The sequence below is a fragment of the Lynx canadensis genome, chromosome B1 (assembly GCF_007474595.2).
Source record: "Lynx canadensis isolate LIC74 chromosome B1, mLynCan4.pri.v2, whole genome shotgun sequence".
NCBI lineage: Eukaryota > Metazoa > Chordata > Mammalia > Carnivora > Felidae > Lynx > Lynx canadensis.
The window spans coordinates 147,820,923-147,965,101 of NC_044306.2; the positions used below are offsets into that span (position 1 = coordinate 147,820,923).

Consider the following 144,179-nt stretch of genomic DNA (forward strand, 5'->3'; position numbering starts at 1 on the left):
CAGGCTCAAGGCTCTGAGCTGTCAGTGCAGAGCCCGACAAGGGGCTCGAACCCACCAACTGTGAGATCATGACCTGAGTCACTTAGGTGCCCCTAAGCATGTGGGTTTTAAGGCTACCTGAGTTCATTATCCTGATTCCTCAGCCTAGTTAATATGTTTACTTCGGGCAACTGATTCCTGAGCCTCAGTTTCCTTATGAAGAAGACAGGGATTGTAATTGTACTTAATATCTAAAATCATAAAAATTGAATGAGATTATGCATATTATTTCGTATTATAGTTACAGCTCCCTCCAGGTTGAGTTATTCCTATCTCATTTGGAAAATTGTTATTTTTTATATTTTGTGGGAATGCAGCCAGAGCTAGAAAATTCTAACGTGCTTGGTAGACCTCTGGAGGTTTGAAAGCATGGGCCGATGGAGATTTCTGTGAGGGACTGGAGAAACGGGCGTCAGTTCTAGCAGAGGATGTCAGTCTGCTGTTGTCACACTGGAACCCAGACTCCAGTGGACCCAGACTGTCCATTTAGGCAGGCACTTAAATGAGACCCCTTTCAACGGCCCAAGAAGCAAATAAGAAACGTACTTGGGGAATATTTAGAAACGTCAAATTTTCAGTGGCAACAAAGAAAGAGCCAATTTCTTGGCACTCCAGGGGTCGTTTTGTTTTTTTTTCTTTTCCCAAATTACTGGCATGGTGTGATTTGGGTCGTGCTGCTATTCTGATTCCGTGATGTAACATACCAGGTGTGCTCACTGGTGACAGACGACCAAAGCTAGTTTTACAAGACAACTAGAACAGGGCAGTCTTCCCAGTCTTGTGTGGCATTGCAACAAATTGATGACTGTGCTGTCCTGATTCACTCTGACTTTTTTGCATGTGTTCGGGGGCAGGGGTGGGGGTTGGGGAGACATCAAAGAGGCATTCATAACATGCTTGAGGTTCTAACCTTCCATCACCTGGTCTCGGCTGCTACCATAGGAACCATACCGGTAATGACCATCCAAACATGTAGGAGAGACTTCTCTGCCCTTTGCTCGTCTCCTCCCTGGCCAGAGCCAGAAAAACCTTTATATTTGTCAGATGGGTGCCTTAAAAAAATATCACTGTGCATCTCCCACGTGCCCGAAGCGACATCCAGCCGTCATATACACCATCCTATTCTCTTCTTTTAAGAGCCCATTTTACACAGGAGGCGTTGAGGTCACAGGATTTTCAGGGCTTTGCCTGAGATAGCTGCTGTCAAGTGTCAAGGGTATCTAAGCCTTCTCCCTCTGGATCCTTCGCCCACTTACTACAGAAACAAGGAAACCAAGAGGAGTGAAAAATTGCGGGGAATCTTATTCGAACTCATAACTCCTTTTACATCTGAGAAAATTTTAGACTCAAAATTAAATGATTTGCTTCAGGCACAGAGCCAGTTAGAAGCCTGTTGGGGAAGAGAACCGGATCTCTTCACTTTTAGAAGGCTCATATCTCAAAATCCCGCAAGGCACAGGAAGGACATGAGATCCATGCTAGATAGCTGTCTGTTGGGGTGACCATGCCAGCTCATTGCTGGGGCAGTACATTTACATCTGCCTTTGGTTCAGCAGAGGGAGGGACCCTCTGGACCCTTAATGTCCAGCTTCAAGGCAACCAGAAAATTCACTGAAGAGCCATTTTATCCCATAGAGCCAGAGCTTAAAACTAAAGAGAAAGAGAAAGAAAAAAATAAGCTGTCAACGCTAGGCTAACGGTAAGCACAGAAATCATGTGGTTAAGAAAACAATTTAAGATTGTTAGAAGAGCATATAGATATGTTTAAGAAATGTAAGGTTGTATTTATCTTGCATTCTTTAAATATATAGGACAGTTTTGAAGGGTTCCCCTACAATCAATTCTCCCTTTTCATAATGAGGAGAATAGATAGTATTTAACAAAATGACTATTTTTAAGTAGATGAAGCTTTGAGGAACAAAATTCTCATCTTGCATCTTGACTATAGCTAGAAATATATTTTAATACAATACAGTGAAAAAGTTCATGAATATTTATCACAGAGACATTTGCATGGAATTCTCATAAAAGAATCACACAACAGCCAAGAACCATAAATGAACTGATTTTCTAAGAGGAAATTATTCACTGATACTAGTGAATTCATATCTATACAGTCTATAGTCTTTGACATCTGTGAGAGAAAATATTGGTGAGCAGCGTGATTGACAGGAGCTATGAGGTAAAAGAATCAAAAATAAAACAACAAGTTTCCAACATATACTTTTAAATAATACACTCACAAAATCTTCCAGAAAAAAAATGCCGGATAAGATGATAGAGTACTGGGTAAATGAAGAAAAAATAAGTTTCAGATCCAAGCTCTCCCGAAGATACCTATAAACATCAAGAAAAAAATGGCTTGTAGAAAGATCTTATTGGATTATATGGAGTTTAGAAAACCTTATACAACGATAAAAAGCACAGGATAATGATATATGAGTAATGTGTCCTTATCAAGCAATAATGAAAGCACAGTTCAGATTATTACAACAATATCTACTCTTTGATAATATTGATACATATCTTAATACGTGTACCTTTAAAGATAGTGCAGTGTATAGCGAAGCAGCTATTTTCTTAAATGATTAATCTATCACAGCTTGTAACAGACAGAAGACTCTCACTAAGCTGTACACACAAGTCTGCCACACAACTTTCTGTTCATGAGAGTGAGTCTATCTTTGGCCATTTCACAGCAATTTTGCAAATTGAACTGTAACTTAAAATACCATTATCAAGGTAATTTTACACGAGCTGTGTTTTGGTTTAATTAGGATTCTAGCTGAAAACAACTATATCCAGAGTTAACAAACCACCCGTTGGCTTATCCTCCTCCCTCGTCAGATGTTATCAATAGAAAATAATCTGGTTGTCTGATGGAAAGAGAAATTCAGACACGTGGTTAACACAACCTCAACTATTTTGGTCGGGAAAAAAACCCAGCATCTTCTTATAGCTTACGTCATATTTAAAAGTCTTTAAAGTAAATAAATATTTTAAGTATCTACAATCTGGCCGAGGGGAAAAGGGGGGGGGGGGGAGTAAACAAATACATTTTCGTTCCTTACAGTTCTGTCTTTAGCGAAAACGACAGCGTAGGGCAGATTAATTTTCCTTTTCTCCCACACCAGACCCTAACCTTGACCTAGGGCTGCCTTTGGAAAATGCCTGGTGGTTTGGTAGAAGGGAGGCTAAACCAGCATTTCTGGAAACCCTAGATCAGTCCAAAGAAGAGCTAAGAAATCTCTCCAGTGCCTTCACCGAGGGCTCTGTGGTGTCCCGTACCAGGGTAAGAAACCACATTTTAGCCTTTCTGGCAAGTCGAAACGCACAAGATGCAGCCATAGACGCAAAGATCATTGCTCAGAATCACCACGGGTGAAGAGAGCAGTTTAGAAAAGTCTCGCTAGCAACAAGCACGCTCTGCGAGGAGATCTAACAGTTGTATCAATACGGCCCTGGAGAGGGTTTTTGAACTTCATGGTTAACAGAGCGCCGCTTTTCACTCGTCGTGTCCCAGCTCTGCCAGCCTGGGAACAGGCATCCGTGGCCTGGAGAGTCTGGGCGGGAAAGACCCCCCCCTAAAGTTGGGCTGGTGACCAAAGTGACACCCTCCTGGACAGTGATTCCACAGAGGGTGCCCGAGAAACTAGATGGAGAGGGACTGAGGAAAGGTCGAAAGAGGAAAGGTGCAAAATCCAAGGTAACCGTCCCCAATCACAAACAGGAATCCTCAAAGCCGGCGGAAGCGCTGCGCACCCCAGCCCAGCCTGGCCGCGCCCTTACCTGCACCCGCTCAACGGCCGAGTCCCGGCAGCCAGAGAGCCCTGGCCGGGCTTCAGCAACAGGTTCCACCTCTCCCGGGGCTGCAGCTCGGCCCCGGCTCCCGCCACCTGCCGCTGTCCCCGCCGCTCCAACCCTGCTTGTCGCTGCCCGCCGGCTGGGCGCCCCGGGCTCTGCGCTCTGCTCGCTGCCTCCTCGTCCCCTTCAGCTGAAACGTCACTCTCCAGGGGGCACCTGCCGGCTGCTGGGATTGAGGAGAAGCTATTCTCATCCTGCCTAGGGCAACGTGGATACTTTCTGTGAAATTGAGAATCCGTGTGCAGCAAAGGAAAGAAAGCAGCCCTCTGGTTTTGCGTGGTTAGTTGCCTCTCCACACCTTGGGCGAGTGATTTAGCCTCTCTGTGCCTCAGCTGCCTCTTTGGTAAAATAGAGATAGAGGTTATGGTGATAATAACTGGGGAATCTGAGAATTGAATGGGCATGTATGTGCAAAATGCCTGGACATATTAAACATTCCATAAACGTTAGCTATTGTTTTAAGGTTCTCATCACATCCGTGAGTCCTTGCAAAGGCCTTTTAGGTTGCAAGAAAACCTCTCTGGAATTCTGGAAATGTGAATTCACATCACAATTAGAAGGGGCAAGGAGAGAGCCAGGGGTGAATGCTCAGTGATTGTGACAAGAAAATCTGCTCAGCTGGAAGTTGCTAATGGATCATGCCTAAAACTTAATGTATTAACTTAGAGGTTTATAGAATTACTGAGAAAGGAACATTTAAAGGTACTTTAAGATAGTAACACAGGCAGGGTCAAGTGTGGGTAAAGCCTTTGCATATGCTTGCTATCAGGTCTGATCCTCACAAGGGTGGGCTTATTAAGCAATGGGTGGTATATAATTACTCCCCAGTCCACACAGAGGCTCCAAGGTTCAGTGGCTTGTCCAAAGCCACTGAGGCAGTTTTCAAATGACAAAGCAGGACTTCAGAAGCTGAATTCAGTTCTCTATTAAATCTTTCTTCCTGAATCCCTGGTAAATGTGGGATACAAAAACTGCTTGAAGAGACCTTTTAAAATAGGATCCCTAGGCCTTGAATTAAGGTTGTTGATTCAGATATACATGTGTTTAAACCTGCTTTATGTCTATGTTGAAGATGCAGAAAGAGTATCTCTCCTAAGACTTCACCAAGTTCAAGGTAGAGACACCACTCCCACCTCTGTGAGGTTTATCTGGATACCCTATGCATAGAAAGTCATAGAAAAAGAAAAACATTAAACAGATAACTAATAGGAAGCAAGGCTTAGAAAATAAATTACGTCAGGGAAATAAAGCTAAAAAGAGGAAGGCATTCTGTAATTAATCTGAGATTCTCAAATTGAAGTGGAAAAAAAAATGTAGACCACCATCCCATTCAATCTCTCTTCCTACTGGAAAAAAAGATCATCAAAATGATAGGAATAATAGCAATGTTTTTGATGAGACAGTGAGGTAATGTCTAGCTTGTGAGAATTTTATTACAGATGAAAAGAAATACAAAACTTGTCATGCAATAGTCATTAAATTGTGAGACACTTGCTGTACCATATAAAATGACACAGTGTGACCTGCTGTCCTGATTCTCTACCCCACACCCCCAAACCCTACTGGAAATGTTAGACCATGTCCATAGCAGGAGAAAATTATATAAAACCAGAGAAGGACCTGAGATGCCCTTTCTCTTCTCTACTTCCCCTTGAATACCCACACACGCTGCTTTAACCTCTACCCTTTCATTTATCGTGCTTCACCTCACCTGGTTCAAATAGAAAAGCTTGTCTTTTCCACTAGCTAACGCTCACCTATAAAACTGTAAGCTTTGCTTGCCACCCTCTCCCACATTTCTGCATTCTCACACTATCTCTCTTGTATATCTCCCTGTCAAATGTGTTATTCCCACTTTTTTTTAGGTTTATTTATTTATTTATTTATTTTGAGAGAAAGAGAGAACGAGCAGATACAAGTTAGGGGAGGGGCAGAGAGCAAGGGAGAGAGAGAGAGAGAGAGAGAGAGAGAGAGAGAGAGAGAGAATCCCAAGCTGCCAGTGCAGAGCCCAATGCGGGGCTAGAACTCATAAACTGTGAGATCATGACCTGAGCGGAGATCTAGAGTCTGATGCTTAACCAACTCGATCCATCCCATTTAATAAAAAGCTCCTGCAAGGCCTTAAGTACACACACCCACATCAGTCCCTCCAGGCACAGCCATACTGTAAACTGCAGTCCAATTGTGCTGTTGGCATTTTCTCACTTCTTGCTCACTTATCGACCTGCTCCGATCAAGCTTCTGGTGATCTCATTCTAAATGTCTCATCTTTGCAACAGCCTAGCAAAGATCACCGATATCCTCCATGTTGATAAATACATTGGATTTTTTTTCAGCCAGTATTTTTACTTGGCTTTTGAGGGCTTGACTTCTTTGGAAACAGTGTCTTCTCTTGGCATCTTTCATAATTCTTCTCTATTTTTTTGTTGTTTATTTACCCTGCATATGTAGCTAATGACTTTTCCCTCTCTTACAGGCTTCTTGTTTCCAACACAGCCATTTAATAAATGCAGCAACTTAAAGCCCAGTGCTAGGTTCGTTTCTCTTCTTACTCTGAATTAAACTTCTCGGCATTCATATCCACACCAGTGCCCTCAATTACCACATATATGCAGGACACCCAAACATTTGTACCTGTAGGCCTCTCCTCAGAGTTCCAGACTCTTACTGGACATCTCCAATTGCTGTTTCAATGTCAACTCTAATTCAACATGTCTAATTAGATTCATCGTCTTCTTCCTAAAACATTGTTTCCCTGCTCAGTTAATAGCATTTCCATCCATCCTTTTCTCTGCTGACTTAAATATGGTGCAACCCAAGACACCACCTTGCATAATGGGACAGAAACCACATGCTGAGGATGGCAGAGAAGCAGAATAAAAGGAGCCTGAGTCCTTGACTGCTCTGGAAAACTCCTTTTCCAGTTTTTACTGGCTTATCTCTGACTTCTTTTACATGTGAGAGAAATGAAAGTTCATCTTTAAAAGAAAGATATAAATCTTTATGTGTCATTATTTACTACTTAGTATAATCCTCACTTAGTATAATCTTTAGTATAAGTTTAAAATCAGTATAACTTGGGGCGCCTGGGTGGCTCAGTCCGTTAAGCATCTAACTTCGTTTCAGATCATGATCTCACGGTTTGTGAGTTCAAGCCCCGCATCGGGCTCTGTGCTGACAGCTTAGAGCCTGGAGCCTGCTTCGGATTCTGTGTCTCCCTCTCTCTGTCCCTCTCCCACTTGCACTCTGTCTCTCTCTCTCTCTCAAAAATAAATAAAACGTTAAAAAAACATTTAAAAAGTTCAGTATAACTTGATGTAAGTAGAAAGTGCATATTAATATACAGTACAAAATAAGAATTTTAAAATAGTTTGTCTACATGGTATTTAAAATGATGTGTACCCTACTTTGGAAATATTGCTTTACACAGTATGATAATAAACTGATATGTTGTGGTGCAGAAGGAAGGATCAGACATGCTAACCATATGGTAGCTTTGGGAGAGTAGATCATAGAAGGCACAGCAGGAAGGAGAAAGAGAACCAGAAAGAAAGGAGCAGAAATGAACCAAGTGACTAGTGGGAGGGTAAGATGAGGGAAAGAGGGTGGGGAAAGAACATAACCATAACTGTAGTCGTTTCTGATCCAATATTTTCTGATTTAGTTGTTTTGACCTCGTGGTTTTTTGGCAGGCAAAAAACAGATTGATTAAAAATAATGTTTGCACTGAAGATAACCAAGGCTTATGTTGTATTAAGAAAAACCTAAAGACAAAGGTCATAGGTAAAAATTCGCACATTATTGTAAAGAAGAAACAGATATTGCTAATAATCAGAACAATGCATATTAAGGCAATAGTCAAGCTCCATTTTCCCATTAAATATAATAATATGAGCTTGTCAGGTTGATATGAAGGTATCATAATTAACATAATCCTTTTGAAAGGCAGTTTGATAATATGTATAAAAGCCAACAAAAAATGTTCCTAGACTCTGACTTCATAAACTAATTCCTGCAAATATATCCATCAGAAATAATTCAAAGGAAATAAATGCTACAAGCAGAAAATTATTTGTAATAAAGTTGAAAAACCATAGGCAATCTGGCATACAAACTCAATGAAATTTATAGGACTGTGACAATTTCAGAGAGAAAAAATTAGAAAATATTAAGTGAAATAAATTAAGCATGATATTTTAGGTAAATTAGGATCTCATGTATACAAAAATATGAATTCTTATGTATAATATCTGAGTGAGCGTCTGAATGATAAAACAGAGTACATGTCATGGTGGTATGATTGTAGAGTGAATATATTTTTTCCAGAATTTTTATTAATTATTCTATAATAATGTTTGTAAAATTAAAAAGTAAATGTTATTTAGTTGGATAAAAACACCAGAATGGAAAATCAGGAGTCCTAGAACCTGGTTCCATTTTGTCATTTTAGTGATTCATGAATTTCAGCTTGTCTATATAATATAAAGATATTCAACCAGCGTTTTTCAAGTTATAAAGGGCCAATGATTCTAATTCTCAGTTAAAATCTAGTTACCGAGTTATTCTAGTTATCCCAGCCATGCAAACGGTCCACCTTGCTTTCCAAATTTGTCTATTTCCTTGTCTCTCCAGAAAGAAGTCTATTTCATTCACTTAACATTTGTTGACGCTCTACTTGGGTAAAATCATGTGCTAATACTTTGGATGGGCAAGGGGAAAATGAATAGGACTTAAATACATAAAACTCTGCTCCTAAACTCAGGAAACTTCCATTTTTGCTTGTTATGGAGTGGCAAGACACAGGTTAGCATGTGATTAGGAAAGAGGTTTGGAGTCAAAGAAGAAAGCTTATCACATGTGGAAGCATCAAGAGCTAAGCGTCAAAGAATAAATTCCATTCAGACATGGAAAGATGGGGATAGGGTAGATTAGGCAGGTGAGGCAAAGGAAACAGCAAGAGCAAAGTTAAGGAGCTAGGGAACTCTGAGGGATGTGTAGAAACAGTTCCTTGCTTGATTATATGAGAGAAGCATAGGCTGTAGGAGACGAGAGAGAATGTTAGACTCTTTAGGACCAGGGCCAGCCTATTCTGTAACACTGTCTGCACAGCTGCTCACTGAAGTGATAGGAGGGGCTTTTTCAGTTGCTTGTCATGAACCCTAAAAGGTGCTCCATGGGAGGAATAGAGCTGCCATTATGGAATAAGGTAATCAAATAGAGGAGTCCAAAGCCTTGTTCCTCTCCTCATTCCCCACAAATTGTGTGTGAAACGAAGAACCAAAACAAAACAAAACAAAACAAAAACAAACAAACAAAAAAACCCACATATTCTCCACTGAAATTATTCAAAGTGCCTAGAGAGTCTGGGTCTGGATCTGCATAAGAAGTCTCTGTGCACAGGAATTATGCAATCAGAAAAACAGATTCAGCAGTGAGGGACAGCTCCTTTCTCTAAAAGGCCAGATGAGGCTGGTTTTAGCTCAAGGAACCAGACCTGACCTATCATTGCCTGGTGCCCTTTCTCTACCTATAATGACTTAATACCATCATAGCAGGAAACAGGGAAGAGAAGACTGCATTGCCACAAGATCTTATCCAAACAAGAAGTGATTGTGATATTATGAATTCACAAGCTCCCAGATGATGCAAATGTTGCTGGTCCAGTGACAACATTTTGAGCAGCACAATCTTACAGAAGTTAGTAATTAACCAAAGTCACACCAGCTAGTAAATGATAGGGACAGTGTTTGAACCCGAATTTGCCTGAGCCCCACGCCTTCGTGATTATCTATTATGCTAACTCTACATAAGGAAATTGAAATTCATTTATAAAATCAAAACACAGGGACCTTTGATAGATAGTATGGAAGTTATTCAAGGCCTGATTATAGATGAGTAGGTAGGCTAAAACTTGGCATATGTCAAAGCCAGGGGGCCGTTAAGCACGTGGAACAAATTTGTACTAAATACTCTAGTTTCTTTTCTTTTACAAAGGAATTGGTAAAGTCAGAATCAATCAAGATGCAATTGGCCCTCGAACAACATGGGCATGAGCTGTGTGGATCTACTTATATGCAAATTTTTTCCATTAATACAGAACAGTACTGCAAATGCATTTTCTCTTATGATTTCCCTAATAACTTTTTCTTTTCTCTAGCTCACCTTACTGTCGGCACACAGTATATAATATATATAACATGGAAAATATATGTTAATCAACTGTGTTATCTGTGAGTCTTGCAGTCTGCAGCAGGCTATTAATAGTTAAGTTTTGGAGAGTCAAAAATTACACATGGGTTTTGACTGCATGTGGGTCAGCACCCCGCTACCCCTGCATTGTCCAAGGGTCAACTGGACAATTGATTTCTAAACAATATATATTTGACCTTTTTTATATATCCCCACAATGTGACGAATGCTTTGCCAAGTAGTATGGAATAATATTAATGATATTATTAGATTTCATTCTTCTTCTTCAAAGAATGATATTATTAGACTTCTTTCCTGCTTAACCTCTCTTTTATGTTAGACTGAACCGTGGAAAGGCATTACAAAGTAATTTCTAGTTATATGCTTTGGTTCTATTCTAGGAGTTCATTCTTACATTTAAGCTGCCTTAAAAAGTCATGGGTTATCAAAACTCCAGTAACAATATGTGACCGATAAAGTTATGTGCTGCTTCTGGAAAAATATATCACATTGTGGTGAATGCTTAGGAATTAAAAATCTCACATTTCCTGGAAAGATAATGTTCAGAACTACCAAGAAGCATTAGAGTGAGAAGCATGTTTTCATTCAATTCATTTTATTAACTCCAAAATGTCTGTGTTTCTGGGTTTTCTCAAGTACCCATAACTTTAGAGAATTTAGTTTAATCCATTGTATGTAAGAGTGGATTTATGTTGTCAACTTAGACTGTAAAATGCTCTGACCATCTGAAATGACTAAATCCATTTATCAACCCTTTGCCAGAGGCCTTACAGGTAAAGGTCAAAACTTGTCATTATCTAAAGATTTTGAACTTTAAGTCAGGGTAACTACACATATGAAGTTTAGAACTAAAAGCAGTCCAAAGATGATCAAGATGCTATTGAACTCAGAAATAACAGTGGCCAAAGACCCAGGAAGACAACTGTTAGACTCCAGGAGTTATATTACAATAATACTCACTTTTGAAATTTTGTATAATAAGGTTTCCAAATGGCAGGTTACTGGGGACTTTAAAGATGAGATTTCTGGGGACAAGGCCTTAGGAAACTCTCCCAGGTGATTTGGATGATTAGCCAAATTCCCAGAGGTTTGGGAATCTCTGAAGATCTTTTTACATCTAATTAGAGCTTTCCAATCACTCAGAAGTAATCAGGACAGGCATTATTTCTGTATTATATGAAGGTGAAAGGGTGCACTCATATAGACACTCAAAGTTGACCAAGCTCACAGCGTTGACCACAATTTAGAAAGGAAAATAGAAGACCTCTTTTTGTTCCAGATCTAATTCCTTTCTTCCACCTTAGCATTTTAATCTGCCTAAACTAAGCTATTCCTTTGACAAATGTCATAATGTAAAAAACCCAAGGAAATAGGCAAGTGGAAAAAAGAATACAACCAATGGTGCTATCAGTAAGCAATGTATTGTTATTTGTATGTATTTGATTACAATTGATTTGAGATATATTTCTTGAATCCTTAGAATGAGTAGGCAAAAAAAAATTTTATAGAAGGAAATCTTGAATATCTTATCCATTACTTTCAGCATCTCTACTGTGTGTTCCATGCATTGGGTTATCTACAATTTAGGAAGATTTGTGTTGTTTTTCTCCCATGGCTTGAGGACTATGGCTGGGGACCTGGGATGGGGGGTGGGCTAGCTGGGCATGTGTGGGTCCCTATGGGCAAGGCTAGCTGAGGAGAAGGAGCCTGACCTAAATATTGAGTACATCAAATCCTAAGCAGACAACAAAGGTGAGAGTAGCAGTAAGCGGGAAGAGGATGTGGGCAGAGATCTTCTGTAGTCTGCATTAAATAGACAGTGAAAGGGAAAAGAAGGGGTAAGTAGGATGCTTGATATAGGTACATGCTGCAGGAACTTGCTATGTGGCCAAGATGACTCCTGTACTAGATTTAGAATTTCAATAACCAGGGGATGCTAACACAATTAACATAAAGTCTAGAGAAAGATGTACACCCTGAACACAATGCTGATTCTGCCTTAAACACTGAATTTAAGTTGAATCCAGGAGAGCCAGATGGTGATACCAAATAAGCAGCTGAAATATGGAATTGGAGTATGCCAGAGAGATTAGATTTCCAATTTAGATTTGGGGAGTCATCCACATGGAGGTGATAGTTAAAGCAGAAGGAATAAGTTGACTCAGCAAGGGAAAATTTGAAAAGAGAGGCAGCTTGAATTAAGAGCTTTAAGGAATATCTATAAGATAGAAAGCAAGACAGTCCTGGGAAATAAATGAGGATTAATTAGAATGGTGTGAAAAGAATGTGTCCAGTGGCATGGAAATCAAATCAAAGCAGGCAAGTTTCAAAAAGGACATACTAACATCAGGTGCCTCAAGAAGTCAAGAGAAAGAGCAAGGAGACAAGGCCACTGGAGGATTTCAATGACAAGTGGGGAGGGGGGCAGGGACATAAAGTTATGGGTCTGGCACACATAGACTATGGAGAATCATAAAGAGTTCTTTTAAGAACATTTTTTTAATGTTTATTTCTTTTGGGGAGAGAGAGACAGAGGATGAGCAAGGGAGGGGCAGAGAGGGGAGACACAGAATCTGAAGCAGGTTCCAGGCTCTGAGCTGTCAGCACAGAGCCCGACATGGGGCTCAAACCCACGAATGATGAGATCATGACCTGAGCCAAATTTGGACGCTTAACCAAATGAACCACCCAGGCGCCCTAAATCATAAAGAGTTCTAAGTGATCAAATAGTTTTCTTTTTCCACTTGAGAAGAGTAAGGGAGAAAGAAGCTAAGTGTTTCACTCAAAATCAAATCTAGGATGTAGGCCTAAGAATCTTTATGCTTATATCCATATAGCTATACCTGGGATGTTCCTATTCCTCCCTGTGGATGCATGTGTAGACTTACAAGTATTTCCAATGTCAGAAATTGTCTGCTAAGTTTGGCCCACCTGATATACAAAGCCCTGCAAAAGCTTCTTACTGTCTCATAAAGTCAGTGTCTCTTTTAGTAACACTATGTGTATTTCAAGCATATGTACATGTAAATAAAGAAGAGTGATTTTGCAGGGGTTTGCAGACTGACAGATTTTAAAAAGATCAATAAAACAGTTCTTAACTAGATAGTTTGTTAACCAAGAGTTATAGCATTATTTCAGGCTCAGGGGTTATTAACACATCAAGTCTTGGCTTCAAATATCAATAGTATGAACTAAATGCTTGTTTTGAGGTTGCTGTTGCTTTTATCCCTGAACCTAGCAAAGTGCCCTAGCATAGAATCCCAATGAATATTTAATAAATGAAGGAGTAAATGGGCAAAGATATCTGATTTTTCTTAGGTTTAAAATTATCTTGAGAAAATAGTACATATTGGTAAGATGGTAACAGTCAAGCCAACAAAACATCTGTTTGAGATGGTTGATAATATTCAGTCAACAAGTATTGGGAATTTACTGGATTTCCAGAGCGCCGCAAGTTCAAAGAGTGTCTCTCTTCCAGGGCTCAAAAGCAGGCAAATGAATAATTACATTCCTGTGATAACTGTAATAAAGTCACTATGGGGATATTTAACAAGATTTCTCTAGATCCTCCTTCGGGACTCCAGGTAAGACCTCCTGGAAGAGGCGACATTTCAGCTGTTTGTTATTAGAGTATTTAGTGCTTCAAATAATACTAAAGTGCAAGGAAAAAATTGTCAGACAAACCCTTGGGTAGAAAGAGGGTATTCCAAGTAGACAGAACAACATATTTGCAGGAACCGAGGAGAAAAGAGAAAAAAAAAAGACACAAAATTAATATTTATTAAATGCTAAATAAAGGCCAGGAATTTGCAAAGTGCATTGTCTTATTTGCTCCTTACAAAAATTCTGTGTATTTTTTTCTTTTACAGCTAAGAATGTGTAGTCTCAGAGAAGCTAAATAATTTTTTTAAAACCACTCAGCTAACAGTTGAATTGCCAGGACTTGAAATCAAGTCAGATTGACCAGGTAGGCCACAAGTTTAACCACTAAACTATTCCATATCTGCATTAGAATAACAGTAAGTGGTTCAGGAAAGCAGGATTCCAGAGCGCATGCCATCAGGAAGTAAAGAAAAGACTGGAAGGACAGATTGCAGCAGAAAGTCAAGAGCTGAGTGCACCAAGAATTAGGAGGTTTTTCCTGAGGGCAATAGGGAGCTGTTGAAGATTTAAGCAGAATAATGGAATGATTGCATTGGTATTATACAATGATTGCTCTCTATATACATACAATGCATTGGAGGGAGAACAAGCATATAGGATTGCCTCAAAAGATGTTAAGAACAAAAGAAGTACTGGACTGCACGTAGCAATTTAGACTGAGAGATGAATGGAGACCGTCTGGATACCTAGGATGTACAATTGACAGAACTTGGAAGCTCGTTGGCTTACAATACAAGAAAATAAGAAGCAATGAAGATGCCTCAAATATTTTTCCCTTGGTTGGTTAGGTAGTTTAGGGCATTATTCACCAAACTGAGAACCACTCCGGAAGGACCACATTTTACCAGAAGAAAATGAGCTCTGTTTTAAACATGTTGTTTTCAAAGTGAAAAATATCAAGTAGACAATTGAACAGACTGTGCTCTCTGGTTTATCCTCTACCACCTTTCCTTTCTTATCTCTTTTCTGTCTGCCTTTGTTCTCTATGTTCCAGCCATTCTGAGTCTATGATTCTCTAAACAAGCCCTGCTTTTTCAACACAGGGTATTTGCATATGGCCTTCCCCTAAAGAGGGTGCCCTCCCTTGTGCCCTTTTAGCACTTCGTGCAGACATCTATTAAAATTCATCACATTTTAATATATATTTACCTATCTGCTTCCTTCATTAAATTAAGCCCCAAGTAAGTGGGTGCTGATTTAATCACTTGTGAAAACCCAGCTCTTAAAATCGTTATTGGTACATAACAGGTAAGCATGTTGGTTGAGCTAATAAATTGCTTTAGGAAATCAGGATTAGAAAGCCAGATATGATGTCATCAAGTATGGTGTTACTTTGATAAAAGTAGTATTTGTTATAAAAGCAATTGAACATCATAGTTGAGGGCATGACTGGGGCTAGACTACCTGGAATTGAATTTTAGTCCCATAGCTATCAGCTTTGTGAATTTTGGACATGTTATTTAATTTCTCTGTTATTTGGTTTCCTTATCTGTAAAATGAGGATAATAGTGTTATCTATTCATAAGGCATTTGTGACGATTAAATAAGTTAGTACATATAATGTATAATAATATCTGATACATCAGAGACCTCAAAAATTAGCTGTTAATTTCCAGATTTTAGTCAGATGGTAGATATTAGTCACAAATTTTACTTTCTTTCTCTTTCTCTCCCAAGATTATGTTTCCCTTTTCTTAGGATCTAAGAGAACAACAACAAAAAAAGATGTTATATGCTTAACAATGAATAATGCTCTTCACCACCCAGCTCTGAGGGAAGTAGAATTTAGGTTACTTTCATTTAGATAAAATGCTTGTCATTAAAGTGTAAATAGTATCCCATTAATCTTCACAGTAGTCTACCAGAAAGCTGGATGATAAATATATCCCCATTTCCCTCTTTTAAAATGTATCGATGCAAGAGATATTTGAATCGTTTGCCTAATTTAAAAAATCACAATACAAGATAGATAGGTAATAGATCTGGGTTTATTTCAAAATAAATGTTTTATTTATGAACTCTTGCTTTCTTAAAGTATTTTCTTACCAATCATCAAAGATCAAATTTCTCAGTAGATTTGAATAAGTATTACATCATTTTTAAAGATATTGATTATATATTATAATTTAAAAAAAAATTTAATCTTTATTTATTTTTGAGAGAGAGAAGAGTGTGGGCAGGGGAGGAGCAGAGAGAGAGGGAAACATAGAATCCAAAGCAGGCTCCAGGCTCTGAGCTGTCAGCACAGAGCCTGTTGTTGGGCCCAAACCCATGAACCGTGAGATCATGACCTGAGCTGAAGTCGGACGCTCAACCAACTGAGCCACCCAGGTGCCCCTATGTTATAATTTTTTATAAGTAAAGAGATACGAGGATTTATATTTAGCATCACTTTCATGCCCATGAAGAATTCCCAAAAGTATTCAAATGAAGAAATCTGGGGGACCTGAGTGTCTCAGTTGGTTAAGCATCCAACTCTTGATATCAGTTCAGGTCATGATCTCAAGGTTCATGAGTTCAAGCTCCTCCACACTGTTAGTGTGGAACCTGCTTGGGAATCTCTCTCTCTTCCTCCCACTCTGCCTCTCCCATGCTCTCTCTCTCTCTCTCTTAAAATAAATAAACAAACTTTAAAAAAGAACTCTGGGCATTTTAAAAGATGTAAAAAACAATTAGCTAATATTTCTCTTTTTACACGTTTGTAACAATGGATGCGGGCTGTAAGAATAGAAAGTTGTAAACTTTCAATGAAATTATAATTAGATTAAGATTTTAATACATTCTTCATATTAGTGATTTATTCATGACCAATTTACATATATTTCTGTGGAGGGTGCCCCTTGACAACAAATTCATTTAATAATATCATCCTGACCCAGTAATAAATCAACGTGTTCCATTAAAATACTAGCTCCATGCCAATTAACTATTAATGCTTTTTAAATAAAAAACAATGTGAAGAATTTATCACTCATTGGATAGATTCATTATTTTGACATTTTTAGTGAAATATAAGCACTAAAATTATTTAAAAATAACATATTGGTTCCTTGAGACTACACAGAACAGTAGAATTGAGGATTAGTCAGTCTATTTATGTTCTATGTGCTTTACTTTGAATAACAAATCAGTTCTCAAAAGTTCTAAAGAATCAGAGAAATATAAATACTCTCAATTTGTAGAAGAAACAGTTAGTGTAAATATTTTTGTCTACAAGGGCACCTGGGTGGCTCAGTAGGTTGAGTGTCCGACTTCAGCTCAAGTCATGATCTCACAGTTCATGGGTTTGAGCCCTGCATTGGGCTCTGTGCTGACAGCTCAGAGCCTGGAGCCTGCTTTGTGTTCTGTGTCTCCCTCTCTCTCTGCCCCTCCTCTGCTCATGCTCTGTCTCTCTCTCTCTGTGTTCCTCAAAAATAAATAAATGTTAAATTTTTTTTTAAATAAATATTTTTGTCTACAAAGAAATCCACTGAGCATGTCCCAAAGTACTAGACTTTTCATTTGGATGTTTCTGATAATTAGATAATTACATCACCATTACAAAAAAACAAACGAAACCTAGGCAGTTGTACAGTATTCCAGGCCTGTTGTTTTTGTTTTTTATGAAAAAAATATAAGAACACTCTTTTGGGGACAGCAGAAGAGTCTGCTAGACTAGACAGTAAACATCTTAACATCGAATATCAACGGACTGTTACAGCAATGTTAACTTAAACCTATCAAATTCATGTCATTATAAAATTGTCATCATTAGACCATTTGTCTTGGTTGCTTATTTGCTATAGTTTTTAACATTTGGAGAGCTATTTCAAAAGAGACTTTGCTCAGATAAAGGTGCTTCCCTACCTGAAGAGAGAATATCCTTGGAATAATATAATAAGTCTTCAGTTTTTCAATGAGAAAAAATAAATGGTGACTTTTTAATGCACAATTACTGTCCAACAATCAGGGCATTAAATAGGCACAAAGGGAAGTATCATTTAAGCAGGAAAGAATAGAATTGGCATAAAGAACAAAAAATCCACCCTGAGGGCTGCTTCTAGAAATATATAAAGGTAATTTAGATAAAATAACGACAGAGAAAATTAAACACATGAGTGTTAGAGAAAAGGCTAGCAATAACCTGTCCAACCAAGTTTCCTAATGGATGCACTAGGGACTTCAAACTCTGGCTAATGCTTTCAAGTTTTATTATATGCTATAAAAGCGTCAGCCCATTATTTAGCAGACATTAGAGAATTTGAGGCACCAGTGTGGCTCAGTCTGTTAAGCGTCTGACTTCAGCCCAGGTCATGATCTCATGGTTCATGGGTTTGAGCCCTGCACAGGGCTCTGTGCTTATAGCTCAGAGCCTGGAGCCTGCTTTGGATTCTGTGTCTCCCTCTATCTCTTCTCCTCCCCTGCTCTGCGTCTCCCAAAAAATAAATCAACATTTTTAAAAATTAAAAAAAAAGATAATTAGTGAATCACCACTATAAAATTAGAAGAGTATGACTTAAAGCAGTGACATGTCTTCTTCATAATATTTAAGAAATAAAAGGAAAATCAGAAGGGAAAAGCTTCTGTGAATTTCCATTTTGGGGAGTTTGTGACTCCTGCTTGAAAAGATTATTAATGATGAGGATAATATAGTAACAATGATTTGAAATACCTATTTGAAAGTACAAGAGAATAGGGAAATCCCTAGGGTCAAACACGAAGATGTTGGAAAAACATAGCTAAAGCCACAGCTCTCGAGACTTTGAAGGCCTTTGCCAATACTAGCCCTTGCATTTTAATGACTGCAAAGAAAACAAAAGACAAGGATACACAATCATGCACGTAAGTTGGAACTGAGACACCACTGAAGCAGGATCTTTGAAAAGTTATTCCTTTAATATTAAGGGTGAGGGAAGAGTCAAGGAAAAAGTGGAAGACAGGGAAAGATACCTATCTAAGCCTGTGTTCTACAGAGAAAAGTGATTCCCGAGATAAATTAAAAACATAATTCTGCCTTTGGACAGGTTTAGAACTTGAAATTTGACTCTCCGGTTGATTCTATACACAAAATATAATGAGTTAATTGATGAAGTCCCATATTAATAGAACTCTTGAGTTCATGGAAGAAGTGAAAATAAATGTCTCTTTATAGAACCAGGCCTTGCAGTATTCCCATAGATTAAGATTGGCCAAATAAAAGCTCACAGTCTAAAATTATAGAAAACTTAAGGATACAGTCATCAAATGAGTCTTAGAAGAAACAACTTGCTCTAATTTCACTTAGCATAATACCCTCTAGTTCCATCCACGTAGTTACAAATGGCAAGATTTCTTTCTTTTTGATTGCCAAGTAATACTCCATTGTATGTATGTGTATGTGTGTACACATATGCATATATACATATATATGTGTGTATATATATGTGTATATATATAATACACACACACACATCATCATCATCATCATCTTTATCCATTCATTCATCCATCGATGGACATTTGGGCTCTTTCTATACTTTGGCTATGGTTGATAGTGCTGTTATAAACATTGAGGTGCCTGTGCCCCTTCGAAACAGCATACCTGTATCCCTTGGATAAATACATAGTAGTGCAATTACTAGGTCATAAGGTAGTTCTATTTTTAATTTTTTGAGGAACCTCCATACTGTTTTCCAGAGTGGCTGCACCAGTTTGCATTCCCACCAGCGCTGCAAAAGGGTTCATCTTCTCCACATCCTCAACAACATCTGTTGTTTCCTGAGTTGTTAATGTTAACCATTCTTACCAGTGTGAGTTGGTTTCTCATTGTGGTTTTGATTTGTATTTCCCTGATGATGAGTGATGTTGAGCATTTTTTCATGTGTTGGTTGGCCATCTGGATGTTTTCTTTGGAGAAGTCTCTATTCACGTCTTTTGCCCATTTCTTCACTGGATTATTCATTTTTTGGGTGTATTGAGTTTGATAAGTTCTTTATAGATTTTGGATACTAACCCTTTATCTGATATGTAAAATTATATCCTCAAGTACTTCTGATATTTCCAAATTATTAAAATCTAATATAAAATATATATATATATATATATATATATATATATATATATATATGTTAGAAATGGTTATAAAGCAGAGTATGCAAATCATGAGCAAAAAAGTATAAGATGCTGTGAAGGATCGTACAGGATAAATAAGAGTCTTGAATGTGGCAGAGGCAGTGGGAATGGAGAGACCTGGTCACATTAAAGGGCATTTTAGGAGATTGAATTTAATACCTATCATATGGGGGAAACAGAGCAATTAATGTGAATTTTATGTCTCCTTATAAAAAACACTCTACATTCTCAATGAAATCCTTCTGTTATTCTGGACTCTATAAGGGTATGCAGATGTTTGTCCTGACTTCAAAATCTAATCCTTTGCATACATTCTGAATGATCTGTCCTTTCTTCATCTCTGAGACCTACTCTTCTTGATTTTACATTAAAAGGTATGCCTAGAATAATACAAAAGAGCTCTAACCTGATTTTTAGAATAACTGAAGTCATATAGATCTGTCTTAACCATATTCTAAGAGCAAAACTAAAATCCAGGTAACTACTAAGCCATTATATATCATTTCCTAGACCATTGCTACTCAAAATGCAGTCCAAGGACAGGTGTGAATCTATGAACTGTTTGTTACTTGTCAGATACAAAATGAAGAGCATGTGATAGAATGTAAGTTAAATATATCACTAAGAACACTGTGTTGGACTTGACAGATATATTTAGAACTCTGCATCCCAAAGCAACAGAATATACTTTCTTCTCGAGTGCACATGGAACATTCTCCAAGATAGATCATATACTGGGTCACAAAACAGCCCTTCATAAGTTTACAAGAATTGAAATTATACCATGCATACTTTCAGACCACAATGCTATGAAGCTTGAAATCAACCACAGGAAAAAGTCTGGAAAACCTCCAAAAGCATGGAGGTTAAAGAACACCCTACTAACGAATGAGTGGGTCAACCAGGCAATTAGAGAAGAAATCAAAAAATATATGGAAACAAACGAAAATGAAAATACAACAATCCAAACGATTTGGGACGCAGCGAAGGCAGTCCTGAGAGGAAAATACATCGCAATCCAGGCCTATCTCAAGAAACAAGAAAAATCCCAAATACAAAATCTAACAGCACACCTAAAGGAAATAGAAGCAGAACAGCAAAGGCAGCCTAAACCCAGCAGAAGAAGAGAAATAATAAAGATCAGAGCAGAAATAAACATATAGAATCTAAAAAAACTGTAGAGCAGATCAACGAAACCAAGAGTTGGTTTTTTGAAAAAATAAACAAAATTGACAAACCTCTAGCCAGGCTTCTCAAAAAGAAAAGGGAGATGACCCAAATAGATAAAATCATGAATGAAAATGGAATTATTACAACCAATCCCTCAGAGATACAAACAATTATCAGGGAATACTATGAAAAATTATATGCCAACAAATTGGACAACCTGGAAGAAATGGACACATTCCTGAACACCCACACTCTTCCAAAACTCAATCGGGAGGAAATAGAAAGTTTGAACAGACCCATAACCAGCGAAGAAATTGAATCGGTTATCAAAAATCTCCCAACAAATAAGAGTCCAGGACCAGATGGCTTCCCAGGGGAGTTCTACCAGACATTTAAAGCAGAGATAATACCTATCCTTCTCAAGCTATTCCAAGAAATAGAAAGGGAAGGAAAACTTCCAGACTCATTCTATGAAGCCAGTATTACTTTGATTCCTAAACCAGACAGAGACCCAGTAAAAAAAGAGAACTACAGGCCAATATCCCTGATGAATATGGATGCAAAAATTCTCAATAAGATACTAGCAAATCGAATTCAACAGCATATAAAAAGAATTATTCACCATGATCAAGTGGGATTCATTCCTGGGATGCAGGGCTGGTTCAACATTCGCAAATCAATCAACGTGATACATCACATTAACAAAAAAAAAGAGAAGAACCATATGATCCTGTCAATCGATGCAGAAAAGGCCTTTGACAAAATCCAGCACCCTTTCTTAATAAAAACCCTTGAGAAAGTCGGGATAGAAGGAACATACTTAAAGATCATAAAAGCCATTTATGAAAAGCCCACAGCTAACATCATCCTCAACGGGGAAAAACTGAGAGCTTTTTCCCTGAGATCAGGAACACGACAGGGATGCCCACTCTCACCGCTGTTGTTTAACATAGTGCTGGAAGTTCTAGCATCAGCAATCAGACAACAAAAGGAAATCAAAGGCATCAAAATTGGCAAAGATGAAGTCAAGCTTTCGCTTTTTGCAGATGACATGATATTATACATGGAAAATCCGATAGACTCCACCAAAAGTCTGCTAGAACTGATACATGAATTCAGCAAAGTTGCAGGATACAAAATCAATGTCCAGAAATCAGTTGCATTCTTATACACTAACAATGAAGCAACAGAAAGACAAATAAAGAAAATGATCCCATTCACAATTGCACCAAGAAGCATAAAATACCTAGGAATAAATCTAACCAAAGATGTAAAGGATCTGTATGCTGAAAACTATAGAAAGCTTATGAAGGTAATTGAAGAAGACTTAAAGAAATGGAAAGACATTCCCTGCTCATGGATTGGAAAAATAAATATTGTCAAAATGTCAATACTACCCAAAGCTATCTACACATTCAATGCAATCCCAATCAAAATTGCACCAGCATTCTTCTCGAAATTAGAACAAGCAATCCTAAAATTCATATGGAACCACAAAAGGCCCCGAATAGCCAAAGGAATTTTGAAGAAGAAGACCAAAGCAGGAGGCATCACAATCCCAGACTTTAGCTTCTACTACAAAGCTGTCATCATCAAGACAGCATGATATTGGCACAAAAACAGACACACAGACCAATGGAATAGAATAGAAACCCCAGAACTAGACCCACAAACGTATGGCCAACTCATCTTTGACAAAGCAGGAAAGAACATCCAATGGAAAAAAGACAGCCTCTTTAACAAATGGTGCTGGGAGAACTGGACAGCAACATGCAGAAGGTTGAAACTAGACCACTTTCTCACACCATTTACAAAAATAAACTCAAAATGGATAAAGGACCTAAATGTGAGACAGGAAACCATCAAAACCTTAGAGGAGAAAGCAGGAAAAGATCTCTCTGACCTCAGCCGTAGCAATCTCTTACTCGACACATCCCCAAAGGCAAGGGAATTAAAAGCAAAAGTGAATTACTGGGACCTTATGAAGATAAAAAGCTTCTGCACAGCAAAGGAAACAACCAACAAAACTAAAAGGCAACCAACGGAATGGGAAAAGATATTTGCAAATGACATATCGGACAAAGGGCTAGTATCTAAAATCTATAAAGAGCTCACCAAACTCCACACTCGAAAAACAAATAACCCAGTGAAGAAATGGGCAGAAAACATGAATAGACACTTCTCTAAAGAAGACATCCAGATGGCCAACAGGCACATGAAAAGATGTTCAGCGTCGCTCCTTATCAGGGAAATACAAATCAAAACCACACTCAGGTATCACCTCACGCCAGTCAGAGTGGCCAAAATGAACAAATCAGGAGACTATAGATGCTGGAGAGGATGTGGAGAAACGGGAACCCTCTTGCACTGTTGGTGGGAATGCAAATTGGTGCAGCCGCTCTGGAAAGCAGTGTGGAGGTTCCTCAGAAAATTAAAAATAGACCTACCCTATGACCCAGCAATAGCACTGCTAGGAATTTATCCAAGGGATACAGGAGTACTGATGCATAGGGGCACTTGTACCCCAATGTTCATAGCAGCACTCTCAACAATAGCCAAATTATGGAAAGAGCCTAAATGTCCATCAACTGATGAATGGATAAAGAAATTGTGGTTTAGGGGCGCCTGGGTGGCGCAGTCGGTTAAGCGTCCGACTTCAGCCAGGTCACGATCTCGCGGTCCGTGAGTTCGAGCCCCGCGTCAGGCTCTGGGCTGATGGCTCGGAGCCTGGAGCCTGTTTCTGATTCTGTGTCTCCCTCTCTCTCTGCCCCTCCCCTGTTCATGCTCTGTCTCTCTCTGTCCCAAAAAAAAAAAAAAAAAAAAAAAAAAAAAAAAAAAAAAAACGTAGAAATTGTGGTTTATATACACAATGGAATACTATGTGGCAATGAGAAAAAATGAAATATGGCCCTTTGTAGCAACGTGGATGGAACTGGAGAGTGTAATGCTAAGTGAAATAAGCCATACAGAGAAAGACAGATACCATATGGTTTCACTCTTATGTGGATCCTGAGAAACTTAACAGGAACCCATGGGGGAGGGGAAGGAAAAAAAAAAAAAAGAGGTTAGAGTGGGAGAGAGCCAAAGCATAAGAGACTGTTAAAAACTGAGAACAAACTGAGGGTTGATGGGGGGTGGGAGGGAGGGGAGGGTGGGTGATGGGTATTGAGGAGGGCACCTTTTGGGATGAGCACTGGGTGTTGTATGGAAACCAATTTGTCAATAAATTTCATAAAAAAAATAAATAAATAAATAAATAAACACACACACACACACAAAAAAGAACACTGTGTAGTTAAGCTGACATTTCTTTACAGCTAGACTTTTTTTTTTTTTTTTTAATTGAAGTATACTTAACACATAGTGTTACTTTCAGGTATACAATATAGTGATTTAACAATTCAGTACACCACCCGGTGTTCATCACAGTAAGTGTCCTCCTAATATCCTTCACCAATTTCACCCATCCCTCCCGATAAACAACCCTTTGTTCTCTGTATTGAGGAGTCTGTGTTTGTTTTGTTTTCTTTTCTTTTGTTTTTGTCTCTTTTTTGTTTTGTTTCTTAAATTCCACATATGAGTGAATTTATTGTATTTGTCTTTCTCTGACTGGCTCATTTCACTTAGCATTATATTCTCTAGATCCATCCATATTGCAAATGGCAAGATTTCAATTTTTATGGCCTCATAATATTCCATTTCTCTCTCTCACACCACACACACACACACACACACACACACACACACACACACCACATCTTCTTTATCCATTCATCAATGGACATGTCAGCTGCTTTCACATCTTGGCTATTATAAATAATGCTACTGTATGTACACACACACACACACACACACACATACCACATCTTCTTTATTCATTGATCTATGGATGGACAGTTGGCTTGCTTCCATATCTTGGCTATTGTGAATAATGCTGCAATAAACATAGGATGTACATCTCTCTCCCAATTAGTGTTTTTGTTGTCTTTGCTTGAGTGCCCAATAGTGGAATTACTGTATTATATGTTAACTCTATTTTTAATTTTTTGAGGAACTTCCATACTCTTTTCCACAATGGCTGTACCAATTTGCACTTGTAGTCACTCTGCTCAAATTTTCCATTTCTTCCTGACTCAGTTTTGGAAGTTACATATTTCTAGGAATTTATCCATTTCCTCTAGGTTGTCTGATTCATTGGCCACAAAACAAGTCTCAATATTTAAAAAATATTGAAATTATACTATATCTTTTCTGACTACAATGGTATAAAACTAGAAATCAATCATAATAAAAAATCTGGAAAGAACACAAATACGTGAAGATAAATAACATGCTACTATACAATGAATGAATCAACCAAGAAATCAAGAGGAAATCAAAAAGCACATGGAAACAAATGAAAATGAAAACACAGTGATCCAAAATATTTGGGATAGAGCAAAAACTCTTAAAAGAGAAGACTATAGAAATACAGGCCTACCTCAGAAGCAAGAAAAATCTCAAACAACCTAACCTTACACCAAAAAAAAAAGCTGGAAAAGAACAAATAAAATTCAAAGGCAGTAGAAAAAAAAGATATAATTAAGATTACAGCAAAAGAAAATGAAATAGAAACTAAAAAATAGTAGAACAGATCAATAGAACCAGGAGCTGGTTCTTTGAAAAAATAAAATTGATTAACCTCTAGCTAGACTCCTCAAAAAAAAAAAAAAAAAAGAGAGAGAGAGAGAGAGAGAGAGAGAACTCAAATAAAATGGAGGACAAACAACTGACATCACAGAAATACATAGGATTATAATATTATGAAAAATTATAACAAGACTCTTGATGAAGGTAATTGTGTCTCATTTATATTCCTGACATAAGCCCATTATCCCACTGAGAAACAGCACCTTGAGTAGCACTACCCTGGATACCACAGAAATTAGATATGCTTGCATATTATATATGTTCATTAGGTTTTTGTTGAATGAGAACTTTAACTCAATGCCCAGTGTTGTAACATGAAAAAGTTGACAGGAGGTATTTTCACATGAACATTTCATTACTATATTACTACCTAGTGCACTGTTGATTAAGATTGTTAAAATCCTTTCAGAGGAACAATTTCTAAATACCCTCAAAAGAAACATTGCATTCAAAATATTATGACTAGTTTGTCTGATTCAAGCTATTTATTCCCAAAAGTAACGATGACATGCTCACTGCAGCAGACTTGTGCCATGCTTGCTTTTACTAAGTCTTATTACAGGTGAAAAAGCTAAAGGCTATCCCACTAAGTGAGAACTTGGTCCTTACTGCTAATTGTTTGATCAGTGGCTGACAGCTGTTTCGTCTGAGTCTCTTACATTTGTACCGATTATTTATTATTATTATTATTATTATTATCATCTATGCAAACGAGGATAAGAGGATTCTACCATATGAATACCTAATTGTTCTTCCAGTTCCTTTCCAGGGAATGGAATCTTTGAGGCTTTAAACACTGCATGGTTCTGGTATCCCACTTTGAGTTGTGGAATACAAAGACTATTTTAAGTAATAGAAAAAGAGAGCTTTGGCTGATTTCAGATTTTTTTTCATTTGAAGTAGAGAAAGTGGCAACTCTTCTATAGTATAAAGGTATTGTGGTCTGTGGTCTGTGTAACTCACAGACATACTGTAGTTAACATATTAAATGAGAGGAATAGCTCATAGCCAAGATGGACAAAGATCTCTTGAGCAGTCTGGGGCCAGCCCTCCTATTGTACAAGTAACATTACATCAAGAAACATTACCTTCAATCCTGTGGAATTACAAGATAAGGGCTTTAAAATCACTAGAGCACTCATACTCCTTAAGTGTGAGCCACACATAGTGATTTCCTTCCAAAAAGTACAGTATGAAAAGGGGAGGGGAGAGAGCAACTTTACAATGGAGAAAATTGACAAATATTACCATAGTCAACTGACTAAGGACAACTTCCATAGAGATCAATCATGTTGATAGTATGTACCTTTGATATGAGATGACAAAAAATGACATTTTACTGTTGCAATCTTCCTCCCCAAAACTCAGTTTAATCATGAGAAAAACATCAGATAAATCCAAATAGAGTACATTCTACAAAATTCTACCTGACCTACTTCTCAAAACTGTCAGAGTTATACAAAACCAGCAAAGTTGAAGAACTTATTACAGCTCAGATGATTCTACATGAATGTAATTAGTATCCTGGATAAGATCTTAGAATAGAAAAAGGATATGTGGCAAAAAACAAAGGAGATTGGAATAAATTATAGGCTTTTAAAAACAATAATATATTAATAGTGATTCATTAATTGTTACAAGTGTGCTATACTCATGTAAGATGTTCCTAACGGGGAAAACTGAATGCAGGGTGTATGAGAACTCTCTGTATTATTTTCACACATCTTCTGTACACCATAGTTGTTCTAAAAAACAAAATTTACCTTAAAAAATCAGTAAAGGGGCACCTGGGTGACTCAGTCAGTTAATCGTCCGACTCTTGATTTTGGCTCAGATCATGATCTCACGGTTCATTAGATGGAGCCACACATCAGGTTCCGTGCTGACATGCAGAGCCCTCTTGGGATTCTCTTTCTCCCTCTCTGTCCCTCCTCACTCTCTTTCTCAAATAAACAAACATTCTAAAAAAACCGGTAAAGAGAAATCATTATGTACATCATGAAAACTGAAGTGACTTGAGATATTGCAATCAAAAGGAATTTAATGTCAACAGTTGGTTATAAAAGAGATGGAAGAGCTAAGAAACCAAAGAGAAAAGAGGTAGAAGCTGCTAGCAGTCCGAGTGCTGGAGGGTCAAGTGGGGGAGGTGGTATTAGCAGAGCTCAGGGGGTGGCTGCCCAGAAGAAGCTGGAATAACAGTGGGCCTGTCCAAGGAGAGCTGGGACTACAGAAGGAAGGACAATCTAATGGGAAACTGGGGCCATGAACAAGGGACAGATGGTACAGAAAGAGGAGAAATGTTTTGGCTGCTTCTCCCCTTCCACTTTCTAGTCTTTGGCCACGGCCTCCGATTAACCTACCGAGAAGCCATGTGGGGCATGAAAGCCTGGGAAATGTGGTTATATGAGAGAGAGACCTTTTTACTCACTTCTTATTCTCATTTTTTAAAATGTGTATTTCCTCTTAACATTATTCAGGATTAGCATTTCTCTTCATTAGCGTTTTATTGCATACACTTTATGTTTTTTAATCAACTGTGAAACGTTCCTGAATTATGTTTCCTCAAAAGAGCTGAGTCACCTCACTGAAAAAACAAAAGTCAAAAAAGTTGCTTAAACATCCTGAAACAAAAGTTTTGAAAAAAGAAAAAAAGCTTTTCTGCTATTTCTTTGAAATAGAGAAAAACAGAGGAACTCAGTGATCAGAGACAAGTTGAATATTATTAATTTCCCAGTATGGCCAAACATATCAAGTGCCTGGGATTAAGCAGCATTTTGAAAGGGAGAGAGTATGTCAGTGGTTTTGATGAGTGGAGCACTTCAGAAAGAACAAGATGCAAAAACTTTCCTTGATGGTTAACTTAATTACAAGATGTTCCAGTTTTGCCAAATTTTTAATTTCTATTAAGGTTGAGGAAGTATTATACCATCCATGGATTCTTTTTTTTTTTTTTTTACTGTTTATTCATTTTTGAGAGACAGAGCATGAGCAGGAGAGGGTCAGAGAGAGGGAGACACAGAATCCAAAGCAGGCTCCAGGCTCTGAGCTGTCAGCACAGAGGCTGACACAGGGCTCAAACTCATGAATGTAAGATCATGGCCTGAGCTGAAGTGGGACACTTAACTGACTGAGCCACTGAGGCGCCCCAGATCACCCATGGATTTCTGACTCAAGCTTTCAGTTAAGAGACTGAGTGGGTTATGTTGTGATCTACCATATCTAAATCAAGACAAGGCACTTAGAGGAACAACTTCCTTTCTGCAGTGTTTGATGACATTGTCTTCCCAGAACTCTTGTTGAAAACTCTTAGAGTTCTTTCCACAGAAGGAATTCCTTATGCCCCAGAAAATGGAAGATAAATTCTAGGGAACCATACTTAAAAATAAATCACCAGGGCCATACTAAAGATTTAAGTATACAAAACTAGGCACACAGCCTTTTAACCAACAAAGAGTTGAATGGCACTATTATATATTTAATTCAAAGACTGTTGTATTAGGTATCCATGAGCTGAAGCATAAATTCTAGGGTATGTTTTCTTTCCCAGGAGGCTATAATCATGGCAATGAGGGCAAGATGCCAACTTAACTCTCGGAATTAATTCAGCTTCACCAGGGAAGTCATCATGACTTTACAACATGCCATGGGAAGTTTAACAATGTGATTTCATCAGAATGGTTGTGCTCCCCAAATTAAGAGAAAATAAATGCACTTTACTACCATGTCCAGGACAGTAATGACCACCTTGACATGGGTAAGTCTAGGAGGGAGGGTATGCACAGTAGCAGAGGTATATGACCTTAATCAGAGCTATGAGAAGGAAAGCAGAACAGATGCCTTAAAAATGCTTACTTGTTTTGAGATGTCAATCTCTCTTCATTAGCCATCAACAAGATTGATATGTAGCCTAAAATCCCTCCTACTAGAAAATTTAATCTTAGTTCACAAAGCAATGACTTTTTCTGCCTTTGTTCCCCCCATTCCAAAGAGCATGTCATCACACAGACTAAAGATATGTTGAATGTTCTAGCTAGAAGATATTTTTCTTTCTAAATTTCCAAAGAGAACTTTTGGCTCTTCATTTTCCCATCCATCCTGAATGCTGCCTCCAGCTTAATCTACCTAAAAAAGTAAGCAAACAGAAACTGTTTACATACTGTGTAAAACACCTAGACTTAGAGAAGAGAAAAAAATAATTTTGATCTGTATTATATTGTAGCATACATTACATTTTTGCGTTTTCATTCTGGGCACTAGAATTATGATTGCATTTGTTAATTGGGGTCAGAGTCCCAACTGGTCATTTTTTCACAACCACCTATATCAGAAGCCTATTATGGCAAAGAACAGGAGACAGAAAGCCTTGCCAGGGGAGCTAAACCAGAAACAGTGTGGGAGAGAGGTAATCCAAATGCAGGGCAATGGTCAAGAGGCTAGTCCGAAAAGGGTAGGAGGAAAAGATTAAAATCACTGAATTCACTAAAGCCATGAATTTATAACCATCTCAAGCAAAACTAAGGATCAAAACTCTGTGTATAGGCAGGGGCGAGGTAGAAAGAGCAGCTGCTATAGTGGGCAACAGACTGCCAAGCAAGAGATGGTGAAAGGTCAAGGGGGCACCTGAGCAATCGACTCAATGTTTGCATTTGAGGCTTGCCTTTATGATAAGCAAGTGCAATGGTTCTCAGAGTGTGGTCCCCAGCCCAGCAACAATGGGATCACCTGGGACTTGTTAGACATGTTAATTCTTGGGCCTGTCTCAGAACTACTCAATCAGAAACTGGGCCTCTGGTCATGGACCTACAATCTGTGTTGTACTAAGCCCTTCAGGTGATTCTGGTGCTTACTTCAGTTTGAAAACCATTGGATTAGTAGGTGAGACTAGTTTAAAAGCAGAAGGTAGGATGCACTACAGACAAGCTTGAAGAGATTCCTTTACTTGGAAATTTAAGTAATTTCACGTTACAAAATAACAAGTTCCATTTATTAAATGGTGCGCGAGAGCTTTTCTTTGCCCCTGCTGATCAACTCCACTCTTCCATCCTGTTTTGTGCCCTGGAAGGAAAATCTGTTTTGATTAGCATCAAAGGGCTCTGGCTTCTTCTTGGATTCAGCTCATGGGGAGCTCTAGCACACAGTGAAAAGATTACTATAATTATACTAGTGCCTATGGTTCCAATACAATCCACCCACATCTTTGCAGAATAAGCTTTTTAAATAAACCACTTTGGCAATAAACTCTCCATAAATAAACCAAACTAAAGTGTTGTGCTTTTTCTTGGGACTTTGTATAAGACTTAGGCACCTCCTCAGATTCCCTAAACCAGCAGCTTCTTGCTCTCCTCCTCAGTTGCCTCCATACTCAACCATCGGACTGCTGGGACTTCCATTGCCTGTGACCAACCACCTACCCTAGGAGAGCTGGTGACTGTGGAGCCCTTTCCCTCTAGAACAGTTAGGCTGACTAGCTACATGCCTAGAGTTTCTGATCCCTACTACCCCTTCGAGTCTTCAGTGAACCACCATACCACAGGGATTGAAATATGGCATACCAGATAAAAACAGAAGGGATCAAATAATGAAATGAAACCCAGAAGTTGAAGGTAGTTGACCAATGGGAAGTGGGAGAATGGAGGGAGCTAGGCAGATTAATTCTCTCTCTTCCTTGAACTGCTCTGATGCATGATTCTTCTAGCCACGGAGAAGTCTCCCAGGCTAAACATAAGTACCTCCAAAAATTATGCTGTGTCTCTTAATGGCTTATGGTGGAATGGCAGCCAGCATAGTCAAATGTAACTTCTTAGAGCTTCTCATTTTTTTGTTGTGTCACATTCACCTCTCCTACTTTGCGGCCTTAGGCTTGCAAAGTCCAAAAGAAAACAGAGTGCTTTCATCCTAGCCTGAGGCCCTGTGATGTAGAGATCCCTGGTTAAAACATTCCTAACTATTACAATAGCTAACATAACCATGAACACAGAGACAATAAAGTAAAATAGCATATAAACCAAAATTGCTTGGTTGTTACTTCCTGACTAGTTAGTATAGACTCTACCAGATGAGGCTAAGAAATGTCATCTTGGCTCTGTTCAGTTTCCTGATCTTACTCTCCTGTGTTGCATGATTACTAGTCTGCTGTGCCCTATATTATCTTTACTGGGCATGGATACTTCCGTGGATTCAGGTATTTGTCCTCATTGCAGTGTGTTGTCAATTTCTTTGTATTTATTTAAAACCCATGCATCAATAAATAGCCTTTATTAATTGATGAGTAAGGTGAAGTTAAAGGTGCCACCATATCAGATTTAAAGAATCATATCATTCCCCAAAGTCTTCATATTAATCCTCAGTCCAGCCTAATCAATATAATGTTTGCCTTAGATCTTGAAGCCTTTAATCTCTATTGACTATATACGCTGTGATTTTGTAACAGAAGTGTGAAAGAAAGAAATAAGGGAGAAATGATATAATAAAGTTGTACATTTTAAACAGTAAAATATTAGCTTAATAGGGATATAAGAAAATTTAACATAATTGCAGTGACTGCATAAATAACGACAGCCAGGATATATGATTATTTTGTTACCACTGCTACCAATGTTGTTTTTTTCAAACTACTACCTAATGCTTAAAAGAACAATCTATACTCCTCTGGATTTTAAAGTATAGTAGCAGGGTTATAATTGGGCTTTCTTGGATTACTTAGGATGCCAAAGGGTTTCAGGGCCATGATTGTGAAGATCATTTCACAGCAGAATAAATGTATTCATGCTTAAACATGAGGTAGCATTGTGTATTGTAAACAATGGTGTACTATGCAAATACAAGATATAACTGTCACTTGTACAGATATTGGACAGTAAGAAATGTTCAGGGTATGGCAACAATTGCTTAATAACTATTGAAAAATAAAACAAAAAAAAAAGAAATGCAGAAGGAGCATATTAATTTATAAGGTTCTGTTTTGTTGAATTCTTATTAGTTGATGAACAGGTGTAATAACTAGTTCTTCATAACTTATAACTATTATTTAGAACCCTGCTTTGCAAACTACGCCTCACTGAATAAGAGGGGTTTTCAGAGATTCTGAGTCACTATGGTATTATCTCTCAAATGGCATTTAAACTGCCTGAAGAAACAGATTAGCACTAAAGTTCTTAGAAAATGTCAGTTAAAAATACTGCACTGCAATAATTATGTGGCAGTGAAGGTTCACTGACTGTAGCATATGTACTCCCTTCTGGTGGGAGATTTGACAGAGGGGGAGACTGCGTGTATGTGTGCACAGGGAGTATATGAGAACGCCATACTTTCTGTTCAGTATTGCTATGAACCTAAAATTTCTTTTAAAAACAATAAAAAATAAACAGAAAAATTATACTGCCTACTAAAATATTTTGAAACTACTGACTATAAATATTTAGTTTGCTTTTTACTTTGGTATATGAATCAATGGCTATTTTTAGAAATGAACCTAAAAGTGGGAAGATTTTCCTTAACGTAATGTTAAAAAAGCAGAAAGTAAGTAAAAATTGGAAATCTGTGTTTATAGAAACAGACAAGTCAAATTATAAGAATAGAAGTAATGTAAAAACTAAGTTTTGAGTAGTTGGTACCATAAATAATACTTGGGAAAAAGTCTTCAATTTGCTTACCCTGTCAGATTTTTTACCTCGCTGATAAATAGTCCTGTTTGTACCTAAGGCATAGATAATAAAATCAAAAGAAAGAAAAATTACCCAGTGACCTAGAATTTTTACTGTTAATATTTATGATAAACATCTAAGCAATGCGTTACAGCTTTCGTTGGAATAGAAATAGAAGACATTTAATAAAATTAAACTAATTTTAATTTCAAATTGATTCATTAAGCAACTTAAATGACTATGCGAATCGATTTATCTTCATCAAATCCTAATGAATCTTTCAATGTACATTGAAGTCTTTGGTGATATTACTTCATTCCAAATATTCTTCTTTTCTTTTAAGTTTATTTGAGAGAGAGGGGGGAGGGAGGGAGGGAGGGAGGGAGAGGGGCAGGGGCAGAGAGAGGGAGAGACAGAATCCCAAGTAGGCTCCACACTGTCAGTGCAGAGCCAGACACTGTCAGTGCAGAGCCAGACACAGGGCTTGAACTCACAAACCATGAGATCATGACCTGAGCCAAAATCAAGAGTCAGATACTTAATCCACTGAGCCACCCAGATGCTCCCAAATAGTCTTCTTTTAATACAAGTTTTTATAACTAGTCATTTTTAATAGACAATATGAGTGCAATGTTATTTAAAAATGACAACATAAACTACCATTGGCCATAAATATAAATATATATTCATATTCATATATATGTTTTATACACTAAATTTATACATATATATACACACTAAATTTATATATCTACTGTGTGTATATAAATATATATATTTCATTCTAATCTCTCTGCTTGGACAAGATTTTTTCTGAAGGTGATTCCTTATTTGGTCTTCTCTGAGAATGAATCTGGATTGGGACCCTCACAGTCCACACAGAGCAGAATAGTATGTATTGTTGATATTCAATAATGATCTACCGTAATTTGTGTTCCTAATGACAGGTGAGGCAGGGCTTGCCTGAAAGAAAAAGTGCCATTCAGACACACACACTTATTTTACCTCCAGCATCAGAATGTGTTCTATCTGGTGTATTCCCAACGGCTCCTACACCTCGCTGCTTGCCCAAATTATGCGATTTCCCATAGTAAAACAAACCAGAACAAACAACAGCAACAAAAACCCAGGCCTAAATTTAAATAAAGGAGCCTATGAAAAAGAAAGCTAATCAATCCTTTTAACAATAATTATGTGTGTGGAAGAATAACATCTATATAGAAAGGCCCACAAATCATGCACGTACAGCTCAATGAGTTACCACAATGTGAACCTGCCCACGTAACTGTCACCTGTGAAGAAATAACCAGTCAAGTTAACTGAATAATCTGGGTTCCAGTTTAAGATGGTGAAGGAAGACTGAACTCCCCTCCTCTGCAGAACACACAGAATGACACCTAATAATAGAACAATTCCTCCTGAAGAACCCAGGGCGGACTAAATAGCTTCTGGACAACCAAAGAGAGAGAACTGCAAGAGAGATCAAGGCACACCACAGTTTAAGAGAGTAACTAGCATATAAAGCCACAGGTCCAAACAGTCAGCAAGAGGCACCAAATACACAGTCTACATAGAGGCCATCATACATAAGACCACTTCTCCAATGTTAGACTTAGCCGCTTCACTAGACGCATAAAAACAAATCCACAGCATCCACAGAAACTAACACAGGAAGTCAAGCAAAATTAGGAGAGAGGAATATGCATTAAGATAAGAAACAAGAAAAAAAACTTCAGAAAATTAAATGAAACTGAGGTAAGTAAAATGCCTGATAGAAAATTTGAAGTAATGATCATAAAGGTACTCACTGGGCTGGAGAAACGAGTGGAAGAACTCAGTGAGACCTTCAATAAATAGATAGAAAATATTCAAAAGAACCAATAAGAGTTGGAGCATATGATAAGTAAAAATAGAAAGCACACTAGAGGAAATTGGTAAAAATCTCACTAGAGGATACAGAAGAACATATCAGCAATCTGGAAGAAAGAGTAATGGAAAGCATACAAGCTCAACAGCAAAAAAAAAAGAATTTTTTTAAAAAGAGGATAAATTTGGGGACCTGGGTGGCTCAGTGGGTTAAGCGTCCAACTTCAGTTCAGGTCATGATCTTGCATTTGTGAATTTGAGCCCCGCATCAGGCTCTGTGTTCACAGATCAGACCCTGGAGCCTGCCTCAGACTCTGTGACTCCCTCTCTCTCTGCCCTTCTCCTGCTCTCACTCTGTCTCTCTCTCTCTCTCTCAAAAATAAATACACATTAATTAAAAAATAAAATAAATTAAGGGATCTCTTGAAAAAGATCAAGTGAACAAACATTCATATGATAGGGGTCCCAAGAGAAGAAGAAAGAGAAAGAGATAAAACTTAGTTGAAGAAATAATAACTGAAAACTGCCCTTAAACCCAAGAAGGACCATACCATGATACATAATAACTAAAACGTCGAAGGTCAAAGATAAAGAATCTTAAAAGCAGCGAGAGAAAAACAAGTTACTTATAACTTTTTATAGGTAAAAGTAAGGGAAACTATAAGGTTATCAGCTGCTTTTTCAGCAGAAATTTTTCAGGTCACAAAGGAGTAGCATGACATATTCAAAGTTCTGAAAGAAGAAAACCTACAGGGGTGTCTGGGTGGCTCAGTCAGTTAAGGGTCTGACTTCAGCTAAGGTTATGATCTCATGGTTTGTGGGTTTGGGCCCTGTGTTGGGCTCTGTGCTGACAGCTCAGAGCCTGGAGCCTGCTTTGAATTCTTTGTCTCTCTCTGTCCCTCCCCCACTCTCTGTCTCTCTCTCAAAAATAAACAAACAAACATTAAAGGAAAAAAAAAAAAGAAGAAAACCTACAACCAAAATTATTTTCTGCAGCAAGGTTATCACTCAGATTTGAAGGACAGATAAAGAGCTTTACAGATAAGCAAAAGACAAAGGAGTTTATCACCACTAAACTAGCCTTACAAGAAAAAGAAAACCATGCCAGTTTAATATTATACCACAATATCCATAGTTGATGACACCACTCAAGTTCTGGTAATAGTTTGGAATAAGAATTTTAACATAATGTTTATACGGTTTAGTTTCAAAGTATATACAGATAAAAGGGCTTTAAATCTTACATATAGAGCAGTAAAATTCTCCATTTTTAAATGTTAAAAAGGGATAATAAAAATATAAATATTTGTTATGAGAGTGTTATGATGGGAAAACAAAAAAAATAGTTCTTGTGATTTAAATTGAATTCAATTATAACTTTGGTTTGTAAAAATGCTGTTAAGGATATGGCATATTTTTCAAAAGAATGCTTTTTTAAAAAAGTTTTTTGAATGTTTTGCTAATTTTATTTTTTTCTTTTGCAGAATTTTTGCATAGATGCCATGGTCTTTATTACCCTTATCTAGTTTTTCCTCTCTTGCTTTCTTTTTCCTTTGTATTCATTTAAAAAAAAAATTAATGTTTATTTTTGAGAGAGAGAGACAGAGACAGAGACAGAGAGACAGAGTGCAGCCAGTTAGAGGCATAGAGAGACAGAATTCAAAGAAGGTTCCAGGCTGTCAGCACAGAGCCCAACATGGGGCTAGAACCCATGAACCATGAGATCATGACCTGAGCCAAAGTTGGACACTTAACAGACTGAGCTACCCAAGTGCCCCTCCTTTGTATTCATTTTTGAATGGGAGTAGGTTCATCTAGCACTGCTATTTGTCTTAAAGTCATTGGGGTGGATCCTGCAAGGGTAGATCCGAGTCACTGAGTAATATTGAAATGTCATCCTTAGACTTTAAGCTGAAGATCCTGCTTAATAACGTTTACATTATCCTCTCAAGTCATCTAGACAGCCTGAACAAAGAGGGACATTTTAGGCATTTGGAACTGTTTTCCCAGGTATGTTAAAACCAGTGGCCCAGTAATTAGTTCTATCTCTGCTCAGCTTTTTTTTTTTTTCCTTCAAGTATACAATATGGCTAAAATCTCTGTGTTTTTGTTTTCCACCTGTCCCTGTGGATAGATTAATCTCTTTCATTATCATGTACTTCAGGTGCCTGGCTTTGGAATAGAATGGGGGAACTGAATTAGAGAAGTGTCCTAAGAACTGTGACTTTCTAGTGAAGTATTCTGTACTGCACATCAGCCACCCTTGTGTTGACTATTGGTTAACATGTGCAAATTACTTTCAAATACATCAATCTTCATCTCTTTCTTAGGTTTGGATGGCCTCCAGACTTCTCCCTCAATATAATTATGATTCCCTCTCACTGAAGGGAGTCTCTTCCACTGCTAACAGAACTTGTTGGTGAAAAATGGAAAATTAACATTTTTCTTTCATGACCCCAGATTGTTCAGGGAAAGGATCTCAAAGTACGTGTTAATTCTGTTCACTTGCAGGATCCACTTTGCCAAAGAACCTTGGGCAATTCTACCTAAGCAAACTAATGAGACTCGTAGGCCAATTTCTAGATGATAGTGTGTCCTTTTTTGTGAACATGTATATCTGGGGAACTGCTACTTAGCATAATCAGAAAGGTTAAATTGTTCTGTTCCCTGTAGGTTATTTTATGTAAGTTTTGACAAGGCTACAGAGTTATGCATAGCATGTCCCTTAGTTTTATGCATTACGTTGTGAGAATTCTTCTACATTCTTGTCATTTGGTAAGAGCTCTGTTAGAGAATATATGAGGCTGGCCTCTCAAAATGAGAAAGGACAAGTTGAATTTTGAATCCACATGATCATTCACATTGAATAAAGAGGGAAGCACAGTACCTATAGAGGGAGAAACAGTGACTGGACCAAGATCAGGATATTTTCAATGAAGAAATATCTTTTTCTCTGCCTTTTCTAAAATTAGGATGGGGGTGAGCAGTTTGGAGGTCTTACGTCCCTGCTAGAAATTTGAAATAGTGTCACCATTAAGGAGAGAAATCTTAACATAAAGGAAATAGTGCAGGTAAAATCTATTACTTATCAGATCAAAAAAATAAAGAGAATTGACTAAAAAACCCTACTGATTCTGAATTTGTTACTGTTTCATTTTTAAAATTACTTTTGTTATTCTGGATGTGGTGAACAGAGGGGAATCATCCTCTATCTTTGGTGAAAAAGTCCCTGAGGTCATTCTCCCTTGCCTCCATCTTTGTCCCTCTGCAGGAAGGGGTATTGGTGAGTTTTGTCAGAACTGCCTTTACTATCTAAAACAGCAAACTGACCTCTTGGCACAGGAAGTAGGAATTGGTTCCCTGTGTTTACTAACATATTTTATAAATTGTGTTCTGACAGAACTGCCTTGGAATTTGCATTGTTGGGAATCCATCGTTTTAGCATTAATAACCTCAGCCACCTCCATGCCTACCGTTTATCTCTTTAATAGTTTCCATTATACTTTGAGATTTGAGAAGTTAGGAAGGTGGAATAGTCAATCAAACAAGCAAATGATATAATATCAGATCATGATAGATACTATGAAAAAAATAAGGGACTTGAAAGTGATTGGGGGAGAGACACTTTAGATGGGTGGTAGAAAACTTCTGAAGAAGAGACTCATTAACGAAGATCAAAAGAGGAGCTAATAGTGACAAAGTTAAAAGATGAGGAAATGAGTGAGAGGAGACAGGGATAGATCATGTAGGCCATTATAAGGAGTTTGAGTTTTTAGTTTACTGAAAGACCATTGGAAAGTTGTAAGCAGGGACATGACCTGATATGATTTGTTTGTTTAAAAGTTCATCCCAGCTATCAGATAGAAATGTACAAAAGAGAAGCAAAAATAATGGAAACAGAAAAGTCAATTAGAAAGCATTTGTGATAGTCTGTGTTGGTGACAGACATGATTTGAACTGGGGTGGTTCACACAGAGAGGAACATAAATTATCAGGCCATCATATATTTTAAAGGATTTATTGTTAAATAGGAAGAGGCAGGAGCTGTAGCTCAGCCAAGGAGAGGAGAGTAGAAGGAGAAATGATCAATAGGAGAGAAAGAAAGGAACTTGGGCTAACTCAGATTTATAGCCTAAGCAATTGAAGGAATGAATAAAGAAGTCACAGTGGTCTACAGGTAAACAGTCACCCATGTACAATCGGGGCCAGACACCCCTAAATTTAGATGTTTCACTCTTTTCTAGAATATTTTATTCATTGTTATATGTTCTATTCTAAAATATAAAAAGGAAATATAAAAACTGAGCTTTCTGTACATACTGGTATAAATGTTATTAAATAAATGAGATAATTTAAAGTAGTATGGCCAACAGGTGAAGATAGTAGACTTAAATCAAGTTATAACACAATGATGTGGATGTTAATTTTTTGAAAATATTGACTTATGCAGTAGAAATTTATAAATTTAGACATTGGATAGACTTTAAATTCATATACTCGGATAAATCATAGAAAAACATGTTTTACACAGAGAACTGAATATAATTACAGCAATAAAAAATAATAATGACCACGCTAACAGTCAATTCAAGTACCACTTATTGAGCAATTACTACAGACCAACAACAGTGCTAAATACTCTTATACAATATCTGACTTAATTCTTACCAAATTCTCCCAGATAGGTATTATTCCTCAGACTTTACAGTTGAAAGAATTAAAACTTAAGAGGCTAAATAATTTACTCATGATTAAACAGCTATTTCATGTCGGGGCATGGAGATCTTAAGCACCAGAAAACATCACAATCAACTATTTAAGAATGGTTTAACTTGACAGCTTCAATATGACTAGATGAACAGAAAAATCTTAGAGCTGAAAGGGCCCATAGAGACAAATCTGTCTATTTCAAGAACCGGTGGTATTGTCGATCCAACTCAATAGCACCAGGGACACAAATCTTCCTTTTCATGCTGTTGCAGTGAGGGAGAACCTGTGTCATGGTGATTCTGCGGCAGCTTATTGAAGAAGGGTGGGAAAGACATATTTTAACATCTAGGTTTTGTGTTAAGTGATTTCAAAGTGGGTTTTAAAAAGCAGGGCTTTCTCTGGCTTGGATGGTATCAGAAAGTGGGGAAGTTTTCTCTGATTGGATAGCCTAATAAATCTTATCTGGAAGGTAGGAAGAATGAAAGTAAGCTAATGCCTTAATTAAAGAAGAAACACTACTTATATTGGCTGACATATTGGGATATTTGATCATTTTTGTGGTTTGGACAATTTTTATGTCTTTGTGTTCAGACATGTAATCATGTCTGTCATGATTGTCATTACACAGCAATCTCGTTTTTGCCTCGTCAGATGTCAGTGCTCCCAGAAATGTATGTCCAGAAGAAGAACACCAAGATCTAGCTGTGAGTACTAGCTACTGCATGTTGGGGGCAGTTTTTCTTTCTAGCGCTGACAAGATCTGTAATTTCTCCGTGTGCATGTATTTTCTACATAATATTTGCATAGATTCCTTTTATTTCTTCACTTTAGGTAATAGCAAGACACTGAACATATATATAACTATATGACTATAGTGTTATATTGCCAATAAATATACCTTTTTGATACAAAAAAGTCAAATTTCCCTTTAAATATAGCACCACTCAAAGACAACGTATTTCTTCTTGGCATTCGTTTTATTTTTCACCCATAAGATACTGTATGGAAATTCAAGAGGCAGTTGTGTGTGAAAATTAATTTAAAGCAAATCTATCATGATGTAGCAATTGGAGGACTGAAAATTATTCTCTGACTTTCCAGTTCTTTTTTTGTGATATATTGAAACAACATTTAAAAGGCAAAATATAGAACACATTAAGATGGAGAGTTTCCTGTGTTTATAATTTAGTGTGTCTAGGGGCACCTGGGTGGCTCAGTCGGTTGAGCATCCGACTTCAGCTCAGGTCATGATCTCACCATCTCCGAGTTCAGGCCCATGTCAGGCTCTGTGCTGACAGCTCAGAGCCTGGAGCCTGTTTCGGATTCTGTTGTCTCCCTCTCTCCCTGCCCCTCCCCCACTCGCGCTCTGTCTTTCTGTCTGCCTCTCAAAAATAAAGAAAACTAATAAAAAAAAATTTAAAAAAATAAATAAAATTTAGTGTGTCTTTTATAAAAGTATGATTATCTTAAGAAATTCAAACTAGTTATTAAAAAGTCACAATTTGGAAAACCCCCCTCACTCCTATTCCTCAGAGAAAATCATTACTAATAAACATTTTGCTGAATATGTAATGCACACATGTATATATTTTTATCTACTAATATAAAAAGGAATTTCACTATCCATGCTACTACATATTATTTTACACAGAAATATATCATATCCAATGGAATCCTTTTGTTGATATATTATAAATCATGGACCCAATTCCTTATTGATTAGATTAAGTCTTTTGGCCAATTTTCACTAACAAAGATAGTGCTTTACTGAATATATATATATATATCTAGATATATCTATCTATATCTATCTATATCTATATATATAGTTAGATAGGTAGATATATCTATCTATATATATATTTCCAGATTTCACCCCAGAAAGGTCAGACATGTACAAGAGTGCTTATATCTTGATATACTCACTAGTATTTGTAAGTATATTTCCAATTAGTAATATTTGTGTATTTGGATACAAATAAATCCAAATGGCCGATGGGCACATATACCACATGTGCTGGTTTTGCTTTTGTAGGGAAAAACTTGCTGAGAAAGGATCAAGAGCAGGTGTAGGGGTGTCCTTCTTCTCTCCTAACTTGGCCTCTTGCCTCCTCATAGTTCAAAGCAATGGTCAGCAATATGGCAGAAAAGAACATTAGCTCAGTGAGAGACACCCTGTCCCATGGACTATGTGGCTGTAAGTCCATAATTAGGGGAAGTGTTAACCTCTCCTCTGGTGGGATCAGGGACAGTAGCAATAAGATATGTCAGAACCTTAACTCCAGTCCCATCCTGCCTCTTCCTGATGTACTCACTTGCCTGGGGTCAAAGCTTTGCATTGCAGGCAGCTTACCAGATCAAGATTCTGGAAGGATTTGCCACACCAGCCTCTACGGCTGTGCAAATACCAGTCCTTGCCTGGGTATGTCGGACCGGGGTCCATTTCCTGGAGTCAATCAGGGCTGACTGCTTTAAGCACTGGATGATATCCATTTTTCCATGGAGCTTTGCAGGAGTGGGTGGAGACTTTTTCTGGATAAGCAGGTTGCCCAGAAAAGCGTGGGACAAATTAACCCATACCTTTCATTTTGTCAATGATAAATAACATGTCATTCTTAAGATTCCCATTCCTTTGATTTATAGTTGGTTGATCATATATTTAAATCACTATCTGATTGCATTGCTCCGTTGTTTCTTATTCCTCTTATTGCCAGTAGTCCAAACCACCACCCTGCAATAACTTCCTACCCAGCCGCACTGCTTTTATTCTTGCAGCTCTACCTGCACCTGCTCACAGGTGCACCTCTCTCCACAGAGTAGCCCGAGAGACCTCTTTGCCCTCTGGTCCTCAGGGTTTCTCTACCTCAGCACGATTGCCATTCTGGATGGGAAGATTCTATATTGTTGATGGCTGTCCTGTGCCTTGTAGAAAGTTTGACAGTTATCTCTTTCTTCTACCCACTAATGTCAATATCAAACCCTCAGTTGTGACAACTCACAAGTTTTCCAGCCTTTGCCAAATGTCCCCTGGGGACAAAATTACCCCTGCTTGAGAACTACTGCTAAGGGTTTTGTCCTTTACACTCTGCACTCTGATAACATCCCAGTTCTTAATTAACCTGCCTTGATCACATATCACTTCATTCTGCCTTTATTCATTCTGCTCTAACACCCTTGGCCTACTTGGTTTTCTATGAATGCATCAATCTCTCTTTTTTCAAGACCTTTATGCTTGCTCTTTCTTCCATGTGCCGTAAATTCTATTCCCCCAAATCAATTCATGGTTCTCTCTTACTTCACTGGTTTCTGCTAAAATGTCAATAAAGATATTTTCCTTAATCACTCTGTGTAAAAGGCCCTTTTATTTTCAATTATTCTTTATCCCTGCTTTATTTTTTAATGTAATTGTCCCAACCTGCCATTTTATGATACAAATCTGTTTATTATTTGTCTCTCTCATGAAAATGTAAGTTCCATAGGAAATGTTATCTTCTTCCTGCCTATTCAACCATATCCCAGCACCTGGCAGCTATTGGGTAAGTAGTTGTAGAATAAATGAATGGAAAGAAGTAGAAAGGGAATGGATTTTTTATATTACCAATTCCAGATGGAAGAACTGACAAAAAATATTATTTTCAAACCATGACTCAAAGAGTAGTTCATAATAGTAAAATCAGCTCTCCTTACCCCTCAGCTAATCCTAATGCCAACATACTCCTGCCTACCTTTTCTGATCATAGACTTGCATTTCAATAGAGAGCTTCAGTTAGTTATAAATGCTTGTGCTTCTGGCACATGCAGTAAGAACAGGAAAGAGGTAGCTTCGCAAACAGAAGTAGACGATAGCATTTCATTTTCTTGGCCCGTTACTGATAGAAAGTTTCTATGGCAATTTATCAAAATCTGCAGAATTTTCTGGTGCTTTCAAATCAAGTTATGATTATTCATTAAAAGATGTTTAGCATAATCATTTCGTCCTGGTTATCAAATAAATAGGATGGTTGGTGATTCAGGCTCATTTAAAATTGTGATACATGAAATTCTATTCAAATTAGTTTTATGCACCTAACTACGATAACACACTATCCTATTCATGCTTATGAGCAGATTAATGGTCATTTTATCATTAAAAATAAAATTTTGCAACCAAATTTATTTTATGTATACACATTTTTCATTGAAATTCACCTTTCTATGGTTTTCAAGATAATAGCTTGAACCAAGATAATATGCACCAAAAAGAAATAAATAAGTGCTTTAATGTAGCAAAGCTATAACAGCTAATATTCAGATTCAAAATCTGAATGTGTTTTAAATTTATACACTTATCAATGAAGTAGAGAAACCCAACAATAAATTATATATTTAGCATTATTTTTAAAATGCCTTCACTTGCTATGATCAATATAAATTTATTCTTTATATAAATTTTATACTATATATAATTTTATACTATTCTTTATATAAATCTTTATACTATACTTGTACAAATTTGTACAAAATTATGCTTTCTTCTACTTAAGCACAATCAATCTTAGCATGACTAGTGTGTGACAATGTGACATTTTACACTTTCTGATGTGATATATAAAAAATACATGTCACTAACATAGTATATTCTTGCTTAAACTATCTGGACTTAATCCAATCATGAGGAATTATCAAATGAATCCAGGACTTGGCACATTTTACAAAGGAACTGGCTTGGATCCTTTAAAAGACTCAATACTATGAAAAACAGAACAAAATAAAAACAAAAGTAGACTGGGACTTTTCTACTGTTAGGTATTAAACAAAAGTCCTATAACACTCAAAGGCTGTGCAGGAACTTCAGTTAGAGCTTATGGATCTTACTACCTAAAACAAACAAAGGAATGAATGAATGATGAATAATCAAGTAACTGTTAAAATCTACACCTCGTGCAATCAGGGAAATTTACATATGAACTATATTGGTTATGATGTTTTTGTATTAGTGATAATTAGGTTAATTTGGAAAACTGCTATACTTTTTTGTAGTTGAATACTGAAACTCAAGTGTCATGATGTCAGCAACTCCAGTTCAAATGATTCAACCAAAAATAAGGGGTGTGTATGTGTGTGTCTTTGCAAAGGAAGAGAGCAAAACAGTAGCAATGTTGGTAAACTATGAGTGAATTTATGCAAAGGATAGACAGATATTTCTTGTATTTGTCTTTCAATTCCTCTGTATATTTGAAAATTTAACAATAAAAAAGTTGAGCAGCAATAAGCTAGCTTTTAAAAAATAACACTATTCTTTATTTTTATAGGTCTCCAAATGTTATATAGTACATTTTCCCCTTAAAGTTAGCTTGATATATTCATTCTCTTCTAAAGACAGAATAGTAGCCTTAATTTTATTTCAGGGTGACTCTGTTCATATGACAACTGAAACAGAACAATGTGTAGTTCTCTTCTACGTATGCCTACAATTAATAAAAGTTTCAAAAGGAGCTCTACTGAAAATGTGCCTCCAGGTTTTAAGATCATGGATTTGTACTGTTTTTTGGCACATAAAAATAAACTAATGGGAATTCTACTGTTCCATTTAGCTCGAATCTTAAAGGTATGACTCAATTCTTTCCAAAATAGCCCCTTTTAACTCCAAAATATTCCTTAACACAATACTGACACTTTGAAAGTATAGTTAACTTCTCCTTATACACAATATATAAGAATGTGATATGTATTACAAAATTAATACAAAGACAAAACAGTTAAGTCTATTTACTTATTTAAAAATACTTCTTGATAGTTACTCTAAGAAAGGTATTGTGTAGGCTATCATGGCAATTTTAGAGATGGTATGATTCAGTTCTTTCCCTTATGGAATTTTCAGGCAAGCTAGAAAAGAGACATGCCTGCTTTCAAGATAGTACATTGTAAGTCCCCTAACAAAGGTATAAATACATGCTCTAAGAAGTCCAAAGGCAAAAAGAATTTCCCTTGCTTCCTTGGAGAAAAAGAAGTTCTTTTGGAAGATACAATTATGTGATCTTGACCTTAAATGGTATGCATGATTTTTAAGCAGGAAAACTTTTCTGGGATCCAGCTACAAAGTAGAAAATTGAGGAGCAGAAGAAATATTCCTTTCTCCTACTTGAATACAGATGCATAGCTTGTTAAAAATTTAACAAGAAGTAACTATGTTATCCATAATTCAATATACTCACATTTCACAAATCAATTGGTTGGGCCAATTTTTTTTTTTTTTTTTTTTTTTTTTTTTTTTTTTTTTCAGACATAGCTTAAAAATACAGCAGACTTCTGCATTGGGTCATAAGGGAAAAAACAGACTCAGGAATTATGTTACCACTAAAAACAACTAGAAAACTACACAAAATATATGGGAAAATGTTTTCTGAAATTTAACAGTAAGTAGTACAGAACTGTGGTCCCTGAGAGATGAGAAGGTACAAATGAGGAGTCCCATCATTTTTCCTAGCTTTCTTTCTAAATGTATTTTCTGGACCCAGATCAAAGAGGGATACTTTAAGCAGAGCATGGCATTTCTGTTGAGATGAGGAAAGAGATGGCCTTCAAAGAGGTCAAAGCACCTGGAATTTGTATTAACATAATGAGGTAGAAAAGATATATATATAAGTCAAAATGGACTTGAGAGAGCTGAAAAATACAACTACCAAAATGAAAATTTTACCAGATGGTGTCAACACATTAGATACCGCAGAAGAAAAGATTAGTGAACATGAGCAAACAACAGGACAAATTAGCACTACTGAAGCACAAAGAAGCTGACTGAAAAACAATGAGGAGTACCTCATTGACACGTGAAAAATATTAGGAGGTCAAATACATGTCATTGGACTCATTAAAGGGGAAGGGTCAGAATAATATTTAAAAAATAATAATTAGAAGCTTTATGAACTTAATAAAAGCTATAAACCCACAGATCCAAGAAACTCAGCCAACTCCAATCAGCATAGATATAAATAAAACCACAACAAGGCAGATTACTATCAGATTACTAAAAACCAGTGACAAAAAATCTTAAAAGCATAAACACAGGGAAAATAATCATGATCGTGCACATTTTGTTAGACATAATGCAATTCAGAAGACAGTGTGATGACATCCTTAGCATGTTGAAGATGGAGAGGGAACCTGTCAATCTAGATTTATCTAGAAATGAAAGAAAATAAAGATGTTCCAGACAAAAATACAAGAAAATTCATTAACAGAAAAACTTAATTATAAGAAATGATAAAGGAAATTAGCAATATGTTAGCCTATAAAACAAGCCTCAATGCATTTAGAACAATTGAAATCACACAAATCTGGCTAGCATGGAATTGTATTACAACTAACTGAACGGTATCCAAAATATCCCCCAAATATACAGAAATGAAACTACATAATGGTGAAAGAAGAAATCACAAGGGTAATTAAAAAATATTTCTAAATAAATGATGAGAAAAACACAACATAACTAGTTGTAGGGTACAGCTATAAATTTAGAGAATTAAAAATTTAGCTTTAAATGTTTATGTTAGAAAGGGAAATTTAAAATCAATTATCTAAATTTCCAGCATAAGAAGGTGAGGGGAGGGGGTAGCAAAATATACCATTAGAAGTGAAGGAAAGATACAGTATAAATAGGAAATCAATAAACGACCAAAGAATAGAGAAATTAAACAATGTGTTAATTTTCTGCTGCCATATTCCTTAGCCCCCTTCCTTTATCTTCAAAGCCAGGATTATAGTGTCAACTCACATTGCCTCTTTTTATTTTTTATTATTTTTTTTAATGTTTATTTTCGAGAGAGAGGCACACACAGAGTGTGAACAAGGGAGGGGTAGAGAGAGAGAGGGAGACACAGAATCATAAGCAAGCTCCAGGCTCTGAGCTGTCAGCACAGAGCCTGACGCGGAGCTCGAACCCACAAGCCGTGAGATCATGACCTGAGCTGAAGTCGGACGCTCAACTGACTGAGCCACCCAGGAGCCCCTCACATTGCCTCTTTTTGACCTTATGTAGTCACATCTCTCTCTGACTCAGCTGCAAATTTCTCTACTCTTAACGATTTATATTATTCTGGGTCCATTCAGATAATCCAGGATAATCTATCTCACCATCCTTAACCCCAATCACATTGGCAAAGTTCCTTTGCTGTCTAAATAACATATTCATAGTTCCTGGGACTTGGATATGGACATCTTTGGAGTGTCATTACTCTGCTACCACAAAGCAAAAGCTGTTCCCTTGAAAGCTCAATAAAATTAACAAACCTTTAGTGAGACTAATCATGAAAAGAGAGAAGATATAATCACCAATATTAGGAATGAAAAGAGGATACCACCAAAGATCTTCTAGGCATTAGTAGAAACATGGGGGTAATATAAACATTTCTATGCCAATAAATTTCGCAAGGACAAAATGGACATGTCCATTAAAAGAAACATGAACAAATCTGATCTAAGAATAACTAGAAATCTTTCTAGTCTTATAACTCATAAAGACGTTGACTTTGTAATTTAAAATGCACAGAAAAGCCTAGAAAAACTACAATCCAAAACTCATTTATTCTATAACTAGTAGATAATCCTAGTTAATATATTAATGTTATTCTGATATTTTGATATAAATATGTAGAGATAGACAATTGAAGTTAAACTGTATGTAGTTTTTTGAAATCTCTACTCTTATTTAACAACATATGATAAACATTTCCAAGTCATTAAAACTATGAAAATTTAATGCAGAAATTCCCAGATAGATGTACTACAATCCCTTTAAGCATTATTCTCTTTTTAGACATTTAGAATGTTTGCCAATTTCCAACACCATAAATAATAATGTGGCATACTTCATTATTCATCAGTGTTTGATTGTATCTTCGAATTTTTTCCAACAATAGATTTCTAGAAGTGAAATTGTGGTTTAAGTGGTGTGTACATATTGTGAGACATGAAACAAACTTTTTTGTGTACAATGGATGCTGTTGGTTGTCCACACCTCCTTTACAAGTAGATACACATATCACCATCTGGTAACTGCTTACAGCTGCTTTCTTCTCTAAAGAATTGCCCTCTCCTGGGACTGAGGGCTATGCCACACTCCCAGGGACACCCAGCAGCCAGTAACGGATGGATATGGGGTACAAGTGCCAGCCTCCTTGCCTCAAGACGGGGACAATTCTGTGGGGCTGTTTGAACTCCAGAGTTCTCTATAGAATCAGGTCAAAACTCGTCTCAGATGGATTACAGTCTTGCTTAGTTCTTTCTCGCTTTGTATCATGCCCCCCACTTCCTTCTCTTTCCCTGAAAGTCTTCCCTCAATAAATCACATTCACAGGAATCCCTTTTCTCAGGCTCTGATTCTATTTAACTTTTTATGGATGGGATGGTGTCCCTCCAAAATTCATGTTAAACTCCTAATCCTCAATGTGACTGTATTTGGAGATATAGCCTTTAAAGAGAAAATTAGATATTAATTAAATGATGTCAAATAGCGGGGCCTGACACAATAAGAAGATGGAGAAACACCAGGAGTATACATGTGAGGACCCAGTGAGAAGGCAGTTGCTTGTAAGCTAAGGAGAGAGAAAACCAGAAAACCACCATGTTGGCAGCTTCTTCTTGGACTTCCAGCTCCCAAAACTGTGAGAAAATAAATTTGTTTTTTAAACCACCCATTCTGTAGTATTCTGTGATGCTAGCCCTAGTAGACTAATACATGGACCTTAGACAGTTTGCACCAACAGTGATGTCAGAAAACTCTTAATAAAAATGGATACTAGAGGTAGCTCACCCCCCAAAACCCTATCACTGGTGAGCAGAGGATTATTCACAGTCCCTAGCATGCTGAGGAAATAATGGACTATAAGGATTACAGATTTAGATAGCTGTTGAGTGTTATTGTTCATTAAAGACAGAAAGTATGAGGCTGACATGGCCATCTTGTAAGTATTTAAAGAGACATTCATCTCCTGCAGCTAGAGGGTAGATAGAGCTCAAGAGCAGAATGTAATGGTGGCAGAACTTCAAAGAACGCTTAAATTTTCAGAGCCTAGACTATTACGTCAAAGTCAGGGCCCTGATATAGAATGAACAGGACTCAGAGACTTAGAACGGACCTATCAGGGTGTGTACACTTGAAAACTATAAATCTTCAGATTTCTTTAAACCCTCAAAGCCTGAAGTAATGGTCCATTCCCCCCGTGGAAAGGCAGAGCCCCTTCCCTATGTGCCCTGGTTAAAAAATTTGCAGAGGCCTCAAATTATGATGGTGCCTTGTAACTCAATGTTCATCTTTCTGAGGGTCTGTTTTTATCTCTATCTCCTAACTCGGGTCAAATCTCTGCATCACCCTAATAGGAAAATGTTGGGCCTCAAATGTAGGAAAGGAAGTAGACACCAAAGAAGCTACTGAAAATGGAAGCAGGAAGTGGGAGAGTGTCTGCAAGTGAATTCTGGGAGTCCTGGGTTGAGAGGATGGGATATAGATATGAACAAGGGAGAGTTTATGGATATAGGACAGTATTTTTAAAAAAGTGAATTTAATTCCTGGCAAGAACATCACACACAGATCTAATGCATTGATAGAATGGCCCTTAGAATCCCAGACAAGTAGAGATACCAGAACTGCTGTCACAGACTATGGAAGAAAGCATCCAAAGTCTCAGAGGTGGGCATGCTAGAATGAATGTACTGTATAACACCAGAAATCCACCAGTTTCGTATGTTCTTCAGGGAGATTACTTCATTTATCAGGAAATAAGGAATGCAATGTTGAGGAAGCAGTGGCATCACCACAAAGCTCAGAGATGGCTATCCTCTGTAAGTCAAGGCCAATGATTTGCAAAGCTTTTTTCAAAAAAACAGGCTCCCTAGGCACCTATGATTTTGGTAGAAGCAGGATAGGCATATTGGGCAACAAGATCGGAATGCTGACCTATAGGAACTATGGAGATGATTAATAGAGCAAGGTGTTCATGGTAGCAAGGAAGATGAGCACCCAACAAGAATATTGCTTTAATATGTCTAGAAGATTGAGATTTGCTGCCCTATGGAAAGCCTTTTGTCTACTTTCCAGATCTGAACCAGGTCTGAGAGCAGAACCAAAACCTGAAGGAAAGGCCAGGTACCCATGCAAGAGTCTGCAAAAACTACTATTATGTATATAGTACTGATTCCTATAGTTCTTTCCCAAAGGGACCTATGGCCCTTCATGTAATGACAGGACTATTGGACACAATGCTCGTGATGCTGATTCCCAGCAACATAAGGCACATGGGGACATGGGGTCAGGTGGAATTCTAACCCAGTTTTGTCTCACAGTGGTTCCACTAGGTCCATGGACCTACCAAAGGTTCAGTTTTCAGAAGTATAACTGGAATGGTCATAGTTAATATTTGTCGGAACCCTCACATTTGTTCCTTACTTTGTAAAATAAAAACTATTTCACTTTACTGGCTGCTGTTTTTTTTTTTTTTTGTTGTTTGTTTTTTGTTTTTAAAAAAAAGGATGCATCATGGAAATGCCAATGGACTACTGCAAATTAATCAAGTCATACCTCAAATTGTAGCTGATGGGGTGAATATGGAACGTTTATTAGTGTTTATTCCTTCAAGGACATGGTATTCAATTATTGATCTGGTTAAATGCATTCTTTTCTAAACCCATCAAAAAGGAGACTCAAAGGTGGTTTTCATCAACATGGCTGAGCAAACATACATATTCATGGACTGGCCCTAGGACTATATCAATTCCACAGTTTTCTATCACAATATAGTCCTATAGGACTGAACCATCTGGGCAACCTGTAGAATGTGACATTGTTCCACTATAGTGTTGATATTACGTTTATTTGGAGTTACCTACATCTAGAATCCACTTTTACTGAGAGCTTTCTGGTACCACTCTTGCTAAAAATGGTCTTAGATCAGTATTAGTCTACTAGAGAGGTCAGAGCAAATTTTCAGGAATTTACAAACTCAAGTGACTGGTTAGAGGTTCATTAATTGCCTACAAAGGACTATTTAAATAGGAGTATTTAAATAGGAACTAAATGTTCCTCCTCCTTTTGTTCTCAGAATGAGAATTAGTTGTTATTAATCCTTATAAAATGTATGTTATCTAGACAGTTAATGCTACTGCCAAACTGGATTTTTTCCATCTACACTAATTCACATATTAACCAGTCTGTTTTTTCCCCAAATAATAGTTTCAACCAGAAATCAGTCCCCAATGTGTTTATTTAACTGGAATATCCCAATCCCAAGCAGACAAATGGTCTAAAACTGCAATTCTTGTACTTGAACAATTGTATTGTTCTCTTTTCTTTCCCAAAGGAAGAGTGAGAAAGAAAATTAATTAAAATGTAAAATATTTCAAGGAAGCAGGAATGACCAAAAACTGTTTTAACAAGTCTACCCTTTTAAACTAATGAAGCACTTAAAATTCTTACATGAGATTGGCTGGATTCAAAACTCTGCAAACTTCTTCCTCTCACTTTTCACTTTCAAGCCTGTAACCCAACTTTCTCAGCCCAACAAATGAGAGATGATATTAAAACGAGACTTTAAATATAATCATTATCAGAATGTATTTAAGGTTATATTATCATTGTGGTTGAAAGCTAATAAGTAGGTGACTTATGCATCATTGCATACAATACATAGGTTAATACATCATTGGTTTTGGAGTTAGCAATTTTTTTCCTTTCCTAACTAGGCATTTTCATTGTTTAAATTATGTCTCTTATTCATTTACTTATTAATTCAAGAAATATTTGTCCAACAACATTGACTGTGTGCCAAGCACAGTGATTAGCCCCGAGGACAGAGTGAAGAAGATTCTCAAAGGACTCACAATATTGTCTTTCAAGAGAATATTTTGGAAACCAATGATATCATTTTTATAAATCACACAGTATAAATCTTCCCAGAGGAAAAAGTGCTCATCTACTGAGTGATGAAACGCTCACCTACAGATGCTGAAGGAATGTTTACCAGAGCAGGCAGCTGACCATCCAGCCAGGCCCCAGAGAGTACCTTGGTGAATTTATAAAGGTCTAGGTCACAGCTCTCAACTTCACAGGCTGATAAAAACAATATTGTCAGTGCTCTAAACTCAACCAATGTCAAGAATGCCAATAGCGTTCAAGGAAGCAGGTTATGTAAATGTACTCCATCATAGGGAGAAACTGAAACTTCAGGCAAACTGAACAGTTGTGACAGCTGACACATTCCATGTGGGAAGCCACGTCCTAAATCAATCACCACAAATATTGTTCTCTGGGCCCCTACCTTTCCTAATGCTTTCATCACTGGTCAAACCTTCTTATCTTCAGTCTTTTATCCAGATATAGTGATATTATCAGTGAGGTTATACCCTAGTCCTAAGTGAACAGAAAATCACTTGAGATGAAATTAGAAGCTTTATTAACTTTAAGAATTCCTTTTGTTTCTAAAACTTTCTTCTCAGCTTATTGTCTATCAAATGTATGCCTATAATCACTATTTTAGAGACATTTAAGGATTTATATAGAGGAAACACTTGAGAACCCACCTGAATTTAGACTGTTTTAAAATAGCCATAAAAAGCTCTAATCTTGGGGGAACCGAGGTGGCTCAGTCAGTTGAGTGCCTGACTTCAGCTCAGGTCAAGACCTCACAGTGTATGAGTTCGAGCCCTGCGCTTGTCTCACTGCTGTCAGTACAGAACCTGCTCCAGATCCTCTGTCCCCCTCTCTGCCCTTCCCCTACTACTTTCTCTCTCAAAAATGAATAAACATTTTAAAAAAGGCTCTAATTCTTTAGTTAATGTAAGACGTGTAGTAAATGCCATGCCTATTTTTCCTCAGCGCTATAAATTCATTTAAAAATAAATCTCTTAACTGTGTAGCATCTTTAAAGGTATTTTCTCTGCAGAACTGCCTTTGAGTTCTCATCAGAGGAAATATCTTCTCATCCATTTTCCAAGGGTGCCATTCAGGGGGAAAATACCTATTCATTATGTAAGTCTTTAAAAATTCTGCTTGCAGGAGCAAAACTTTTTTAAGAAGTAGATACAATTTTTATTTAAGTATAGCAAATATTTGGTAAAGTACATAAATCAAGTTCTATTTGATGGATTTTAACACATTTTTGTAGCAATATATACATTATACTACTTCAGGGGAGATTAAGCACAGTGGAAAACCTGTGTATTTCAGCAAATAAACCCTTTTCTAAAAGCTGCATAAAGCCAACATTTTTAACTTGCGTAAAATATGCTCAAGTTTTCTGCTTCCAAAAAAGAAAAAAAAAAAAAAACCCTAAACCATTTTTTTAGAAATTGAATCTTTATATGATAGGCACAAAGGCTTCAAAAAGGAAATGATGAACTTTCTATTAATTTTTCCACTGCCTTTGGGTGTGAAGGTAAGCAGGGATCATTTCCTACAAAATAATTAACATGCTTACATTAGCCACAGTAAAATGAAAAGTATATTTACTAGGTTTAATAGCAGAAGACTTGAGTTCAAATATGTGGTGAATGACACTAAACCTCAGTTTACTCATCTTTAAAATGAGGGTAAAATACACTAATGGTAAGCATAATCTGTAAGAATTAAATGAGATAATGTAGGTGTCATAGAACATACTGCGCAGTCCTTGACTGATGGTAATCACACACTAAAAGTTCATGCCCTTGCTCATATCTCTTAACATAGGTATGTTGATTTTTTTTTTTTTTTTTGTATTTTCATGCTGTGATATTAGCAGCCTGCCTGAATTTGGAACTCATTCATAACCCTTTCAACAACATGGTTTTAATAGCTCTAGCAGGATAATATCTCATTTGAAATTAGCAAATTTCCTGGCTTCAATGCAGAGCATTTGAAACTCATATTAGTCTCAAGAATAGCCAAAAGCATATTACTCATATTTTTACTTTTACTTCTTCAATAAAAGATTAAATTTCCTTAGCAAATTAATGCTATTGTTGTTTGTTTGTTTTTTTTTTTTAATACTATCTTTAGAGAGAAGAGATAGGAGATGATTGTTAATGAATTATTCTTTTGCCTCCAACAGTACAATGTCACTGAGTCAGTTTATAATTTTGTTATTAATCACAATTTGCTATTCCTGCCCCTTCTGCTTCTGACAATACTTATAAAAATTTCAATTTAGTGAACCTCACAGAAATTTATTAATCATCACAGTGTGTGTGTGTGTTCAGGTTTATGGTTGGATGTAGCAGAATGCCTCCTAATCAGAATTATACTACTTGGATTTTCCTGGAACCTCAGTTTTTAGCAGATATACATTACTGTTTTAAAAATTCTCACTCTAGGGGCGCCTGGGTGGCTCAACTGGTTAAGCGTCTGACTTTGGCTTAGGTCATGATCTCACGGTTCATGAGCCCTGCGTAGGGCTCTGTGCTGACAGCTCAGGGCCTGGAGGCTGCTTCAGATTTTGTCTCCTTCTCTCCCCCCACCCTCCCCCCACGTTCTCGCTCTGTTTCCATCTCTCAAAAATGAATAAATGTTAAAAAAAATTCTCAGTCTATATACCAGTGAAATTTAATATCCAAATCAATTAACTGTGTATTTATATCTGTTTTGTATATCCTATAGGTTTCTTTTATCAGATATTTTTAAAAAATGGTTCTTTTTCTTTCTGACATGAGATTACCCCTTTTCACCAACACTGCCTGATGCAGGAAGGAAATGAGAAAACTATAGATTTTCTGTAAGCTACCTGTTGTTTCTTGCCTTCTCTCCAACCACTCCTGAAAATGGAGAAGGAATTTGTTGCTGGATTGCCTCTGTTATTTTTTGCCCTATATAATACATCGAGTCATGGATAATTTTATCATTAAATGTACTCTTGATAACAACAAGAAGATAGCAAAAATGCTGTTAATTATAATAAGAATATGACAAGGAATGAAAATTATTTTTGATAATTTTTAATTTTATTTGCCAACAAATTTTGTCATGTTTAGTGTAAAGCAATTAAATAGATTGCACAAATTATTTTAACACATATTAAATATATTCCCTTTATAAAATTTCTTAGAATATTAAAAATATCAAACCTCTAGTACTAACCTCAAATAAATACGTCTAATATTAATGATGACAGATATTATTGGAAATGTATAATGGTGCTTATTTTCTTTTGACAAAAAGACTTTGGAGGCTTTATTTTTTTTTTTAATTTTTTTTAACATTTATTTATTTTTTGAGACAGAGAGAGACAGAGCATGAACGGGGGGAGGGCCAGAGAGAGAGGGAGACACAGCAACCGAAGCAGGCTCCAGGCTCTGAGCTGTTAGCACAGAGCCTGATGCGGGGCTCGAACTCACGGACCGTGAGATCGTGACCTGAGCGAAGTCGGATGCTCAACCGACTGAGCCACCCAGGCGCCCCAACTTTGGAGGCTTTAAATGAAGTTTTTCCATCTCTATTCAACCTCACCCTGTATATTGATAAGTTTTTCCTCATTATATAGAATTGATCTAGTCTTTCCTGTGTTTAAAAATTCTTTCCCAACAAAATATTGAAAATGAGCAAAGTTGGAGGACTGACACTACTACCCAGCTTCAAGATTTACTATAAAGCTAAAGTAATAAAAAAAAAAGCACAGTATTGTTGAAAGAATAGACAAATAGATCAACAGAACAGAGAGCCTAGAAATAGAATCACATAAATACAGTCCACCCATCTTCTACAAAAGAGCACGCAATACAATGGAGAAGATACAGGCTTTTCAACAAATGATGTTGGAACTGGACATCTACATGCAAGAAGTATACACAGATGAAGACCTTACAGCCTTCATAGAAATTAAATCAAGACCTAATTGTAATCATAGACCTAAATGTAAAACACAAAACAATAAAACTTCTGGAAGATAGCCTAGAAGAAAATCTAAACAAATTTAGGTATGGTGATGACTTTTTAGACACAATATCAAAGGCATGATTCATGAAAGAAATAACTGATAATCAAGATTTTAACAAAATTAAGAACATTTGCTCTATGAAAGACCATGTCAAGAGAATGAAAAGACAAGCCACAGATTGGGAGAAAACGTTTGCAAAAGACCTATCTGATAAAGGACTAGTATCCAAAATATACAGAGAACTCTTAAAATTCAAAAGTAAGAAACCAGCCCAATGAAAAGATGGGCAAAAGACGCAAATAGACATCTCATGGAAGAAGATATAGAGATGACAGATAAGTATATGAAAAGATGTTTCACATGATATATCATTAAGGAACTGTACATGAAGACAAGGTACACCCTATTACAATTGCCAAAATCCAAAACACTAACACCAAATACATGCAAGGATGTTGAACAGCAGGGACTTTTATTCATTGCTGGGAGTAATAAATTGCTGATAAAATGGTATAGCCACTTGAAAGATAGCTTAGTAGTTCTTACAAAACTAAACCTAATGTTACCATATTATCCAGAAATTATGCTCTTTTGTATTTACCTAAAAGAATTGAAAACTCATGTCCAAACAAAAACCTGTACGTGGAGGTTTATAGCAGCTTTTTCGCACAATTGCCAAAACCTGGAAACAACAAAGACGTCTTTCAGTAGGTGAATGAATAAACAAACTGTGGTATATCGAGATGACATATTATTCAATATTATTCAAAATGGAGTTATCAAGCCATGGAAAGACATAGAGGGAATTTAAATGCATATTACTAGTGAAAAAGCCAATATGCAAGTCTATACACTATGTGATTCCAATTATATGACATTCAGGAAAAGACAAAACTATGGAGACAGTGAAAAAACATCAGTGGTTTCCAGAAATTAGGGGGGGAGGAAGGAATGCATTGGTAGGGCAAAGAGGATTTTCTAGGGCAATGGAAGTGTTGTATATGTTACTGTCATGATGGACACATGTCAGTATATTTGTCCAAACCCACAGAATGTGCAACACCAAGACAGAACCCTAATGTAAACTATGAACTTTGAGTAAAAATGATGTGTATAGGTTCACTGATTATAACAAGTGTACTACCCTGGTGTGACTATAGATAGAAGGGTGGGACAGTGTGGGAGGGTGGGTAATAGGAGTTATATGGAAACTCTCTGTAGTTGCCACTCAGTTTTGCTGTGAACCTAAAATTGCTCTAAAAATTAAAGTTTAGAATCATTTTTTTAAATCCATGTAACTACAGTTGAAGAGCTTTCACTTAACCTTCAATTGGAAGTGATTGGTCTGCATTGTAAATATATGCTAAGAAGAAAATATCAAGAGAAGCATCTAAAAGAATTCTTAAATTCAGACTTCCAAATGATGAATATTTTCAAAGTAAATTGTATGATCACAGACTGAGAGCACTATTTGACAATACACATCTGTGTGAAAAGACATTTTTAAAGACAAAACATGTAAAATGCCATTACAGATCAGCACTATTGGTGAATATTTGGAATATATTTTGATAACAGGGAACACTAACTTTGAATCCCAAATAAGCACAATCTGTCCCCCAAAATAGAATTCCACTATTCTCGTTAGATTTGTATTTAAAAAGTTATACTCCATTACCATGATTTGAATTATTTAAATTTCATTTTAAAATTGTGGAAATTAAATTTAAAAAACCCCTTTCTAGACACATGATTCTTTTCTCTTTTGAGTCACTGCTTCTTAAAGTGTGTGTGTGTGTGTGTGTGTGTGTGTGTGTGTGTGTGTGTGTGTGTTTGTGTGTTGTTGTTGTTGTTGTTTTACCTTTCATCTATGTGACTTATTTATAACTGGAAGGCTGGCCTTTTAATCCTCTTCAAAGAGATGTCTTTATTCTCCTCTCTAGTCACACTCACCCTCATCCCTCTGTCTTTCACCACCTTATCTGCACAATACCAACCTGTGTCCTGATAAACTCTTGGGGACCCTGCCACTTTCCCACTACAGCCAGTGGATATTGCCAGTCTTATTTCATTTGCTGTATCATAAGCGTTCCTCTCCTTAAAATGGCCTTTTTCCTGTGGCCATCTCCGTATCCTTGACCTTCCTGCTGCTTCTCAGGCTTTTTCCTTGCCTGCCTCTTTTACTTACATGTTCTCCAGAGATGTCTTTTCTGCCCTCATCTCCATCAACATTGCCTCCTGACTGATTTCCTCAATTCCAAAAACTTCAATCTCCAATATCCATCTTGATTGTACTGAATCCCAAGGATATATTTTTAGGATATATCACACTTTCCCCTGATATAACATATTATCCATACATCTATCATCCTCATGGTTATCTCCCTTTGGGGGTCTCGTAGAATCTCAACCTTGGTATGCCCAAAATTGAGCTTATTATTCTCAACCAGGAATGGTGATTCCTCTTCAATTTTTTCAGTGAAGGACATTGTCATTTCCAGTTACATGGCCATTAACTTGCGATCGCTCTCTTCTTTCTCTCACCACTAACATCCAGTCTGATACTATTGATTCTTCCTCCTACATATGACATAGAGTCTAGTTCCTCTTTTGTACATCCCCGGGATGTGAGGATCTCACCGTCATCTTTTATCTGGATCATGGAAATAGCCTCCTAATTGGTCTCTCTGCCTCTAGCACAGTGTCCACCCTACACCGAGCGTTTTATTCTAAAATTTAAATCCTGTGCAGGCCATGCTATTTCCAGGGGGCACTAGAGAAAAGAGAAGATTTATTTGTTATTTCTTAGGTTGTTATGTAGAAGAATTTTTCCCAATACATCCTTGCTCTCTTGTGCTATCCTGTGGCATTCACGTCTCCCCAAATAAGTGGAGTTTATTTCATTGGTGACTTTGGAAAAGTCATTGCTCATTGTGACTCAAATACTTCCCTTCTCATCCTCTTGGGAGTCAGATTCTTACCAAAGGCATCCCTGTTGATCCGTTCCTCCACTCCTGTTCCTCTAGGAGACTGTGATTTTCTAGTACTGCCTTATATCCATATATCCAATTCTGGCATTCAAAATAAGGAAGCATATATTGTCTGTCTGCATACCTAAGCACCATAGGTCAATCTAACCATTCAGTAATAAAAGGGACATTTCATTTTCAATCTTTCTTACTCCATGTCCAATTTCACAATTAGTAAAAAATTCCTGTGGGATAAGTCTTGCTATTTATTGAGCTCCATCAAGCCCAACATCTGCTGTTTTTTTGCCAGCAAAATTAAGAGACAGACAAGGATGGCATTTGGGAAGAAAAATTATACATTGGGACTCCTGTCAGGAACTCAGTTTTGGTGACAGTTTAACAACTAGGTCACTTTTACCTCAGTTATTTGCCGAGGCTTATGTTGTATTTTATAGTTGTTTTTCACACGTGTGAGTCTGGCTTTTATCTTGTGCCCTAGGCAGGCAGCCTCAGACAGTCCACCAAAAGCTGTTTTTCTAGAGGCAGAACTGAACTTCTATGAGCAGGTTTATTGAAAGTTTAGCAAATACGAGCCTTATTCTGTGGGCTGTGACAGTCAGGCCTTGGAAAGAGTTGCAGAAAGCCTGTCCAAATTCCATCTCTTTGTAGTTACTTTCTAAATTAAAAAAAAAAAAATTATTATTTATTTTTGAGAGAAAAAGCATGAGCAGGGGAGGGGCAGAGAGAGAGGGAGACACAGAATCCAAAGCAGGCTCCAGGCTCTGAACTGTCAGCGCAGAGCTCCACACAGGATTCGAACTCACGGACCACAAGATCATAATCTGAGCCAAAGTTTGACTGAGCCACCCAGGCGCTCCTCTTTGTGATTACTCTCAAAGTATATTCTGGTCCAGAGGAGGGGACAGTGGAACATCTAATGTTATGGATTCTAGTGATTGAAGGGCCACACTTACCATGTGATTTCAGATTGGCTCTTGATTCGTTAAGTATAAAATCTTTGAACAAGGCTCTAGGATTCTAAAGTCCAACATTGTCTTTACCCATAGAAGGTTGCGTGATTTTATAAATAAACAAATAATAAAGAATAAAGTCCCTTGTTTTGAAAAGAATCTGTGATTTCCTTTTTGTAAATACAGACAGTTTACAGAGCCTTTGCCTGAAATGCCATCTCTTTGATGGTTTTAAAAAACACGCTTTTATTTTACTATCAGAACAGGGAATGAGAAAATTAAAATAAAAATAAAAATAGGAAGGAAAATCTTTCTTTAGGAAAAAGATTGAGATCTTAAGGAACAGATTAGATAATGCCAATGAGGTTGTGGGATGCTAGGATAGACCTGACAGGCAAATATAACAGGGAAGAAGAAATGTACTAGGAGAAATTGGTCTTAATTAAGCTTTTAGAAAATGAGACTATTTCTTCCTTTACTAGATCAGTAACTAATTGAAGGCCTAAATAAATTTAACAGAGGAAAAGAAGCAAAATCTCTGAAAGCAGTTGTCAGAATCATGAACACAATGAAAAGTGCCTTCTGGAAGTCACAAGTAGAGCCCATAGTACCAGTTATTAGGGAAGAGATCCTTCAAAGACTGAGGTAGTTATAACAAGAGGTTATAAAACATCAAGCATATTTGTGAAAGGAAAAAAAAATCAGCATAACATTTTCAAGGTATTATTAGATAAGTCTTTAAAGTAATACAGTCATTGTAAGTAGAATTTACGTCCCTAGCCTGGATCACTTCCGTGAACTCTAGATTTATATCAAATGGACTACTTCTATTTCCCTCTGTTCTCTTTTTTTTTTTGTTAATATATGAAATTTATTGTCAAATTGGTTTCCATACAACACCCAGTGCTCATCCCAAAAGGTGCCCTCCTCAATACCCATCACCCACCCTCCCCTCCCTCCCACCCCCCATCAACCCTCAGTTTGTTCTCAGTTTTTAACAGTCTCTTATGCTTTGGCTCTCTCCCACTCTAACCTCTTTTTTTTTTTTTTCCTTCCCCTCCCCCATGGGTTCCTGTTAAGTTTCTCAGGATCCACATAAGAGTGAAAACATATGGTATCTGTCTTTCTCTGTATGGCTTATTTCACTTAGCATCACACTCTCCAGTTCCATCCACATTGCTACAAAAGGCCATATTTCATTTTTTCTCATTGCCACGTAGTATTCCATTGTGTATATATACCACAATTTCTTTATCCATTCATCAGTTGATGGACATTTAGGCTCTTTCCATAATTTGGCTATTGTTGAGAGTGCTGCTATGAACATTGGGGTACAAGTGCCCCTATGCATCAGTACTCCTGTATCCCTTGGATAAATTCCTAGCAGTGCCATTGCTGGGTCATAGGGTAGGTCTATTTTTAATTTTCTGAGGAACCTCCACACTGCTTTCCAGAGCGGCTGCACCAATTTGCATTCCCACCAACAGTGCAAGAGGGTTCCCGTTTCTCCACATCCTCTCCAGCATCTATAGTCTCCTGATTTGTTCATTTTGGCCACTCTGACTGGCGTGAGGTGATACCTGAGTGTGGTTTTGATTTGTATTTCCCTGATAAGGAGCGACGCTGAACATCTTTTCATGTGCCTGTTGGCCATCCGGATGTCTTCTTTAGAGAAGTGTCTATTCATGTTTTCTGCCCATTTCTTCACTGGGTTATTTGTTTTTCGAGTGTGGAGTTTGGTGAGCTCTTTATAGATTTTGGATACTAGCCCTTTGTCTGATATGTCATTTGCAAATATCTTTTCCCATTCCGTTGGTTGCCTTTTAGTTTTGTTGGTTGTTTCCTTTGCTGTGCAGAAGCTTTTTATCTTCATAAGGTCCCAGTAATTCACTTTTGCTTTTAATTCCCTTGCCTTTGGGGATGTGTCAAGTAAGAGATTGCTACGGCTGAGGTCAGAGAGGTCTTTTCCTGCTTTCTCCTCTAAGGTTTTGATGGTTTCCTGTCTCACATTCAGGTCCTTTATCCATTTTGAGTTTATTTTTGTGAATGGTGTGAGAAAATGGTCTAGTTTCAACCCTCTGCATGTTGCTGTCCAGTTCTCCCAGCATCATTTGTTAAAGAGGCTGTCTTTTTTCCATTGGATGTTCTTTCCTGCTTTGTCAAAGATGAGTTGGCCATACGTTTGTGGGTCTAATTCTGGGGTTTCTATTCTATTCCATTGGTCTGTGTGTCTGTTTTTGTGCCACCCTCTGTTCTCAAATAGGCACATCACTTTTAATATCTCCTAAGCAGATCATGTCTATGACTACGATGTCACCCTCAGTCTTTGTCATTGTTAGTTGATCAAGCAAAATCATTAGATATTGCCTAAGTTCTTTCTTTTTTATACCCATACCCAATCTCTCAGCACGGAGTACTGACCAGGCATTCACAACGTGTCTAGAATCTAGCCACTTCTCTTCACCTCCACTGTTGCTATTCTGGTCAAAGCTCAGATGACTATAGTTGCTCCCTAACTAATCTTCCTGCTTCCACCTTTACACCCACATAATTCATCCTTAGCAGAGGAGCCAGACTGGAGCTTTGAAAGCAGATCATGACACTTGATGCATCTCTGCTCAAAACCCTCTAGTCCCTGCTGTAACTCTTACACATATACAAGAAAAAGTGAAACAAAATTTGTGAAACAAAATTATTCAACATTCTACCTGTATCTACAAAGATAAAACTATCTGCATATTCTTTGACCTAGTAGTTCTACTCCTAGGTATATAACCAATACAAATGTGTACAAAATATATGTGCAAGAATATGTATAGCATCACAAATAGCTCTAAACTGGGAACAAACACAAATAGCCATTTATAGCAGAATATATGTATGAATTGGGGAACATGTTGATTTATATCACTCACTATGAGAGATTTTACAAGAGAAACATTGGGCATGGCAAAAAAATAAAAAGCACTAAATTACAGAAAATAGCAATTGCTTTAAAGGTGTTAGAAAAAGAAAGAAATGAACTTACGCATATTAGAGTATTTGAAATTCAACTGAGCCCTCTCACAAGTAATGGGGGACAGCATAATGGAACAACAACAACAACCCCAAAAAACACTTAAGTAAATGAGTGCAGAAAACATGGACCACAAAGAAATGCACCTTAAAGATCTGGGATGTAAACACAGGGAAGAAAACAGTGTGCGAGAAGAACATGACAGAGTTAGTGGTCCCCAGCAAGTACTTAAGGTTCCAAACCCTTCATTGTAGCTGTAGATTAGGATTCTGATTAAGTTTGGGAATATCTTCAGTTTGGAGAAATGTGGGATCAGGAAGGAAATCTCAAGGCATTAGGTTTTACAGGTCTAAGCAACCTACTGTGCAGCAAGAGCATTCGACTATGCCACTGTGTCAGAAGACACAAGATATTCGCAAGACACAATAAAGACTCTGTGGCCAGTAGAGCCCACCTCAGTATCACAACAGGCTGCCAGAAGTATGGAGTTCAATGAGGAAGTGGGAAAGAAATGGGAAAGAAAGGCATATGTAAAAAGACCCGGTAACTGTGGTGGCCACCACTGAAAATGTGTAAACATCAATAAGGCAGATGCTATTCTTTCACAGCAAAAAGAGCATGCAGCTAGTTTTTTCCTCTACATCTGTGAAATTTCTAATACAAAATTATCTTCTTGATGACATATTTCCCTACACTGAATATAAGTTCACTGGGCATGAATTCCAGACATCTGCCAAGGCTGAACGGAGAAAATTTTCTCCTTTATTCCCATGTTCCTTTCCCCAGCACATTCTTAAAATTACCAACTGTAAAGTCAACACAGCTGTCATGGGTGCCAGGGAGGGAAGAATGGAGCTGGGGAGAAGAGTGTTTACGTGAATATTTCAGGCAGAATCACTAAGCCATAATTTTTATTACTTAAACCAGAAATAGTGGAAAATGAGTAAGCATTCCAGTATTTCAGGATTTTATTATACACATCACCACTCAGCTGCCATACAGAAGTAAACACTGGCATTTTACAAGCTAAATAACTCCAAGTTGTGACAAACCAATAGTTTTTGTCCACAGTGATATCACACAGCAATTGCCACATGAGCTGTTTCTCTTTGCCTTTTACTTTTATACACATAATTTTGTCATTCTTGGAACAAAATTAGTACCCAAATAAATATGTAAATTCTAGCTGACCATTTGAAAGTTTTTTGAGAATCCTTATAATAGTGAAATAAATAGAATTTCTTTTTTTTTTCTAAAACCAGTCTGAAAATAAATAAAACCTAACATTACAGGCTTTGGCTATTAGAGATTAGAAGCTTTCAATTTTTTATTTAAACCACTAATTTTCAGATCCCTGTTTTAATATATTTTATATGAACATATAAATTTATATTCATATCCACTTCAGAAATGAACCCCTTAAAATTACATGCATTTATAAAATAAAACATGCATTTATCTGAAAAGATAAACAAAACTGGTAAACCCTTAGCCAGACTCATCAAGAAAAAAAGAGAAAGGATTCAAATAAGAAATGAGAGAGAAGTAACAACTTACATCATAGAAATACAAAGGGCTACAGAGAGTACTATGAAAAATTATACACCAACAAATTGGACATCCTAGAAGAAATGGATCAATTCCTAGAAACAGTCTTCCAAAATGGGATCGAGAAGAAATAGAAAATCTGAATAGACTGATTTCAGGTAATGAAATTGAATTGGTAATCAAAAAAAAAAAGTACCAAAAAATGAAAGTCCTGGATCAGAGGGATACACAGGTGAATTCTACCAACCATTTAAAAAAGAGTTAATATCGGGGCGCCTGGGTGGTGCAGTCGGTTAAGCGTCCGACTTCGGCTCAGGTCACGATCTCGCGGTCCATGAGTTCGAGCCCCGCGTCGGGCTCTGGGCTGATAGCTCAGAGCCTGGAGCCTGCTTCGGATTCTGTGTCTCCCTCTCTCTCTGTTCCTCCCCCGTTCATGCTCTGTCTCTCTCTGTCTCAAAAATAAATAAAGGTTAAAAAAAAAATTTAAAAAAAATAAAAAAGAGTTAATATCTATTATTCTCAAACTATTTTAAAAAAACAAAACAAACAAACAAACAAAAAAAACTGGGAAAGAAGGAAACCTTCCAAACACATTCTATGAGGCCAGCATTGCCCTGATACCCAAACTGGACAAAGACACCACAAAAAAAGAGGACTATAGGTCAAAAACTGTTATAAATGCAAAAATCCTCAACAAAATATTAGCAAACTGCATACAACAATACATTAAAAAGATCCCCTTCATCATGATCAAGTGGGATTTATTGAAGAAGTGTAAGGATGGTTCAGTATTCACAAATCAATGTGATACACATTAACAAAATGAAGGATAAACAATCATATGATAATCTCAACAGATGAAGAAAAAACATTTGACAAAATTCAACATCTATTCATGAAAAAAATTTCAACAAAATGGCATTAGATGAAATATACCTCAACATAATAAAGGCCACATTGAAAACTCAAGACTAACATCATACTAAATGGTGAAAAAATGAGAGCTTTTCCTCTAAAATGAAGAACAAGACAAGGATGTCCACTGTCATCACTTTTATTAGACACAGTACTAGAAGTCCTAGCCACAGCAATAAGAAATAAGAAGCATCCATTGGGTAAGGAAGAAGTTAAACTGCCACTATTTGTAGACAACATAATACTGTACATAGAAAATCCTAAAGACCCGATCAAAAATTAGAAATAATAAACGAATTCAGTAAAGTTGCTAGATACAAAATTAACACCCAGAAATCAGTAGCATTTCTACACTAATAGTGAAGTAGCAGAAGGAGAAATTAAGAAAACCATTCTCTTTGCTGTTGCACCAAATATAATGAAATATCTAGGAATACACTTAACCAAAGAGGTAAAAGACCAGGACTCTGGAAGCTATAAAATAATGATGAAGAATATGGAAGATGACACAAATGGAAAGATATTCCATGCTCATGGATAGGAAGAATAAATATTGTTAAAATGTCCATAATGGGGGCGCCTGGGTGGCGCAGTCGGTTAAGCGTCCGACTTCAGCCAGGTCACGATCTCGCGGTCCGTGAGTTTGAGCCCCGCGTCAGGCTCTGGGCTGATGGCTCAGAGCCTGGAGCCTGTTTCCCATTCTGTGTCTCCCTCTCTCTCTGCCCCTCCCCCGTTCATGCTCTGTCTCTCTCTGTCCCAAAAATAAATATTTGAAAAAAAAAATGTCCATATTAGTCAAAGATTACATACAGATTTCATGAAATCCCTATCAAAATAATAATAGCATTTTTCACAGAACTAGAACAAGTAATACTAAAATTTGTATGAAACCACAAAAGACCCTGAATAGTCAAAGAAATCTTAAGAAAGAACAAAGCTGAAGGTGTCACAATCCCAGATTTCAAGATATTCTACAAAGCGGTAGTAACCAAAACAGCATGGAATTGGCATAAAAATAGACTCATAGATCAACAGAACAGAATAGGGAGCCCAGAAATAAACCCACACTTAGATGGTCAATTAATCTATGCCAAAGGAGACAAGAAAATACAACCGGGAAAAGACAGTCTCTTCAATAAATGGTGCTAGGAAAACTAGACAGCCACCGGTATAAGAATGAAACTGGATCCCTACACATAAATAAATTCTAAATGGATGAAAGACCTAAATGTGAGACAGGAAACTATCAAAATCCTAGAAGAGAACACAGGCAATAATTTCTTTGACATAAACCATAACAACATTTTTCTAGAATTGTCTTCTAAGGTGAGAGAAACAAAAGCAAAAATGAACTATTGGGACTACATCAAACTAAAAGATTTTGCACAACAAAGGAAACCATCAACAAAACAAAAAGGAAACCCACTGAATGGGAGAAGATAGCAAATGCTATAGCAAATGCTATATCCAATAAGATATTAATATCCAAAATATATACAGACCTTATACAAATCGACACCAAAACAAAAATAATCTCATTAAAAAATGGACAAAGAACCTGAATAGAATTCTTCCAGAGAAGATGTGTAGAGGGCCAAAGACACACAAAACAATGCTCAACATCATTAATCAAAAGGAAAATGCAAATCAAAACCACAATGAAATATCACATTTTACCTGTCAGAATGGCTAGAATCAAAAGACAAAAAGTAAGTATTGGCAAGGATGTGGAGAAAAACCCTTATGCACTGTTGGTGAGAACATAAATTGGTGCAGCACTGTGGAAAATAGTATGAGCTTCTTCAAAAAATTAAAAATAGAAAGGTGCCTAGGTGGCTCAGTTGATTGAGTATCCAACTCTTGATTTCTGCTTAGGTCATGATCCCAAGTTTCTGGAATCAAGCCCTACATCAGGCTCCATACTGCGTGTGGAGCCTGCTTTAAGATATATTCTCTCTCTCTCTCTCTCTCTCTCTCTCTCTCTGCCCCTCTCCCCCATTTGCACTCTCTAAAACTAAAATAAAAAATAAGCAAACAAATAAATAATTAGAAATGCCATATGATCCAGTGATTCCACTACTGGATACTCACCCAAAGAAAACAAAAACACTAATTTGAGAAGATATATATGCTCTTACAGATATTGAAGCATTATTTATAATAGTGAAGATATGGAAGCAACCTAAGTGTCCACTGATAGATGAATGGATAAAGATGTGGTCTGTGCGGCGCCTGGGTGGCTCAGTCGGTTGAGTGTCTGACTTTGGCTCAGGTCATCATCTCATGGTCTGTGAGTTCAAACCCTGCGTCGGGCTCTGTGCTGACAGCTCAGAGCCTGGGGCCTGCTTCCGATTCTGTCTCTCCCTCTCTCTCTGCCCCTCCCCCGCTCATGCTCTCTCTGCCAAAAATAAATAAACATTAAAAAGAAAAACAATTTAAAAAAAAAGATGTGGTCTATATGTACACACACACACACACACACACACACACACACACGAATGCAACAGAATATTATGTAGATATAAAAAAGGATGAGATCATGCCATTTGAAACAACATGGATGATTTAAGGGTATTATGCTAAGTGAAATAAGTCAGACTGAGAAACACAAACATACAATTTTACTCTTGTGGAATCTAAAAAACAAAACAAATGCACAAACAAAATGCAGAATCAGACCTATAAGAGGAGAAACTGATGGTTACCAGAGGGAAGTGGGGGTGGATAGGCTAAATGGGTGAAGGAGAGAAAGAGACATAGACTTCCATTTATAGAATGAGTAAGTCACGGAAATAAAAGGCACTACATAGGGAATACAGTCAATGATACTGTAATAGTGTTGTGTGATGACGTAGGTTATCTACACTTGCGGTGAGCACAGCATAACGTCTAGAGATGTTGAATCATTACGTTGTACACCTGAAACTAATGTAACATTGTGTGCCAAGTATACTTTAAAAAAAAAGTGTAAATCACAAAAAACATGGATTTATCTAATATATGTCAAAATAAAATAGATATATCAAATTTCAGTTTTACTGATATATATCAATTATTGGCAAATTATTAATGAAAATATTTCAACAGATTGATGATATTCCAACATTATGTGATTTTATAATCTAAGTTTGGAAGCTAATGGAGGTAAGAGGCTTATAGTTTTTTGAGTTAATTCATTCCATTAGACAATTATTTTTTTAAGGTTTATTTATTTTTGAGAGAAAGAGAGAGAGAGAGCAAACAATCATGAGCAGAGTAGGGGCAGAGAGAGAGAGGAACAGAGGATCCAAAGCAGGCTCTGTGCTGACAGCAGAGAGCCAGATGCGGGGCTTGAACTCATGAACTGTGAGATCGTAACCTGAGCCGAACTTGGACGCTTAACCGACTGAGCCGTCCAGGTATCCCTCATTAGACAATTCTTAAAATGAGAGAATTCCTTAAGTAGAGATTATTTCTGGTAAATATCCACCTAGTAATGTGTCCTCTATTGTTTACAGTAACAGATGTAAAATCTGCTTCTTCTGCCATAAAAATAGTGTCATTATATAAAAGCAGATAATACAATCCTGGAATTCCAGAATATTGGTTATTTAGCCAAAGTCCCTCTTAAGTTGAAAGCATAACCAGATACAGTCTTTCATATGTAGTCTGACCAGTGTGGGGTTCAAAGGACTAGTCTCATCCCCTGCGCCATACTGCTATCAAATATAAACTCCATAGTACTTTGTAGTGTACTGTCAGTACACTAATAAACAAATTCAGTAAAGTTGCAGGGTGTAAAATCAATACACAAAAATCAATTGAGTTTCTATATACTAGCAATCAATAATCCAAAAAGGAAATTAAGAAAACAATGTCATTTATAATAGCATTAGAAAGCATAAAATACTTATGGATGAACCTAAGCAAGAAGGTGAAAGCCTAGGGTGCCTGAGCGGCTCAGTTGGTTAAGTGTCTGACTCTTGATTTCAACTCAGGTCATGATCTCACTGTTGAGATTGAGCCCCAAGTCTGGCTCTGCGCTGACAGAGTGGAATCTCCTCTTTCTCTGTCCCTCCCTCACGGATATGTGATCTCTCTCTCAAAATAGTAAACAAACTTTTAAAAAAAGATGAAAGCCTGAAAACTACAAAATATTGATAAAACAAGTTTAAAAAGACACAAATTAATGGAAAGACATCCTGTGTTCATGGACTGGAAGACATAATATTGTTAAAATGTCCATACTACCCAAAGTGATCTAAGAATCAATGCAATCCCTATCAAATTTTTTCAAGAAGAAAAATCTATTCTAAAATACATTTAGAATTTCAAGGGACTACAAATAACCAAAGCAAGCATTAAAAAGAACAATGTTGGAGGTCTCACACTTCCCTATTCCCTAAAACATTACAAAGCTACAGTTATTAAAAGACAAAGTTGGATCAAACTATATACTAAAATTAACTCAAATGGATTAAAAACCTAAATGAAAGACCCAAAAACTATAAGATCCTAGAATAAAACATAAAGAAAATCTTCATGACATTGAATGTGACAAAGATTTCTTGGACTTGACACTGAGAGCATAGGAAATAAAAGCAAAAATAGAGAAATGGGGCTACATTATACTTAAAAACTTCTGTGCAAAGGACACAATCAATGGAGTGAAAAGACAACCAACCTATGGAGTAGGGGAAAATATTGGCAAATCATGTATCTGATAAAGCGTTAATATCCATAATATACAAAGAACTCCTATAACTCAACTACAAAAAAGTAAATAGTGTGATTAAAAACTGAGCCAAAAATCTGAATAGGCAGAAGTGCTGCTGAAGATATAGAAAGGGATAGAAAACGTGGAACCTCTGTGCACTTTCGGTGGGATTAAGAAATGGCAAAACTCACTTTACCTCTAAAACAGTATAACAGTTCCTTAAAAAAAAAATTAAGAATAGAATTAACGTAAGATCCAGCAATACCACTTCTAAATATCTATCCAAAAGAGTCGAAAGCTGTGTCTTGAAGAGATATTTGCACATCATGTTCACAACGACCTCATCCACAATAGCCCACTAGAAGCAATCCAAATACCCATCAACAGCAAATAGTACAATGGAATGTTATTCAGTCTTAAAAGGAAAGGAAATCCTGTTACATGTTACAACATGAATGAATCTTGAGGACATTATGCTAAGTGAAGTACGTCACAAAAGACAAATTCTATGCTTCCACTTATATGAGGAATCTAAAGGAGTCATATTGATTAGAAACAAAAAGTAGAATGTCAGGTACTAGGGGCTAAGGGGAGGAAGAAAGAGGGAGTATTGTTAAATGGCATAGAGTTCAGTTTTGCAAGGTGAGAAAAGTTCCAGAGATGTTACACAACAACATGAGTATATAGGTCAACACCTTTGAATTGGACCCTTAAAAATGGTTACGATGGTAATTTTATACTATATTTTTAGCACAATTTTTTTCATGTTTTTATTTAAATTCCAGTTAGTTAACATACAGTGTAATTACTAGTTTCAGGTGTGGAATTTCATGATTCATCACTTACATACAACACCCAGTGCTAATCATAAGAAGTGCCCTCCTTAATACCCATCACCCATTTAATCCATACCCCTGCTCACTTTCCCTCCAGCAACCCTCAGTTTGTTCTCCACAGCTAAGGGTCTGTCTTCTGGTTTGCATCTTTTTTTTTATTTCTCCAATGTTTATCTGTTTTGTTTCTTACATTCCACATGAGTGAAATCACATGGTATTTGTCTTCCTGACTGACTTATTTCACTTAGCACCATACACTCGAGGTCCACCCATATCATTGCCAATGGTAAGATTTCATTCTTTTTTATGGCTAATGTTCCACTGGATATGTATAAATTACATCTTCTTTATTCATTCATCAGTTAATGGGCCTTTGGGCTCTTTCCCTAATTAGGTTATTATTAATAATGCTTCTATAAATATTGGGGTGCATGTATCCCTTCAAATCAGTATTTTTGTATCCTCTGGATAAACACCTAATAGTGCAATTGCTGGATTGTAGCGTAGCTCTATTTCTAATTTTTTGAGGAACCTCCATAACTGTTCTCCAGGGTGGCTGCACCAGTTTGCATTCCTACCAACAGTGTGGGAGAATTCTCATTTCTTCACATCCTCACCAACACCTGTTGTTTATTGTGCTGTTGATTTTAGCCATTTTGATAGGTGGGAGGTGATATTTTATTTTAGTTTTGATGTGCATCTTCCTGATAAGTGATGCTGAGCATCTTTTCAGGTGTCTGTTGGCCATGCGTATGTCTTCTTTTGGAAAATGTCTGTTCATGTCTCCTGATATTTTAATTGGATTATTCATTTTTGGGGTGTTGAGTTTCAAAAGTTCTTTAGATATTTTAGATTCTAACCCTTTATCAGATTTGTCGTTTGCAAATCTCCCATTCTGAAGGTTGCCTTTAGTTGTGTTGATTGTTTCCTTTGCTGTGCAGAAGCTTTTTACTCTGATGATGTCCCAGTAGTTTATTTTTGCTTTTGTTTTTCATGCCTCAGGAGACATACCTGGTAAGAAGTTGCTATGAACTGATGTCAAAGAGCTTACTTACTGCCTATGTTCTCCTCTAGGATTTTGATGGTTTCCTGTCTCATATTTAGGTTTTTAAGCCATTTTGAAATTATTTTTGTGTATGGTATAAGAAAGTGGTCCAGTTTCACTCTTTTTCAGGTTGCTGTCCAGTTTTCCAAACACCACTTTTTGAGGAGACTTTTTCCATTAGGTATACTTTTATCCTTTGTCAAAGGTTAGTTGACTATATAGTTGTGGGTTCATTTCTGAGTTTTCTATTCTTTCCATTGGCCTATGTGTCTGTTTTCATGCCAGTACCATACTGTTTTGATCACTACAGCTTTGTAATATAACTTGAAGTCTGCAATTGTGATGCCTCCAGCTTTGCTTTTCTTTTTCAAGAATGCTCTGGCTTTCAGGGTCTTTTGCAGTTCTGTACAAATTTTAGGATTGTTTGTTCTAGCTCTGTGAAAAATTTTAGCACAATTTTTAAAAACCCTGTTATACTTGATGTTCACTAAGAACATGCACCCATATAATATGCTAGTTTATTATGTATGAATTGCTATCCAGTTTTCCAAAGCAGAAATCATTCTTTTTTTATTCCCATTTCTTCTTTATCCAGGCTCGGACTGTAGTCAAGGTAAATGTCTCTGATGCAAAGTTTAATGAGGTGTCAAAGAACTCAATAATTATGAGAGGTAGTATTTTAGTGCATTATGTTTAAAAACATCCAAATTAATGCTGAAAGTTCCATCTTGAACAGAATTATTGACGTTTATATAAAGACAAGATCAGTGAAAGTACCATGCCAACCCATATTGGAGCCTAAGGCAAAAAGAAAAATAGATACTATTGATCCAGGGTTAAATCTTTTTATCTCTACCCACTCTTAGATGACTTTGCCCCAAACCTACTCATAAGACTGAATTCATCTGATCTAAACCTCATCCCTTTCCTCCTCTTCACTTTAGAACCCAGAATCCACTTTTCCTTTATTCCCATCTCTGAGATGTTCCCCCTGCAAGAATTTGGTACACTTGGACTCCTCTTCTGTCCCAGTGTCAGTCTTTCCTTTATTATGTATTTCTGTTCATGGTACAACCACACTCTCAGATACTCAAGAATACAAGTCTGAATATATATATATATATATGAATTCATCTGAATCTGCTGAATCTGAGCCTTAAATCTGCTAATAAGTCTGCTTTCTCTGTCAGCAGCTATAATAACCAGTAAATTGTAAATTCTAACTTTAACTCCAGATTCTAACCCAATTCAACATTTCTGTTCCTGCTGATGCTCTCTCCTTATTTTATGTAACGGTTGTGTTTGCAACCACCCTTACCAACACAGTCTGCAATGTATTGCCAGTTAAACACTGTTAAAGTACCTACTTTCCCATGTCATGCATTCATGGCTACAGGGCAATCTCTGGAAGGAGTTTTCTTTTTCTCTTCACTTCTGGCCATTTTAACCACTTCCCAAGAGCTAGCCACCTCTTCTATTAAATCTTCAGGGATAAATAAAGCTAGAAATAACCTCCCTGCCTCTATAGGACTATGGGATTTTTGCATTAGTCACGTGTAGTTTGTTTGTTTATTTGCTTATTTATTTATTTATTTGTTTGTTTATTTCAGAGAAAGGGGGGAGGGGCAGAGAGAGAGAGGGAGAGAAAAAATCCCAAGCAGATTCTGTACTGTCAGTGTGGAGCCCAGCGCAGGGCTCAGACTCACAAACCATGAGATCATAACCTGAGCTGAAAGCAAGAGTCAGACGTTTAACTAACCGAGCTACCCAGGTGCCCCTAGTCGCATGCAGTTTAAATTACTAGTTTTGATCTTATTTATGAAATGTCTCATCTCTTATAAATTGTAAGCTCTCAAAAGGCAAGGTCTATATATACATATACATGTATACATATATATACATATTAAGATAATTACATAATTACATATGTATACATATATACATATGTATACATACATATATATACATATACATACATATATACATACATGTATATACATATACATATATATATACATATATACATACATATATTTACTATATATATATAGTAAAACCTCGCTTTGCAAGCATCATTCATTCCAGAAACATGCTTGTAATCCAAAGCACTTGTGTATCAAAGTGAATTTCCCCATAAGAAAAAGTGGAAACTCTGATGATTCATTCCACAACCCCAAAATATTCATATAAAAATGATTGCAATACTGTAATTAATACAAAATAGCAAAGAAAATACAAAATATAAAGAAATATAAACAAATGAACCTGCACTTCCCTTTGAAAACCTTTGTGGCTTGTGTGAGGGAGACAAAGAGAGGAGGGTTATCGTGTAGGACGACTTTCTCTATCACTAATGGATGTTGACTATAGTACAGTATTAATAAACTCTTATCCTATACTGTATTTAACGTAACTGGCAATAAGACAGCAGAGGGAAGCATCTCTATCTGGAAGCAGCCTAACCTGGAATGAAGCAAAGCATTCCTAACCTTACTCTTATATGGAAAAGCAAAGGACTGTCCATAGGTGCTTTGAAGTAACAAAAAAATACACTAGTACCAGTTGTGGGCACATTCCAACATTCTGAAAAATCATTGATTTCTGCCAAATACCGCAGCCAGAGATAAGCATCTGAGTATGGGAGATGATCACCCATAATCCCACAGCGAGAGAGAAAGATCAGAACCATTGGCTCCGTTGTGATCATGTGATATTTGGCATCACATGCTACTCATATTGCAAGACATCACTTGTTTATCTAATAAGTAAAATTTCTTAGAAATGTTTTCTCATTTTGCAGAAGACTCGCAGAACAAGTCACTCCCAATCCAAGGTTTTACTGTACTTTCAATGTCAAGCTAAGTGTTGAAACTTCCTCTGTGTGTGTGAGAGAGAGATCAATGAGAAAAAAATAACTTTGAATCTCTTCATCTCATAGTTTCCCCACATTATAGGTTATATAGCACTAGCCACTTAAATGCTGTGGGTCCTGAGGAGAAAACAGAGAGCAGTTCATAAAACTTCAGAAATAAAATGTCCCCCTAGGGAATTAAACACTTTTTTTTATTTGTTTACAGGTTAGAAAGCTAAAATGTTCAACATGTTTTCAGCCCAAGGGAAACACTAGAGTGCAACCAAATACATTAACACTGTCACTTTAAAACAAAGTGGATATTTTTCAAGCTTCGGCTGATTATCTCAGGTATGCTTCTGAGAACATGAAAGAATTTTTACATTAATGTAATTAATGTAAAATAGCTTTCTACCAAAAATTTTTACTTGGACATAATATTATCACATAGTACCCATGCTTATAACCATACAAACCAAAAATTGTTATCTTCCACAGTAATAACTGGGCTTACACTGCAGATGGAGAAATAGCTTTTGTACTTTCTCAGATATTCCAGGAAAAAAAATTACTCCTTAAAAAGGGAGACATCCAGAAAAAAATGGCTTAGAGACTTCTAACTGCAGTTTTAAGAAACAGCCAGTTATTTGACAAGTTTTTATTGAGCTGCTCTACTGAGCCCTCTAACCAGGTTGGGAGCTATATAGAGGAAGGAGAAACCATGATCCCCGCTTTCAAAGAGCCTACAGTTTTGGGTGAACAAAATCCTAAACCATGATATCTATGATGTCTAGTCAGAAAGAATAAGAGGCGGCTAGCACACTGGAAGTCCTGGTCAAACTGTGCTTCAGAAAATAGGAGATTAACCAAATGAAGAGTCGATTAATTTCATAGGAGTCCACTGGTGAGGAATCCACTGGCATCACCTCAGAATTAGTATTAGACAAATTTCTGCATCTTGCATGCCCTCCTTAATTTTTTTTTTTTAATTTTTTTTTCAACGCTTTTTATTTATTTTGGGACAGAGAGAGACAGAGCATGAACGGGGAGGGGCAGAGAGAGAGGGAGACACAGAATCGGAAACAGGCTCCAGGCTCCGAGCCATCAGCCCAGAGCCCGACGCGGGGCTCGAACTCACAGACCGCGAGATCGTGACCTGGCTGAAGTCGGATGCTTAACCGACCGCGCCACCCAGGCGCCCCGCATGCCCTCCTTAATTTAAAGGAAGCAGCACGATAATGGTAGGCATCTTTACATTCTGGAGGCAATTCGTTGCACACCTAGTGTCAGTTGCATTGACACTAAAAGCTGTCAGCTTGAGTAGAGCCTGGAGCAAAAAGAGCCCTATAGCAGATTCAAACTGTGCTGGAAGCAGATTTTCCACTTAGGCTATACAACAGGGCAGAATCTATGGACTCAGATGTGGCAGGGCTACTGAGATACAGTGTTAAGTTTATGTCAGGCTCCATTAAGATAATTACAGTGCAGATTGTTAGGTTGTGCAGGGTTCTGCAATAAGGCTACTCCATCTGCAGCAGTGAATCAGGTGCCTTTTGAAAGACAAATCCTGGCATGCTCCCGGCCCTGATAACATGGCAATGGAACATTAATTCAACACGTGACCACAGTATCCATTTGAGCTGGATTATGTTGACCTGCCGAGTCATAAATATGGATATTGTAAGCAGTAGTCCATTAAAAGAATATATGAGTAGATAACCCAGACCCCATTTCACCCCATAGAGTTGTACCAGCACCCCACATTTAGGTCCTATTTACAGGCATGTGTGTGGGAGTATTCTATACGTGCAGCTGAAAAAGAAGAAAAAGCTCTGAGCTTGGATTTCAGATAGTTCAAGTTAGTATATGGATGTAAGCTAAAAATGAGTGGCAGCTGAATTATAGCCACATGCAGGGGTGACTTTGAGAGACAATGAAAGGGAAAATATTCCCAATGGATGACCTTTAAATGGTGCACCTGGCATCCACTTTGTGTGGAAAGAAAAGTAGGCAGAGATGGAAACTATATATAGATTCCTGGAAAGTGACCAGAAGCCTGGCCAGCTGGCCAGGAACCTGGAAGGAAAACACTGGAATATTGGACACAAAGAGTTCTGAAGTGGAAACATATGGGTGTACATATGGTAATGGGCAGAATGTCCCTCCAGAATGCAGTACACAAACTACAGCTAAAAACTCTAGGTGGTTGTCTCTGTAGAAGAAAGACTATGTAGGCCTAGGAATCAAATGTTGACGTGTTAAGTAGTCCCACTCACCATGTTTCCCAATGACTCACTGGGGGAATTTGTGCTTTCATCCACCTCTCTGGGTTTTGTAGAATTAGAGGTCCTGACTCCTATGGTGGGGTGAACGCCTCCAAAAAAAAAAAAAAAAAAAAAAAACACAGTGAGGGTTTTTTTGAACCATAAGCTAAGGCTGTCCTTTCAGCATTTTGAACTTCTCTTGTCTGGAAACCAGCAAGCAAGAAGAGACTTCAATATCTTGGAAGAGATAATTTGCCTTGATCATGAAGAGGAGGTAGGGCTGCTTTTACTAAGTGGGAAAGAATGTGTAAAATTCCATTGATCCACTTGGTTATCTCTTGGGACTCCCTTGCCCATTATAACTGAAAGGACACACGCCTAAAAAGTAAGTAGTTTCCAAGGGCTGAGATCCTTCAAGAATGACAGTTTGGGTCATACCACCAGGTAAGCCAACATGACATACAGATAAAAGCTAAGGGTGAGGAGGATTTAGAATGGACAGTGGTGGAAGGAGACAGTGAGTACTTGCGTAGGCCCCAAAACCAACCTCAAAGGCAGAGTCTGCAGTTAGTTCACTAAGCCCTCTCTTCTAAGTTCCCCCTCAAGAAGATAGACCCATGTGGAGCTGCTCCATGTACATGTATGGAGAAGTGGAATTATAATTTGTAAGGTTTAGACTATGGCAGCCATGGAGTTGGGCCCCTCAAGTCTCTTTTCAAGAGAGCATTTGTTATAAACAGTGTAGTTAACCTCCAGACATAGCATCTTCCATATCCCTTCTGCTGCAGACCAAACATTGTCTTTAGCCAGAAAGCTAGGGTAAGTGTAGAATTCACTTTATGCATTCCCCCTCTTGCAGTGACCACAGTCTTGCACTGCCTGCTGTCAAAGTCTGAAAAATAGCTCTCATATTTTGTCCAGTATTTTAGCTGTTTTACATGGGAGAATAATTTCCATACCAATTAATCCTACTTGGTTGGAAACAGAAAACCACTGAGATCTTAACGCCATGTTTAATAACAGCTTCATCAGAAATCGCAGTATGTCTAAATGCATTCAAATTATAGTAAGAATGAAATTCCCAAGTGTTAACTCTACTTTGGTTGCTTTGATTCAGAGGATCATGCATATAATCTCTAAAACATTTCTTATCCATAAATCTATACTTAGATGAACATTAGAATAATTTGAACACACCATGTCGCTTTATTATTGAAAGTTATTTGAATAAATCCTGCTGTTAAAGTAATACCTGATAATACCCACAGCTAAAAAATTCACAGAGATGCTGGAAATTACAAATATACAACTTTTTCAGAAACTACCTAATTCAAATTGATATACAAGTCAACCAAATATCAGCTCCCGAAAATTTTTAAATGGATCATAATGGCACACAATGGAGATTAAATGCAGCCCTAAGAAATTGCAATGTCATTAGATCATTTAACTATCATATAGCAGAGAAATTGATTTGGAAGGAAATCTAAAGATCACCAACCTAATTTCTCTATCTTATTTTTATTTATCAATGTTTTGAGGTTTTTTGGTTTTGACTTTGTAAGTATTTATTCATTTTTTTAAGAGAGAAAGAGGGCGCATGCGTACATGCAAGAAGGGGAGGGACAGAGAAAGAGGGAAAGAGAGAATCTCAGGCAGATTCCATGCCCAGCACAGAGCACCAAGCCAGACTCAATCTCATGACGATGAAATTATGACCTGAACTGAAAAAAAGAATCAGATGCTTAACCAACTGAGCTACCCAGGCACCCTGTAAAGTTCATTTTGAATTTTAACTGAAATTAATATTTAAACATTCTTATACTAACGCACGATCGGACTTGTCAACACAGATAAAAGCAGAAAGCTCAGTTCACTGTGGCTCATTTTAGTCAATCTATTTCTTGTAGTGCTGTTGGAATTGTTTGAGCCACTAAATATTAAAAATTAGCTAAGGTAATCAGCTGATTAATCTAGTGATAAAGTGGTATATTTATCTGTGCAAAGCTTATAAAGTCGACATGTAAGCTTCTTGTGTTTAATATTAAATTGTGCTTTATCAGTTTCTATGATTCCATTATTAACTTGATCAAGTAGGTAACATTGTGATCTTACTATAATTTTTAATTAAAATGAACTTCAATTAATTCAAAATGGATTTTACTTTAATGTCAGAAGATTCCAATGCCAATTTTAAAAATAACATACAATTGTTATTTATGTAAATTCTCAAATCTCTTTGGTTGCATACTTGTAATTTGGATTCCTTCCATCCATGTTCTATAATAGTGAGATTATCTCATAGTAGTATATAAAACAAGTTTCTTTGTAAGAAACAAATATCAAATATGTTAAAAAGAAAAAACAATTCTGTCAATACATTAAAATATGCTCTAATATTCTCTCCAAAATTAGCACATTTATCATAACCTGCCTATATTTTGCTATCTTATTTCTTTACAAACATCAGTTTTCATATACAAAACATGAAAATAATGTTTGACATAAAAAATTCAAGAGTGGGTTTTTGCAGTATCTTTTGGTTGATGAACTATTTATGATCACACTATTTTTTTTTAAATGTTTACTTATTTATGTTTGAGAGAGAGCAAGGGAGTGTGAGCAGGGGAGGGGCAGAGAGAGAGAGAGAATCCCAAGCAGGCTCTGCACTGCCAGCATGGAACCCGATGTGGGGCTCAAAACTCACGAACCACGAGATCATTACCTGAGCTGAAATCAAGAGTCAGACACTTAACCTAATGAACCACTGAGACACCCTAAACCAAATATATTCAAAAGAGAAAAAATTTATATACACAAAGCATCTCAATAGATACTGATAAGAAATTTTTAAATAAATGGATGTTTGGCAATATTCAATATTCACTCATTTAAAAATATCTTGGTTAAGTTAAAATATAAGCTATGTACTGAATATGATAATACATCATCTCAAAGCAAAATTCAACCCTATGTGTATACTAAAATTAAAAAAGACCCTCCCACTAATGTAAAAAAGACTCGAGTATCTATTTTCATGTTTCTAACTGTATTTAGAAACACTGTCTCTTAGGGGCGACTGGGTGGTTCAGTCGGTTGAGCATCGAACTTCAGTTCACATCATGATCTCGCAGTTTGTGAGTTCAAGCCCCGCATTGGGCTCTGTGCTGACAGCTCAGAGCCTGGAGCCTGCTTCGGATTCTGTGTCTCCTTCTCTCTCTGCACCCCCCCCTCCACTCACACTCTGTCTCTCTCTCCTTCAAAAATAAATAAACATTAAAAAATTTTTTTAAATAAAAAAAGAGAAATACTGTCTCTTCAATATTACAAGAAAAATAGATTTTGAAAAATATTTTCACAAGATATGATTATTATCTAAAGAAGTAAGTATACATAATAAGAAAACTTTAAGGTTTTAAGGTAGTCATTTGTTAAATACCTAAACAAAAATCCATGCCATTTTCTATATATCCATGTCATAATTTTGAAAACACGTTGACAACAAACTCATGGTAAAAATGGAATGGGACTTTGGAGTTATCGAGGAATTTAAAATTTTTGAAGGTGCAAAACAGATGAAAATTTATTTCACAAATGAAATAAAGTGAGTTGAGGAAGCCAGAGATATATGAATACATATTGAAGTGCTGAACTGAAATTTGGATTCCATCTGCCTACAAGAATATTTATGAGGCTGACAACTCAGAACGAGTAGAGTGAGAAAGTTGCAGGTAACCAGTTTCCAATGTGCCCTCCCTATGTGCTGCACAACCCAGGAATCCAGACCGACAGGCAGCCTAATGTTGATCCCCACAAAGCACAGACACATACTAGAGAACTAGAGAGGATTACAGGCTGAAGGTGCATTTTTGAGAAAAAGTTTCTAGAAGCCTATGCGGTGATGAGCTGTCTCCCCTCATTTCTGTAACACATATTGTTCTACCCTATACCACGGTGGTATACGCACCCAAATCCTGTAAACTGGCAGCAGAGCCTAATTGTGTGAAGTCTGGGGAAAACCGATCTGGTCAAATTTGGGCAGGAGAGTCTGGGCTGTGAACAGGCGACAGGCCACACGTGAGAGGATGCACATTTCCCAGGATGTTATCAGAGTAGCAACTGACACCAACCACAGTCACAAATTCTTTGTCAAAGAAGAAATTTCCTTGACACAGTAGACCAAGGTTTATGAAGTTATAAATTTACAATTCTTAGAGAAATTTTTAACAGGCAAATCCTGCTTTTTAGTAACTTTGTTCTAAGTAACCTTACTAAATAATGCTTATTATGAAATTAAATTTATTAAAAATTAAGTCAAATGATCGAACATAATTTATTACATTGGTAATATGGATGGGACTGTGGAAAAGGACATTAGGTAAAAACTAAGGAAATATAAATAAAATATGGACTTTAGTCAATAATAATATTGGTTCATTAATTATAACACATTTATCATACAAATGTAAGTATTGGTATGGGAACTTTCTATGCTACCCTCAAATAATTTTCCATAAATCTAAAACTGTTCTTAAAAAATGCACTTTATAAGAAAATTATAACCAAAACTTTGGTATGATTAAATTATGAATTGGGTTTACCCATGGGTATGCCTTAGGGCAAATTCACACTCAGTTCATCATTTTTCTTTTGTTTTTGTGAAACCTATCAATTTATTTCATGTTAAAGTGTAGCAAAATCTCTCTCTCTCTCTCTCTCTCTCTCTCACACACACACACACACACACACCTACGCACCCCACTAAAAAGTAATCTAGCACATGGCTAGAAGAATATTAAAAGAAGAAAAGACTTTTCCAATCTGGTATCTGATTGATAGTATTTACTGGGCCTTTGCAATGTTCCAAGCACAATTCTAAAAGTTTGGTTCTGTTTTATGTTAGCAATTCACTGTACCAATTAAAATCCCTATGAGGATGTCCATCCCTTGTTACAATGTAGAAAGTTGCAAGGGCCTGTTGCTTTCACCCTAGCAATAAGAGTAAGATATGCTACAACGTCACAGTTTTTTTTTTTCCATTTATAGCCCTGATGATACAAAGAAATATATACAGATTACAAACAGCAAAGAGTCTTCTCTAGAAGGAAAGAAACATGAATGTTTTTATTTCTGCCAGAGCTGTAGAAATACGCCATAGAAATCTTCACATAGAAGTTAACTGGTCAAATGTAGAGTGTGCTTTCAGTGGATGCTATATGTATTAGATTCCTTGAGGAGCCCCAATAATTCAGTAAATCTGCAGACACACATGCAGATTCTTTCGCTTGGACTGTCCTGGAATATGCTGCAGGCCGGTAGAAAGACACGAAAGCTGAGAAAGAGTGCACTGAAATCCAAAGTGCAAGCCAGCAGCCCACTGAAAACAGAGAAGCAGAAGAACTGAGGAAGAGGCCTGTATGTGCTCTAGGTCTTAACCACATGCACTTCCCTCTGTGGTCCCTGAAGCCTGGAAGCAGGGCATAGAGCAGAAAATAAACTCCCTAAGTTCAGAAAACTGAGAGTAGAATGGAAAAATTAAAGAGCCCCCTAGCTAGAAATATTTTAGAAAAAATAAAACTGTCTTTATTAGCAGATGACATGATTGTGAGAAAAATCCTGAGCAATCTACAAGAGGCTACAGTAAACAAATTTCGTAAGGTGTCAGGATACAAGTTCAATGTACAAAAATCAATTGTATTCTTACATACTAACAACAGTTGAAAAATAAAAATTTTAAAATCCATGTCATAATAGTTTGAAAATTACTTAGAAATGAACTGAACAAAAGACATGAAAGACATGCATTAGAAAAAATTATGGACATCGTGTAGGAACCAAGGGCAGGCTGCCCCAAAAATGTGCCACATTGGCATATTGATTAAATAAGAAACAACCCATGCAAAACCACCCAAGCTCCTCCTCTGTCTCCCTGAAAGCAGGGAGCAGATCTCCCATATGAAAAATATCCTCCCTATACTACGAAGTAAAAAGACATCCTTATCACCAGAGATAGATACTGTAAAGCTGAGAAAATTGTAAACACAAACCTTATTTTATCACCTGCTACCTCAGCCCAAATTCTCCTTAGAATTCCTTACTCATTAAAGGTCTTAAACATCTGATTTACTTATCCTAGAAATTCTCACAGATTCATGGTCTCTTTATCCAAAATGTATAAAAACTGCCTGCCTTGGTTATTTCCTTAGGTCCAATTATCGGGCCACTGTGCACACATAATAAAACTTCATGTTTTTTTCTCCTCTTAACCTGTCTCATGTAAATTTAATTCTTAGTCCAACTGAAAGACCTTGAGGGTAAAAGAAGAATTCTCTCCCCACAACAGGCAGAGAGAAATGAAAATAAAACCCAAATAAATGGAGATATATTGTTGTCCCTGAATTAGAGATACTGTATAAGTAATCTCATCAGTTCTTTCCAAACTGATTATAGATTCGGTATAATCTCAGCCGTGATTTCAGTAGGCTTCTAATAGAATTTGGCAAGATAATTTTAAATGTTATAAAGAAATACAAAGAATATGGAGATGATAACAATTTTGAAAAACAAGAGTTTTAGGCTATACCTACATGACTATACTACTTGATTTCAATACTATCAATTCCCTATGGTATTAGCCTTAGGATAGACATATAGATGAAAAGGAAAGAATAGTAAATCCATCGTAGACCACAACTGAAAAAAATCAGATAATTTTTCAAAATAGACTTATTTAGAACACTTTCAAATTTAAAGAAAAACTGAGAAGATAGGGGCACCTGGGCGGTTCAGTCAGTTAAGCATTTCATTCTTGATTTCGGCTCAGGTGCCGATTTCACAGTTTCATGGGTTTGAACTCCATGTCAGATTCTGTGCTGACCCTGAAGAACCTGCTTGGGATTCTCACACTCTCTCTGCCCTCCCCTGCTCACATTCTCTCTGTCTCTCTCAAAATAAATACATTTAAAAAAAAAATAGAGAAGATAGTATGTGAGTTCCCATATAACCCACATCCAATTACTCCTACTATTAACATCTAACATTAGTATGCTATATTTTTTATAATAAATCAATATTCATACATAATTAATCTCCATACTTTACTCGCATTTCTTTAGTTTTTATCTAACATTCTTTTCCTGTTGAGAGTCCCATTCATAATATCACATTACATTTAGTTGCTGTATCTCCATAGGCTCCTCTTAGCTGTGATACCTTCTCCACTTTCCTTGCTTTTGATGATCTTAATAGATTTGAAGGCTACTGGTTAGGTATTTTGTAGGATGCCTTCTAACGAGACTTGTCTGATGTCCTTCTAATCATTAGACTGGAGTTATGGTTTTTTGAAAGGAAGACCACAGTGGGTAAGTACCATTTTCATCATTATATCAAGCCTACCTAATACTAAGATGACTTACTCTTGATATTAACATTAACCACCTGGTTGAGGCAGTGTTTGCCAGATCTCTCTACTACAGGCTTGTTCTTTTTCCCTTTCCCATATTGTACTCTTAGGAAGGAAGTCACTATGTATGGCCTACGCATAAAGGGTGGGATGTCAGGTACCATCTCCTTAAGAGAAAACATTTACTTAAATCTGGAATTTTTCGTGCACAGATTTGCCTCTTCCCCATTTCATTCCTTTATGAATCATTTATTTATAGCAGAATAGTTATTTTATACTTTGGGTTATAATCCAGTACTACTTTACTGTTTTTTTCAGATTGCTCTAGCTCTGGCCATCAGGAACTCTTTTGTTTGGCTCTCATATACCTTTGACATACGTCTCTCAATAAGGGCTTTGAGAACTTCCTGACTTACAGATACTCTAGGGTACTCCAGTTCATCTTGTGTATTTCCTGCCCCAGTTTTAGAATGAGACTTTTCTCTAAGGAGCCCAGGTTTCTTTTATTGGAGAATATTAGAAACCAAGTTCTGAGTTGTTATTGGCACATCAGGCTTTTCCAGTTGACAGAGATAGGAAACACATGTATGTCTACTAACATATACATGATATACATAAAATATACATGTACACACAAACCCTAAAATGCTCTACATATGTGCTTGTATGTATAGTATACATATACTATACACACATAAGTATTTCTATGTGTAACCATCTGTGTCTGTATTAGGTAGGATGGAAGTCTTAAGCCACTGATATAAAGCCTACTCTAGGCGATGGTCTCAGAAGACTGATGAGGACAGCAACAGAATTACTGGACAGGGAAGGGTGAATATACAGAGTATAAAAAAAATAAGTGGCCAACTGCCCACTGAAGACCAAATTAAAATTCTAAATCATACAAGGAAATCTGATAAGGCAACAAAATAAATAATTGAGGCTCACAAAACTCAAGTAATAGAAAATAAATGAGACTTTAAAATAAGTATGCTTAGGGGCGCCTGGGTGGCGCAGTCGGTTAAGCGTCCGACTTCAGCCAGGTCACGATCTCGCGGTCCGTGAGTTCGAGCCCCGCGTCAGGCTCTGGGCTGATGGCTCAGAGCCTGGAGCCTGTTTCCCATTCTGTGTCTCCCTCTCTCTCTGCCCCTCCCCCGTTCATGCTCTGTCTCTCTCTGTCCCAAAAATAAATAAACGTTGAAAAAAAAATTTAAAAAAAATAAAAAATAAATAAATAAAATAAGTATGCTTAAAATTCACAGAGAGATCAACATGGAATATTAAAACTATGTCTGTTACAAACAGATGAAAATGTTGGATAAATGAGATTAAAAAAATAAACGTGGTAACGTGGCCTGGCAGGAGCTAAACTGTGGCTTTACTGGAGTGTTAGTACAGAAGCAGAAAGTAAGGAATTTGGCTTCTGGAAGGTGAAAAGAACCAAAATATCACAGCAAGAAATGGTGGAACAGACACAGGAGGAAGCCAGAAAAGAGGCAAGCCCACAATATGTTAAAGGGTAAAAATTCTCCCCAAATCTCTATGATACTGACAGGGGCTAGACAGGCAGACAGCACACAGTCGGCCTCTTAGGAACTGAGCCAAACCACCTGCTGTTTCCATGAGCACCTCTGTCAGAGCCCCTAATCCCTACAGGGCTGGTAATGCCAAGCCATGATTATTCAGCCTTGTTGTGCACTGTACAGAGGGATTTACTAATCAATATCCCAGTAGGATCTTTAACAGTTTTAGATAATTTTTCCAGCAGCAATAAGTTAGTAATGTCAACAAATAAGCACAAATGGCCAGATGGCAGGTACATGAGGCTTGCCGGACTAGCATTCATTGGGGGAAAAACTCAGGAAGTCAGGATCAGTAGCAGGCTTGCGTGGCCTCCATTGCCCATCACAAGATTGGCAGGCGCAGAGCAACCTGGCAAAACCAGTCATCAGACTCCAGCAGGGGGATCCTGATGCTTGGGCCATGGCGCTTCAAGATAGCTCATTAACAAAACTCTAATCATTACTCTGGTGTTCTCATGCGTTGTGATAGAACATCAATACAGCATAAGAGAATGTTCCTCCTGACATTTCCAGCCTATCCAGGTGTGATCAGGGGCTGGTGTCCATGACTAACAGTTACTGGTATTCAGTGATAGAAGCAGGTTGCAGGATTTACCATATCAGTGTTCATGGCTGGGTATGAGCTATCCTCCTTCCTTGGCACTAACAGGGAGCCCAAGTTTCATGGTTAGCTGGAGTTTGTGGCCCTAAACAGCTGGTGGCAAAAGTAACCTACAGCGGCAAGGTGGAGTAATCTCCGGAGATGCCTGACGGTCTGTTCTGAGGAGCAGCCAACAGTGCAAGCCAGGGAGCCATCCAGGGACTGCCTACACTGGAGACAGACCACAGAAAAGCACAGGATGTACCAGAGGTGGAAGTCCAAGTCAAACATAGAAGGACAGCCTCACTAAGCAACCAAGAGGGTCAGCTTTACCCAAGGGGATCTCAGCAGCAAGTACCCATGGCAAGTTTCCAGCCAGAACTGAGACAAGCATTCTCATCTGAGACAGTAAGAGATGGTTACAGTCATATTGGAACATCCAGGTAGCTGATTTCCACATGAAACACCAGGTACTATCAACTGTTTGAAGCTTCTGTCCCAACTTGCACTGGTTGTGGTAGTGCCTGCATCATACCTTTATCTGTAGTCTTCACTAAGCTGTAGGTATTAAGGATCCTGAAATCGACATTGGATTTGGTGCTGTTTTGGAACACCAACTACGACTGTGGGAAAGCGAGTTGCAGCAGCACATTGACCATAGAATGAGATGTATCCTGCAAGATGGCCAAATCTTCATTGGCACCTTTAAGGCTTTTGACAAGCATATGAACCTGATCCTCTGTGATTGTGATGAATTCAGGAAGATCAAGCCAAAGAATGTGAAGCATCTGGAGCGTGAAGAAAAGCGGATCTTGGGTCTGGTGTTGCTGTGTGGGGAGAACTTGGTTTCCATGACTGTGGAAGGACCACCCCCCCCCAAAGGTACCCAAATGCCCAAAGGCATTTCTCAGGTACCATTGCTGGAGTTGCAGGAGGGCCTGAGGTTGGCAGAAGATCTGGCAGAGGAATGCCAGCTGGTGTTCCAGTTCCCCGGGCTCCTGCTGGATTAGCAGGGCCTGTCCGAGGGGTTGGGGGCCTTCCACAGGGAAGAGGCACTGTAGCAGCTACTCTTGTTGCTACTACTGGCAGCACTGTTGGAGCCCCAGCTCAGTATCCACCAGGATGGGGGACACCACCCATTTCTTTGGTCAAGCAATACCACCTCCAGACATTATGGTTCCTCCACCTGATATGAGACCCACCCATGGGCCCACCAACAAGCTTCCCTCTGCTCGAGGGATGCCAGTAGGCATGCCCTCTCCAGGAATGAGACCCCTATCTCCCCAGGAATGCATCCATGAAGACCCTAGGATACTTTGATCCTTCTTAAGTTACTTTTTTCCCCTGCCATGTGTCTTGTGAAACTCTGTAGAGTGTTTGTGAGCTTTTGTTTCCTATTTGCTGCATTAATACTAGCTAATAAATGTACAGATGCACAGAGCAATTAAGCTGCAAAAAATAAGGTAACCTATAGTGTTAGAAGTCAGGACAAGTTGTTCTTGGAGCACTATTGATATGTGAGCATATGAGGATATGAGGGAGCTTCTGGAATGCTGCTAAAATTCTCTTTCTTGATCTGGATGCTAGTTACACAGGTGAGCTTAACCTTATGATAAGCTGTCGAAATGTGTACTTATAATTTGTACACCTTTAGATGCATATTATTTTTCAACATAAAATTTAACATTAAAAAAGAAATAGCTCGACCACATCTAGGTGAGATAAAGTACAAAGCAAGGGACAAACACTGTCACCAAGATCAACTGGGGGAAAAGAGAATAACTGCAGTGGATTGTAGCAAATCAGATATGTTAAAATTGGTGAGTTTACAGTATTTATTTTTTAAAGGTAAATAGTCCTATGGACCAGGAAGATTTAATTATTTTAAATTTGTAGGCACCTAATAAAATTTCTTCTAAATAAATGAGGAAACAAAATTTATGAAAACTGATAAAAACAAAATTGACAAAAGTGAAGGGAGAAATAGATCTGTACTTAAAGTGGATATATTTTAATAAACCATTTTTAGTTATTGATGGAATAGGCTTCAAAGATAAGATTTTGTAAATATGAATTAACATATGTTATGAATTAATATACTGAATCATAATACAATGTTACGTATATATATATCACATCAATAACTGCAGTATATACATTCTTTTCAACCATAAAAGGAACTTTTTTATAAAAATTGGCCTTGAATAGGACATAAAGCAAAGTAACAAATTTAAAAGGATGAAATCACTCAATGCATGCTTTCTGAACATAATGCAATTTTACTAAAATTCAGTAATGCAAATATACCTAGATGATAGCCATGCGTTTGAATTAAGAAAATTCTTAACGGAAATTAAGAGAAAATATTTTACCTTATAATGTAAGGAAAACAACATATATCAAAACTAATCTGCACTGTGTCAACATGAATGAGTCTTATACACCTAACGTGGCAAGGAAGCAATGTGCAACAATGCATACCCCATGATCCCATTTTGAAAATTCAAAAATGTGTACTAACAAGAAGTTTGTAGAGAAAACAAATATGTAATTAATATTCAAATAACTTTGAAAAGGTCAACAGAACATAATTTCTTATAAGAAATGCCTTAAAACTGAAGTTATTTTATTAGTAACTAATAAAATAACAGCCCAAATTGTTCTACAGACAAATTTGACTAAAAAATCAAGAAACTCTTAACTCCAAATTTTAAAAAATTGTTTTTAATGTTTATTTATTTTTGAGAGAGAGAGAGAGACAGAGACAGAGTGCAAGCAGGGGAGGGGCAGAGAGAGGAGACACAGAATCCGAAGCAGGCTCCAGGCTCTGAGCTGTCAGCACAGAGCCTGACACGGGACTCAAAACCACAAACCGGGAGATCATGACCTGAGCCAAAGTCAGACGCTTAACTGACTAAGCCATCCAGGTGCCCCTTAACTCCAAACTTAACACTCTTTTATGGAATACAAAAAAGAAACATCACTCAATACTAATAATATACTGCTATAACCATAAATGATAGCATAAGTGGTACAAGATAATAAAGCTACAAGCCAGTCTCATTCATAGTCTTAGACCTATCTAAATAAAATATTTAAAAACTGAAGCCAGCAACATATAAAAGAGATAATACATCATAGCAATTTGTGTTTTTGTAAGGAATATAAATTTGAATTATCAAACAGAAGTAGAAAGGTCATAATCATGTCAAAACTTGCAAATCCCATTTAATAAAATTCAACATTAATAAGCACAACTATTTATAAACTTAGACAAGAAGAAAGCTCTCTACATGATCAAGGGTGTTCACAAAAAACTTCCATACACACTGTATTCAATAGTAAAAATCAGTATCGGCAAGGATCCAACTTTTAATTCTATTACTATACTGGAGATCCTAGCCAACTTAGTAAGATTAGAAAAAGGAATTAAAGGGGCACCTGGTGGCTCAGTTGGTTAAGCGCTGACTTAGGCTAAGGTCATGATCTCATGGTTCATGAGCTCAAGCCCCCCCCATTAGGCTCTGTGCTGACACTCAGAGCCTGGAGTCTGCTTCAGAGTCTATGTGTGTGTGTCTCTCTCTGCCCCTCCCCAACTCATGCTCACTCTCTATCTCAAAAATAAACACTAAATTTTTTTTAAAGAAAAATTAAAGAGCATAAAAATAATTCAAGAAATAAACATGTCATAATTTACAGATGACATAACAAAGAAAACAAAAAAAATTACAAAAAATATATTGGAATAGGAGAGTTTACCAACATTGCTAGATACAAAGTCAGTCAATAACTAGAGAGCAACTGCATGCATTAGCAGAAAGGAAAGGATAAAGATCCCACATTTTTACTTTCTGTATTTGTACTGAGTCTATCTTCTTCTTAGATCTCCTTTTCCATAGGGACAAGGGCTCAATGTAATAGCAACCCTAATCTTTGAAGGATAATTAATCCATTTGGACACCAGGTGATCTGGACTTGGATGCAACTGTTATTTGGGTGTTGCCTGGGAAAGTGAGTTGCCTGCAACAGGGCAAGAAAGTATTTCCTAATACAGAGGGAAAGAAAAGGTCTTATAGAGAATTCTGCTTAAGTCCACTCCCTCCAGGTTGAAGAAGGGTAAGCGTCCTAGGGCCCAAGTCAGTTTGTTGTCCTTTCATTCTTCTGTCGTCTTAGTGACTCAAATGCTCACTTTATGCCTCATGGGACAGTAGTCATCTTGTAATAATGAGGATGAAAGCAATACTGTCACAACGAGCAAACATGAAGTTAAGAGAGTCTGGTCCTCAATAAAACCACTGAGCCACTATCACAGCCCTAGACTGTCTCCCTCAAGGCTCCTTATTGCAAATACATCCTTTCATTTTTTTAGCCACTGCAGTATAATCTTAGCATGTAGCAGAGCTTAAAACTAATGTGTACAATTGTCTATATATAAAATCAAAGACACTCAAGGGACCAAATATTAGAGTAAGAGTATCTGTTAAGAGCTCTGAATACAAGATCAACGTAGGAAACTAAATAGCATTCATCTATAAAAGTAGCACATATTTAAAATGAAATATAAAAAGTACCCATTGTCAATAGCAAGCAATAAAAATATTGCCCATTTTGTTGGAATAAAATCAAAGTAGAATAAAATCACACAAAAAGGTTTGAAACGTCTACAAAAATATTAACCAAAATTACTGAAGAACAAAAAACATCTTAATAAATGGAGAGAGATACCATGCTTACAGAAGACTCAATATTATAAAACCTAATTCTCTCAAATCAACCTCTGAAATCAGGGCAATTTCAATAAAATGACCAACTAAGCTTTACATGAATTTATAACAGATGATCTTTAAGAAAAAACAAATGTAATGTTTATTTATTATTGAGAGACAGAGAAAGACGAGAATGAGCATGGGAGGGGCAGAGAGAGGAGGAAACACAGAATCCAAAGCAGGCTCCAGGCTCCAGGCTCTGAGCTGTCAGCACAGAGCTCTACATGGGGCTTGAACTCACAAACTGTGAGATCATGATCTGAGTGGAAGTCGGACGCCTAACTGACTGAGCCACCCAGGCACCCCTATAGCAGATGATCTTAAAACAATTCATATGGAAGCATAAAAAGCCCAATAGAGACAAGAAAAGTTTTTTGAAGATGGTCAAGCCTAACTATAAATCTATAAATAGTATTTAATAGCATAAAACTATAAATAGTATTTAAAGTGATATTCTTGTACAAATAGACAAAATGATCATTAGAACGAAACAGAGAGCCCAAAAATAAACCTTACCTCTCACCAAACACAAATATTAATTTTACACAGACTAACAACCAGAGAAAAGCAAAACTTTAAATTTGAGGGAAAAAGTTGTAGAATAGATTTATGTCCATCATCAGGATAAAGTATTCTTAGATAATCACAAAAGACCTATATAAAAAGGAAACTACTGACATATTTAACCACATTAAATTTGAAGTTTCTGGAACAAATACTACATAGAAAATGGAAACACAAGCTGCAGAATGTGAGACTATCGGCAGTGCATAAAACTAACAAAGAATTGGTATCCCAAGTGCATATAGGATATCTGCTTATCAGTAAGACAAAAAAACAATTTTTAAAGAAAATTTCACAAAGAATATTAAAAGACAGTTCACAGAAGTTAAAAGGTCATTGGCCAATAAAGAAACCAGATTTTCTTTCACATCACAAAGTGTAAAGATAGGTTTCTTAAAATTGATTCAGTAACTCAATGAAATTAGGCACAACTCCATTATTAACAAACACAAATCTCCCCTAAAAACCCCAATAGACTTCTGCTTACATTATATTATTCAAAATTCAATATCCTCACCTCCACAAGCTATAAGAAAGGATGCGAAAATGAGTATTTTTCTGAAGGTGGCCATATGTTTCTTCCCCTTAACCAAAAAATACAATTTGTATTCATAAGGAAGAAGATACATGTATTCATAAGTGTTTGCCATAACTAGTAATTTTTATTCAACATGTAACAAATAGCAAAATGTGTAAGGAAATAGTATTAGGAATTTACCTAAATGCATTGCAAAGGGGTAATATCGAATAGCACACAAATTGAGACATATGGAAGGAATTGAGAGGCTCCAATATATATCTGACACTCTAGAAGTAGAAATTAGAAAGAAGCAATATATGAAAAAAAATAGCTTGATAGATTTTTCTGGAAATGAAGAGACACTGGAGGGTTTTTTTGTGTTTGGTTGGTTGGTTGGTTTTGGTTGTTGCTGTTGCTGTTTTAGAGAAGGGCACAGAGTAGGAATATTTTTCCCTCTTTCAAATGAGAAGAAATCAGTAGAATACTATTTCTATCTCTGTCCCTTTATTGACTCCACCTCAAAATACCATGACTTATCTATTGAGTATATTTGAGGAAAATCACTAAGCATGTTCAGGTCAGCAACTCTGCTCCCTTGCTATCAGGAGGGACTCTTCATCTGGGGAGGTCCACTTGTCTGGGCCTAAAAGGGAAAATGTGGTCAGTTCTGGAGTTCAGTAATTAGCACACACACTACCAGACTAATCTAAAATTAATTAACCTCCATGTTGGCCTTTACCTATAATAAAGATGACATTTTGGCCTCAATTGTTACTTCAAAACTTGTTCAAAACCCACATGAGATGGAGATCAGCTACTTACTGAGGCTGCCTTAGAAACCTCAAGAGCATCCTTGTATTTAGAGGTTACGTTTAGTGCCAAACAAAAACAATTCTCTGACACATAGTAAAATGTAGCACCTCAGTTATAACATCTTAGAAACTATCAGAAAGAAACAAAAGAGACAGAGAAATGATGGTCAAAAGAGTAACTGTTAAACTAACACCAGGAGAAAGAAAATGTAAAAGCAAAAGCAGAGTTAGGAATGCACAGGGTTGGTTTTCAGATTATCGAGCATTCCGTGTAATACTGGAGGGTTCACATAGGGCAACCAGAGGAAGAGAAGAGGACTTGGGTAATTGGACCATATTGCCGAGAACTTTTCAGGAAACCATGGCAGAACACAAAAGGCTTTATAAGAATAAGGATTTAACTGGCATCAAGGAGGAAAATAATCTATGGGAAACAAAAGTCAAGGAGGAAAAGAAGAGATATAGCAATACTGGAATTTGTAGTCTAGAACTAAATGTATGGAGTGGCGATGTGTTTCCACTATTTTTTTTTTTCCTTTCCAACTTTGTGCTTTTGTCCATACTATTATTAGGCTATTCTTCACCTACTGCTCTTGAACATGGATACACCAGAGTGGGTATAGTGTTCAAATCTTTCTGAATTTAAAAAAAAAAAAACCTAGACTCTGAGTGGAATTAAGAAGACATTAAGGCTTAGGCAAAACATTTGAGGTTTAACGAGTGAAACCTAAGTTATCACCACGCCACATTCAAGTTTAGGATAAATTACCCTAGGCTGAAAGGAGGAGAAAACAAGAAATGGACAGTCGATTATAAAAGAATGGTAAAGCCAGACCGTGAAAACCTAGCCTCTTGCATTTGGAATGAGATTGCAGCAGGTGGTTTCATGAGAGTCAGGTGTGCATATCCTCCGACGATACAGGTGTCCACACAAAAAAAGCACCATATATCAGTTTCTTTTACACAAAAGGTATTTTTAAAGAACAATTAAATTTAAGGTGCAAGAAAAATCAACAAAGGAGCCCAGAAGTGGGAAGATGATGAAGAGAATATTTTTATTCATACAATTATCCAGTAAGTTCATTGTACACCTGGTACAGAGGTCTTGTGAAGTCCTGGGGTGAAAAGCAGTGCAAATAAATATACTATTAAGGTTGAAGACATCTGTGTGAATTCATGTTTAGCTTAATACAGATACAGATTATTATATAGAAAAATATTTATGGTTATATGCAAATATAGCTAGTATCACATATATAGTTCCTTCCTATATTGAAAGATCCTACAAACACCCACACCTAGTGACTATCAGGTCCTTGCTTCTAAAACCATTCCAATAAAGGCAAGGGAAACAAAAGCAAAAAATGAATTATTGGGACCTCATCAAGATAAGAGACTCTGCACAGTGAAGGAAACAATAGCAAAACTAAAAGGCAACTGACAAAATGGGTGAAGATATTTCCAAATGACATATCAGATAAAGGGTTAATATCCAAAATCTATAAAGACCTTATCAAACTCAACATCCAAAACAAATAATCCAGTGAAGAAATGGGCAAAAGACATGAACAGACACTTCTCCAAAGAAGACATCCAGATGGCTAACAGACACATGAAAAGATGCTCAACATCATTCATCATCAGGGAAATACACATCAAAATCACAATGAGATACCACCTCACACCAGTCAGGATGGCTAAAATTAACAACTCAGGCAACCACAGATGTTGGCGAAGATGTGGACAAAGAGGAACCCTTTTCACTGCTGGTGGGAATGCAAACTGGTACAGCCACTCTGGAAAATAGTATGGAGGTTGCTCAAAAAATAAAAAAAATACCCTATGACCCAGCAATTGCACTACTAGGTATTTATCCAAAGGATAAAAAATTTCTGATTCAAAATGGCACATGCACCCCAATGTTTATAGCAGCACTATTGACAATAGCTAAAGTATAGAAAGAGCCCAAATGTCCATCAACTGATGAATGGATAAAGAAGATGTGGTACATATATACAATGGAATATTATTCGGTGATCAAAAAGAACGAAATCTTGCCATTTGCAACAACATGGATAGAACTAGAGTGTATTATGCCAAGCAAAATAAGTCAGTCAGAGAAAGACAAATCTATAACTTCACTCATGTGTGGAATTTAAGAAATATAACAGATGAACATATGGGAAGGGAAGAAAAAATAAGATAAAAACAGAGAGGGAGACAAACCATAAGAGACTCTTAAATACAGAGAACAGGGTTGCTGGCAGGGTGTTTGGTTGGGGGGGGGGAATGGGCTAAATTGGTGAATGACATTAAGGAGAGCACTTGTTCAGATGAGCACTGGGTGTTATATGTAAGTGATGAATCACTAAATTCTATTCCTGAAGTCATTATTACACTATATGTTAACTAACTTGGACTTAAATTAAAAAATTGTTTTAAAAAAATCTCCAATAAAAAAAAGCAATGTTCCTTGTAGAAATGGCTGATTCTACTACTGAGGTGGGAAATATATGAGTCTATAGCATCTTGTAGTCTCACAAAGTAAGGAAGTCCTAACACACACACCATACATCAAACGGTATATGTCAAAAGAAAACAGAAGGCAAGTGAAAGAGCTTCTAAAAGCTAAAGCTGAAATATCTGAGGAATAAAATAAAGTAGAACTGTATTATAACACAAAATGTAAAGCAAGTATCCATGAGTCCATACTTATATAAAAGATTGCATAAATAAATGCATGGGGAAGAAGAGGCAAATCTCTAATGCAGAATCCTAAATAATCAATGTACATTCATCATCCTCCAGGAGGTGGATCATAGCATCATAGCTCCCTACTCCTTACTTATGGGCTGTGTACATGGATATCATTCCAGAGAATACAGTATGAAAAGGAGCTGAGGGAACAGTAATTTTATAGTGGCCAAACCTTAAAAATATTACCTCTACCAAGTGATCAAGGTCAACATTAACAGTGATCATGTACCCTGGATATAATGCAGTAAAAATAACTTTTTTATTTTTATATTCCAACCCAAATTCAGTGTAATCAGTATCACGAGGGAAATTCTACAGATGAATCCCAATTGAGGGACATTCTACAAAATAGCCATCATTCCTCAGAAGTGTCAAAATTATCAAAAACTAGGAACTTTGGGAAATTGTCACAGCCAAGAAGAGCTTAATGACAATTAAATGTAACTTACCCTGGATGGGATACCTAAACAAAAAAGGGATCTTAGGTAAAAACTAAGGAAACGTGGAAACTCCCTACTCTCTTTACAATTTTCTGTAGATCAAAAACTCTTCTAAAATAAAAAGCATAGATAGAGTACATGCTTAGGACTAAGAAATAAATAGTAATAATAATTATGAGAAAATTTGGAACATTTTCTTGTCAGACGGAGTTCCAGAGAAGTTTAGGATAAAAATTAATCATATAGTATTCAAACGACATAAATTTGCTAGAAAATTATGAGTACTATAAGGTCAAAGGAATAAAACTATAAATAAGCTTCTGGTGGCTTTAAAGATACAACTAACGTGAATAAAAACTCAATGTACTCACTTGAGAAAAAAAATTCTTCATTTCTTTTTTTAAATAAGTTACCTTTTTAAATTTATTTTTATTTTTTTTATTTGAGAGAGAGAGAGCATGAAAAATAGGGGGAAAGGGGCAGAGGGGGAGGGGGGGAGGGAGGGAGGGAGGGAATCCCAAGCAAGCTCCACACTCAGCATGGAGCCTGACATGGGGCTTGATCCAATGACCCTGGGATCAAGACCTGAACCAAAATCAAGAATCAGATACTCAACCAACTGAGCCACCCAGGCACCCCTATATCTTCATTTCTAACTACATTTCTAATCTTCATTTATAATCCCAAACTATACTGACAGTTATAGTATTTACTACTGAGCACTTGAAAAGTACAATTTAATGGAAACAAAATCTATACAAACTACGCATGGCAAAACTATGGGTAATCATATTGTTAATATGTGTATTTTTAATATTTAATGAAAGTGGCAGCAAAGATTATATATCCAAAGTTTAATATGGTATAAAATATATAAAAAGACCACAGTATCAATATATTTCACTAGACCAAAGGTTAAGAACTTGATTAACAGACGAATTGACATTCGTAAAAGGTCTACTAAGTCACAGCCCAAAGACAGTCTCCTCTTTAAAGTGACAGTTCAGGGCAAGGCACATTTAAAAAAACAGTCAATATTCTGCCAACCTGAATTACCATCACTGTGTGTGGCCTGGTAACTCAATGTGTCAATAGAGTATAGGTCTGTGTGCTATCCAGAGGCTGGTTTCTAGCTGTAGTCCCCACTGTTTTGAATCATACCATGGCCCTCGTATGAGTGGGTGGTCAGATAGAAAGAAGAAAAGATATAGAAGACATTCCTACACGTTTGCTTTTAACATTATTCTATTTATTTAAAATATCACAGAGTATCGCAAAATAAGTACATCTTTATTATATTCTTATGTTCACTGAATACATTCAATAGAGTTTTTGTCCTTTTTAGTATGTTTTGAGTTCCCATTATTTTATAAGGACTGTAAGTTCCAGGGGATAAAAGAGTGAATAAAACTGACAAAAATCCTTGTTCTCATGGCTTACATTCATTTGGGGAAACAGACAATAAGCCAGTAAGTAGACACATACAGAAAACATAGGTTAGTGGTAGTAAGTGTTAAGGAGAAAGCCAAAGCAAAGAAAGGGAATGTAGGGGATGGAGTTTTAATTCTGAATTGAATGGTCAAGGAAAGTCTCACTGAGATGGCTAAGTATGAGTAAAGAAATACAGGAGATGAGGGAGCCAGCTAAATGGATATGCATGGAAAAAGGACTCTAGGTATATATAAATATCTTAAAGAGAAAACAGCTAGGCCAATGTGGCTTGAATGGAATGAGCAAGGAGAGAATGATAGAAGATAAACTCAGAGTGAGGCCAGAACCTATAAATCCTTATAGGAGCCATTAAAAAGCTTTGAGTAGGGGCGCCTGGGTGGCGCAGTTGGTTAAGCGTTCGACTTCAGCCAGGTCACGATCTCGCGGTCTGTGAGTTCGAGCCCCGCGTCGGGCTCTGGGCTGATGGCTCGGAGCCTGGAGCCTGTTTCCCATTCTGTGTCTCCCTCTCTCTCTGCCCCTACCCCGTTCATGCTCTGTCTCTCTCTGTCCCAAAAATAAATAAAAAACTTAAAAAAAAAAAAAAGTTTTGAGTAGAACATGTTTTGACTCACATTTTATACTCTGGCTGCTGAGCCCCGGATAGAGGCTGTTGCAATAATACATAGGAGATGTGATGCAGGATAGAATCAAGATGATAGCAGTGGAAATGGTGATGCATGGTCAGACTCTGGACACTTTGGAAGTTAAATCTACAGGATTTGTTGAAGGATTGGATTTGTGGGGGAAAGAGTAGAGTCTAATTGGCCTGAACCACTGGAAGAAATGGATTGCCATAGACTAGATTTTTTAAAAAGACCAAAAACCACATTTGAACAGAACATTAACAAGGAGTTGCTGAGAGCCACTTCCCATTCCCCACCACTAACTGTTGATCTCATTCCAATACCATTATTTGTAGCAGATGACAGGTGTTGTAAGTAAAGGAGACCCCCTAAGCTGATCAAACCTTCGGCAATCATGGAATAGTAGGAGAGGTGAATCTGGGAAGATTCAAACTAGAAATTAAAAAGAGAGAGAGAGAGAGAGAGAGAGAACCCTTAATCAGGAACTCTCATGACAATGGATTTCATGAAGAGGATCTCAGAGGAATTCACTTCATTTCCTGAGTCAATGAATAACCAAATATTGAAAATGTGAAACTTACCATCAATAATGGCTGGACAACTCTTCATTATGTGAATTGTTATATTCCCAATGACAATTGCCTGCTCTGAATATAAGTTAATGTGATCTGTCTAGATAAGTTTCACTTTCAAAGTATGTCTGTCAGATTTTGCCATAATTCTACAAGTTTTCTACTTCATATATAAAACCTAATCTGAAATTTATCACTTCATTGCTCAAGATGGCAAGAGAAGGAAATCAAAGAAAATAGTAAACAGAGAGATAAAAAGACATGCAACAGAAATTGGCACATTATCAACCAAAAGAGGAGAGTCTTTTAATAAGAAGGAAGTGATCACAGAGAAAGAAGTATGCAAAATATAGTGGGCCAAGCAGTTAGCCACGGAGGACCCAAACTGCCTCAATAGGATGAGTCTTGCTTTAGCCTTCTTTTGCATGACCCACCTCAAGATCTTTGAGGCTTTGGAGACTTGTTATGTAAATAGAAATCTGGCGTTTGGGTGTGAAGATGTGGAAAAGGCAGGAGAATAGCATATAGTCCCAATTCTGCTGCTCACTCTTCATATCCTTGAGCATATGACTGCTACTTTCTGGCCTTCAGTTTCCATTAAAAAATGTGATAATAATATCCCCTGTGAATAAATGAAATGTTGATGTGAAAGTGTTTGCAGGTCACAAAGAAATGAACATGATATGAAACACAAACATTCATCTCATCTCAAAGCCAGTCTTAAGCATCCCTAGCTCTCTAATAGAACACTAAAAGAATGAATGAGTAAATGGAGTTCTGGTCATAATAAAACAAAAGTACTTGAAAAAATTTTTGACAAATTAAATTTTGGTAGGACAAGGATGAATGTTAGTGTAAGAGATATCTGAAGATCACAATCTCATCCAGAAGCCGAGAGGGATAGTCAAAGAAATATGAACTTGAAGAAAGAAAAAAAAAGAAATATGAACTTGTAAGCAGAGGGCAGGAATCTGTGTCTTTGTGAACAAAACAGGCAGAATAAAGCAACTCTAATGGCTTTGACCTAGAGATATATTCTAGATAATAAATAAGGGGATTACAGTGTTTATCTTTATAGTTAATATCTATCTCAATGTTTTTGATTATGTATTCCCTAAGGCAAACTTTGAACTAGACATTAAGAGGAAGGTGCATGTAATTCAATATGATTCTAATAATGTCATAAAATAGGCAAGAGACCAGAAGAATTCAAGACTGCAGCTAACGTCAAGGTCTTGGATACTCAGATAATATATGGAACATAGTGAACGTAAGAGATAAAAAGGGGGAAAATATTAGAAAATGGTAGCCACAATTTATTGTAATTTTCTTTAGTTTTTGCAATAATTTATTCCAACCTCAATTTTCATTCTTTCTACCTCTTAGAGGAAAGCAAATCAGGTTCAGAGTCAGTTTGACTTTTGTTTTTTAAAATTCTTTTAAAATGCAGCAAGTGATTCAGTTAACAATAGTGGGTAAAAGCTATTTCTATTCCATTCCATTATTAAACCACTCAAAATCAGTACAAAGATTGCAAAACAGAATATTTAATGATAAAGGTCAAAATCATAAACTGTGATGAATATTTGACAAATACAATAAAGGTCCTCTTGTCTTTAGATCTGAGCCCATAGTAATTTCCTTACACACAATTTCTCTGATTGTAGATCCAGGCTGATCTGTCTTTCTTAAATAGTTCACCCTTACAGTATATTACCTATGATTTCCAATTTCATTTTTTTTTTAACTGGAGCAAGAAATCAAATACCTGCAAAACAACCTGAGTTCAGAATCCTTTTAGATTTCTTTGGGTTCTTATACCAAACTTTGAGTAATTTTTAGTGGCTGCACCTTATCACTTCCTCACAAAGCATTCAACCAGGTTTCAATAAAACCACCCTTTTTGTATTTACATAGTACCATGATGACAGCATTTCAAGTAAATTACCAGGTACCAGTAAAATATAAGTGGCATGAACAGATGTGGGTATAAACACACTGATTTTGGTAAACAGCTAAGAAGAGCAGGGAAGCATAAGCACACTAGAGAACTACTCTCTATCCATCAGCCATAAAATCAGAGCAGCCAGGATCATGAAGTCACCACATGGAAGAGATCTACACTGGATAATCACACAGACTCACATATTTCGTGTAAGCAACAAGTAAACTTATGTCAAGCTACTGAGTGTTTGGAGTCAAATGCTGACTCAGCATCACCTAGCTATCCTTTGTATCACAGCAATCCTAAAAACACTAGTACTTCTGCCATACATTAAACTTATCTACTCTTGCAGCTAGGTATGCCAGATTTCAAAGTTCTGTCCAATGAAAGCTAAGAGGGTATCTATAGGAAGCATCCAGGAAAACTTTTACTGTTCATATTAAAATCCCAGATGCAGCTGGTTCTTCATTTTACTGACTTAATTGTAAACATCTTTTGACCATAGGTGACAACCTGAGGATAAAGGTCAGCATGCTAAGGATGGCAAAGGGCAGAGAAGGAAGAGTCTGATCTGTTGAGTATTTTTACCAATGTCAACAAGCAAATGCTTACCTCTGAATTTGTTATTTCAGGGAAGATTTTTTTTTAAAGCCTATTTGATGAAATAAAAATTAATCAGATAGTCTGCTAGAGCTGAAAACAGTCCTAACAAATACAAGGATCTAACCCTGTCCTATTTAAAATTTGATTGATTTGTAATGAATAAGTTTGTGTCAGAATGTAAATCTTCTATATCCCTAAGCATGTTGGCTTGTCATACCAATACTTTTTTGAACTAAACAGAGTGATGATTTATATTCTAGTGCATGCTTCTTAAAACTTTCTAAACTGCTAACAGCCAGTTATGGACTGGCTACTTAAAGTAGCACAGTTCTAACAATCCCTCTGAAAATTTTTGAAATACCATTTTTATAATCTGTGCTCCTGTTCTAGGACTATGCAAGCTAATAGCATATTTCAAGGTATACTCAATGATAAAGAAAATTCTGGGATTTTTTTCTGGTATGTTTAACAAATTTCACTGTCTTTAATTGCACTTTCTGTGAAAAGTAATCTTTTTGTATACAATATTTTCATTTCTTTGGATCAAAGAATTTTTTTCTATGGTAGCTCTCTATCAAATAACTGTATTCCCTTTTTAATTTTAATCTTAGTTAATATACAGTGCAATACTGGTTTCAGGAGTAGAACTCAGTGATTCAGCACTTAACACACAACACCCCGTGCTCATCACAAGTGGCCTCCTTAATACCCATCACCCATCTAGCCCATCTCCCAATCACCTCTCTCCATCAACCCTCAGTTTGTTCTCTGTCATTAAGAGGCTCTTGTGGTTTGTTCTGTCTCTTCTCTTCCCACACCTCACTTCCTTTATGTTCATCTGTTTTGTTTCTTAAATTCCACGAATGAAATCATATTACATTTGTCTTTCTGATTGACTTATTTCACTTAGCATAATACATTCCAGCTCCATCCACGCCACTGCAAATGGCAAGATTTCATTCTTTCTGATGGCTGAGTAATACTCCGTTGTGTATGTGTGTGTGTGCATGTGTATGTACGTATGCATATATACATATGTATATGTGTATGTACATGTATGTATGTGTATCACCTCTGCTTTATCCATTCATCAGAAGATGGAGATTTGGGCTCTCTCCATAGTTTGGTTATTGTTGATAATAATGCCATAAAAATTGGGGTGGATGTTCCCTTTCAAATCTGTATTTTTGTATTCTTTGGGTAAATACCTAATAGCGCCATTGCTAGATTATAGGGTAGTTTTATTTTCAGTTTCTTGAGGAACCTCCATACGGTTCTCCAGAGTGGCTGTACCAGTCTGCATTCCTACCAACAGTGCAAGAGGGTTCTTCTTTCTTTGCATCCTGGACAACACCTGTTGTTTCTTGTGTTGTTAATTTTAACCATTCTGACAGGTGTGAGGTGTTACCGCGGTTTTGGTTTGTATTTCCCTGATGATGAGTGATATTGAGCATCTTTTCATGTGTCTGTTAGCCATCTGGATATCTTTTTTGGAAACATGTCCATTCATGTCTTCTGCCCATTTCTTACTCTGGATTATTCATTGTTTGGATGTTGAGTTTAACAAGTTCTTTATTGATTTTGGATACTAACCCTTTATCAGATATTTTGTTTGCAAATATCTTCTCCCAATCTGTAGGCTGCTTTTTAGTTTTGTTATTGTTTCCTTCACTGTGCAGAAGCTTTTTATCTTGATGAAGTCCCAATAGTTCACGTGTGCTCTTATTTCCCTTGTCTTCAGCAACATGTCTGGTAAGAAGTTGCTGCAGCCAAGTTCACAGAGGTTGCTGGCTGTGTTCTCCTCTAGGATTTTGATGGTTTCCTGTCTCACATCTAGGTCTTTCATCTATTTTATTTTTTGTATGGTGTAAGAAAGTGGTCCAGTTTCATTTTTCTATATGTCGTTGTCCAGTTTTCCCAACACCATGGGTGGAAGAGACTTTTTTTCCCAATAGATATTCTTTCCTACTTTGTCAAAGATTAGTTGACCATATAGTAGGGGGTCCATTTCTAGGTTTTCTTTTGTTCCAATGATCTATGTGTCTGTTTTTGTGCAAGTACCATACTGTCTTGATGATTACAGCTTTGTAACATAGCTTGAAATTTGGAATCATGATGCCTCCAGCTTTGCTATTCTTTTCTAGAATTGCTTTGGCTATTTGGGGTCTTTTGCGATTCCATACAAATTTTAGGATTGTTTCTTCTAGCTCTGTGAAAAATGCTCACGGCATTTTGATAGGGATTGCATTAAATGTGTATATTGTTTTGGGTAGTATAAACATCTTAACAATGTTTTTCCAATCCATGAGCATGGAATGTTTTTGTGTCCCCTTCACTTTTTTTTTTCATTAGTGTTCTATTGTTTTCAGAGTATATAACTTTTACTTCTTTAGTTAGGCTTGTTCGTAGGTCTCTTATTGTTTTGGTGCAATTGTGAATGGGATCCATTCCTTGATTTCTGTTTCTGCTGCTTCGCTATTGGTGTATAGAAATGCAACAGATTTCTGCACAATGATTTTATAGCCTGTGACTTTGCTGAATTCATGTATTAGTTCTAGCAGTTTTTTGGTGGGGTCTTTGGGTTTTTTAAATAGAGTATCATGTGGCCTGCAAATAGTGAAAGTTTGACTTCTTCCTTCCCAATTTAGATGCATTTTATTTCTTTTTGTTGTCTGATTGCTGAGGCTAAGATTTCTAGTACTATGTAAAATAATAATGTTGAGAGTAGAAATCCTTATCTTGTTCCTGACCATGGGGAGAGACTCTGTTTTATCCCATTGAGAATGGTATTAGCTGTGGGTCTTTCATAGATGGCCTTTATGATGTTGAGGTATATTCCACCTATTCCTACTTTGTTGAGGATTTTTATCAGGAATGGATACTGTATTTTGTCAAATGCTTTTTCTGTTTCTATTAACAAGATTATTTGGTTCTTATCCTTTTTTTAATGTGGCATACCACATTAATTGATTTGTGAATAATGAACCCGTACTGCAGTCCAGAAATAAATCCCACTTGATCATGGTGAATAATTCTTTTAATGTACTGTTAAATTCAACTTGCTAGTATCTTATGGAGAATTTTTGCATCCATGTTCATCAGGGATATTGGCCTGTAATTCTTTTTAGTTGGGTCATTGTCTAGTTTTGGAATCAAGGTAATGCTGGATTTGTAGAATGAATTTGGAAGCTTTCCTTCAATTTCTACTTTTTTAAACAGTTTTAGAAGGATAGGTATGAACTCTTCTTTAAATGTCTGGTAGAATTCCCCTGGGAAGCTATCTGTCACAGGACTTTTGTTTGTAGATTTTTTATCACTGACCTAATTTCTTTGCTGGTTATGGGTCTGTTCAAATTTTCTATTTCTTGTTTCAATTTGGTAGTTTATGAGTTTCTATAAATTTATCTATTTCTTACACATTGTCCAGTTTGTTGGCAAATAATTTTTCATAGTATTCTAATTGTATTTCTATGGTGTTAGTTGTGATCTCTCCTCTTTGTGATTTTGTTTATTGGGGTTCTTTACTATTATTTTTTAATAAGTCTAGGGGGTTACCAATTTTGGTAATTCTTTCCAAGAACAAGCTCAGCATTTCATTGATCTGTTCTGTTTATCATTTATTTCTGCTCTAAGCTTTACTATTTTCCTTGTTCTGCTGGCATTAGGCTTCATTTGCTGTCCTTTTCTAGCTCCTCTAGGTGTAAGATTAGATTGTGTATTCGGGACCTTTCTTACTTCTTGAGATAGCATGATTTGCAATATACTTCCCTCTTAGGACTGCCTTTGCTGCATCCCAATGGGTTTGTGTTTCCATTTTCATTTGCTTCCATGTATTTTTTTTTTTAATTTCCTGGTTAACCCATTCATTCTTTAGTAGGATGTTCTTTAACCTCCATGTATTTGAGGGCTTTCCAAATTTTTTTTGTGTGTGTGGTTGATTTTAAGTTTTATAATGTTGTGGTCCAAAAATATGAGTGGTATGATTTCCATCTTCTTGTACTTGAGAGCTGATTTGTGACCCAGTATGTGATCTATTCTGAAGAATGTTCCATGTGCACTCAAAAAGAATGTGTATTCTGTTGCTTTAGATGAAATGTTCTAAATATATCTGTTAAGTCCATCTAGTCCAGTGTGTCATTCAAAGCTATTGTTTCCTTGGTGGTTTTCTGCTTAGGCAATCTGTCCATTACTGAAGTGGGGTGTTAAAGTCCCCTACTGTATTATTTTCAATGAGCTTTATGTTATTGATTTATGAATTTGTGTGCTCACAATTTGAAGGCATATTTATAATTGTTAGATCCTCTTGATAGATGGACCCTTAATTATGATATAATGCCCTTCTTCATCTCTTGTTACATTTTTTTTTTTTTTTTAATCTAGCTTGTCTGACATAGTATGGCTACTCTGGCTTTGTTTTGACATTTAGTAGCATAATAGATGGTTCTCTATCCCCTCACTTTCAATCTGAAGGTATCTTTAGGTCTAAAATGAGTTTCTTGTAGGCAGCATATTGATGGATTTTTTTTATTCATTCTGATACCCTATGACTTTTGACTGGAGCATTTAGTCCATTTACGTTTAGAGTTATTATTCAAAAATACGAGCTTAGTGTCATTGTGTTACCTGCAGAGTTGGTGTTTCTGGTAATGTTCTCTGGTCCTTTCTAGTCTTTGTTACTTTTGGTCTTTTTTCTCTCCAAAGAGTCTCCCTTAAAATTTCTCATAGGGCTGATTTATTGGTCACAAACCCCTTTAGTTTTTGTCTGGGAAACTATCTCTCCTATTTTGAAGGACAGCCTTATTGGATAGAATATTCTTTGCCACATTTTTTTTTTCCTATTCAGCACATTAAATGTATCTTGCCACTCATTTCTGGCCTGCCAAGTTTCTGTGGACAGATCTGCTGCAAACCTGATCTGTCCTTCCCTTTCATGTTAAAGGCTTTTTTTTCCCCCCTTGCTGCTTCCAGGTTTTTTTGTCTGTATTTTGTGAATTTGACTATAACATGTCTTGGCCATGACTGGCTTTTGTTGAATTTAGTGGGAATTTTCTGTGCTTCTGGGATTTTGATGTATCCTTCCCCAGATTAGGGAAGTTTTTAGCTATAATTTGCTCACATAAACCTTTTGCCTCTTTTTCTCTCTTTTCATCTTCTGGGATTCCTGTGATAAACGTGTTATTATGTTTTGTAAATTCCCTAAATCTGCCTTTGTGATCCCTAACCTTTGTTTCCCTCTTCTTTTCAGTGTCATTATTTTCCATAATTTTATTTTCTATTTGCTAATTTGCTTCTCTGCCTCACCCATCCTCATTTTTATGGCCCTCATTTGGGTTTGCATTTTGGTTATAGCATTTTTAATTTCAGCCTGACTAGATTTTAGTTCTTTTATCTCTGCAGAAAGGGATTCTCTGGTGTCTTCTATACTTTTTTCAAACCCAGCTAGTATCCCTCTAATTGCTGCTTTAAATTCTAGTTCAGACATTTTACTTATACCTGAATTAATTAAATCCCTGGCCTTTATTTCTTCCTGTTCTCTCTTTTGAGGTGAATTTTCCCATCTTGTCATTTTGGAGGAAGAAAACAACAACATAATAGTAATAGAATGAAATAAAATTTATAAAAATTAAAAAATCAAATAAAGGAAACTAGACCCTTGGTGTGTTTCAGTCTGCTTGTTAAGAGGAGCTGCCATGTTCTCTCCCTCAAATTATACAGATTGTTCTGTTAATCCTCAGGTTGATTTCAAACCATCAAAATGGTTTCATGTTGATTTAGCTGTGTTCAAGACAGGAGAAAAGCCCAGGGTCCCCTTACTACTCCACCATCTTAACTCCTCTTCTCCAGAAAATAATTTTTAAAGACATTTCAAGGAAGAATTAGAGGTCACATTAAGGAACTATATGACAAAAATGTAATAAAAATAACTAAAATGGCAACTATTCATATTATGCAGCCATGACAATTATATCAAATAAATTCCTTTGTTGAATGTATGGAAACTCTTCTTTGATATTTACCAAAGGATATATCTTTATATCAGAATGCAAAAATAGAAAACTGGTCTAAAGTTGAGACAATACAATTATGTTGTTCAAGAGTTGTGTCCAAACAATTTGGAGAAAAGGGGAAACTTCATGATAATAGTTTCATTTTAGTTTCCTTGTTTAATCATTGTCCTTTGAGTCTTCAATATTATAATCACTGTTGTAAAGTTAAAAATGAATATTTAAATATAAACTATTGGCTATATCACCAAAAATTCTAGAATCTAAATATCTATGTAGATGAAAGGGGCATGGCTTTGATAAAGTGCTTTCTCAAAATGGGATGTGAGAATAGTTTAAGAATATTAAGTAATTCTAGAGCAATACAATTTTTCAAAAGAATTCCAATAATAATTAAAATACTTTAAATTTATTTCAAAAATATTATTAATTCTACATAAATTGATAGAGATAATGCTTCTTAAACCATTTCTGGTGAAGGACCAGTTTAATTTTTAATCTCTCAAAATCAATACCTTTGTAAAATAAAAAAAAATTTTTCTAGAAAAAAAAATGATCACATGTTTATATGTCACAGCAAAGTCAAACTTTCATAAAAGTTCTAAATGCATGTGTTTAATTTCTATACTTCCTTATCCATGGACTGAGAACCAATAATTTACAAATTGGCACCGCAGACCACACTTTGAGTACTAGTTTGTTTTCTGTTGGCGACCAAAGAACATTGATGATCCTTACACAGTTCTTATACTATTATTGCCACACTTGTGCTCTGCCATAAAAATAAAAATGGACAATAGGCAATGATGCTTTCCATAGGCATCTATGAGGTAAAGTCTATAATTATTTTGTCTCAAAAAGATGCACAGAAAGTGAAACAATCAAGAGTGAAAAAGCAATCTACAGAATGGCAGATAATATTTGCAAACCATTATCTACTAAGGTGTTAGTATCCAAAATATGTAAGAAACTTGTACAACTCAATAGGAAAAAACTGAGGCAAAAAAAACTAATATCCTGATTGAAAAATAAGAAAAGGACTTAAATGGACATTTCTACAAAGAAAAAATACAAATAACCAACAAGTATCTAAAAAGATGCTGAATATCACTAATCATCAGAGAAGTACAAATCAAATCTACAAGGAGATATCACCTCAGTTACCAGTTAGGAAAACCAGTATCAAAAATATTAAATAATAAATGTTGGCCAAAAAAAAATTTGAAAAAAATGGAACCATGGTGCACTGTTGATAGGAATGTAAAAGGTGCAGTTGCTATGGAAGGCAGTATGGAGGTTCCTCAAAAATTAAAAATAGAACTACCAGATAAGCCAGGATCCCACCTTGGGTATTTACACAAAATAACTTATATCAGGATGCCAAGGTGATATTTGCAGTCTTATGCTCACTATAGCATCATTAACAATAGTCAAGATGTACAAGCAATGTAAATGTTCATTGACAGATGAAAAGATAAAAAGAATGTGGTGTGTGTGTGTGTGTGTATATATATATGTCATATGCATATGTCATATGTGTATATGTGTGTGTGTGTATATATACATATACATATACATATATATATATATATATATATGTCATATGCAACAACATGGATTAGATGCAGGAGCATTAAACTTAGTAAAATAAACCAGTCTCAGAAAAGCAAATATAAATGGATTCCACTTATAGGAGATAGCTAAAGTAATCAAACTCATAGAAGCAAAAAGTAGAATGCTGCTTGCCAAGGGTTGGGAGAGGGAGTAATGGGGATTTGCTGTTCAATGCATGTAAATTCCATTTATGCTAGATGAAAAAGCTCTGCTGTACATAATTGTGCTCAAAGGAATAACAACACAGTTAAGTGTACTGTATACTTAACATTTGTTAAGAGGGTATATCTCATGCTATGCTTTGTACCAGAATTTAAGAAATAAAGCTAACAGCTAACAGCTATATATATGTATATATATATACGTATATATATATACATGTATATATATATACGTGTGTGTGTGTGTGTGTATATATATATATATATATATATATATATATATATATATATAAAATAAGAGAAGGGTGAGATTGGTAGGACACTGGACCCTTAACTCTATCCTAATCTTTGAGTTGGTATTTATCATTCATTATAAACAAAGAACAAGAACAAAGAAAACTAAGGAAAGAACATTGGTAATCTTTTGAAAAACATACTCCATGTATTTAAGAAGGTGGAGGAAATATGAACATGATAAATTAAAAAATGGGAAAATATGGGGCGCCTGGGTGGCGCAGTCGGTTAAGCGTCCGACTTCAGCCAGGTCACGATCTCGCGGTCCGTGAGTTCGAGCCCCGCGTCGGGCTCTGGGCTGATGGCTCAGAGCCTGGAGCCTGCTTCCGATTCTGTGTCTCCCTCTCTCTCTGCCCCTCCCCCATTCATGCTCTGTCTCTCTCTGTCCCAAAAATAAATAAACGTTGAAAAAAAAATAAATAAATAAATAAAAATAAATAAATAAAAAATGGGAAAATATTTTTTAAATGACACAATTAGAATTTCAAGAAAAAAAATACCTGAAATAAAAAATGTATTGTATGGAACTGATAACACTAGAAAAGAAAAAATATCACTCAAATTGAATGCACAGTGACAGAAAACATCCAAAATGCAGCACAACTAGAAAAAACAGAAAATGAATGGGCTTCAGTGATGGTTGACAATATACATACAAATGGAATCCCAGGAGGAGAGAAGGTGAGGGAACAGGACAAGTATTTGAAAAAAAAAAAAAATGATTTCCAAAACATGTTTCTAATGTTATGAAAAGAATAAGCCCGCTGGTCAAAGTGGCCAACAAACCATAATAAACATAAGGAAGAATAAACATAAGGAAAATCATATTGAGGTACATCCTAAATTACTGAAAAACAGTGAAAACTTGACAATCTCAAAAGCAGCCAAAGGAGAAAAAAAAAAAACCATTTTAAGTACAGAGATACAAACATAAGGATAATAAAATTCTTATCTTATTTTCATGTACAAAATTATCAAATATCTTGATCAGATAATTATAGAACACTTGATCCAACAAAATACATATTATTTTCAACTACACACAAAAAATTTACCAAGCTACACCACATTCTAAGCCATAAAAGAATTCTCAATAAGTTTCAAACTACTGAAATCATAAAAGTAATGCTCTTAAAACACTTTTTTTTTAAGCTTCTTAATGTTTATTTTTGAGAGAGAGAAAGGCAGAGTGCAAGAAGGGGAGGGGCAGAGAGAGAGAGAGAGAGAGAGAGAGAGAGAGAGAGAATGAATCTGAGGCAGGCTCCAGGCCCTGAGCTGTCAGCACAGAGCCCCACACAGGGCTCAAACCCATGAACCAGGAGACCATGACCTGAGCCCAAATCGGAAGCTTAACCAACTGAGCCACCCAGGCACCCCAAAAGTAATGATCTTAAATATGGCAGAATTAAACTAGAAATCAATAAGAAAGGTATTTGGAAAATGTCCCCAATATTTAGAAATTAAATAACATACTCTAAATGACTCACACGTCAAAAAAGGAATCGTAGAAGAAAGTAAAATATATTTTGGAGAGACCTAATTTTTTCAAAGGCTAACAGAAGTTGGCAGATGCTCCAAAAGCAATGTTCAGAGGGAAAACTATTGCATTAACTACTTATATTAGAAAAGAAGATCTAAAAATCAATGGTAAAAGCTTCTATTAAAAAAAAAAAAAACATGGAAAGGGAAAGCAAATTAAATACAAAGTATGAAGAAAGAGAAGTAACTGATAAAATTTAACAGGAAAAAAAATAGAGAAAATCAATGAAATCAAATGCTGGCTTGTAAAGATTGATAAAATTTATACACTTCTAACCATAAACATAAGGAAAAATAAGGCAACAAAAATCATAATATCAGGAATGAGAGGTGACATCACTATATATTCTACAGATGTTAAACATTATTATGAAAACTTTAGGACAATCAATGTGACAACTTAGATAAAGTTGGAAAATTCCCTCAAAGTACCAGAGCTTAAACAAGATACAGATAACCTGAATAATCCTATACAGCTAAAAAATTAAATTTGCACTTAAAAACATCCCTACAAAGAAAACTTTAGATGACTTCACTGGTGAATTCTACCAAATACTGAAGAAGGAAATACTACCAATTTTACAAAAACTTCCCCCCAAAAATAAAGAGATACTTCCCAACTCACTGTGCAAGGCCAGCATTAACAATGCTAGTCCCAAAATTAGACCAAATAATTGCAAGAAAAGACAATTAGAGAGTAATATCAATCACAACCATAGATGCAAAAATTTTAATAGCATTTAGTAAATCAAACTCACCAATGTACAAAAAGAATAATTCATTCAAATGACCAAATACAGTGTATCTGAGGAATGGTTTAACATTGAAAAATCAATGTAGTTTGCCATATAAACAAATTTTGAAAGAAAAACCACATAATAGAAAAGGCATTTGACAAAATCCACTACCTATTCCAGATTTTTTTTTTAATTCTCAGCAAACTAATAACACAAGTTTCTCAACATGAAATACAGTCATCATTGAAATGTTTAACAGTTAATGTTGCCTCCTAATATCAGAAGGCAAGTTCTAATCAACATTGTACTAGAAGATCTGGTCAATGCAATCAGGCAAGGCAAAGGAAAAAAAATACTCATGTTGGAAAGAAAGAAGTAAACTTTATTTACTGATACAACATGATTGTATATATGGAAAATTCACTGGAACCTATAAATAAGCTATTAAGCTAATTAGCACATTTACAAGGTGTGAAGTAATTCTGTACCAAAATCCATTTTATTTCTATCACTACCAACAAATAATTGAAAATTGAAATTTGAAAAACATCATGTATAATAACATTAAGAAATGTGAAGTACTTAAGAACAGGTCTGGTAAAATGTGCAATATATGCACACCAGAACCCACAAAATATTGTTAAAAATAAACGTTAAAATATTTAAATAGAAAGTTCTACCACATTCATGAATTAATATTGTGAAGATGTGAATTGTCCCTAAATTTATCTACAGAGTCAACTCAATCCTAAAAGCAAGCAAACAAAACCAGCAAGCACTTTTTTGGTATTTTAAAAAAAAAAAAAAAAAAAAAAGATTAAGTGATTCTTAAATTAATTTGGAAATACAAAAGACCTACTATGACCAAACAGCTGTAAGAAAAGAAGTTGAGGAACTAATACTATCCAATCTCAAGATATTATGAATCTACAGTAATTGAGGCAAAGTGGTATTAACATAATATTAGGTAAGTAGATCAGTGAAACAGAAGAAATAAACCCACAAATGTAAGTCCAACTAATTTTTTTTTTTTTTACCAAAAAGCAAAGAAAATTCTGTGGAAAAATGCTCTTTTCAACAAAAGGTGTTTAAAAAATTAGATATCTATATGCAAAAAAAGTACTTTGATACCTAGTACCAAATACAAAACGTAACTTAAAATGAAACATAGGCCTAAATGTAAAAATTAGAACTTGAAAAATGTTTTAACTAAGGAGAAAATTTTTATGACCTTGGCTTGCCAAAGTTTTCTTGGATTCAACACAAAAGCATGATCCACAAAAGAAAAAAACTAAGTTGTGTTAGTTTAGAAAACTACGATAAATGTTGGGCTTTATTTTAAATCTACTCCATTTAAAATTTCCTTGCACGAAACAATGTATCAGACAGCACAGAGAAGGCAAAGTAAATATTTAATCTCTCTTCTACATTATCTAGGTCCAAAGTTCACAAATGATGAAACAGGTTTGCAATATGGTGATCAATAAGCTCTCAAGAGCCTAGCCTCAATTTAATCCTTTTATTTTAACTAAAAATCTTTTAATTACTTCATTCTTTATTACATAAACTCTAACCATGAACTTCTCCAGAACTTCATCCAAGGGAGACATCAGTGGACATCTGTACTTACCTCAAATGACTTTCATTTTAACATGTTCCACATTCTATATTTATTACAAACATTAATTCTACAGTCAAAGTCACGGACTTGGACTTTCTACTCTGTTAGATCAAACTGCAGCAATGTTTCTTGTTCCACCCTTGTGGTAAGAATGGAGACCATCTGCAGAATATTATTTTTTCTGTTTCCATAAGGTCCTGGTAACTTTCCATGTCCCTTGAACTCACTGACCCCACATACTCTAATTCTACCCCAATTTTTTTTGTTTAGTTCCTTTACCCAATTCTGCTATATTAACAGCATTTTGATTGGGACTGCAGAAGACCCATTGCTCAAATTCAGAAGATTAACATATGTAGACTAGTGAATGTTCCAATTCATAAACAGCCTTCAATTTACATAGGTCAACATTCTGTCAAGTAGTAGGAAATTGATATTCTTAAAAATACTGTGGTAGTGTTTTCATTTTCTAAATATTTTCCAGCATGACAAAATACAATGAATTTTTTGCATGCTGTCCTTGTAACTAATCTTGTTAAAGAATGCATGTACAATAAGTTACGTATAGGTTAATTTATTACCAATTCATATCTTCTTTGAATACTAATTTCTTCCGTTTCATATATCATTCCTTTATTTCACTTTTATTTATTGTGCTGGTTATCAGTGCATTATTGAGTAGAAAAAGGTGTAGCAAGCATTCTTGTCTCATTCTTAATGTCAGAAGGAAAGCTTTGTGTACGGTTATTATGTCTTTCTTAAATGTTTGGTATAATTCTCAATAGGACTCCTGAATCATATTCTTAGGGAGGTTTTTTAATTTTGGATTTTTAAAATAATTACTAGAAAACTCCAATTTTATTTTATTCTTATGTGAGCTTTGATCATTTATATGGAGGCTTTATACATATTTTGGCATTTTCTATTTAAATTCATTGGCAAAAAATTGTTATAACAACTTCTTGTATTAATCCAAATTCTATAGGTTTTGCATTTATCTCCCTTTTTCTTCCTGATATTTGTAATTAACACTGTCTTTTTCATGAATTTTGTTTTTAAGTGTTTCTTCATAAAAACAACTCTGCCTGCTCTTAGGGACATGTTTAAGAAGACATTGTTATTTTATCATTTAGTCCTTGGTTTCCTAGATTTTCATTGCTACAAAGATCACTCTATTTATAGTCCTCATAAAACAAGGAGAAATTTCTTACTGAAACTTTGATTTATTAACTCACACAGCATATTTTTACAACTGAGAAATTTGCCTTAAACATAATTTTTAATAACATTCACATGCTTTGACCTAAATATCTATTATTCTCTGTAAGCTTTGGCTCAGATGTCCTTCCTTCATGAGGATAAAGTTATCTGGCGGAAAAATGAGAATTGGGGTTGTATTTGTCATGACATGTTAAATTATGTTATCATAACAAACCTCAAAATCCTAATGGCTTAAAATAACAGGTTTTTTTCTTGGTCATGGTATAGATCCTTTGCTGGTCAGGAGGGGGCTCTGTTGCTCGCTCTTACTCAAACCAATGGACTGGTCATTTGGAAAGCTGTTGTTTACCACGTAGGATGGGAAAGGAATGTTTCCATTTACAAATAAATGATCTGACTCCATAAGAGCATGGGCATGCATCACTTCTGATTAAAACTCATTGTTCAGACTTTCTCACACATGACTTTAGCTGACCAAAGGTACACAAAGTGAAATACTCCCATATTCTTAGAAGTGAATGGAATTAAAATTATCTGGTAAGTAGCACTTATTGGTTCAAAAAGATCCACTTTTGTTTCCACTGAGAATAATGTTCTTACCAATTAGCATTAAATGTCTATATTTATGACTTTTTTAAGTGTTCTGCACATAGGAGTACAAGAGATATGGGACTTAAAAACCACTGTTATCAGCAATTATTTCTGTGTCAGTTATCAGTGATGTATATACTTTCATCTTTGCTTATGTGTTTTTCCAAATTTTTTTTAGTATTCGTTTTTTAAAAATAAAGTTAAAACACAAAAAGAGACTAAATTGACCGTGAAATCAAGTGTTCCATTTTTCTGCATACTTCTCCATTTTTCTCCTTTCAACATCCTGACTTCAGTCAATTTGAACCACCAAGGTACATGTGGACTGGAGAAAACCCTCAAGATAGATTGAAAAGCAATCACTGGTCAAGGCAGATATTAAAAATTCACTGTTACACTTCATCCACCATTACACATAATATTAAAAACAAAGTATTTTGCTCTGTTTCATGTACACAGAAGGAATTGATAATTGAAATGTTATTGATACAAACTCAGGAGAAACATCACACATCACAAATGTAATTAATTCACAGTAAAATTTGAGAACTAAGAAATCAAGTTGTATTGAATGTGAATAGAAATTCAATGTTATCTACCAACTGCTGTTTAATGAGCATTAACACCATTATAGACTTATTAAAATTTGTATTTATACATTGGGCCTCTTATACTGACTGAGCTCTAAGTAGTAGGCTTTTCACTCACCCAAATGCACATTGTGAGAGATGACTTTGGAGACTGCGACGATTTTAAATATATGAGCCTCTTAAGAAGAGTCCTATTCTGAAATACAGACACTCTGCATTAATTTAATAGAAAATGATATACCTCTCATTTATTTTATTTGAGAGAGAGAGAGAGAGAGAGAGCGCGAGTGGGGGAGAGGGGCAGAGGGAGAGAGAATGAATATCTTAAGCAGCTCCATGCTCAGCACAAAGCCTTATATGGGGCTCAAACACATGACCCTGGCGTCATGACCTGAGCCAAAACCAAGAGTTGGACCCTCAACCAACCCAGGCACCCCCCTAAAGTTTTTAAATTTAAAAATATAAAACTTCTGCACTTACATAATTTTATCAAACTTCTTCATTAAATTCTATACCCCTGACAAAAATTTCCAAATATCCATCTAAACTTTTGACCAAATCAGCTGGAATTAAGGTCTGTTAAATCAGTTGGTAAGACTAGTCTTAACCTCTATTAAGTTCCTTTAGTTATTCTGTGTGGGGGGGGGGGGCGGTGGGTGTGTGTATGAATGAAAAAGAATTTGAGTTTACTTATGAGACTAAAATTTTTAACTGCTGGTTGGGGGTGCATGGACTTTCCCACCCATGGTCTCTATGATGATATCAAACAGATCTGGATTCAAGTCCTCCAGCTGTATAACTTACAAGCTAGAAAAATTTACTTAACCTTGAAGTTGTATAAAAGGCAAAAGAGCGGGGCGCCTGGGTGGTGCAGTCGGTTAAGCGTCCGACTTCAGCCAGGTCACGATCTCGCGGTCCGTGAGTTCGAGCCGCGCGTCGGGCTCTGGGCTGATGGCTCAGAGCCTGGAGCCTGTTTCCGATTCTGTGTCTCCCTCTCTCTCTGCCCCTCCCCCGTTCACGCTCTGTCTCTCTCTGTCCCAAAAATAAATAAAAAATGTTGAAAAAAAAATTTAAATAAAAAAAATTTAAATAAAAAATGTTGAAAAAAAAAATTTAAATAAAAAAAAGGCAAAAGAGCTAATCTGCTTCATTAACATGAAAATGTTAACATAAAATATCTAACAATTTTCATGGTAGTTAGAATAGACTAAGCACTCAATAACTTTTATGTATATACTACCAACAAAAATAAGCATTTTTATTATTAAGCTCTAAAATGTTCTTGTTGGCTTCTGTGAAGCAAAGAAGATATGCATATTTTTCAGTCTGTTAATATTTATCTTGGTAAAAGCCCAAGATTTAGAAATTTCAAGTTGCTTTTTTCAGAGAAAGTAGTTTTCTACTGGATAGCATTAGCTTTTTTTAAGATAAGAGGGTTAAATTTTGATTGGCTTTCCCTAACCCATTTCTGGTGAATCAGGATGTCTACAACATTTCCCTATTTCAAACTGTATTTGTTAAATACCTGCAGCACTAGCTTATAAAGATATTTTTAAGGCACATGCAAGCAACTTTATGAACTTTGGTTGCACACAGAAGAAAAGCTAAAATCCACTACTACTGACCAGGTCAGACTGGTCCTTAACTAGAAGGTTCAAAAGTGATTTAGAGTTTCTAAAGAAATGCTGGATTTTAATCATAAATCCATTATTATTGTCTCTTTTGTTGCACTCACCCACCAGAAATGTGTTTTTCTTTTCCTTGACCTAGTTTCTGGAAATTAAATTGAATATTCTCCGTATCAATGGACCCCATGAAAACTTCTAGAATCAGAGCCTATCAGTCATCCTGCTGTTGATTAAATCAAATCAGAGCATATCTCTCCACCATGTGCTGACATTGACAGACATGATGGCAATTATCTGTAGTAATTGCCTGTCAACTATAATTGGGAGAATTAGAAATTAAAATTATATGCGTTTTATACTGCTTAGATTATGATATCATTCACAGCTTTGCTCAATTTTCATTCCTAGTTAAAAATAAATACGATTCAGGTTTATCCAATCCCCAACAAATTACAGAGCACTTAAATTGAACATAGTATAGGCTCTGTGACTACAAAAAGGAATGGAACCACAATTCCTGCCTTGGAGTCACTCACGGCATCATGGCATGGATTGAACAAAATGGAAAAAGTGATCATAGAATGTTTTCCAATGCAAATCACATTGTAAACCTATAAATAACCTAATGCTTCCCCTTGAATCCCATCAGTGATAAAATAGTGAAGAGTGTCAGAAAAAAATAATTGTTGATAATTGCTATATGCTGAGACCATGCTAAGTGTTTAAATATTTCATTAAACAGTTATAACAACATTGCAAGACAGAGATAATTCTTATTTGATAAAGAAATTTTCTTATTTAATAAATGAGGCAACTAATACTCAGGATTCAGTAGCTTGCTCAAGATCACAAAGCTAGTAAGTGATAAATTGAAAACATGAATTGAAGGTATGATGTAGTAATGAAATAAGAAATTAGGTTACAACCTCTGCAACCATGCATGGGGACAAAGGAAGAGTGGAAATAAGCCACCAATGTAATCCCCCAAAGCATGGTAGTCATCTCATTTTCTCTATCAAGCACCTAGATCACTGAATTATAACTTTCTGATTTACTTTTCTTCTTCACTAGATCATGAGCTCAGTGAAAGCAAAGACAGGGTCATGTTCATCTTTGTAATTTTTTTTGCCTTGAATTCTGCTCACTAAATGACTTCTGAATAATATTTGAACTACTTAAGCATTTCTTCTTCTATACAAGAGCTATCTTTTGATATTTCAAAGCAACCTCTTGAAGGAGGCATGTAAGTTTCAGAGGCCAATTTTTGGGTCACAATTCTATTCTGCTGTAACACTTAAATGTGTACTTGAGGGGCGCCTGGGTGGCGCAGTCGGTTAAGCATCCGACTTCAGCCAGGTCACGATCTCGCGGTCCGTGAGTTCGAGCCCCGCGTCGGCTCTGGGCTGATGGCTCAGAGCCTGGAGCCTGTTTCCGATTCTGTGTCTCCCTCTCTCTCTGCCCCTCCCCCGTTCATGCTCTGCCTCTCTCTGTCCCAAAAATAAATAAACGTTGAAAAAAAAAATAAATAAATGTGTACTTGAAATGCAACATAGAAGTTCCATCTTTCAGTAAAATATCTTGCTGAAATATGACAAGATTCAAGTTCATTTTTTATTTTTATATTTATTGCATGCAACAGTCACTATTATGCTACCAGTTCCCTCAAAAGTTCACCATATCAGGGGCGCCTGGGTGGCGCAGTCGGTTAAGCGTCCGACTTCAGCCAGGTCACGATCTCGCAGTCCGTGAGTTCGAGCCCCGCGTCGGGCTCTGGGCTGATGGCTCAGAGCCTGGAGCCTGTTTCCCATTCTGTGTCTCTCTCTCTCTCTGCCCCTCCCCCGTTCATGCTCTGTCTCTCTCTGTCCCAAAAATAAATAAACGTTGAAAAAAAAAATTTAAAAAAAAAAAAAAAAAGTTCACCATATTAAAAATTCCTATTAAAGCGTTACATATTCATTAGTCAAATGAAGACTGATACATTGTTCTCATTCTCAATTCTCCCCAATACCTTTTGTATTATAGAAATAATTAGATACCGATATTTTTAGGAAGATTTTCTCATAGCAAGGATTTTAATATGTCAAAGACATAGAATTCAAGGAGATGTCTCTTCAGTTTCCTATAGTTCTACATGTTTTAATTATTCCCACTCGTGGATTTGAATCTATTCATAAATTAAGGGGATTTTTATTGAGCTATTTCTGTAGATGGAGAAGAAAAAGACATTCTCCTGCCTTAAATAAGTTCACAATAGAGTTATAGAAGCCAACAAACTAAAAAAATGAGTTTTTAAAAAAGAACTCATGATTTTTTTAAAAAAAAGTATGTGAATAAAAGATAAACAGAAGAGAGAGTCTCAAACTTGAAAGGGATTTTAGGGAGACTCCAAAAAACAATTAAGCTGGGTCTTGGAGGATAAATAGGAATACGACAGGTAGCTAAAGGGGTAAAGATATTCTAAGTAAAAGGATCACAAATGCACAAAGACACAGAAAGCGTGGTAAAGAAAACCATGAGACAAAAGGAAAATGTGATTTTTTTTTAATTTTGTTAACGTTTATTTATTTTTGAGACAGAGAGAGACAGAGCATGAACGGGGGAGGGTCAGAGAGAGGGAGATAAAGAATCCAAAACAGGCTCCAGGCTCTGAGCAGTCAGCACAGAGCCCGACGCGGGGCTCGAACTCACGGACCACAAGATCGTGACCTGAGCCAAAGTCGGACGCCTAACCGACTGAGCCACCCAGGCACCCCGGAAAATGAGATTTTAAGCCATTCTGAGCAGGTGACTTCCTTTGGGATCAGGTCTTAATCATTCTTTGCACATAAGAAATAGGTATTTTTCTTATTTCGAATATTACTTAAAATTTATAAATAAAGGAAAATTAGATTTATAAACAAAGGAAAGCTACAAAGATATGGATACCAAAGTCTTCCTATATTCCATGATTTGAACAGGGATAAAAAACAGTGACGCCTGTAGAATGGACATGTCTGCTGATTTAGAGACTCAACTCTGCCAAACTACTTTGAACCACTCTATCAGTGCCTCAACTAACAGATGGACCATTGTTCCTGCCAAGATCTCTTATTCTCCCTTCCACATCAAAAGTTGTACTAACAATCCAAAGTGAATTTACCAAATAGGCAAGACTTCTCTCTGTAGTGTTCAAAATTACACTGTACATTCTGATGTGGTCACATAAATCAATTCATTCAATAAATCTGTGCTTGACTCTACAGCCATGGACCATGGTAACACTTACAGGTTATTAGGGGTTATAGATAACTAAACAAGAATTCACTGTATCATGTGACAGCACTAGAGGAGTTTTGAGAAGCTAGAAAACACTTCCCAGAGGAAGTCTTACCTAAACTAGGACCTGAAGAACATATAGTTATAGATCAGTTAGAAGAGATGTGTAGAGAACAAGAAATAAACAAGGTTACCAGGTTAGTGAGAAGGTATTCAAACCATTGACTCTATGTTAAATTAGAGAATTCATCCAGTTGATTTTAAAATGTTTTAATAGTCTGGCTTCACTTTGAAATAACTATATTCAAGCACTTGGATAGGCACTAGTGGTCTACAGTGGAGGACACCAGCCTCCTAGACACAAGTGCAAATGCATCATAGAATGACAACAGCACTAAGAGATTCATGTTACGGGTCAAGGTTGTCCTAAACATTAAGTCTCTTATGGAGAGGCAGATTCATTCACCTTCAGAGTATGAGTCACACTCTTCCTGATTTAAGTGTCTTACTGACCACATGGAGAAAGGAAAGGGCACAAAATTGCACTCAGGACTAGATTTAACAAAGTAAGCAATACTAAAAAAAAAAAAAATCTAACTTGGTAGTTTAGGACTAAAATTCTTTTTTGACCATTCTTTTGGATAATTCCCTAAGTCACAGAGAAGTAGAGTGACAATATAATTTGACATCTGAACCAGCACTATGTTGTCAGTTAAAGGAGATGATATTATTAATTGGGATAGGAAAACAAGAGGGCAGTGGGAAAGTCTTGGGCAAACCAGGGCATGTGGTCTCCTAGGGCAAAGAAGAATTATTTGCAATGAATATATGATGCCAAAGACTTCAGAATTCACAGATGGTGTTTTAACTAGAATGAAAGGTTACCTAAAATCATGTACTTAAAAGTCTTCGTAGACTGCACCCGTTACTATACCAAGACACTAACTAAATTCCACTACAAATGTACCAATGTTAAAGGTTTAATGAAGTATACCATTTCCAAGTTATATTTTAGTCCCCTATTTTGTCAGGGAAAAAAAAAAGGTTATTCTAACTTAATTTCATGAAAAGTAAAAATGATTATGTTCAAAATGCATCACATTAAGACAAGTGCAATTACTTTGTTAGATTTGTAAATATTTAATGATCCCCTTATACATAACATCTCTACACTGCATTTTAGTTGACATTATTTAAAATATTAATATAGATTATGCATATATTATAATCGAACATTACATATGCTTACAAATTAATTACATGTTTAATTTGTTTTGATATAACTTTACGAAGCATGCTGGGTTTTAAATTCCATTTGCATTTTCAATGTCCAGCATATAGCTATCAAAGTTAAACAAGTCTTTGTTATAATGAATCCCATGTTTTAAGTATGTTTAATGCTTAGTTCCATTACTATAATCTGATTAAAGCCAGGGCAAATCAGCCTGGGGTACCATCTGCAATAGCTCTAAAGCACAATTTCATTTTTCAAATAAATAGGCTTTCTCTTTTATCAAAGAATACTTATAATTTAGAAACTTGAAAAGCACTAATCAGTTTATAAAGATAACTATAAGTTCCGTCCCATCCATCCTCATTTTCCAAGACCTTTAGCCCGAAGCAACTATTGTAGGTGTTTCTTCCAGTAGTTACCTCTATGTTTTTAACAAGGTGCAAGCTGTTTTCTTTTTTAAATTTTACACATTTGCCGACCTCCTGCAAAGCAAAATTTTATTCTATTACCATTAATATGCCTATACTACCCTCGTCCCCACTCCCAGTATACTGTAGGCATATCAAATATTGAAACCAGAATTTTAAGTATGCAAATATCGCTTCTTGAAGGCTCACAGAGTATACTGTAATTGTATTTTACTTGCGGAATTCTTGTTTGTTACCTGGGTTAATAAATGGCCTTGTTCTAAATCTTGTTAGATTTCGTGGCATCTATTATTGTTCCTCCTTAGATTCTGTGGCTTAACTCTAACATGCCTCTAAACAAGGTCCAAGATATTGATCAGCTTACTACTTTTGAGAAATACCTCTGGGAATTCTCATATCTTTGTATGCAAAATACCTTGTATCCTGCTCTAATCACAACCAATTTGTTCTCTAGATCTATAGCACAGATACAGTCCTGGGAGAGCTCTTTACTTTTTGGGCATTCTCTGTTTCTTCTGAGATTTGGTTTCCAATATCCATCTTTACTTCTGTCTTGCAATATTCCCTTGTTTTGGAAGAGCAGTAGCTTTCCCAATAAAAGGTTGCATATTTTTGAAGACAAAGTTTATTCTACCCTCACAGTTGATTGGGAGTTTGCCTGTTCCCTCAGCATCTTATTGTGTCATGGATGCACTACTTTGTCTTAACTCTATGAGGATATTAATTAAATGGTTTGTTTTACTTCCTGCACCATCATGGACTTCTCCAAGATACTTTGTTCTTGCGGTATTTTGGTGAATTCTCCAAATTAAAGCTCTTTGATAGGGATAGGGAAAAATTTGTTATAAGACGGCTGACAGGACTGATAGGGAAATTCCAGTTCCCCACCAAAGACCTCACTCCCCTTCCAGGTTCTTCTTCCTACCCCACTAGCTGCAGGTGCCAAATTCCTACTAATGTGGAATGTGGAAGTAACAGACTATAAATTGATCCCTCTGCTTATGCTTGGGACTCAGATCTCTGGAGAGTGATGTCTTCTGATTCCCCGCCCCCCACATGAAATAAACCTCTTGCCTTCCAGGATCTCCGAGTGTTGTTGTGTTCTTACACCAGGTGATTCAGACCGGTTCTGTAGGTTCTGTAACACTAACGTGTTTGTTCATATTTGGTTTTTTTTTTTTTTTTAAGAGAAAATTATTTTAAGGAGAGAGTTCAAGTGGGGGAGGGGCAGAGGGAGATCTTAAAGCAGGTGGAGCCCAATGCAGGACTCAATCCTATGACCCTCAGATCATGATCTGAGCTGAAATCAAGAGTCATATGCCCAGTTGACTGAATCAACAAGGCACCCCTGTTTGTTCATATATGAATGAAGCTCTACAAACCCTGATTCAGAATTTGTGTCATGCATGGACTTGTGGACTGGTAGAATTTTCTATAGTGTACCTGAAGCACAAGATGGCTATTTTCTTTTTTTTTTTTAATGTTTATTTATTTTTGACAGAGAGAGACAGAGCATGAGTGGGGGAAGGGCAGAGAGAGAGACGGAGACACAGAATCTGAACACACTCCAGGGTCTGAGCTGTCAGCACAGAGCCCAACGCGGGGCTTGAACTCACGGACAGGGAGATCATGACTTGAGCCGAAGTCGGACACTCAACCGACTGAGCCACCCAGGTGCCCCTCAAGATGACTGTTTTCTTAAAGTCTCCCAAATGTCAGTATTTGTAGGTTCTTCCCTTGGGACAGGTGGTTTCTTCAGAAAGAAATATTTTACTTCCTGTTTGGGTGACATAAGAAAGTTTTCCAGCATTCTATAAGCCAAGTGGACAGCCTAGCAGAAGCATTTTGTGTGATAACGGTGAGGCAGATTGTGAATTCATTCTACTTTACAGAAACTTTTATTTAATCCTCCTGATTTAAGTAAAACACAGTAAAACTATTCTCCACTGTGCTGATATATAAACCGAGAAACTTACTCTTGAGAACAAACCTTTCTTCTTCAGTGACAGAGAAGGTGAATTCAACTGGCTATGAGGGCTTAAGAAGAGAATCAGTCATTATAATTAATGCTTCCTTAGTACTTCTCAAAGACCCGTGAAAGTTTGAACAATGATATGACCAAGGCTATTAGTACTCCATCCCAGGGCCAGCCAACATGTAATTCAGTTCCAAAATTTCATTTTATTTTAGAGTTCTTAGAGTTTGCTCCTAGAACCATCCTCAGCAGCATCTGCTATAGGTTGGATTCCCTGAGATTCTGAGACAGAAATTTGCAGGTGATTGCAGAGATAGGAAGAGGAAAAGAAGGGATGTGATTTCAGGAACAGCACCTATAAGGATGTGACAGCAGCAAAATAGAATAAAGGCAAAGGTGAACTCCAATGCAGCTTCAATTGAGACTTTAGCCAGTCTCACAGGGAATTCTTGATCCTGGGATTCCCTTCAGATATTCTGATTAGAGGTAAGAAGCCTAGGTCTTTATGCCCCTATGTTGGCCAGTTATTGGATGCAAGCTGCTGTCCACAAGGAGGCCTTATCCTTAAGTGATGTTCCTCCCTTTGGCCATGGCAGTTCCTGGTTGTTAGCAAGCAATACTCTGAGCAGTGGGAGGAAATAAATATCTTGGTCCAAAAGAGGGGATCAGAGTAATGCACAACATCCACAGTATGCAGTTCAGCTGGACACTTCTGCATTGCACTGTTACCTGGCCCTGCCAATCCACCTGCAAGTACTTCTCAGTTCCAATCCACAATTAGGCTTGGACCAAGGAAATATACACCTTTCCCCACCACTGGCAATCACGTAGATCTGTTGCCATGACCACCCTCCCTCCTTCCTTTAATATGAAACACAAAGCCATCATCTTTTTCTGGAGGTAGGGGTTGGACACTGGCCTATGTGAACCTCAAACTCCAGACCCTCAAGTAAAACTATGTTCATGGTGACCTCAACTCTGGGTGCCCCTCATTTGGATTAAGGTTGGAAAATTCCTTTAAAAAATTCCTCACACATTGTTTTCCTATTGAGTAGACCAATGATAGTGACAGAAGGGAAGAGGAGTATTTAGAAATCATTCATCAAGTCTGACAATATACATAGCATTTCTTTTTCAACTGATGGACTCTCAATTTTCACCATCATCACATTAAATATCTTGTTATATTCTGAGTCCAATTAAGTCTGCAATTTCCACTGCTTCAAACTCTCTGCCATAAAAGTTTCTTTGAGGAATATTTGAACTATCTGCATGAAAGTGGACACAGCTATTCACATCTTTACTGTAAATGAAGATGCAACTGCTTTTTGATATAAATAATATTTGGAATTACTGAAATTTTTCATATTAACATTAAAAGACCTAATTATGGAGTATCCCACAAATGTTGTTTTTCTGAAGTTTGTTTATCTTTATATTTTCAGATAGTTGCATTTGTCTATCTTCTTTGAGTCAATAGGCTTCAGCGAATATTTTCCAAAATCAAATTAAGATCAAAAATTAATTAGGTAACAATGAGAGAAACTAGACTCTATAGTAATAAAAGTGCTCGGGATTCACATGAGGATATGACTAAGTATGCAGCCAAATATTAGGAATAACCTGTCCTTGTTGATCATTTATGTTGTTTGTGAACTATATTATATTAATTTCCCACAGCTATATTTGTATATTTTCACTCTGGAACAGGAAATGTTCTAAATTATTTATATGTATTAATGCTTTTAATCTATAATAGGCCAGCAATTTGTCATGTCTCTTGTTTAAACTATAAGACCTATTACATTTCAATACCCTAAACCTCTCCTGGAGTATGGAGAAACAATGGCTAAAGTAATTCCACTCTATCACATCATTCCCAAGTTTAGCATGAATCCAAATTAAGGGACTAAAAGTGATAAATTTCAATGTCTCTTTAAGACAAAAAATGAGATGATCCATTAATCTGGAAGAGTTGTTATCCAATACATTGTTTCCACTGTCTAGTGAACCAGATAGGACATGCTGTATGACCTGAATTGGATTTTGATATCCTCTCATAACTTTCTGCTCACAGTAAATTATATAAAATATGGTAGAAGTGCTGTATTTTATTAAAAGTTATAACTGAATAGTAAAACGAACATCAAATTAATAAAGCTGAGAAAGAAAAAAATACAACCAAGTAAAGAAGAAAAATAGAACTGTATATTCATCAAGTTACCAGAAAGCATTGGATAAAATTCTACTAACATCCTTAATAAAAACTGTAAGTAGATACACATAAAATAGCAGGCATAAAAATAACCTGTGAATTTCCGTTTTACTTCTCCTTACTTCTAAATCATAGTGCCCTCTCATCTTCTTGAAGTTTCTAAATGAATTTTCCCCTAAATGAACCATCTCTTTCATACTACTGTCTCAGCAGGAAATTGGGAAGAGCTTTTATGCTTTACATAAAGGTGCTCTGGATTTCCTTTAAATGAGAGAAATAAATCTTTAGCAATTAGGTGATTCAAGTTTAAGCATTCATGTGGATTGGCATCAATTAAATGTTGGCAAGGTCAACGCAAATACTGAAAGTGGAATAAAACTGGTGAGGGTCTGGTGATTAAATAAGCAGTGGGTGATTAGTCACATTAACAGCCATTGGCTATACTTTCATCCTGCTTAAGAAGAATTACAAAACACAACATCACATACATGTAGTTCTGGAAAGAAATTGGTTGTTTTGCACCTAAAAGTTCCAGGTCAAAATGATATCTTGAAAATGAAAGGTCTGAGAAGCTAAAGTCCTGTCCCCTATGTTCCTCAGACTCAAACATGACAGATCATCCATCAGGAAGGCCGATTCCCATCTAACAATGGCCCATCTATTCTTCAAAACAGTACGAGGAAAGAACATGAGCTCACACAAACTTTGCTTAAATTTTGGTTCCAATATGTATTTGATGTGTGAATTTTAGCATTTAGGCAAGCTCTATGCATCTGTTTCCTTATCAGTAAAATGTACGTATTTATATTTACCTGGCAGAGCTATTATAACTAAGGTTCTACACTGGAAGAAACAATAGCTATTATTTTTGGATAAAACATATGAGGTTTCAAACTGAGAAATAGTATTGAAAAAGTCCATTTCTGCCAGTGGATAATTACTAATATTACAAGAGTCAATAATTATAGACTACTCACCATATGCTGGGTAATGTCTGAAGTATTTTATATTAATCAGCTCATTTAATCCTCACAACTTCTTATATGGTAATTACTTCTCTCAACACTACAGATCAAAAAACAAGCACAGAGTAGTTTAGTAGTAGGCATCAGAAGTCTGGCTCCAGAGGTCTCATTTCTAAGTACTATACCATGTTATCTTCCATGATTTGACCCAAATGATGCAAACAGATCATAAAAATGTAAAGCTAGAATTTCCTTAGAACATAATTTCTATGTCATTTTAGGTAGAAGAAAATATGAACTTAGAGGAAATTCTACAGCTTACATAATTGCTATGTAAAAATTAATATTTAAAATGTCTTCTGAAAGTAATGAAATCTATCTCAAAGAGATACTTATACACCCACATTCATTGAAGTTTTATTTACAATGGACAAAATATGGAAACAAGTGTCCATCCAGGAATGAATGCATAGAGATAGGAGATACACACACACACACACACACACACATTATGCAGTCATAAAAAAAGGAAATTTTGTGACATGGATCGAACTTGAAGACATTATGCTTAGTCAGATAAGTGAGACAGAGAAATAAATACTTTATGTTCTCACTCCTATGTGAAATATTAAAAAGCTGAACTCATAGAAACAGAAAATGGTGGTTGCCATTAACTGCGGAAAATGGAGAGAGATTTGTCAAAGAGCACAAATTTCCACCTCTAAGATTAAGCTCCAGAGATCTAATGTACATAGTCTAATGTACATAGTCTAATGTACTATGATTGAGTACTGTATTATATACTTGAAAGCTGTTAAGAGTAAACATTGTCACCACACACAAATAGTAATTTTGTGAGGGGATGGAGGTGTTCAGCCTTACTGTAGTAATCATTTCACAACATGGATCAAATCATCACATTGTACATCTTAAACTTACATAACTATATGTTAGTAATATGTCAGCAAAGCAGTTAAGAAAAGGTCTTCTGAAGAAGTTGCCTTTAAAGTTTGTAAGAGACTGGAGTTCTTTCAAAAGGTTACCAATAGACATTTTTAGGTGCACTTTGCTTCAGCCTGTCAAGAAAAGCATCAGGCGTGAAAATGAAGAATTTGAAACTGATTTTACTTTATTTAGGTTCCCTTTAATTGTTCAAGAAAACAGAGAAAAATTGGTTGTTATCCAAACTTTAAGTACTGTTACTCTTCATGAAATTTGAGTTTTGGTTTGTCATTTTAGCATTCACTTTTCTAAATTATCTATTACATTACATTCCTGGTTGCTTTCCTTTTGATTGCTTATCATTTGTTATTTTTTCTGTCCTTCTCATTTTTTTTTTTAAGGAAGAATTGCACCTGCTTTCTTTTAAGAGCCAAGCTACTATCTGCTATTTTGGTTCTACTATAGATGAGTTTTCATTTCTAATTCTAAAGGACATATTTTCTGACAAAAGCCAATTTCTGAGAAATGAAGAATTGACATCTTTTAGTTTACTTAATTTTATCATATCATAGGACATATTCCTTTTTGCTTGTTATCTGTTCACAGACTAAATCCTTAAGAATGTCATGTGTATATTACTTTATAGGTCTCAAAATATTTAGCCTCTTTCTGTTTATAATTTTATGGCTTATGACCAATTTGGGTAAAATTTGTAATTTCTCAAAACTTGACATGTGATGAAATATAAACATGGAAAAACAAAAAAGTATTTAAAATTTTTTGAGTTAGCATTTTTCTGAGACTTTTAGAACAGAAAACTAGGAGCTAGACCATTACACATTTTAAGTTGTGGATTCTTGGGTGCCATGTTGTATTGTCTACCTAAAACCAGGTCAAAATTCCATTAATGGGGAGTAAGGGAGGGTTCCAAAACTACCTGCTAAATTCTGATCAGCTTATTCTAAAGAGCAGATCGTCATTTACATATCTCTGAGTAAGGGCAGACTCTGAGTACAGGATTGTTAGGAATGTTAGGGCATTAAGATGCAGCCCAAGGAAGTACTGGTAAAGAAGGGAGGGGGGTCAGACAGGGAAAAGAAAGAGACAAAGCCATTTTGCAATGGCAAGCAAAGTCTCACAGACAGTAACTTTGTGTCAGATCCCACAGTGGTCCTGGAATATTTGCACATCACACTTCAGACTTGCCTAGTGTAGGAAGGAAGCTTAAGATTCTCAATTCCCATTTAGAAAGAGAAACGTGGAAAAAAATCACTCTATTTAAATGGAAAGAAACTAAACATTAAAGGATAAAAATTGCCACATCCTTTCAACATTATGCCTTCATTCTCATATATTCCCAGAACTGACCAAAATCACATGTATTTCCTTCTTTGATATCCCATATATTCAATTTTCTTGTCTATTAAGCTATAAAAAATGTATAACTAAGAATATATTGAAATTACCTGATACAGCCTATTCTATTTTTAATATCCACACATTTAAATTTTTCACATATTAATATTTATTTCTCTGCTCAAGGTTCTCAGAGGATTCTACAAATCTTAGTAATTTAATAAATTGGTTTCCCTCCATGATCGTCCATCCATGTATTTCATCAAATATCCTAATTTGATTCCAATTTGTACTTCAGTCAAAAACAAAAACAATTTTTCTATTCATATTTCTTAACATTCTTAGAAGAATCTTAAAGTTGAATAGAAAGGAAGCATTCTAGCATATATTCTATATATGATATGAACATGATTTTCAAAATATCTGTTAAAAAAATCCAAGAAATCCTATTTAAAACTCAGAAATCATTTTCTATGGCAGTGTCTCAAAAAAAGGAGAAATAGCTCAAGAATTATATTACATAGCATACAGTTTATTCAAGGTTAGCTTTTTAATTAGTGTCATACTTCCCAGCTGCTGGTTTCAAAGAGTCATAAATATGGAAACCTTCGATGTGACATCTGGAAATGACTAACTCGTGATTAAAAGTAGTATCTTTTCCCCTAAAGAGCAGAAAGAGACTTAAATATTTTTTTCTAGATAGCCCTATCATGTGATTTTAATTGACTGTGATATTGATGCTCTCTATTCATGAGGAAGAGGTGAAGGCAGGACCCACACTCTTAGTCAATCACTGTGCTTACGTAGATCAGGCATAAGGAAACATAACACAGGGCTTCAGTCTTCCTTTAGGCCATTTACTGTGTGAATTATTATATTAGATATAAGGAGTAGTACAAGTGATTAAGAACAAGTTTCTGAAGTCCTATTGCCTCAGTTTGATTCCTGGCTCCAGTTCTTCTTATTAATGTGACTTTGGACAAGTTCTTAGCCTCTCTGTAACCTACGATCCTCAGTTGTCCTCATAATAGTCCCTATATTGGTGTTTGAGGAATAGATGACTTAATATATACAAAGTACTTGTAACATTTAAGTCCCTAATAGTTTAAAATTTTGCGTAACTGCAACTTAGCTATGTTACAAAAAACTCACTGAAATGAAATTAACAGTGCCAAGGATGCCATAATCCTCTCTCAATTTAAACAATTTTTAATGTTTATGTAATTTTGAGAGAGAGAGACAGCGCACGCATGTGTGTGCAAGTGAGCATGAGTAGGGAAAGGGGCAGAGAAAGAGAGAATCTGAAGCAGGCTACAGGCTCTGAGCTGTCAGCACAGAGCCCAACATAGGGCTCGAACCCACAAGCCATGAGATCATGACCTGAGCTGTAGTTGGATGCTTAACCGCCTGAGCTACCCAGGTGACCCTCTCAATATTCATTTTAGATACTCATAAAGCAGAGGTTCTCAAAGTGTAGAACCCAGACCACCAGTATCCGTATTATTGGAGAAACTGGAAATTTCACCTCCCACCTGCTAAATAAGAAATTCTCAGGTTAATTAATATCCAGACATTTGTATTTCAGCATGTCCTCAAGACATGTGACTGTGAGACACAGTAAAGTATGAACACCACTGTACAGCCTATCCTTGTCTGCAGAGTATTCTTCAAGCTAAAATAATTTATATATGTATCAGCAATATACAGAAATAAAAATTATCTGTGGTGATCTATGTTGAGAATTAAAAAAAACCTTTCCACATAACAAAAACTAACATTGAAACTAATTCTTGGCAAGATTTTTCTTGCAGAAAAAAAAATAATAACTCTAGAAAAAATATACATACCTCAGGCCCCATCCTCTGTTATTTTGAAGTTCAATAGTAAGCTAATAAAAATGAGATTCATTCCTTAAACATTGCTTGAACTACTTCAAAATGTCTTGTGCAAAGCACTGAATACAAGTGTATAAGTTGTAGGCTTTTAACAAATGATATTTGCTGTTACTTTTTTACTTACCACAGTTCTATGCCTAGAGTCATGACAAATACTCAATCTTAGAATCACAGAGTCAATGGAAATCATCTAGGTGCACCTAAGTGGCTCAGTTGGTTAAGCGTCCAACTCTTGGTTTAGGCTCAGGTCATGATGTCATGGTTTCATGGGGTTTGAGCCCCGCATCAGACTCTGTGCTAACAGTGCAGAGCCTGCTTGGGATTCTCTCTCTCCCTCTTTCTTTCTGCCTCTCCCCTGCTCACACTGTCTCTATCTCTCTCAAAAATAAATAAACATAAAAATATAATCTGGAAATTCTGTCCAAATTTGGTTGACTCTAACCTATATCTGTGCAGAACTATAAACCATCCACATTTTAATTTGAATAATATATTTTAATTCCATTCAATTACAAAAAATATAATCATTTACATCCATTATATTCTTTATAAATATTCAACTTATAGTCTCCTTAAGTTCATTCAAAAGAAAGCCAATTAATGTTTGTTAACACAATGAATTTTTAAACTTCTAATACTGTATCATGTAGGTATAAGGCTACATGTGTAAAGCTACATCATTAACATTTAACTAAATTCTTAATTTTAAGCAAGATATAAAGACACCATCCCCATAAACTGAATACATAGTAAGCCTAAAACAAATTTCCAAAGCAGGAAAAGGTGGATATAAATAAATCAGAAAGTGATAACTAACCTACAAAATTATCTCAAGCTTCATCTTGACAATGCTAAAGATAAACTATCAGTATTTGCTGTAATGTCTTAAATGACATTTCTAAAGCACTATATGTGACACAAAATTGGTAATTCCTCTTAAATTACAAAAGATAACCCATATTTACTGTTTGGGCTGACCACTTCAAAACAAGATAGGACAAAACAATTCCAAAAAATAGAAGAGGAAGGAAAACCTCCAAATCCATTCTATTAGGCCAGCATTACGTTTATACCCAAACATTAAACATTACGTTTATACCCAAGATTAAGACCTACAAAAAAAAGAACTATATGCCAACATTTCTAATGAACACAGATGTAAAAGTCCTCAACAAAATATTAGCAAAATGAACCCAACAATACATTAAAAAAATCATTCACTACAATCAAGTGGGATTTATTACAGGGATGCAAGGGTAGTTCAATACTCACAAATTAATCAATGTGATATATCACATCAACATGAGAAAGGATAAAAGTTCTGATCATTTTGATAGATGCAGAAAAACATTTGACAAAACACAACATCCATTCATAATAACAGAGTAGGTTTACAGGGTACATACCTCAACATAATAAAGATTATCTATGAAAAAACCACAGCTAACATCATACTCAACGGTGAAAAACAGAACTATTCCCCTAAGGTCATAAACAACACAAGAATGTCTGCTTTCACCACTTTTTTTCAACATTATAGTGGAAATCACAGAATTCAGACAACAAAAAGGAATAAAATGCATGCAAGTCAGTAAGGAAGATGTAAAACTCTCACTATTTGCAGATGACAGGATAGTCTATATATAAAACCTGAAAGACTCCACCAAAAATCTACTAGAACTGATAAATGAATTCGGTAAGGTCATAGTATACAAAATCAATGTACAGAAATGCATTGAATTTCTATACACTAATAATGAAGCAGTAGAAAAAGAAATTAAGAAAACAATCCCATTTGCAATTATGCCAAAAATGATAAAATACCTAGGATTAAACTTAACCAAGGAACTGAAAGACCTGTGCTCTGAAAACTATAAAATACTAAAAAACTATAAAAGAAAAAAAAATTGAAGATAACACTGATAAATGGAAAAATATCCCATGCTCATGTATTAGAACAAATCACATTAAAATGCCCATATTACCCAAGCAATCTACAGATTTAATGCAACCCCTATCAAAATCCCAACAAATGGCATTTTTCACAGAACTAGAACAATCGTAAAATTTGTCTGGAACCACAAAAGATACCAAATAACAGGAGCAATCTTGAAAAAGAAAAACAAAATTGGAGGTATCACAACCACAGATGTCAAGTTATACTAGAAAGCTATAGCAGTCAAAACAGTTGGAACTGGTACAAAAATAGACACATAGATCAATGATATAGAATAAAGAACCCAGAAATAAACCCATATGTCAATTAATCTTCAACAAAGCAGGCAAGAACACTCAATGGGAAAAAAGACAGTCTCTTCAACAAATGGTGTTGGCAAAACTGGACAGTTACACATGAAAGAATGAAACTGGACCACTCTTTCTGACCACACACAAAAACTAACTCAAGGAATTAAGGACCTAAATGTGAGACCTGAAACCATAAAAATCCTAGAGGAGAGCATAGGCAGTAATTTTTCTGACATTGGCCATAGCAATATCTCTCTAGATGTGCATACTGAGACAAGGGAAACAAAAGCAAAAATAAACTATTGGGACTACATCAAATAAAAAGCTTCCACACAGCAAAGGAAACAATCAACAATACTAAAAGACAACCTACTGAAGGGGAGAAGGTATTTGCAAATAATATATCTGATAAAGGATTAGTGTCCAAAATATATAGAGAATTTCTACAACTCAACACCAAGAAACCCCAAATAATCTAATTTAAAAATGGGAAGAGTACATGAACAGACATTTCTCCAAAGAAGACAGATGGCTAAGAGAGACATGAAAAGATGCTTAACATCACTCATTATCAGGGAAACACAAATCAAAAGCACAATGAGATATCCTCTCATAACTGTTAGAATGGCTATTATTAAAAAAACAAGAAACAACAAGTGTTGGTGAGAATATGGAGAAAAAGGAATCCTCATGCACTGTTGGTGGGAATGTAAACTGTTGCAATCACCATAAAGGACAGCATGGAGTATTTTTTTCCTCAAAAACTTAAATTGATCCAATATGATCCAATAATTCTACTATTTACCCAAAGAGAATGAAAATATTAATTCAGAGGGATACATGCATCGCTATGTTTATTGCAGCATTATTTACAATAGCCAAAAAAGTGGAAGCAACCCAAACACCCATCGACTGATGAATGGATAAAGAAGATGTGGTATATATACAATGCAATATTGCTCAGGTATAAAAGAGAATGAAATCTTGCCATTTGCAACAACATGGTTGGAGCCAGAGAGTATAATGCTAAGTGAAGTAAGTCAAAAAAGACAAATACATTATGATTTCATACATATGTAGAATATAAGAAACAAATGAATAAGAGATAAACCAAAAAAAAAGAAGAAAAGGCCCTTAACTATAGAGAACAAACTGATGGTTACCATGTGCGGGGGATGGGTGAAATAGGAGAATGGGACTAAGAGTACACTTATCATGATGAGCAATGAGTAATGTACAGAATTGTTCAATCACTATATTGTACACCTGAAGCTAATATAACACTATGTTAAGTATACTGGAATTAAAACTTTAAAAAATTTACATGAGACAGGTTAAAATAATGATACAAATAAACAATTGATGATGCTGTTAGTAGTGATATCTCCTCAGGTTTTATTTGTTACATTCAGTGTTGTTTAACTTCATTTTTTTTTTCATATTTATTTATTTTGAGAGAGAGAGAGCATGTCAGCAGAGGAGGGGCAGAGAGAGAAAGAGAATCCCAAACAGGCTCTGTGCTATTAGTGCAGAGCCTGAGGCAAGGCTCAATCCCACTAACAGCAAGATCCTGACCTAAGCCAAAGTCAAAAGTCAGATGCTCAACCAACTGAGCCACTCAGGGGCTCCTGATTATAGTTTTATAACAGCAGGTATTATCATGTATTATTTTTACTAAGATTATAAAACTACTGAAAAATTGAAATAGTGTGAATATTGTGCAGAACATATTTATTCATAAAACACGTAACACTGAGGGAGACCAGTTAGGGAGTTATTGCAGTGGTCTAGAAAACAGATGATATTCTCAACTAGGTGAACAATACTGGTCGTAGAAAAGTGGATTCCTGGGGCACCTGGGTGGCCCAGTTGGTTAAGCTTCCAACTTTGGCTCAGGTCATAATCTCACCATTCGTGTTTTGAGCCCCATATCAGGCTCTGACCTGACTTAGGACTCTGTGTCTCCCTCTCTCTCTCTCTCTCTCTATGCCCCTCCCTCCCTTGCGTGCACTCTTTCTCTCTCTCTCTCAAAAAACAAACATTGAAAAAAATAAAAAGAAAAATGGATTCTTGCAGGAGTAGAAGTGATTTGACTTCATAATTAGAGGTTAATGATGAAGAGAAAGTATTAAGATCTCTGGTTCAAGAAACTTTCAGGAAAAAGAGTTAAGAAAACCAATAGAAGAGGTATTCAAAAAGAAGTCAATGAAATTGAGACTTACAGAGATATTCAAACTTTGTAAGAAGGAAATCTTTGAAAAAGCATTGTCCACAATGGTGAAAATAGAGGTTGGATTGTAGTCAAGTGTTGATGGAATAGGTTTTCCATGGAGCCTCGGACTGAAAACTACTTTTTGGTAAAGCTGTGTAGTTAAAAGATTAGATAATAGCTTGAGGTGAAATCAGGGTAAAGAAAGGTTTTAATCTAGGATGAGAAAATTTGAGCATTTATAAAAGGTAGAAAAGTCCAAACTACAAGCAAGAAGACAAGAAACTGATGAAACAGTTTTCAAAATAAAGGCAGGAGGAGATAGGTTCAAGGACAGAAAAAGATTCGATGGCCTTGAAAAGCACCCTCTCCCTGGAGAAAAAAAATAAGAAAGTACTTAAAGTCCTGGGTCCATTTTGAGGCTGATGTGAAAGTTGAAGGAGTTCTGCCTGGGAATCTTTACTTTCACACTGAAGTGGGTTTCAAGATCATTAATTGAGAACGATCGTGTGGGATAAGGTTGGAACTTGAGGTGAATTGTACATTTGTTAACAAACTGATATAGAAAATGTAGGTAACTAGGACTGAAAAAAATATTTCCCAGTAGTACTGAGATCTCAGCTGAAATGAGGGAACTGATATTTTTAATAAGTTCAACTAGAATCATTCCATGCGGTTGGTAAAAGCTGCAAGTGGCTAGGAAGATGGAGAAGAATGCTGACCCCTCTCTTTGGCCAGGAGATCTGGGCCTCCAGCTTCAAAGGGGAAGTGCTGCCTTTTACATAAAGTCACTATTTAAATGATTTGGGGGGGGCATTTTTATTACTAATTGATAGTACTTTTTTATTATTTGTGCTTGAGGAATGAGCTATACCAAAAAAGCAAGGTGGTATAAGTACACACTCAGTAATGAAAATGTCTTTATGGACAACATTTTCAGATGTACCACTTGAAAAGCACAGAATTAAATCTCAGTCATTCATTGTGCTAACTTAGAAATAACATTGTTTTGGAGATATGACAGGATAACTTTTTAAGCACACAGATCAGAAACATATTGATCCCAAGCATTATATAAAAATGACAATTCCTTAGTCTATTATCAAACACACACACACACGTTTCATTGTCACTACAGATTCAGCATGCCAAATTTGAACACGTTAGTTAGGGGCAATTTTCCTTATCCCAGAAGGGGAAAACACATGACCTATGTTTCTTTCCTTTGGTTGTCACATTGTAAATTTCATTTCAATGCACCACTTATCAGCACCTCTGTGGGAAAGTCAGAACATAAGGAAGAAGGACATAATAAATCAGTCATTCCTATTAAAAGATACCTAAAGTTGGGTGTGAGTAAGTAGTTGAATTCAGGTGCTTAACATGTCTAATAATAGTAGGGATTGTTTTTTCTGGGCTGAAAAAAGAAAAACACATTCAGTGTATTCTGCTCTGGAATCTCTACTACAATTCTCCAAAATCACTCACCTCCCTCCTAAGTCAGCTTGCCTCCAAATCTGGCAAGAAGAGGAATAGAACGAATAGATCGCATTGATATGGAGTCAGGACTCCAGAATTCTGGTCTTCACAATATCACTACCCTGACTTGTTTCTAGTGAATTAGATTTTCAGATAATGGTTTCACCGGTTGTTTCTCTACCTCTACATTAAATTAAGGAGACAAGAGAAACACCTTACTATATTATATTAAATATATTTTAACTCTTGGGTGCCTAGTTGGCTCATTCGCTTAAGCATCCAACTCTTGATTTCGGCTCAGGTCATGGTCTTGCATTTCATGAGACTGAGCCCTGCATTGGGCTCCACGTAGATCATACAGAACCTGTTTATGATTCTCTCTCTCTGCCCCTCCCTCACTCACACTCTGTCAAAATAAATTTTAATAAATCTCCACAGTACCAATCACTCTTGAATGTTGCCAGATTTCAAAGGGCTGTACCAAGCTGCCAATATATATATAAAAGTAGCAATGAACCTTCCAAGTCTATATAGCCACTTTAGTCTATAAAATCTTAATTCAAGGAGATGGGGAAAAATGGGCCAGAATCACCACTTATGAATATTCCTTTATGCCTTAGCAATATAATCTTGGCAATTCATCTAACATATATTAAGCACTTGTTCTATGCTATACAGTATGTAAACAAAACCTGATCCCTTCCATCTTGGAGATTATATACTCCAAAACCACCTTCTCTCATCCACCTAAACATATACACAGCAGGCCATACTACAAGAGTAGAATGTGGGTAGAATTCTAGTAACAATGTAAACAAAAAGTGAGTGGACCAAAAAAGGAGACATAAATATAGATGAAGAGAGTTAGGGAAGGCTTTGGATAATGGGTAGAATTTCCTAAGCAAAAATGGAATAAGGACATTGCAGGTAGACAGAACCATACAATCAAAAAAAGCAGATGTAGACAGCAGTAATGGTGAGAGGGGAAAATTGGTAATAACAAGAAATACTCCTTTAACACTATGTATTGGGCACTGTTCAAAGTGATTTATATACAATAAGTATTCTAATACTCCCATCACAAAAATGAGGCACATGGAAAGAGGTGATGAAGTATTAGAAGTCATTTAATAGTCATATAGTTTAACTATTGTACTTTATAAAGTAAGTTAAATAAGAATATAGGCCCACACTACATGATCAACATGGCCAGCAATCAACACTGAATAATTCTGATTTTTTTTCCTGAATAAGAAAACCAGTTGCTGAATTTAATAATATTGAACTATTTTTGCTTTGTTGAAGGTAAGACAACTGGAGAGCTAAAGTGGCAGGAGAGGTAACAGAAAGATTAAAGCAGGGTGTTTATAAATCCATGTCAGAAAATCTTGCCATTTCTGTTGATATATAATTACCAGTAAAAGGAGATTTTATATACATATACCTACATACACACACACACACACACACACACACACACACACACAGACACACACAAAGGTTTCCTTTGAGTAACAAGCTATCTAGAGCCTTTGAGAAAAGTTTGTTTTGTTTTTAACTCTCTGCTCCAAGCTGACTGTGCTATTGTGTCTCTTTGAGATGCTGTTGTTAGAAATCACCAGGGCCTTAATGTTCAATGATAATGTGGAATCCACATATCAGAAATCAAGACTTTTCCCTCCTGCTTTTATTTACTGTTTCATTGTTATGTTACTACTCATTCTTGAAACCCAGGATAGTCTGAAGGAATCACTATGAATGACATTAACATAAAAGGCATACAGAAGGACAGCAGAGAGCAGAGGAACTTAATATAAAAAGACAAGTGGGAAAACAATAATTATAACAGAAACATCAACCACAAAGTTGAAACGTGCTTGAGAGGTACAGATACTTTACTGAAACAGGAAAGCACCAAGAATACCTTTGGTCCTATACCGAGTGTACACGTACTATACTGGTATAGACTGCACACATTAAGAAATACAGAAATAGATGCCTCTATTAAGATGCTAACAATACTTTATGCAGTAAACCATTTGATTATTGGCTTTTATTTTATTCATATGACGTAGAAATGCCTGTCCTCCATGGTACCAATTGCTGTTGAATGCTGCCAGATTTCAAAGCGCTGTACCAAGCTGCCGATTGGCGAAATTTCATCTTCCCAGAATATTTAATACAAAATCAGTGCGGTGAGCTCTAAATTTTGTCTCCATGAAGCTATGCAACAGTCATGCTGAAATTAGGTGTGCAGAATTCCATTCTCAGCAGTGTGAGGGACTATTTGTCCTATCCTTCGGTATTTTTTAAATGCTGCATAAAACGATTCTAAAATGGCTCTTAAACGCATAAAGCTGACAAGAAAATATTCTATACTAAAAACAGGAATTCAGGAAAGTAAGCAAGCAGGGAGGAAACTTATTGGTCCAGGGATTAGGACTTTTAATGGCCACAAATATGCATGAAAACATGACACAATGCCTTGGTTGTGACAGAGAGGGACCAGGACTGGAAGACCCACATAATCAGGGGATCTTCAAAAGGCTGCCCTCTCAGGAAAAGGGCCAAAGTAAAATGCAAAGAGGCAATCGTTAAGGAAATGCGTCTATTTTGGCCACGCCTCTGAACAGAAAGGAAGAAATTTCTAACAAAGTTGCCAAAAACTTAAATGGAGAAAGAATAATCTTTTAGCAAACAGTGTTGCATTTGGGTAGACATGCAAAAACCAAAACGAAACCTCAACTTTGCCTCACACCAAAAAATAAAAATAAAAACCCTGAAATGGATCATAGACCTAAATGTAAGGAATAAAATTACAACATTTTCATAAGATAGAAGTTTGACAAATATTTCTTATATGTAATACAAAAAGTACAGTTCATAAGAGAAAACACCAGTAAATTGGAATTTCATTGAAATTGAAAGTTTTGCTCTTCAAAAGATACTGTTCACAAAATTAAAAATGAAGTCACATAGTGAGAAAAAGCAGTTGTAAAACAAGAACCTGACAAAGTTCTTACATCAAGAATAAGTAAGGAACATTTACAACTCAATAAAAAGATGACAAACAACATAATTTAAAAGTGGGTAAAATATTTCAATAAAAAACCACCTGGGTTGCTTAGTTGGTTAAATGTCTGACTGTTGATTTCAGCTTAGATCATGATCTCACGGTTTGTGAGATACAGCCCCGCATCAGACTCTGCACTAACGTGCGTGGAGCCTGCTTGAGATTCTAGTTCTCCCTCTCTCTCTGCCCTTCCCCTGCTTGCACTCTCCTTCTCTCTCAAAAATAAACATGTTTTAAAAAGTGGGTAAAATATTTAAATGCACTTCACCAAAAATAAAGACATACAGATGACAAATAAGCATAGGAAAAGCTTTCCAACATTAGGTGAAAACCACAAACTAAAACTACAATGAGATACCATTATACACCTATTAGAAATTTGAATATTAAAAGACTGACCATATTAAATATGGGTGATAATGTGGACCAAACAGAACTCATACACAGGTGGTGATAAAGTAACATGGTGCTACTACTTTGAAAAACAAATTCTCAGTTGCTTTAAAAGTTAAACATATGCCAGGGCGCCTTGGTGGCTCAGTTAGTTGACTGACTCTTAGTTTTGGCTCAGGTCATGATCTCATATGGAGCCCCTCATCGAGCTCAGCACTGCTGGTGCGGAGCCTGCTTGGGATTCTCTCTCTCCCTCTCTCTCTCTCTGCTCTTCCCCTGCTCTTTCTCTCTCAAAATAAATGAATTAAAAAAAAAAACTTAAAAAAAAAGTTAAACATATGCCTATGATATGATACAAAAGAAATGAATAACGTGTCTACACAAAGAATTATATACAATTTATTTATTCTTGAGAGAGAGACAGAGCATGAGCGGGGAGGGGCAGAGAAAGAGAGAGAGAGACACAGAATCCAAAGCAGGCTCCGGGTTCTGTCAACACAGAGCCCCATGCAGAGCTTGAACTCATGAAATGAGTGATCACGACCTGAGCTTAAGTTGGAAGCTTAACTGACTGAGCCACCCAGGTGCCCCCATTTACTTGCAATTCTAAAGAAAATGCAAAGTAATCTGTACTTAAAGTGAATCAGTGATAGCCTGGGAATGGGAAAAGTGACATTACCAGGAAACTTTTATGGGTGATGGATCTGCTCATTGTCTTGATTGTAGTAATGATTTTTAAGAGGAACTAAATTTATACAAAACCTGCCAAAACATGTAATGCCCATTCTACACTTAGATCATTATCCTAAATGTTTGCTGGATTTCATTCATAATAACGTTTAATATGCGCATGCTGTTTCACAATTTACACACTCTTTCCTCTTTGACTATTACATAAGCCCATCAACCACAAATTCATCCTTCAGAAAAGTACCAAGTTATGTGTGAAACTTTGTGTTATCTAGGATATTTTATGGCACTTCTCAATTACTTGTATTAAATAAAATTGTCAATATCTCTTAGCCTGAAATTACCTCTATCACAAGTAGGTTTGAACCTATATGAAGGTCACCCAAGGAAAAGATATTAAGTTTAGATCTAAAAATTATTACTGAGAGAATAAACTGAATTATAATTCTTAGATGTGACTGTATTCTACCCTTTTCAAGCTTACTGCAGAAAACAAGACAGAAAATGAAAAACTAAAAATATATGCCTTAAGAGTCAGTAAATAGTGAAATACTACTGTTATATAAATGGCTTATATAAATATGTAATGTGACTTAAGTTTAAAACTATGTATTTTACATTATACATTAAAATTTTATAATAGTACATTTATTCCATATACTTTTCATAGTGTGTAAAATTTCTGGTGACAGCATCATACATGGTTTTGAAGAGTACAGTATGACAAATTACTTGGACAAATTATGATGAGCTCTGGAAAATGGTTAGATAACTCAAAAATGAGTTTTAGTGAAGAAAAAAGCTAATTTTACAGATGAATGCAAACAGTTTGAATAAGACTTGTGCATGAAGAAAGCAATTCCCATGCCAATCTTATTTTATAGCACATTATTTCAAATATATGAAATAAGTATACTAAGTATCATTAATAATTAGTTAACTTATATCTCTGTAAGTTCATATATGCAAATAGACAAATAGAAAATCATTTTATTTGGACGTATATGGGTATTTGTAAATATTTCCTTAATGTGTCTCTTATCCACTAAAAAAAAAAAAAAGATTCTCAAGGGAGGTATATCTATTTTATTAAGTACCATATCCTAAATCTAATCGCAGTTTCTAGAATATAGTGGGTCCTTTGTAAATATTAGTTGTCTGAATTACAAAGTTTGTAAAATATCAGAGCAGATATGGTTGCCCACATTTTATAGTATAAGACACAGGAGGCTACACAATTTAAGTCACTTATCAGTAATTTTAAGGCTAGA

At 36.3% G+C, this 144,179-nt stretch overlaps 1 protein-coding gene and 1 pseudogene across 1 annotated transcript; both read left to right on the forward strand.

Moving 5' to 3' along the window:
- The first annotated feature begins 13,649 nt into the window (after positions 1 to 13,649).
- Positions 13,650 to 87,944, forward strand: LOC115513048 (annotated as a pseudogene).
- Positions 87,945 to 87,955: 11 nt separating this feature from the next.
- LOC115513050 (small nuclear ribonucleoprotein-associated protein B-like) lies at positions 87,956 to 88,817 on the forward strand. The gene is given in 4 exon segments (XM_032593077.1): positions 87,956 to 87,967; positions 88,070 to 88,412; positions 88,415 to 88,636; positions 88,639 to 88,817. Coding segments are annotated over 4 exon segments (756 nt in total).
- The last annotated feature ends 55,362 nt before the right edge of the window (positions 88,818 to 144,179 follow it).